The sequence below is a fragment of the Corythoichthys intestinalis genome, chromosome 5 (assembly GCF_030265065.1).
Source record: "Corythoichthys intestinalis isolate RoL2023-P3 chromosome 5, ASM3026506v1, whole genome shotgun sequence".
Classification (NCBI taxonomy): Eukaryota; Metazoa; Chordata; class Actinopteri; order Syngnathiformes; family Syngnathidae; genus Corythoichthys; species Corythoichthys intestinalis.
Window position 1 is genome coordinate 42,928,418 of NC_080399.1, and position 119,100 is coordinate 43,047,517.

Here is a 119,100-nt window from a genome sequence, read left to right on the forward strand (position 1 = left end):
CCTTTTGAGGATGAGGTGGGGTGTCCTGAGCTTCTGCTGCTGAAGAAGACATTTTTGTTTTGAAAACGCGCAGGGCGGTGCGCTGAACAGAGCGAGCGAGGTAACTAGGCAACGAACCTGGAAGTGGAGCGCAGTGCAGGGCAGACAGCAGCGGGCAGATAACTATCTTGTTATCTTTAATATCTCCTGCCCTTTTTGTTCATTATTGTTGGCTCAGTGGTCACTCATGAGCGCAGGAGGTGTTTGTTTGTGTGTGACAGACATGCATGGGCTGGGCGCATCGCCGCCCGCCACCGGAGCCGCGGGTCGCGCGGGGTCACCCCATGGGACAATTGTGAAATACGGAATAAACTGCATCAAAGTTTAATTCCCAATTACGGAACGATTCCGTATTTCAAGGGACGGGTGGCAAGCCTACCTATGCTACCTATGAACATCGTGGTACTGTACTATCTTTACCTAATTAACAGCAAATGGTATTTACGTGTTGTTGTGATTCATTTTAATTTTTTAAAAAAGAAAAATAGTAACTTGACCTATAAAAGGCTAAACGAAATCTAATGATGCAGGCTTCACTACTGTTATGATGTCTAGTCGTCAAACTTCTGGCCAAACCAAAAGTTTTCCTTCGAGCCGGATTTGAACCAGCGACCTAAGGATTTCAGCATACTTCCTCTACAGTCCTCCGCTCTACCAACTGAGCTATCGAAGGATATTTTAATCTTGGCCACGATGACTATCTTAAAATATTTGACCCAAGAGTGTACGTGAGGTTAGGGACAACAAAACGTTTCGATTTACATACAAATTCGTGCAATTTCCTCGCCGTTGGAACATAAACTTCTTTGACGCACACAAATGTTCAAAGTGGGGAGGAAGAAAAAAAAATCAATTAATAAAATTAATAAAATTAAATTAGATATAAAGAATACAAAATACCAAATTATGTTAAAAAAATAAATAAATCACAATATCTGGCACAAAAAGGCAACCCAAAATCTTACAAAAAGATCTCCTAAAAATAAGCAAAACTGAATAACTTCAAATTCCAGAAGAAATAATAAACTGACAAATATTATTAAAAACCTGACATTTAGAAAAGCTGCAAAAACTGCAACATATAAAAAATCAAATCTAAGAATTCCAAAATACGACACAAAAAACTGATCATTTTGATCTGCAATATAATTTCTGGTGTGGTTACACAGCACATGTCAAGTTTTGTGTGTTCAAATAAACAAGTATCACAAAGCAGCTAAGGATTGAAATCTGATTTATTAGATGGTGGTGCACTTCTGGTGTCAAAGTGCTTGCGTAGATTTTCTCTGGGTGCTCCAGCCTCCTGCGATTTTCCAGGAGCATTCAATTTAGCGTCTCCATTTTCCATCGGCGTCAACATCGGCATGAACGTTTGTTTGCAACAAAGTCTCATTCATAAACTTTTAATGGAAATAAAAACAATCTGTGAAAACTGGTTTGTCAAAATAATTTCTATATTTTTTGGTAAAGCAAATGCAAAACAGTTACTGGAGATGATTGACAGGTGTGGGAAGTGAAAAGTACAATTTAGTTGGGGATGGTAGGAAACTTTCCGCCTTTAAGGTCTGCCAGTGTGCAGACGGTTCAACTTTAATAGTCAAATATCCAAATGAATTACAATCACAAGCAACAGCTACAGTATGACTCCAAGACAAAAAAAACCATACACAACGCACAAAAAAGTTCTTTATCCGGGGATGCGCCAATCTCAGCGGCCGTCTCCCGACGTCCCGAGACTGTTCTGGGTTTTCCCCCAATGAGCCGAACTTTTTCCGCGTAGTATACGAAGGAAGCGAGTAAAATAAAATACAAACTTCTCAATTTAAAAAAATGTACAGGAATTACAGAGATAAAAACTGATACCTGAAAATGGATTTGCCAAGTTGTGTTCTAAGAGCAAAAAAATGCACTTGGCTTAAGAGTAAATATTTACACGTTATTTATACAATGTGGGAATCCGGGCGGATTGTGACTATGTACATTGAAAGCAGGTTTGGAGCAAACTGAAATGTCTTGTCTGGAATTTTTTTAACATTTTAGTGAGAAGCTTCCCACTAGACAAAATGTGCTGCTTAAAAGCCATTTTACCCCACGTTGTTGGCTGACATCATTAAAAATCCTCACAAGTTGCTCTCGGCCACCGATTTTCTTTTTTCTTTCTTTCTTTTTTAAATTACAGCAGTGCCGATGGCTTTCAAGTCTTTCCAAAAAATGTGCCTGCACCTCAAACTCCTCTTGCCAAGAAAAAAATAATGTGCATATTGCATAGAATTAATGCGGTTTGTGTTTTTTCTTCTTATGTTTTTTGTCCTTTTTCTTGCTGGAACATTTGACACAGAACCACTGCTGGTCTGTGGGGGGTGCCGTCAAAATCCCCACGCAAAGCCTGAAAACAACAAAACAGGACCATTAACATCAAATGCTGCCGACAAAATACGTGGCACAATTTAAAGGAAAAACAACACTCTTATCAAGTGCAGCCAAGCAGAAAGAATCTTGCTGATCTAAATTGGAAAAACACTGATGTGTAATAACGGAGGAAAACATAAATAAAAGCCAGTATTTCTCAGAAGTGGTTGCCTAATACGTAGGCAAACATTTTATCAGTGTGCTTTTTTTTTAGCCAAACAAATACATTTTTTAGTAGTTCTCCCCACCAAATTAAAAAAATATCAAAACTTTTCTTTCCAGACTAATAAATTACCGTAATTTTCGCACTATAAGGCGCACCTGACCATAAGCCGCACCCTTCAAATTTGGCATGAAAGCAGCATTCGTTCATAGATAAGTCGCACTGGACTATATGCGCCGTAGTTGTCCTCACTGTATTATGGTATATTTACATCAAAAGATATGAACCGGTAACACGTTATTTGACAGCTGCATCAAATGAACCTCCATGAAGCTTTGAACCAATTGGTTGCATTGCTTAACAAGCTTCATTTGGCCATCACTGCTCCCCTTGGAGGGGACAGTCAATAGAGGCGTGCGAAATTTCCGATTCTTAGATTATTCACGATTCGGCCGTGGAAGATTCGAGAACGATTCACAAACATTCAAGTTACAATTATTTAATTATAACAGGTAAAGCGGAAATAAAACACAGTCAGCACGACGCAATGAGGAACGCACAGAGAGTAAATATGTTCAACTCATGCCGCTAGATAAAAAAAAAACAATAATACCTGACTGCGGCAGACAGCCACTACAAACAACGCCCAGTTGCTAGTTTCTACAAACATACAGCCACATACGGTTACGGTAGATATCACATACTAGAATATGTAGAACTAGATGCGAAATGACAGATGACGACAGCGTTAGAACATGTATAGAGAACAAGATGCGAAATGACAGACTTGCCGGCACTAGTAAACAGCTGCCATCTTAAAGCAGTCAACTTCTCTGTTGTAGCGAACCTAATTACTTTTTATCTAAAATACTCCTAAATCGGCAAAATCTTGACTTGAATCCATCTTTAAATGATGAAACAGTTTTAAAACTTTGACATGTCAAAAGTAGACAGAAGGGAAATTATGGAATAACGGGAGCAATTTTAACAACTTTAATGGTTGATTCACAACATTAAATTAATTGAAATGAATAGTTTAAAGCTGCTGATACAGAATGGGGCCTTGAGTATTGCATTTACTGTTTTGAACTGTTAACTTGATACTAAAATAGTCGTTTATTTAAGCCTGAGAGGATTTTTGAACAATTTTGGAACTAATGTACAAAACATTAAAGGGGGGGGGGGGTGCATCAGTAATATATTTTAATCGAATCGGAGCCTCTGAATTGAATCGTTAGTTGCCCAAAGATTCCCACCTCTGTTAACCACAGCTGACAACTGCTTTCAACGCTGTTGACTTCCAACATGCCCCCTAGCATGCACTGTAGCGCAACAGATGTAAATAACAATCAAAATTCATGTTCTGTGCTAATTATTTCTTCAGTTGCTGTTCTATTTATTTCATTAATTGCTAATTGTGGTATTTGGTAACACCATGACAGTGGTGCCATAAGACTGTCATTAGACAATCATAATTATGACATGAAACAGTCATGAGCTTTAATGAATGCTTATAACAGATGTCATTTATTGTCATCTGGCAAATTATCTCACTTTTGAATGGTTGTAAAAGATCCAAGCTGGACATAAATGGAGTTAGTGACATAATTTGCCGGATGACACTTAACGACATCTATCATAAACATTCAGTAATGCCCATGATAGTGTCATGTCATAATTATGACGGTCTTATGTAGGGTTGGACATCGAGCATTGATGGGGACCGGTTCCAACACTCCGATGCTCCCGGAATCGTTCGAATTTTATAATTTCGGTTGCTTGTTTCAATGCCTTGGCCGCCGAGCGGAAATAAATTGCTCGAGTTCAAAGAATGATATTTATGTACAAGTTAAAATTAGCCCTGTGAGAAGTTTGATTAATTCATTCATTCAATTTAAAAACTCATCGAGAAGTTAAGACTTAAATATAAACTATGCAATTTTATTTGACCCTGCATTTTTCTTTTGGACCCTGCCTCTTAAAAGAATCGGAATCGATAATCGTTCGGAACCGGAATCGAAACGCGGAATCAGAAACGGAACCGGAATCGTTCAATTTCAAACGATGCCCAACCCTAGTCTTATGACAGTTTTATGATGCCGATGTCAAATGGACTGCTACCTATTAACCCATATACAGTGCCTTGCAAAAGTATTTGGCCCCCTTGAATCTTGCAACCTTTCGCCACATTTCAGGCTTCAAACATAAAGATATGACATTTAATTTTTTTGTCAAGAATCAACAACAAGTGGGACACAATCGTGAAGTGGAACAAGATTTATTGGATAATTTAAGCTTTTTTAACAAATAAAAAACTGAAAAGTAGGGCGTGCAATATTATTCGGCCCCTTTACTTTCAGTGCAGCAAACTCACTCCAGAAGTTCAGTGAGGATCTCTGAATGATCCAATGTTGTCCTAAATGACCGATGATGATAAATAGACTCCACCTGTGTGTAATCAAGTCTCCGTATAAATGCACCTGCTCTGTGATAGTCTCAGGGTTCTGTTTAAAGTGCAGAGAGCATTATGAAAACCAAGGAACACACCAGGCAGGTCCGAGATACTGTTGTGGAGAAGTTTAAAGCCGGATTTGGATACAAAAAGATTTCCCAAGCTTTAAACATCTCAAGGAGCACTGTGCAAGCCATCATATTGAAATGGAAGGAGCATCAGACCACTGCAAATCTACCAAGACCTGGCCGTCCTTCCAAACTTTCTTCTCAAACAAGGAGAAAACTGATCAGAGATGCAGCCAAGAGGCCCGTGATCACTCTGGATGAACTGCAGAGATCTACAGCTGAGGTGGGAGAGTCTGTCCATAGGACAACAATCAGTCGTACACTGCACAAATCTGGCCTTTATGGAAGAGTGGCAAGAAGAAAGCCATTTCTCAAAGATATCCATAAAAAGTCTCGTTTAAAGTTTGCCACAAGCCACCTGGGAGACACACCAAACATGTGGAAGAAGGTGCTCTGGTCAGATGAAACCAAAACGGAACTTTTTGGCCACAATGCAAAACGATATGTTTGGCGTAAAAGCAACACAGCTCATCACCCTGAACACACCATCCCCACTGTCAAACATGGTGGTGGCAGCATCATGGTTTGGGCCTGCTTTTCTTCAGCAGGGACAGGGAAGATGGTTAAAATTGACGGGAAGATGGATGCAGCCAAATACAGGAACATTCTGGAAGAAAACCTGTTGGTATCTGCACAAGACCTGAAACGGACGGAGATTTATCTTCCAACAGGACAATGATCCAAAACATAAAGCCAAATCTACAATGGAATGGTTAAAAAATAAACGTATCCAGGTGTTAGAATGGCCAAGTCAAAGTCCAGACCTGAATCCAATCGAGAATCTGTGGAAAGAGCTGAAGACTGCTGTTCACAAACACTCTCCATCCAACCTCACTGAGCTCGAGCTGTTTTGCAAGGAAGAATGGGCAAGAATGTCAGTCTCTCGATGTGCAAAACTGATACAAAACATACCCCAAGCGACTTGCAGCTGTAATTGGAGCAAATGGTGGCGCTACAAAGTATTATCGCAAGGGGGCCGAATAATATTGCACGCCCCACTTTTCAGTTTTTTATTTGTTAAAAAAAGTTTAAATTATCCAATAAATTTTGTTCCACTTCACGATTGGGTCCCACTTGTTGATTCTTGACAAAAATTAAAATTTTATATCTTTATGTTTGAAGCCTGAAATGTGGCGAAAGGTTGCAATGTTCAAGGGAGCCGAATACTTTTGCAAGGCACTGTAAATCGACAAATACGCCGCACTGGACTGTAAGCCGCATGACTCAAAATGAAGGAAAAATATAGCGTCTTAGAGTCAGAAAATTACGGTACCAAAAATCAAAACTGAACAGTATTCCGTTTTACAAGAAGAAATTCACAAGGTTTGAGGAAATTGATTAATTAACTTTCTGGAGAAGATAACTACTGAATTATATCAGGTCTCCAAGTCTGTCTTTTTCACATCTTAATTACTTTTGATGCTAGAACAGTTTGTCTCTCAAATGTTTGCATACACTGAACGGGTATTATTTGACTGGATTCACTAATAAAAGGAAAGACAAATGAGGCTACCAAGTGCACATGAATATATGCAGCCAAATGCTCACAGGCTTATTTGAATATGCGATTGGTGGACGAGATCAGTTATATTTTTGGTGATCTACCGATCCCACAGAAGTTATGAAATAGTCCCCGATCGGCCAATCACTGCATCTTCAATTAATAGCCATTATTACACGAGTCCATCAGTGTGCTGTATGTGTGTGGGTGTAACCGATGTGATAAAATGGTCGCTCTTGTATGCGTTGTCAATTTTCGTGTTTAAATGCAATTTTTTTCCATTATCAGAAATGTAGGAAATTTTTTATTTGCATACTTAAATACTTATATTTGGTAGGGATGTTTTCGATCCGATCACATGATCGGACACGATTTCCGATCATTTTCAGAAGATTGGAATCGGCAAAAAAAAAATTTGGTTTTTAAAATGTATTTAAGTATTAACTCATTGGCTGCTATTGATGACAACAGACGTCCAATTCAATTTGACAGGTAGGCCAGGCAGCGATGATGACTCCTGGCCCGTCCCATTTGAAATGGATTTGATGTCTACAACTGTCAATGGCGGTGAATGAGGTAAGGACTACAATCCAGAGGTATAAGGACATTGCAAAAAATACAAATATACACAGCACGTTTTATACTACAGTGGTACCTCTACATACGAAGTTAATTCGTTCCAGGACCCTGTTTGTAAGTCGAAATGGTCGTATGTCGAGCAGGATTTTCTCATAGGAATACATTATAATTCCATTAATTCGTTCCACACCCCAAAATCCTACACTAAATCCTTACTAAATACTGCTGGTACTATTACAAATGGCAGTTATACATAGCAAAACAAATAATTTATAAATAAAAATCTGAATAATAATAATAATTCCTGTAATAATGTAACGAATCGAGTTCTAATGTGGCAGACGTTTTTTGCTGTACCTGAACACACCGTGCCCGAGAGCGGTGAGCTTAAGAGTTTCACTTTCATTTTCAATGTTTTCTTGAGAACACCGTCAACTTTGGCGGTCAAGAGGCATTTTGTGTTGAATAAGTTATGAAATAAATGATAAAAACATGACGAAGCGGGTGATTTCTTTGGCGAAGTTACCACAATAATAATTGTCAGCATAACTTTTAAAAACTGGTGAACAATGGTCGGAGAAGGACCGTGGAGATGTAATGTTGAGCCAGTTCACTGATGCGCGCTCCACGCTCATATTTTTCTATAATTTGCATCTTCATTTAAAAGGTAAGCGTTACCTTTTTCCTTGTTTCACCACCTTTACCAACCTTTGTTGATTTCTCACACAAGAAATTCCACCGTGCGTTTGTCTGCGGTGCTGTCATGTCTTCGTATTTCGAGCATGTCGTCGGATGTAGAAACAAATGGCAAGTCAAATTTTACGTCGGATGTCGAAAAGATCGTGTGTTGAAGCGATCATATGTCGAGGTACCACTGTATATACATCGTAATTTTCGGAATATAAGTCACGCCCACCAAATTTGACTCGGAAATAAGCTGCACCGGACTATCAGCCGCACCTGTCCTCAAGATATTATGGGACATTTACACCAAGAAATATCAACATTAACACTTTATGTGACAGCAGCGTCATAAGACTTGACCGATGTCATTACTGTAAGTGTCATCTGGCAAATTATCTCACTTTTGAATAGATGTAAAAGATCCACACAGGACATAAATGGAGTTAGTGACAAAATTTGCCAGATGACACTTAATGACATCTATCATAAGATTCATTAATGCCCAAGACAGTGTCAAATCATAATTATGACGGTCTCATGACAGTCTTACGACACCGCTATCAAATAAAGTCTTACCTATTAACTCAGATAAATCAAGAAATAAACCCCACTGGACTATAAGCCGCAGGATTCCAAATGAGGAAAAAGTAGCAGTTTATAGTCCGAAAATTACTGTATATATATTCACACAACTGAAACTTCGCAGAACAAAGAGGAAAATGTCGAGCGACAGCAAAAAAAAAAAAAAAAAAAAAAAAAAGTCAAAAAAATCTCAACCAAAACAGATCAAAAACATTGGAAGACCAGCTTTATTTTTATTTAGTTTATTCATGTAAAACAAAATACCGAAACATTCCTTATCAATGTTATTTGTGAATTTTCTCCCACTTTGTTGAAACCACTGCTACAATAATAACCCTTTAATATGGCTATTATGTTGGATGTGCTTTTTTTTTTTCTTCCCTCAAAACATTTCCTGAAGTATCGGCTCAAGACTGCGTATCGGCAGATCATCAAAATCAGGTGATCCGGACTCACATTTAAAAAGGTGATTGGGACATTCCTAATCCTAGGTATTGTCTTTCCCTTTAAAGTGATAAAGTTCTTATTCTAAACTCATTGGCTACCATTGATGGAGATAGACATCCAATCCATTTGGAGCGTGTGTGTTGGCAGCAATCTTTGGATGCCAGCCTCTTCCAATCCAATTAGACTGAACATCAATCACCGTCAATAGTAACCCATACTTCAATGAGAGATGGAAGCCCACTTACCAGTGATACCAGTCGTCACAGTCGTCACATCCAATCATAGGGCTGCCATCATCCGGCTTGTCGCATCCGGGACAGATCCAGATCTGATTTCCCCACTCATCTCGAATCTAAAACGGATAACGTGCAATGTCAAGGCACAGCTTTGAATGCTTACGTCATGCGCCATTTATCGCGTTCGGGTGCTACTCACCACGTATGTGCTGACCGTCTCAGTGACCACACTGCGAACAGGCGTCTTGAGGGAAGAAGAGGGCGAGAGCAGAGGGGCCGGAGAAAGCAGCGACGCCGATGACGGCGCGGGAGCCGGCGGCAGCGGCGAGGGGGGCCCGGGCACACACGGCGGGGGCGGCAACAGAACTGGAAGTGGCGGGGGCGACCGGGGACGATTCGCTGGGGTGGATTTCGGGGCAGGCGTCTTGGGGGTTTGGGATTTCGCTTCAGAGTTGGGAACCACCTTGCTTATAACACTGGGGGAACACACATATATTGCAACTTTATGAATAAATAGAACAAACATGATCCTAGGGCTAAAGGCCCTAAAGGGCTAGTGCCCTTTATGCAACAGACTGAAAAAATATATTTCAATCTGCCACACGAATCAGCAGTGAAAATAAAGAGCTGTGCACGAATCGGCGGTGACTCCATTTGTAATTTGAATGGGAAAACTATCAGTGTATCCAAAATGAGATTGAACTGTGTATTTAAGGGAGAAAGTGAGTTGCCCGTCCCCGCCGTGAACGTACGTGAGGAAAGAATAACAGGATCCTTTTTTAAATTCAGAAAATAAATAAAGCTTGGAGGGGGGGGGGGAAAACTAAAGTCAGATTTTAATTCAGCAACCCAAAATTACGTGAGAAGTTTTTGCATCAATGCAACATTTGTCTTGTGTTTGGGTGCACTTCATCAATGCTGGAGTTTGACACAAGCAAGCAAAAGATTTAGGGCCCTTGCCCCTAAGATATTACTTGGAGCCCTATATTATTTGAAATATAGCAAAAAGACAGTACTGGTTTTTGATCTGGCCAATGTGTAAAATGCCTTGGGTCAACTGGGATTATAATCAGGACAGTGAATTAATAAAAATTAAATGTAAAATATATAAACATCTACTTTAAAATAAAACAAGCTCCAGGGTGAAAGTTGAGTTTACATTTGAGGGGTTTCAATCACTATAATAGAATTTTTAAAGTTAAAAAAAAAAAAAATCTTTTAAAATAGAATTTAAAAATTCAATGAAACTAAAAATATTTAAATAAAAAGACTGCATCAGATCACACTGAGCAATCACTGAGTATAATAAAAAAATAAAAATCTAATCATACTTTCGAAATAAACATTCAGATTACAAATACAGCTCAATAAAATTATAAAAATATATTTTTTACACTTCTAAACATAAAATCTACCCATCAATTTCCCAAACAGGGTAGCCAGACTGGAAAGACAACCAGCCTAATCACAACATAAAATCCACTCAGTTCAATAAAAACTAGCCTAAATTACCACCTCCTATTCAATACAATTTTTTTCCCTTACACAACTGCGTATATTTTCACAAAAATATTAGTCAATCTTGATGCGTATACTGCATCATAGCAGTGTCTGGTTTTGTCACTAATGTCAACCCCCCAGAGATGACACTGGTGAGTGTCATCTCCAGACTTGCTTGTTTTGTAACACACAGTAAGATTTGTTTTCTTATCTTAGCAAGAAAGAATAAGCAAAGTTGCTTTCCTTTGATTAAATCCAAAGGATATAGGTCTGAGTTTCAGTCAACAAAAACTAGACAAAGACAAATTTTGAAATGACTAAAATATGACAAAGATTAATTAGTATTATTGTACCAAAGACTTAAATGAAAATTAAAACGGCTGCTTAAAAGAACACTGATGGACATACAGTTTAGCTGTTAAAACTCATTGAAACAGTTCAATTTGTTCCGAATTTGATCGATCCACCTCACGCCGCAATGCATTTCTGTCAAATAGTACAGAAACTGTCACGCAGGTATCACTATTGTGCTGCACGCACCTGGCAGATTGGCACAGTGAAATAGTGACAGGAGAGTAAAAAAATAAATAAATAAAAGAGTGAGACAAAAACTCTGCTTACATTTTGTCCTGGCCACCCACTCGGAGCGTCAGTCGAGGAATGACCGGAGAAGGGGCTACAACTGGTGTGTCAGCCTTCATCTGTGGATGTGCAACATAAACAAGGAAAAAGGGCTATTAGAATACCAACTAATACCATTTTAGGGTTGAAAAGTGCTTGTTTTAAAAACTCTACTAAATATCACAAAATGCTGGAGTGACTGTGTTCAAATCATAGAGCTCCTTCAATTCAAAGGGATCCTTTTCATACACTAAGACTTCAGATGAAAAATTTTCTTTGAAAATGACTGCATTACATCACTGTGTAGAACTTCAACTTTCAGCAGCATTTAAAAAACAACAAAACTAACCATTCAATGTATAAGGCTGACTCAAAGTCTGGTATTTTGGTTCCCTCTAGTGGAATGTGGATGAACCATTATTACGTTTAACTCATTGGCCACCATTGACAATGACTGGATGGGCTAGCAATTCCAGTTCAAATGGACTGGACGCCTATCACCGTCAATGGCAGCCAAAAAGTGCGGGAAAGATCGAGTCAGACATCAAGTGGTCACCAGATGCCATTTTCGTCACAATAATATAAATTTTTTAAATCAGGAAAACACGTGGTAGAAAACTGTTTGCCATCCTCACAATTCAGTATTACATAGCTATCAGTCGTCACACAGATTTTGTAGAAATCTCGAAATTCATTTTACAATGTCTTGAAATCATCTTAAAATAAAACCTCACCCGAATATACGATTTCGATTGTAATGTTTAATGTATACCGTTTTTGTGGTGTCAATCAAATTTGAAAACTTCAGAATGATATGAAGGACAACATAAAACACTGGTGTCAAACTCAAGGCCCGGGGAGCACAAACTGTTAGTCACTTTTTGTGGGCCCCGCCAAAGTATGTCCAATACCTTCATGTTTCTCAATGCAGGAATCAGAAAATATTCTTTTTTGCTGAAAAAAAAATATACATATATGATGGAACACACAGACAAGGCTGAAAAAGCAGTTTCTGCTCTTGCACCCCTCTTTAAAACGAACTGCTGTATTTTACGGCAAAAGAACTGTTGTTTGCTAGAACAATGTCTATATGGTGCCATAGCAGATTCATGGCGCATTAAGCCCCCGAACTATTTTTAATTTGTCCGTTTTACCCTGGAGACCCGTTAACAGACAGGGTTAACCGCTTTTGTTTCAACGTGGCCGTGAAAAAAATAATTTTATTCGAAATGTCTGTCATTTTCAGCTTAGAATCATGAATTGATGTCTAACATTTAGTTTAAGAAAAAAAAACTAAAAAATTATTCACTCGCATATTTTAAACAAATTACGTCACAATGAAAAAAATGGCGTCTGTAAAAAAGTCACAGATATCTAACTATCACTTAATTATATATATTTTTTACTGTCGCATATTCCGATATTTTAGATGATAAATAATCGATCCAAACAAAGAAAAATTGGGGGAAAAAAAGTTTAAAAGGATAAATACATGAAAAATAAAATCTCAACCACTCCTTGATGTCTGCATCGCGACCCTTGATATATAACTGAGTTTCACCCATAAAATCCCCCCAAAATCCGGCTGTGGCTATCCACAGCTGTGTCTTCACACTCAGTGATACTGGCAACATGGAGTTTTTCGATCAAAAAGAGGTAAGTGCGCGATATCTCGTTAAAATCATGTCTTTAATTATGCTCTCTCATGCTCCAGTTAGGGTTTTGCTGTTTAATTTTTGTTATTAATTTTTTTAATTCCCACCTGTTAAAATTTCCCCCCCCCAATAAAATTGAGATTTTAAGCTTTCCAATGATGTATCACACATGTATATCGGACAATTTTGAGTTTGGCCAAATAGGAACTTCAAGTCACCTGAGTGTTTTCCGCCATATATATAATATATATAATAACTAAAGTGGGTGACTTGAAGTTCCGCTCGGAGACCCCCAATTTGGCCAAACTCAAAATTGTCCGATATGCATGTGTGATGCATCATTGGAAAGCTTAAAATCTCAATTTTCTGGGGGAAGAAAAATTTTGAACAGGAGGGAATTTAAAAAAAAAAAATTAAACAGCAAAACCCTATCTGGAGGTGAGAGCACGCGGGAGCATAATTACAGACGCTATGACTTTAACGAGATATTATCGCATACTTACCTTGCTTCGATCCAAAAACTCCATCTAGCATGTATCACCGAGTGTCAAGACACAGCTGTCAATGGCCACAGCTGGATTTCTTGAGGATTTTATGGGTGAAACATGGTAATATAACAAGGGTCGCGATGCAGAAATCGCAGACATCAAGGAGTAGTCGAGATTTTCATATATTTACCCTTTTAAATGTTTTTAAAAAATTTTTTTTGTTTGTTTGGATCGATTATTTATCATCTAACATATCGGACAAAATGAGACAGTAAAAAAAAAAAATAAATAAATAAAATAAATAAATAAATAAAAAATACAATTAAGAGATAGTTATGAGGTAGATATCCGTGACTTTTTTTTTTTTTTTACAGACGCCATTTTTTTTATGGGGACGTAATTTCTTTAAAAGTTTAAAATATGCAAGTGAATAATTTTTTAAGTTTCTTTTTCAACAAAGTATTCGACATAAATTGATGATCGTAATCTAAAAATGACATTTTGAATAATGAATATAATTAACTTCGTTTTATGGCTGGTTTGAAACAAAAGCGGTTGCGTGACGTCTGTAAACGGGGGTTTTCAGACTAAGACAAAAAAAAGTTCAGGGGCTCAATGCGCCATGAATCTGCGATGGCAGCATATAGACATATTGTTCTATCAAACACAACAGTTGTTTTGACATAAAATACAGCAGTTTCTTTTAAAAAGGAGTGCAAGAGCAGAAATGGCTTTTTTAGTCTTGTCTGTTTTCCGCTATATAAATATTAGTGCTGAAACGATTACTCGAATAACTCAAGTTCAAAAATTGATCGAGGAATTATATTCGCCTCGAGGAATCCTTTAATTTTGCCAGCTCTAAGCATCACGTTAGGCCCAGACTACTTTAAATGCGGCACAAGCCCCAAAGTAATGTACGTACAGAAGAAAACAACGGCGGATATATTTGATTTCAATGGATATAGAGATAACGACGAAGAACCGGACGAAAGCCAACAGAAATGTACCAAGAAAAGGCAGAAAATGTCAAAAGTGTGAGAGCATTTCAAGCTGGAGACCAAGATGAACACTGTTTCATGCATTCACTATAAGACAGCGCATAACACTACACCCGCCAGGCCCCGCCGACGCTTCCGCACCCCCAGCTGGACCCCGCGACCGATGACCGCCCCTGAAACCCAGGCGCCACAGTGTGACCTAGCCAAGCCGCCTGTCCACCGAAGGGGTTTACTCCGAGAGCAGAGGATCGATACTCGGGACACTGTAAAATTGACTTAACGCTAATAAATAAGCTGAACGTTACTGTACCTTGTTAACGTAACGTTGGCCCTGCAGAGTTCTACGTTTCTATTAATTATTACTACTGTCGATGCGTGGCTAATGTGTCTTTCGTACAGGCTTTATTTAATCGATAAAAACACAGCGCTGTTGAGTGATGAGGGTGTAAAATAAAAACATAATAAATAAAGCTAACTGTCAATTTTAGCTCTATAGTCATTGATGGATAAAACACCAAGTAGCACGGGTGCCTAATGTTGTCCAACACAGCAGGTATCATACATTTATTTTGAACACTGCAAAAATTCAAAATCCTATTAGGACTTACGATTTAGACTAAACTTAAAAATAGCTTTGGAATGGAAATTCAATTGGTACACGTGGGAAAAATACCCAACTTTTAAGTGATGTGTGTTATCAAGCGTAATGACAATTTTAGGTAAGATTTTTTTTTTTTTTTTTTTTAGATTTTTTTTTTAATGAAAGCAATGAATTTGTCGTTTTATTTTTCTGAGATGCAATTGTTGGCCGTTTGCAACAATGTACATCTAAAATATAGACATTGATCATCTACAAATGGTTCAATATTAGGTTAAAGGTCTTGTTTTCTCGTGTATATTTATTGCTGCTCTTTACCTTAAAAAAAAAAAAAAAAAAAAAATTTTTTTTAAAGTTTTATCCGATCACTCGATTAATCGATGAAATTTTCAGAATACTCAATTACTAAAATATTTGACAGCTGCAGCCCTAATATATACATACAGTATAAGAAATTGACCTTCTATGCTTTTTTTTTTTTTTTTAATCATTAATAATAATAAAGATAAAAGAATTTCCCTCTACTTTTGATAAAAAAAACAATGTAAATCAATAGAAAAAAATCATTTAACTCAATGACCGTCCTTGACAGCGATGTATGTCATATCCATTTGACGTGGGACCCTCCCAGTTCAAATAGATTTGACGGTTAGAATAGTGATACACTTAAATTCTGAGCAGAAAAATGAAAATCGCCACATAATTGGATGTCTATCATTGTCAGTGGCAATGAAAGAATTAAAAAAATAACGAATATTTTCAGTCTTTCCCCTTTATTAAATAATTTTAAATATTCATATTTACTAGTGAGGCTAAAAAAATGTAAAAAAAAAGAAAAAAAAAGAAAAAAAGATTTGGACCATTTTTAGGTCAACAATGTCTCCAAATGATAAATCGACTATCAAAATGATTGTCGATTCATTTGATAGTTGATTAGCCGGTTAATTGTGGCATGAATTGGGAGTGATTGAGTGATAGAAGAAAATAAAGAACCCAAAATAAAGACCTTCTCCAATCTCAGTCTCTCTTTCTCTTTCTCCTTCTCCCGTTTTTCCTTCTCCCGCTCCTTTTCTTTCCTTTTCTCCTCCTTTTCTCGCTCTTTCTCCTTGGCCTTCTCTCGCTCTTTTTCCTTCTTCTTTTTCTTCTCCTTCTTGTCTTTTTTCTTGTCCTTGCTCTTGCCATCCTGGAGGAGAGGCAACAAGGGCGGCATCATGGCCGGCAAGCGCTGGCAGGACGAGGGGCCGAAGAGAACGGGCACCTCCCCCAGGGCCGCGGGCATCCCGGGGGTCAGGATGGCTTGTTTCTGCCTGTCGTCCTTGTTCTTGTCTTTGCCTTTCTTCTCCTTTTCCTTCTTGCCTTTTTCCTTGTCTTTCTTTTTGTCTTTGTGCTTTTCCTTATCTTTCTTAGAGGTGCCGTCCCCGTCCTTGGTTTTCATCTTGACGGAGCCCTCGGTTAGCGCCGAGTCCCGCTGGCCCAAGAGTTCGTCGTCCTTCAAGCCAAACTCTTTCCAGAGAATCTTACCGTCCTTGGACAAGTCCTTGTTTTTGTTCTTCTCCTTGTTCTTCTCCTTCACCTTGCTTTTGTCCTTCTCTCGTTCCTTGTCCTTGGGCTTCTCCTTCTTCTTTAGTTTGGTTTTCAGCTCCTTCTTCAGCTTCTTCTTCACTTCCACCGCTGACATCTTGGTTTTCTCCTCGAAAGTTTTCAGCAACGGTTCGGGCGTCGGCGGCGAGGCCGACCCGGACGAAACGTACTCCTCGTGGTTGGGCGGTCGTACCGAGGGCCCGCCTTGGTGGACCTTGCGGATCACTTCGTTGATGGAGTCTTCCATGGTCCACTTTCCCGTGCCCAGCTGCAGGTGAAGCGGCGTGGACGTGGAGAGCCCACCGCCCGGCGGGGCTTTAGGCGTAGCCGGGTCCATGATGGTCAACCTCCTGGGGCTGGAGAAGCCGTTGCTGTCCGAGTCAGAGCCCGAGGAGAAGGCAAAGGGGTCGGGCTCACGTTCGGAACGTGCTTTGGCAATCACGGCGCTGATAGAGTCCTCGATGGCACCGTTGTCGGGCTCCGCTTTGAGGAAAGAGCTTCCGTCAGGTTCCTTGTTGTCCACATTGTGCCGCATGTGGATGTTTTCCTTGCCCATGCGCTCACTAAGTACAGATAACGGCAGTTTGTAAACACCGTCCGTCTTACTCGGCGGTTGAGGTGGTTTGGCTGCCGCAGTCTTTGGGCTTTTGGGACTTTTGGGACTCTTGGTCCTGGCTGGAGATTTTTTCCTCTCCTTGGAAGTTTTAGGTGGAGAATGAATGGGACTGCCAGCACCCGAGGAAGGAATGAGCCCTTTTGGGGACTTAGTTCTTTGCCTACCAGGCGAGGAGACTTTCGTCTTTCTTCCTGGGGTGGTGAGGGCCTTTGCATCGGGGTATTTTGGTGTGATAGGCTGAGGTCTGAATGATGGCAGCGCTCCTGGTGGCGTTTCGGGCGACAGTGGATCAAGGCTATCGTGGGAGGGCAGCATGCCCGGAGGAGGCACGCGCTGAGGGTTGAGGGAAGTGAGGGGTTCGCGGGGTTCCACGCCCCACTCGGGGCTGAGACCGGGAAGCATGCGTGGCCTCTTGGATGTGGGCATCATGCCTAGGGCCTCGTCAGGACTGTCTAGGGGTCTCTTAAGCGGGTGGTTTTCGTCATTGACAGTCTCTTCGTCATCAAAGTCCTCCTCGTCCTCCTCCATCGCCACCTGCATTGCTTCGGCTGATGTGCCCATGTCGGGAAGCACCTCCTCCTCCTCTTCTGGAAAACAAACAAGGCATGTGTAAAGTGAGGTACATGCATACCGACAATCAGGCCTAATCGCATTGCGAAGTAAGAAAAAGCAAAGGTCTTCCAATTTGAAAATGCTGTTTCTACAGACAAGCGAGATTCAGCTCGACACTACGGCCACAAAATTACGTTACCAATTACGTTTCTATAGAGCTTCGGGTAAAACCCAATAGTATTGATTGATCCAGCTCAAGACACAACAGGACCAGTATTGTGATACAGATACAATTTAATTATTAAGCTCGATAGCTCATCAAATTGCTAAAACAAATGTTTCATGAATTTCATGTGTCTCTGTGACAATTAATGTAAATGTTGTAATACACTGGCAGGCCAAAAGTATTGGTACCTCTGCAATTCTGTCAGATAATGCTCCATTTCTCAATGAAAATGATTGCAATTACAAATGCTTTGGTAGTAATTGCTTCATTTATTTTGCTTGCAATGAAAAAACACAAAAGAAATGGAAAAAAAATTAAATCATGGAAAAAAAAACCCAAATCATTATCATTTTACATAAGACTCTAAAATTAGGCTGGACAAAAGTATTGGCACCCTTTGAAAAAGCATGTGATGCTTCTCTAACTTTTGTAATTAACAGCACCTATGGGACATAACAGGTAGATGCAATAATAACTAAAACACGATTGCAGCCAGTTAAAATGGATTAAAGTAGGGCTGTCCCAAACGACTAATTTTCTCCCGATTAGTCAGCCGACTATTTTTACGATTAGTCGACTAATCTAATAATTAAAATTTTTTTTAAAAACTAATTTAGCAATTACATTTTTGTTGACGCTTATCAATTCACACAAAACATATTGGAACACTCAAATTATCTATTAAAGTACAAATAAACACGTAAATAACAATAATAAATCACAAATAAACAATGAGTTCAAATGCTGATAGAATTAAATAGTGTACCATCCCGATTGAAAAGATGGTCTCAAACTGATGGTTTACAACTTTTATTCCATCCTTGATGTAAACACACCGTAAGAGCTACGGTGCACACAAATAAAGCAACACAATTAGAAATTAACAAAAACTTTTCACCTTTTTCCTGTTAAACCTTATTTATATATCAATGAATTGCCTATATGAATTGCCTTTACCTTAATTTATTACCTTATCATTGACAATCTCTCCCATGAGTGCAATCGCTGTATATACTGTATATATTTATGACCTTTTAACCTTATATAATTTTCTATACCATAAAATAAAGCATAACATGAAATAAACCTTTCAATTAGCATTAAGAACAATACTAATAGCACTTATAGGCCCATTGTCAATGAAACATTATTATTTAGTGAGGCGACAGCACCCTCTGGTGTACAAAAAATGAAAAAATAAAAAATAAAAATTACAAACTGGGTGAAGCCGCTTGAGGTGTTTATTCACGGCCGACGTGCAGCCAAGCTTGGCATTGAAGAGACAGGACAGAAGAGTGTACTCTCCTTTGTTTTTTTTAAATAAGTCTATGTTTTGGACTCTCTGGTGCACTTTTTTTGGCTTTGTGCCGCTTTCCCCGCTTGAAAACAGAGCATCCGACATTCTAACTTTCCACGCATATATTTTTTTAACCCTTCATTAACCGTCGACGGGATGTTGTGCTCGTCGACGGATTTACGTCATCGATGACGTCGACTATGTCGACTAGTCGGGACAGCTCTAGATTAAAGTTGACTCAACCTCTGTCCTGTGTCCTTGTGTGTATTGTACCACATTGAGCGTGGAGAAAACAAAGAAGACCAAAGAACTGTCTGAGGACTTGAGAAGCAAAATTGTGAGGAAGCATGGGCAATCTCAAGGCTACAAGTCCATCTCCAAAGACCTGAATGTTTCTTTGTCTACTGTGCACAGTGTCATCAATAAGTGTAAAACCCATTGCACTGTGGCTAACCTCCCTAGATGAGGACGGAAAAGAAACATTGACGAGAGATTTCAACGAAAGATTGTGCGGATGATGGATAGAGAACCTTGACTAACATCCAAACAGGTTCAAGCTGTCCTGCAGTCCGAGGGTACAACTATGTCAACCCGTACTATCCGTTAGCATCTGAATGAAAAGGGACTCTATGGCAGGATACCCAGGAAGACCCCACTCCTGACCCAGAGACATAAAAAAGCCAGGCTGGAGTTTGCCAAAACTTACTTGAGAAAGCCAAAAATGTTTCGGAAGAATGTTCTCTGGTCAGATGAGACAAAAGTAGAGCTTTTTGGGAAAAGACATCAATATAGAGTTTACTGGAAAAAAACGAGGCCTTTAAAGAAAAGAACATGATCCCCACAGTCAAACATGGCGAAAGTTCCCTGATGTTTTGGGGTTGCTTTGCTACCATTGGCACTGGACAGTTTGACCGTGTGCGTGGCATTATGAAGCGGAGCCGGGCGGTATACCGAAAAATTACAGTTATCGAAATTCTTCACGATGACCGATGTAATTTTGACCATGTCGGTAAATTCGGTAATTTAATAAAACACGAAATAATAAGTCTTTTCATCCCGCTTTGACTGTGTTGTTCGGCTATGTTCATTCCCCTTTAAGAAAGCAGTCAGTGTGGTTACGTATGAAGTCACGTGGTTATCAGGAAATCAAACAAATAAAAGCCCGATAGGCTAACGCAAAGCGGCTAACGCTACAAGCAAACGTGATGGAGTTGGGCTTATGGGAGCTTTGAAAAAACTTTCACCCGACATTAAGTAGACCCTTGGCGGCCTCCAGACGGGCTTTCCCCCCTTGTCCTCCCTGGTTCTCACGATTTCAGGAGAGGGTGCTTTCAGTGCTTTTTACTGGTAGCCAGGCCACAGGCTAACACTGGCGGCTAACGCTACAAATGAACGTGATGGAGTCGGATAGCGGCTCTAACCTTGTCGAAACGGCTTAACTAAATGAGGGGATTGGGCACGGACTGCATCTAGAAATCAGTATGTCACGATTTTTTGTATCTCTGTGTGTGTGATTTCTATGATATCTCATATGATGGTTAAGCATTCAGCATAAAATATAATCCAACAGTGAAGCCTATAATATGGCCACAGCTATTTTTCTTTATGTACTTCCATAATTCTGTCATTACTGACATCATAAAATCTTAAATGTTTCTTTGACATGAGAGCAATATAGCTTTAAAGAGCATATGACACGAGAAAAAAAGGTCTTAAATGGCATTATTATGTGAATTAGAATCATATTTTGAGACGATTCGACTATATACAACAATTTAGCAAAGCACAGATGACGAGAAATTAGTCTTTTAATCTGCCGGTTAGCCACGCCTACCATTATAGGGCTTTAGCGTCCCCAACAGGTGGATGACGTCAGCGGTAGACTGGGCTCATCGGTTTTACTATTCAGCCCATTGAGGGGGAATTATTCAGAACGAGGAAAACGCGACGAATAGAGCCGCAAAATGTCATTGTTTCAGTCTCTCTACTCCAATATTTTTACAGGATATTCTTTTTATCCAAGTATTTTTCCCCAATGGCTATATAAATGGCTTGAGAAGGACCAGTCAGCCCGTCGAGGGGGAACTATTCACAACGAGGAAAACGCGATGAAGAGAGCGGCAAAATGTCATTGTTTCTGTCTCTCTACTCCAATATTTTTACAGGATATTCTTTTTATCCAAGTATTTTTCCCCAATAGCTATATAAATGGCTTGAGAAGGACCAGTCAGCCCGTCAAGGGGGAACTATTCACAATGAGGAAAACGCGACGAAGAGAGCGGCAAAATGTCATTGTTTCTGTCTCTTTACTTCAATATTTTTACAGGATATTCTTTTTATCCAAGTATTGTCCCCAATTGCTAAATAAATGGCATGGTCATGACAAATAACAGTCTTGTGCTTAATGGAATATGAAATAATAAAAATCCATTTATTCAGGACGACATGGCAAAGTTACTCCATAATGGTCCAAACTGTCGACTTCACCTTTACTGTCGCACCTCCCTAACGATAGTTTATGACACCTAAATCGGACATATGTCATTTCCCTTCCTTGGCTTCGGAGAATGTAAACAAACCAGAGGCGTGACAGCTAGCCGACATGCTAACCCGAACCGAGTGATGTTTCAAAGTCTTCGAAGTGGAAAATCACACATAACTATCCTGGATTATTTGACATGACGACCCGGTTGTCGATTGTCATCGCGGATCGGCAAACCGCCCGGCGGAGAGCAATTTACAGTTCGTTCCCCGGAGGAGGGTGGCTTGAGTTGTTGTGCAGCTAACGTGCTGCTGCTAATGAGCATTAGGAGAGCTTTTTACATGCCTATCAATGATCAAACGTAAGTAGTCCTTCATTTAAAGAAAGTTTGTAGTGTTTACTTTGTAATCGCTGTATTCGTATTTGACATAATACAAAACAAGATGTTTACTCACTTCCTCGTAAGTCCAATGGTCCCACAGTAAATATCCACGGTGAATGGGAACCTTTTGAAACTCCAAAAAGGCGCATACGCCTCTCCCTCATACAGAATGATTTTTCTGCAGCCGTTTGGCTGGCGTGATGCGAAAAATAAACGTATTAATGCGCAAAATCAGCTGAATTCTTCTTCCTCATACACAACAGTACACTGTAGCGTGAAGAGGACGTCTTCTACCGTACACGTCACAGCGCCCTCCTCCTCAATGCAAGACCGAAGCCGGAAGTCACTCATTTTCATGGCGCGGGATTCAAAAAACTAAATAAAAATAGCGATCTCTTCCACACACATCCAAGCGGCCCATATCATTCAGGGGCATAAAATACCGCGTGTATTATGAAATAAATATGCTTTTTCGTATCACAGGCACTTTAATGTGGTTATGTCTGTGTGGGGGGGTGCATGTATTAAAAAAAAGTATATTTATAGAATGTTTTTTTTTTTTAAATTCAGATTCTATTCTTTGTACAAATGACGCTGCTAAAATTAGGACACTATTGCACCATTTCCGTCATGGACATATTTCAGTCTAAGTTATAATTATGCACTTATAGCTCTGGAGCATGTATTTTTCCATTTATTTATTTTATTTATTAAATACACTCCGCGACCCTCGTGAGAATAAGCGGCATGGAAAATGGAAATATCTTTATACTGGAGTGCCAAGTCCAATTTCGTTGTTCACAATGTTCTGTTGTTGACAATGACAATAAAGATCTAGTCTATTTTAAATGCTCTGGGGGGAAAAAAAAACCTGAAACCTTGAAGTAAACACTTGTGTTGAGTAATTCTGTCATAGCAGCCATTAAGAATAAGTTGTCTGTTTGAAGTGTACTGTTCAAGCTGTAAGCCATTTGTGTTACAATCACATGTTTGCACAGTCGTCGTGTTGATTTTTATAATGTCGTACATTGTTCAAGTCATACAAGCTGTTATAAATGTTCATACTTGAATTCTTGTTGTTTACAAGAATTTTTTATATACTTAATGTTTAGAGCGCATGTACAATTGTTAAATTGAAAGCTGGTAAATAAATCAACGAGAAATGGTTAATTCGTATTTCATGCATATATTCAGATTTTCAAATTATGTAACAGTCCGCTTGGGCGAATTTATCGTCATTTATCGTTATCGAGGTAAATTTGCTCAATTTACCGTGATACGTACTTAAGGCCATATCGCCCAGCCCTATTATGAAGTCTGAAGACTACCAAAAAATTTTGCAGCATATTGTAGGGCCCAGTGTGAGAAAACTGGGTCTGCCTCAGAAGTCATGGGTCTTCCAGCAGGACAATGACCCAAAACACACTTCAAAAAGCACTAGAAAATGGTTTGCGAGAAAGCACTGGAGACTTCTGAAGTGGCCAGCAATGAGTCCAGACCTGAATCCAATAAAACACCTGTGGAGAGATCTGAAACTGGCAGTTTGGAGAAGGCACCCTTCAAATTTCAGACCTGGAGCAGTTGGCCAAAGAAGAATGGTGTAAATTTCCAGAAGAGCATTGTAAGAAACTCACTGATGGATAATGAAGCGGTTGTTCGCAGTTGTTTTGTCTAAAGGTTGTACTACCAAGTATTAGGCTGAGGGTGCCAATACTTTAGTCTGGCCCATTTTTGGAGTCTTGTGTAAAATGATAATGATTTTCTTCCCCCCCATTCTATTTTGTGTTTTTTCATTGCAGGCAAAATAAATGAAGATATTTCTACCAAAGCATTTGTAATTGCAATCATTTTCTGGGAGAAATTTAGCATTATCTGACAGAATTGTAGGGGTGCCAATACTTTTGGCCAGCAGTGTATCATCATTTAGTGTGATAAGTTTCATGCAAAACATATTGTCTTAAAAAAAGGTGTTAATCATGATACGCCTATATGTCATGATACGCCTATATGTAAGGCCATTTCTATGTACGCTGACAGAACTCACCTTCTTGTAAAGAGACCAGAGGCGGCATGTAATCCGGAATATAGTCCTTCCGTTCTTCGATATTGAACGTGCCAGGCTGAGGGAACTGCAGGACATTGTTCTTGCTAACAGGGAAGGCCGGCAACTGTTGGGGGAAGGCCACGGGCTCCAGGTTGTTGACATAATCGTCCAGTTCACTCAGAGATACCCCCAGCAGCCGGAAAGCCTGGCTCACGTCGTCCAGCACAGGATCCGTCCTTCCATCTGCCATGTCAATTCATTACAAGTTACTTGTAGAATGTGCATTAATCTGGATCAAATGTAGGAAGACTAACATTGTCAAAACAATAAATACTAAATTACTTTTGTACAGCAACAAAGTATTTCTACTTGGTTTCTCGCCACCAACTGACAAATATTAGTTGTTTAGGTTTTTGGCTGCAAAAAACTGACAAATATTAGTGGTTTAGGTTTTTAGTTGCAATAGAAAAAAATACAAATCATAAATCTGCCGATATTTACTAATGGTTTTACGTGGTAAACAGTGTTGTTTTCGTCAACAATAACTATAATGAATATATTTCGTCCACTAAGATTTTTTTCATGACGACGTGACGGTGACGAGCTAAAAATGTGGCTTGGGAGACTGGAACATAACGAGACGAATGGCAATTTTCGTCTGACAAGACTACGAGACGAAAATGCGACATCGTTTCTGTCATATGTTCACAATGCGTGACATTTTCATCTTGTACGTGGCAGTGTTTGGGTCGTGACACTCATGTGAGATGTGCTGTGCCTCTCCCTCCTCACCAGTGTTTAGGATGTGCGCTCCATCTTGCTTGTTTGGAAACACGATAAGATTGGTTTTCTTATCTTTGGCCACAGAGAATATGCATTGTTGCTTTAGCCTTAAAAGGCCTGTGCCGAGTGATCATCAGACGCTAAATGTAAACGTAGCACAAACGAATGGCACCTCTTCGGGTCCATTTTGAAATAAATGGGGGGGACCTGCGTGACGTAATCCCTCGAAATTAATATCTCAATATCTCAAAAACTATAGCAGCACTCACAAAAGTTTTTACAGCAAAGACATAGCACAAACTATTGACACAATTTTTAGCCATTTTAATCAAAATGGGAGGAGGGGCTGGTTGACCTCAGATTGACCTATAAATGAATTGTTAATATTTCAAAAACAATGGCAGCAAAAACGAATGATCTATTTTTTCTATAAATTTGCGACTGATAGGAGGCCAACTTCACGGCGGTATTCATATGATGTTTTCCAATTTCTCATCTACATCACTGTTTTACTAGTACTACTACATATAAAAATAGTTGGACATGGGTGCAATTACGTTCAAAGTTTAAAACAACGATCTAAAGATGTTTTTAAAAATGTGTTTTCCACCCTGTTGTGTTATGGGTCAAATTGACTGTTACAAATTGAACACTCTTGCTGCAGTGTTTCTACCCTCATGTTACGTTGCTGGTCAAATTGATCTATTTTTAAAGTTGAAAACCTTCCCCAACAACAGAAATCTTCCTTCTGGGTCATATCAAGTTGAAACCTATACAAAACACTTTTGCAATTTGAAGGACAACATAGTAAGAAATTGAATATTTATTAATTAAAAAAGTTGCTTACAACAAAACAAGAGCTTTAACATGTTTTCTAAAGTTCTCAACCCTTAGATTGATTCATTTGACTGATAATACCACCAAGTTAGTGCCCGTACAGTTGCGTTCACTAAGTACTGTACTTTGACAACTTTCCCTAGAGGGCGCTAGTCCGAGAACGTCAACGTGATCGTATACTCAAGCAAACGAGCAAAAAAAAAAGAGAAAAAAAAAAGAAAAAAAAGAAATAAAAAGCTCTGTGTGATGAGTAGTAACGGGGTCAACGCGAGATGCACTTACACAACTCCGAGTAGCGATGGCACACTCGGCCCATCTGCTGGATATATCGCTGCAGCACATCTGCCAGCAGGTCGCAGGCGGTGAGCTGAACGGCGTCCCAGCCCAGAGCCTGGCAGATCTGCGCCACCGACACACGCAGCAGCGAGCTGCCATAGCTCTCGCACATCGTCGTTCGTGCTCCTAAATCCCGCTCAATCCCGTCCCCAAAGCACGCGCCAGCTCGTCATGTTTCACCAATCGCCCGCTGGAGCGCGAGGAAAGCCTCTAAAGTGGCCAACTGGGCTCATCTACTTTGCTAAGTGTGTTGGCGCTTTTGCCAGAGTCGCCATCTTGCCTCGTTCGATAGACCCATCCCCGAAATGCTCACTGCGCATGCGCTTGAACACTGGCGGTTTGAGTGGGCCGCTGTCATGATGCCTTTGCATCAGCTGGGAATCCGGAAAACACTGTCTGGATTGTGCATTCGTAACTTCGTGGGTCTTCGCTCCTCGCTCCTCTGTTTACGTAATAGCGCCCCCCAACAGAAATCCCATCAGGGAGACGAGGAAGCAACAGAGGAGCGAGGGGGGAGGACGGATAAATGTTTGAAAAATAGAGACGATCGTTGCTAGATGGCGTCATGTCATGGAGACTGCAATTAAAGATGACGTCGCGTTTTGAATTTCGTTTGGCAGAGGTTTTTTGGTCAGATGTCCATCCTGACGCAGACACCATTTTAATGAGGTTCTAAGTGTACCTTTCTAATATATAATTTTTTAAAAAAGTGGCCTGGATAAAAATGATTTCAAGCCGTGGAATTGGCGTTTTCTACTTTCCCCAACAAGTCCATAGTCTGCGTTGTGTTGCCACGCCAAATTTCCTGACGATTAATCGCTGTAGTTCTTTCCGTTTGATTCAGTTATACAAAAAATTTCATTTTCACGCAGGTATCAATTTTAGTTCAAAAGTTCTACAATCGTCCTTTCCTTCACACAAATAAACTTTGTCACGTATTGCCCGCCTACTGCTTCTGATTTCTCGGGGGACATGAACGCAGCATGGCACTCACGTGATCTTAGAGACGAAGAAATGAAAACGCCAAATTAGTGGATAACTACTTACCAGAGTTACCGGTTATCAAAATTCGATAACATCGCTGACAAAGTGTCTGGAGTTGTTAAGCCTCAACGAGGAGTCGAGACTGCCAATTTGTGAGTTTAGCGGCGTCTACCATTTCCTGTTCTCACTCCCGCCGTGTGACGTCAAACCGGTCGACCGGAAGATGTCCAAAGTTTTTTTTTTTTTTTTTTTTAATTAACAAACAACAACAAACATTACAACATAAGTGGCATGGTACAATGTTAAACAACTTTAAAAGTAACAGATAAGCCTACAGAATAATCATGAATACAATATCAGAAATTACAATCACATATAATTGAAGAATAAAAAAAAAGGGAAATGGGGGAAAGAAAAAAACATATAAATTAAATAATGGTAAAAGAAAAAAATCTAGGGTCAACTTGCCAAGTCAAACTCCTCAACAATTTCACACAGTTTTAAAGCATTTTTCCCCTTGATATATTTTAAAGAAGAAAAGTAGTGACATAATTCTTTGAGAAAAATATTTAAAATTAGGAATAGATTTGAAATATTCTTACGGATGAAAAATTTCCCAAGAATCATAATTATTTTGATAACCAGTTCGTGCGATGACTCTAATACAGAGATACTATATAAAACATTTTCTTTTGTGAAACTAGATAAATATGCCAATTTAGGAAATAACCAGTCATACAAATCTTCCCAGAATGCATTAACATATTTACAATAAAAAAATAAATGGTCAGTCATTTCGATGTCTTCACTACAAAAAACACAGTTGTTGTGGTCCAAATTAAAATGGAGCCTTAAAAATTCTGCTGAGGCGTACACTTTGGTAATAATTGTATAATGAACTTCCTTTGCCTTTGGTAAAACAGGAAACTTAAAGAATTTGGATCTTTTAATTTCAACATCTTTCTTTGAAAAAAATTGCAAAATTGAAGTTCTGTTTGACGAAAATGGATACATTTCGTCTACAATTTTTTTTTTCGTTATTTTGACATTGGAAAAGGAAGTGTTGACTCTAGCTTCATTTGAAACAAATTATAAGACATCTTAATAATCGACTGGGGTATTGCTTTGATAAGATTTTGATATTGCTTTTTATCAATTCGATTGTGTTTGGAAAATAGGCTTTCAAAAGAAGCAATATGTCCAGAGTCATCCAAGAGGTGCATCACTGACCAAATTCCTCCCTTTAGCCAATTTTGATAAAGCAGTGATTTATTTTTTAACAGAATATATTGACAATTCCATAACCGGGTGTTAAGGGGACTGAAGTTAAAGATGCCCAAAGTACTCAGACGCGTAGACACGCCATGTACAGTGCCCTCCATAATTATTGGATTTATCATAATTATGTGTTTTTCTAGCTTCTAATATATACAGTGGGGAGAACAAGTATTTGATCCACTGCCGATTTTGCTGGTTTTCCCACTTGCAAGCCATGTAGAGGTCTGTAATTTGTATCATAAGGCCAAATCTACACAGAAATGGTTCACCAGACACAAAATCAAGCTCCTCCCATGGTCATCTCAGTCCCCAGACCTCAACTCCATTGAAAACCTGTGGGGTGAGCTGAAGAGGAGAGTACAGAGGAGAGGACCCAGGTCTCTGGATAATATAGAGAGATTCTGCAAAGAGGAATGGCTGAAGATCCCTCTTTCTGTCTTTCCCCATCTTGTGAAACATTATAGGAGAAGATTAGGTGCTGTTTTGTTGGCAAAAGGGGGTTGTACAAAGTATTAACACCAGTGGTGCTAATAATTGTGACACACATTACTTGATGTCAAATAATTATTTCTTTATGTGGGATTTTTAAATTTAAATCTTAAACTTATATCCTAAATGTTAAATCAGGAAACGGTCGGATCTAATTATTTAGCATAATATGCAAATTCACATGACTGGAGACCGGAAGTAACAAAATAAAAGCTGGTAGAGCAGCTCAGACTGTCTGTTTATGTTGCTTGAAAATGAATAAAACCTACTCAACGGTGGCAGTCTGCTCTTGGACATGAGTCATTGTGGTAATAACAATATATAGGTAAAAAACATATTTATGAGAAACTATTTAAAGAGTATTTTGTGTGCTCCAGCTTTTATTTTACTTCCGGTCTCCAGTCATGTGAATTTGCATATTAAGCTAAATATTTAGTTCCGTTTCCAGATTTAGCATTTAGGATATAAATTTAGGATTTAAATTAAATATTTAGTTCTGGATTTAAACAATCAGGTTCAAAACTTATTTAAAAATAAATATTTAAATTGCTAAATAATGTTGTAAATGTGCAAAAAAAAAGTGACTCTAAAAATTTCACACCACATTTAAACACGGTTTGGCGTTAAATGCGAGAAAATGTCATAATTTTGAGCATGTGCTGCTTTACAAACGGCGCCCCATAAAGAAAAGTGTCCAACATATCAATGTTAACTTGTGCATTTAATGAAGATGTGATTATAGTCATCTCCCAAGTGCCTTTACCTGACATGAAGCTTGATGTCATCAATGACTGACGGAACGGCTCCAGTATCATCACCTTGGCCAATGCAGCTCCGTGATTCGTCACTGAATATGACTTTTATCCAGTCAGCCACAGTCCATAATTTGTTTTCCTTAGCCCATTTAAAAAAATTTTTTTTGGTTTAGGTGTTAATGATGGCTTTCTTTTAGCTTTCCTGTATGTATATCCCATTTCCTTTCGCCGGTTTCTTAAAGTTCGGTCACAAACGTCGACTCCAGTTTCCGCTCATGTATTGTTGTGCTTTTTCTGTCTTCAAGACATGATATTGCTTTGGGTTTTGTCTTAATGCTATGCTGTCTTCCTTGGTCTACCAGTATGCTTGCTTTTAACAGCCTTCCCGGGTTGTTTATACTTGGTCCAGATTTTAGAGACAGCTGCCTTTGAGCAACCACTATCTTTTGCAACACTATGTCATGATTTTTTACCTTAAGATTTAAAAAAAAAAAAATTATTTTATTTAAAATTCCTGTTTTTTGTCCCGTCTGTGATCTGCTTTTTTTCTCGCAAAATTAAACAACTGCATGAACATCCTCCGAGACTGGTGATTCCATAATTTTTAACCAGCGTTTCATTTAACTTTTTTTTTTTTTTTAATTATTATTTTAGCTATAGCTGTTCATTTAGCTTAATTTTTTCCAATTTTCTTTTTTCTTTTTTTTTTAATCAAGTTAAAAATTGTTACCAGTAATTTAGTCAACTTATTTTTCTAATTAAAAAAAGTACACACTAAAATTCATATTTATAATTACTGTAGCTTCCATGCCTATTTCAGTCAGCCCATTTCACATGATACATTTAACTCGTGGACCTAGCTTATATAATGCAATAGTTGAATAGTTTGTTTACTATGCAGTTGTGAGGTTTTTTTTTTTAGTTTTACAGAAACCTTATCTGGGACTGACTCTAAACAGCTTGAAGCAAGCATGCTTTGCCTCTTACAGTATGTACAACTCTTTGGGATCAGATCTTTTCATTTCATCCAAGCGACGTTCTGTCGGTATTCCAGTTCTCAATCCTTCTGTTGTCGGGATCCCATTAGTTCGTTTTTGCTCTCAGGTTGCAGTACTATTTTTCCGATAATACAATTTAAAAAATGGAGCAAAATCAATGACATTATTGACAGCCAGAGAGCTTTATTCAGTTCTTGCACTATGACTATTTCTATGCTTTGTGGTAGGTCAATCTTTCTGTGGCGTGGCTTAAACTTTGCAATTCTGTTTGGGTCAAAATTGACCAGTTTTCCACATATGGATATGTAAAAACTACGATTGATTTTTGCATACCCAAAGTTGGAAATGGGTCAAACCCGACAAGAACAATATACTGCTAAAGTTTAGTATTTTCCGGCTGAGTTAAATCACAGATCAAATTTAATCAATTTTTTAACAGAAGACAAGGGGTTAAGTGGTCTTTGTCTTGCCATGGTAACTGATGATATCACATTCAATCTCCCGCATCATGACAAAAACAGGCATTCAGGACAACTTTTATTGTTTTTTTTTTTGTTTTTTTTTGTATATAGCAAAGACAATAAAGTTTATCCCATTTATGTAAATGCTTTGGCTTGTGACAGGAGCAAACTATTCAAGCAAACCTTCCTATCACAGGCGTCACCCCCCCAACAAAAAACAAACTTTGAACAGATTGTGAGCACCCTGTCTTTGACATCATTTCTTATGCCTTTATGAATCCTGCATCGCTATATAGCGATATATGTGTGTGCATGTATATATCTATATCTATATATAAAAAACACTATCTTTTATGACACAATTTCATGGAAAATAATCCAAATATATATCAGTATACTACCTTTTTAAATTAGACAAAAAACATTAAACATGTCTAACAGACCCTTATATATAAAACTCCTATTTAAATCAAACACAACCATGGTATTATTTATGACACTACTCTTTAAATTTGAAATATGTGAATACAAAAAAACCCAAACCAGGTACACAAAGTGACATTTTGTACATCTTATAAAATTAGAACGGATAAGGTCATTTGCTTTCAGTAAATTAAGAAATGAGGTTTATTGTTTGCATTGTGTGGTTAAGTGCAAGTGAACATGGAAGAGTTGTGGTCAGGCCATGTGTCATGTAGAAAATCGCTTTAGGAAAGAGTTAACGGTTGTTGTCAAAATTCCATTTTTCTCAAATTTACCAGAAGTCCTTGTATCTGTAAGAAAAATAAGAAGAAAATGCTTGTTAAAGCACTCCAAATTTAGACATATCATATTTCCAAATATCAATAGCTCCCGTCACAATTTTTTTCACTCATGTTTTCAGTTCAGGTCAGCAGTAATCAATGACATTTTGCCACCAAAAAGCACCCTACTAACTATTTTAAAATATATATTCTTAAAAAAGTTTTGTTAGCTCACCAGTTAGAAACACAGGGAACCGGGCTGCAATATTCTGGACCTGCAAGTGCACCAGACAACAAAGATAGTCGGGTTGATCCTTTGACTTGGCGTCACATTCATGGTACGGCAGGACTGCAGATAGTCCTGTCTCTTGGGACCAGGTTAACAAGTTCTTTTTCTCTTCTTCCTCTGCACTAAGCCTGGATGCAGAAAAATGGTTTCAAACTTCAATGAGTAAAGGTATTACTAACCCAACCCAACTCAACATTTATCGAGGGATGGCCCTACCTCGCATTTTCTTTGAATCGACGACTGTCTCTGTAGTGCAACAACCACTTCCACTTCTCAGATTTGTTAAGATCTTGCAGGACTTCAAGGAATCTTTTCACTTTGTCTAAATTGTCAGCAACAATCAGACTCTGGTGTATTTTGACACATTTTCACAATGCAGTGGTACTTTGAGGAACGAGGTCCCCACTTGGGAATTTTCACATTACAAGCTGCTGCTTGTTAATTTTTTACTTGGTGTGGCAAGATAAATTTTGACTTGCAGTGTATCACAAAAGTGAGCACACTGCTCGCATTTTTGCAGATATTTTAGTATATCTTTTCATGGGACAACACTGACAAAATGACACTTTGACACCATGAAAATTAGTCTGTGCAACTTAAATAAGAGTTATTTTCCCCTCAAAATAACTCAAAATATTGCCATTAATATCTAAACTCCTGGCAACAAAAGTGAGTACACCCCATAAAAACTACGTACATTCCTAAATGTCCAAATTGAGTACTGCTTGTCATTTTCCCTCCAAAATGTCATGTGACTCGTTACAGGAGTGGTGTCAGCATTGCTGCAGAGATTGAAGAGGTGGGGGGGTCAGCCTGTAAGTGCTCAGACCATACGCCGAACTCTTCATCAAATTGGTGTGCATTGCTGTCACCCCAGGGGGAAGCCTCTTCTGAAGACACAAGAAAGCTCGCAAACAGTTTGCTAAAGACATGTCGACAAAGCACATGGATTACTGGAACCATGTCCTATGGTCTGATGAGACAGGCGGGCTTTCTTGTGTACTGTCTTCAGAAGAGGCTTCCTCCTGGGGTGACAGCCATGCACACCAATTTGATGTAGAGTGCGGCGTATGGTCTGAGCACTAACTGGCTGACCCCCCCCCCCCACCTCTTCAATCTCTGCAACAATGCTGACAGCACTCCTGTAACGAGTCACATGACATTTTTGAGGGAAAATGACAAGCAGTACTCAATTTGGACATTCAGGGATGTACGTAGTTTCTAAGGGGTGTACTCACTTTTGTTGCCGGGGGTTTAGATATTAATGGCCATACTTTGAGTTATTTTGAGGGCAAAATAAATAAACTCTATTATATAAGCTGCACACAGACTACTTTTCATTGTGTCAAAGTGTCATTTTGTCAGTGTTGTCCCATGAAAAGATATACTTAAATATTTGCAGAAATGCGAGGGGTGTACTAACTTTTGTGGTATACTGTACGAGCTGGCTTCAGAGATGCTGCCACTACAGTGGACAAAAAAATGGAGAAATTAAACTAAAGTAATTCCCTTGCATGAGAGGCAATTATTTTTGAGTGATTTGAGTTCTCAACATAGTCACAGACTGGGTTCCACTCATATGTCAAGGTACCACTGTAATCATAAACCGTATTAAAAAGAAATGTACCGAGACTGAGGGATTCCAAAGACTGTTGATCTAACATCACAAAGCCGCCACTGAGAAAGAGTTCCTGATGAGTGAAATTCATAAGATCTTGTGGTTCATCAATGCCAGCAAACCGCACGTTGGGTGACATTTTCAGCTCGAGTAGATGTGGAATCTGACATGACAAGAGACCAAAATCAAATGTGCTTAAAGAGTCAACACTCGGTACTGACAAATACAATTGCTCTGTTCAAAGACTACCAAAATTAGACTCGAAGCTACAAACTCAACGTTCCATCATTCACTTTGTGTTTATACCTCAAAAAGGTGTGTGGAGATGTCTTCATTCCTGACAACGATGAGCATAGATGAACACTCTTTGCTTAGTAAGAACTGGGCTGGTTGTACAGCTGTATGACCTGCTTCTTCTAAACATGCCTTTGGAAAAATTAACAGAAAGTTGTATTCTTTTTATCCACAGAGATCACTTTAAGTTGTAATTAAATGTGTTTTTTTTACCTTTGTTTCCTCAAAGAAGGAATCCTCTGATGTTACCAACATGTAGAATCTGCATTTTGTTGTCAATGATTCTTTACTGCAAGTTGGGACATCGCAGCGATACTCTCCTGGTTTGTGTTTTAACAGCAATGTATCAACTAAGCAATCCAAAGGTTCAGGTCGCAAGCATTGTGAGGTAGAGGCAGCCTGGGATGGCTTTGCATTCCTGTCCTTAGTGTCATTTGAGTGTTGACCAAGAGTGACTTTCACGTTTGTTGTCTCAATCTGACTAGCTAAACTTGACTTTGTGTCTATCCTGGAGTCAGGGATGTCTGAACAATTGATGCGAGGCTCAGAAGGTACTCTCTTTGGTTTATCATTTTCTTTATGACTCGTGGACTCATAGTCCAACCAGCCTTCTGCAATATTCATCTGGCTGGTTTCACTGACCTTTAGCACTGATACTCTGCGAGGTGACCGTTTTATGATGCTTTTGGGTGAACCGCTTCTCTTGTCAAATTCAGTTTCTGTCTTCTTCCTGACAATCTCATCAAATGAATTCTGAGATCCTGTGAGTGATGAGTTTTCTTCAGAAAAGCCACCCAAGGGAAATATAACGGCACAGCGGATTTCTTCAATATTCTGATCTCTTCCTTCACATTCCACATCAGACTCTAATTGTTTTAGAGTTTTAGACTCAATTAAAATACTTTGTTGATGTGTTTGGGCTACGGTGAAACCCATTACACCTCCTCCTACTGATACAGTAGCATCAGCCTGGCTGGCATCAGCAACCTGGAGCACTGATTCTCTGCATAGTAAAAGTTCTCCTACACTTTTGAAGGAATTAGTTGCTATGGCAAACTCTGCTTCTGCTTGCTTCCGAACAGTACCCTCAACCGAACTCTGGCACCCTGTAGGTGAAGGGTTTTGTACTTTTAAGGGACTTACTACCCCACAGGGGATTTCTTCCACTTTCTTATCTTGTCTCTCTTTAATTGATTCCAGATTAATTTCAAGTTGAACAGGTCCACATTGACTCAAATTATTTTGTTGATTGTATGCCCTTTCATGTATGATGCCATTGATGGTCTCATCAGTATCTCCTACAATATCCGGGTGTCTGGTTTCACTCACTTTGAGTGCTGATAGTTTCTGAGATGACAACTCTGGAATGTTTTTGGGATAACCCATACTTGTGTTGTTAGCAACATCTACAACATGACTCTGATGGTCTGTAGGTGGAGAATTCTTTCCCGAAAGGCCATTTAATGGATGTATCACTTCACAATGGATATCTTGAAGCTTATTTTGTGCGTTTTTAACGAATTCTGAATGGGATCCGAAATGTTTTACATTTTTAAATTGAATTAATTTAGGTAGCGAATGTTTTGGAGCTACTGTTGCCCTCTTTTCATCTTTACCAGCCCCTATTCTAAAATGAAAGGGACTCGTTGGATTGTAGGAGCTTTCTGTTTCAAGACTGTATGTTTTTTGGGAAGTAAAATTTGTCATCTTACAGTTTACCGAAGAAATACTTTCTGATGACGACGCATTGTTACCAATACCCACTTCTGACGAAGTTTCAAAAGTGTATCCTGAAACATCATGAGCTCTCATTTGATTCTGACACAAGACTCTTGGCTGTAATTCAATGCCAGTTGGTGATTGCTGTTTTTCTTTTTTTTTCTCTTTGTCATTAGGTTCTATACTTTGAACTTCCGTTTCTGAATCGTCACTCTCAAACACAATTGTTAACGGGTAATCGCTTAAATCACGGCCATTTTCTGCAGTGAATACAGAAATGCAGCTATCCTCATCAGCTGCTTTTACAAATTGATTGTTACTTCTTTTACAACAATCCTTTGCAAATGTAGAGTCTTTGGCCTCTTCTGCTTCAGATGTTTCACTTTTTGAGAGATTTCTGTTGCAAAAGGTATTTGAGTTTTTGTGTTCCATTTGAGGTACTGAAGAAGATGCTTCACCCGCATCTTTGTGGAGCTCTCTTTCTTTTAAAGATAGATCACTGTCTTTTAGCAACTTGAGCTTTGTGGCATCGGACCCACCTTTTAAATCGAACTCTTCATGATTAGATTTATCTAACAAACTGTCCATTCCAACAACCATACCACGATTCTCTGTCCCAACTGAGATCATCTCCATCTCTACTTGTTTGTGGGTTAAATCCTCTTTTAGAGAGGGCAAGTCCTTGTGCTGCAGGTATCCATCCTCTTGTGAAAGAGACAAATGATGCTCATTGCTGCTTTTTTTCAGAGTATCTGCAGAGAGAATCATTGTTTGGTAACTCTGAAAGAAAAAAAATATTCAGAGTAAATAATTGTCTAAAAAGAAAAATAAAACGGAACACTGAATGTTTTTTCTTTTTTTCTAAGTAACTGTCATCAGTCCAAACCTGTGTTGTTGGTTTTTCTTTTAGTCTTCTTTGTGAATTTGATGCCTTTATACTGTTGTCTAGAGGATCTGGATGGAGAACCTTGAATGTATCAGAGTTTCCAAAAGACCAGTTCAAAACATCAGATCCTTGATCTAAAGAGTTGTTGCTGAGGTCAGACACATCAGAAAAGTAAAGTTCTGTTGTATTTTCTAGACCTTGTGGTAAAGAAAAACGATCAACTTCGAGCTGATACTGAGCCCGGGATGTTATCTCTGCAGCCGAACCCTCGTCTGAATGCTGGGTTGCAAGGTTTGAGCCGAAGTCAATGGACCTTGCTGTTGAGCGGCTATAGAAGAAACCAATCCACATGTGGACAATGAGCTGCATGTCTTCCATAGTATCTTGTACCGAAAAATCCCATGGGCTACGAAAATGAGAAAAAAATGGACAATGAGATCAACAAATTAAGACTTAAATATTTGTTTCAGCTTTGTACTTACCCGTGCAAGGCTCTGATGATGGTTCTGTCCTTCGAGTCGCTTGCAAACCTGCTGTCTCGATCAAAGTCATACTTTTCCTTCCATTGCCGTGTAACTTGAACAGATCCATGATTGCAAACAAAACTACGGTTGTGGTTAAACAAATACATCCATTTCCTTGAATGGTCTGAAGGCCCACAAATCTTGTTTTCGTCCTCCAGATTATCAGAGGCGTGTGGTGTTTGAAGACCAAATGTTGTGTGATGCCTATATCGCAATCCAGTAGAACCACTTAAAGGGGATACTTGGAAGGGTGTGCCTGGTAAACCAGAGGGTATCAAGGTATACTGTGGTAATGAGTAAGCATGTTCTTTACACAACAAACGAACCAACTCATCACCTTCGATGAGAGCGTTTGGTGAGGGTCTAGTCACAGGCTGTCCCAGCAGAGCATGAAGAACCGACACTTTAGCATCACAAGTGACATCTTTTGAACAGTCACTCTTCCTCAAACCTGACTGAGGCTGGCTCTCAACTTTTCTATCTGGTTGTGATGAAACCAACTCATTATTGCCCCCTAGCGCCAGATCAGCTAGTAAAGTCAAAGCATCTGTTGATGGGTTTAAGGCTGCTGTTTTCTTCCTGACAGAATAATTGCGGGTACAGTCTTTGACAGTTTCACTGGTATGAGATGATTTAAGGTGCATCCACCCTGTAAAAACAAAAGGGACACAGAAATAAAAAAAATATATATATAATTAAGGCACCTTTTTATTGCACCTCGATTTATAGCTTATACACCCGTAAAGAAAGGACATGTTGTGGGACAAGGGACAGCTGTAATAAAAAAAGTGACTCACATGTCTTTTTAAAGTGTTCCCGTGAGATGTCAACGTGCTTCCTGAGTGTTTTAATCCTCTTCCATTTGGGGTAAATGGATGGAGGTCTGCATAGGATTTGAGCCTTTTTGACCTGCGTCTCCAACAAAGCTTTTCTTATATAAGTGTACTCCACCCCGCTTTGCTTTAACATATTAGGCATCTCTCCATGCTTGACTGCCTGCAGTGTTGACTCTTCAAGTTCCACTGCGGTGTCAGCTGAACTTGTTGATGACTTGACGTCAGCGTCAACTCTGTTTTTCTTCAGACAAGGCTCTGTCTCAGCAATGACATCTTCAGGATTTTCATGTAAATCGAAGTGATACTTTCTTGTCTTCCTGCTTGAAAGGACACATCTTGGTTCATGCTTTGTAGGACACTGGTCAGAGATGGGCTGCGTGAGTTCATGAACACCTGCTTGAACCAGATTTTGACCATCCTCTGTCTCTTGCAGTGTGGTTTGTGCTGCATTTGCTGCCTGGGACTTAATTATGTCATTCTCATGCTTTTCCAATTCTGGAGATGCGCTGCGCTTGTGGTGCTCCATTCTAAGTGCATTAGGGGCTTTTGTATGGGATGATAGCTGTTTAACATTTGCTTTTTCCAAGAAAGACTTGGCCAAATGAGCTTTATCCCTTGAGCCATAAGGAACTAAGACTCTTCCACATTCACTTAGGACAGGATTCAAGTTCCAACGCTCAGATTTCTCCCTCACGAGACCTTCCAGGTCCATTGCAACAGGGCTAAGCAGAGTCCGTTTTCCTGGATTTCTCATCACTACAGACTCAGCAGATACAGGTTTCACTTTACGGCCATTAATTATCAAACTTTTGAGCTTATCCCAATCCAAATTTGAAGTTGCCGTTTTTTGCTCAGCCTGATTACTGAGCTGATCAGCTTGTGAAGATTGATCAATTTTCTCGATCCCGGGAGTCTCAAAACATGTTTCGGTTGAGTCTATTTTATTTCTGGAATATTTCCATTCCAAATATTTTCTTTGTTGTTTTCTTGTAAGACTAGCGATCTTTGAGTATTCAAAAACTCTATTGCGCTTAGCAGGCAAAGACTTCTTTGGAGGTACAGGATTGACTCGACTCTCCGCTGCTACACTTTGCTCAGAGGTGAAGCTGAAAATCAGCTCTGCTGGGACGTCAGTAATCTGTACAGTTTTCACTGTTAGATCATCTAGTCCTTTCGGCACTGGCAGATCATTTGGTGCAACCATTGCTCCATCTTCGCCAGAAACTGTCCCTAACTTTGCAGGGCTGACAGAATTTTGCTTAGAGTTGAAGTCCACCATCAGCTCTGCTGGATCATTAATTTGGAAGTTTTGGACTCTTTGATCATCAGTTTTGTTCAGCACTTGAAGATTATTTGGTGCACTTGTTGCTTCAGAGCAGACTTCGCCTACACTTGTCTCCAATTTAGTAGGACTAACTGGACTTTTCTCAGCTCTATTCTTTCCACACGTGCTGTTTAAAACCAATTCTGCAGGAATGTCTGGAGTCTGGGATTTTTTCACTCCGAGATCATTGTTGTTATTGGGCAATTCATCGTTCCTTTTCAGTTTTTGGCGATTAATTGTTGCAACGGATCCTCCAGTTATTGCTTTGATGGTACTTGTCTCCAACTTTGCAGGAGTCTTTTCAACAATTATCTGATCTTTGGCTCCTGTATGCAGAGGACTGACTGGCTTAGAAGAAGATGATAAAGAGCTATTGGTGTCATTTACAGTTGGTGCCAGAGTTGTAACTGGTGCCTCGTCTTGATTTAGCAACACTGTATAAGTTTGCATGGGGTCTGCCAGCACTTTATGGAGTTCTTTGTTTTGTTCCAGTTTAGTTTTCTTGACTTCGCCTTCTGGTAAATGTAGAACCGGCAAAATTCTGAGAATTTCACATGAGATGAAGCCACATGGTTTGGGCTCTGTGATTAACCAAGAAAAAGACACTTGTTTCAAATACCATGTGAGTGTGAGGTTATTTATTTTTAATCTGCATTTACTTACCCTTAATTGCCAATGTTCTGAAAAAGAAAAACAAATGTTTATATAGTTATCACACCAAGTGGACTGTACAGTAGGACCTCTTAAGTGAAACATCCAGTATAAACAAGAAACGGCCAATATGGTTTCACTGCAAAACCTTACTATGGTTTTTAAACGGTTTAATGTTCCAATCTCAGTCCCAAAAATCTTGGTCATGTCTCGCTCTCGGACAAGTCTTGGTCTCGGATAGTGTTATGCACCAGACCACACTAACACTTAAAAGTTCTACCTTGACACATTTGCTAATAACCTTTCTTAACAACCTTTCTTCACATTATATGCTAGCATTCGGTTGGTGCTTTTTTTTTTTTTTTTTTTTTTAAATTAATGAAATTTCATGATTTGGTTAAACATTTTGGTGATGGAATATGCAAGTGGATTTTTTTTTGTGGTCATTTTACTGTAACTTTCAACTTGGCCTGAAACAGCTTAAAGCAAGCACGTTTTGGCTCTCACTTGGAAAACTGTGTGAGCAAGTGTCTTTTAGTTTCCTCCAGGTGATTTTATACGAGTGTTCCATGTGGGAGGGACTTAACTTTGTATTATTTTAATCTTTTTTTTGTACGTCTTTAAATGAGGTTTTTATCATGGTTTTTAAACTATAGTATAATGGGTGGGTCCAGAAAGTTTTCCTGTGATTGAAAAGGAAGATTTAAACAAAACTGCATATTGAAATTTCAACTTGGAGGTCCCACTGTGTCACATCCTTAAATAGAATACAGTATTCATGTTAAAGCCCACCTTCTTTTTTTATAGGAAAAAGCTACGATAGCAAATGGGCAGGTGAGGCTGGGTGACTGCGCAGTTTTGTTACTTCCATTATCAAGCAGCTCGTAAATATAACACTGTGGAAAGGACATTAGAGGCACAAAAAATGAGAATTTCCACGAGCTATTCATGGTGGTTATATCGGAGGTCCATAATTACTTGGCTTCTCTCGAATGCGAGAGAGAAGCTGGTTTGAGTCGTCACCGAGGCCAGGTCCTGGGACACATGGCAGTCAAAACCCACAGTGGGTGCACAGATATCCTTGGTGTGGTTCTCAGAAACTCTTCTGACTCTCCCCTGTGAATGGGAAATGGCTTTCGCAATTAATTTACAAGTTAGATGATTCATTATCACCAACCACACAGTTTCTTCGTACCGTCGTCAGCTTGATTATGACAATGTATCCCGATTGGCCATCCTGCCAGCGCTCTGGGCTCAAACAGTCAGAGAACATTGAGACGTAAACCCCTGAAAGACAATTAAAGAAGTACACTTTGAAATCATGCATGCAATGAATATATCGTCTATAAACCCACAAAAATATATACGTTCATTATTTGTACTGCTTATCCTCACGAGGGTTGCTGACCATGGTTAAAACCAGAACTGGTTGCCAGCCAGTTTCATGGCACAACGAGACGAACATGCGCATATGCATTCCTACGGAAAATTTGTCGTATTCAATCATCCTATCATGCATGTTTTGGGGATGTTGGAACCGGAAAACTGGAGAACCCGAAGACCTCCCAGGATGGGGAGAACATGCAAACTCCAAACTGGTGTGCCAGAGCCTGGAATTGAACCATTGATCTCAGAAATGTAAGGCATCATCCTAACCAGTAAACCATTGTGTCTACTCACAAAAATAAATAGTTTTTAAAATACTTCATATGGTGTTTAAAGTTGGGCTGGGGGATCCGGTCCCCTCCAAAAGATTTGTTTTTCTCTCTCATATCATTCAATTTGGATTCATTTCACAACTTTATGTTTCTATTGATTTTTTAAAGCGGTAGTTTTATAGAAACATTCTAATCAGATATTAGATATTTATACAAAATTAGTCGCAGTTAATAATCAGTCTCTAGCAAACTACACTTCTCACTGTCAATATTCAAAAAGGTACGGTACAAACGGTAACCAAATGAAAAAAAAAAAAAAAATTAAAATACAAATAAATCAGATGCAATAAATTTGTAAGGCTATAATAAATAGTTTAATAATGCAAATTAGGGTCTTTTTAAAGTGTGTATATTTAATTCATGCAAGTTGTAAAGAAGGCGTAACCTGGATAGGTTAAGATATGTATACATTGAAAAACATTGGGCCGATCTTTGTGACTTTTTTTAAGTGGTTGGTTGAAATTAGTATGTGTACATGCAGTAATATTTGTCCACACAAAGGCTTTGGTGACAACTGATTGTTATTTTATGGTATAAGCCCTTCAGCCATAGGAAGAACCCATTCGAAATATTTTTTTGTCCATAAAATAAAAAATATATTACTGATCGTTTTGATATTATCAGTGGCTGAAGTGAGCATGGGTAAATATATCTAAGTACATTTTAGTAGCATTTGATCGCTGCTTTTGGACGTTAAGCCACATAACAATATTAGAGCAGACATCAGCACACACAAACATGCAATGGGCCTGCAATGGTCTAATTCATCTGAAATAACTAAACTGTTATGATATATATAATGCTAATTTCTAACATTATAACGAAAATTCCAAATCTTGCATATCATATTGGTATACTTACCCAAAACCTCTTCTCAATTTTGCATGTGCCTATTATGCGACCCTGCCAATTAACTTTTGATGATTAATGGATAGACCCTGTATTTCTTTCAGGACTTGAGCAAATGAGTGTGAATTCACATAAGGTGAAGGTGTTGAAACAGCTGATATAGCACCACCCAAAAACTGGTTGGGTGACCTGTATCTTAAAGCAACACTTGGCAGGTTTCAGATTTGGTCAATTTTAGTGATGCTGGTGGTCAAAAGCGGTAGTGTTTTGCCTTAAGTAAGAATGTGTTTCCCATGAGGACCAGTGCACACCCGCAAAGTGTCGTAAAATCATGAATTAATCAAATATCAGTCTTCCGGTCGCCTGCAGATGGATTACACAACATTTCTGTTTCCAGCGGCTCTGTGTAAGATGAAAAACAATAAGGTAATGACTAAGGAATTCAGCTGTGGCTAAACAATAGCATATAACCGTTAGCAACCGCGTGGCTTAGTCTGGCTAAACCAACCCACCCGACCCGAACTCGTCAGCGCTAACAAAATCGGTTGAGGGGGGGTTTTTCCCGCCAGAGAGTGAAAGCTCGGCCAATGTTTATTCTGTATATCTGTATAGGTAGCCTTCCTATTTTTTCCTCCTCAGACAAAACTTTTTGTCTCTTTTGTTGCTCTGCCATTTTAACAGAGTTTGCGCGAAAGTGTTTGCATTGACTTCCGTTTTTATAATGAATGGGGAAAGGGCGAAGTGATGTATGCCGTAAAGCAGTCAGCACATTTGCAGGTTTTTTTTGTTCCTGCCACCCTCCTCAAAGTTAATTAAGCCCTTTTCACACACATATCCCGGTAAATCCCCGTGTAAGGTGACGTGGGATTTACTCGCGTCACTGCTTTCACGGATGTAGAGATGTCCCGAGAATGACGCTGGTTGAACACTTTCACACACTTGTCCTGTGTTGCCCACTGGCACGCAATTTTATAACCTGGACATTACGTCATTTTTGGTCGGAATCGTCTGTCACAATGTTGGTCAAATCGTATTTTGTTCCAGAGGGAGTTTCCTGACGTCGTAACTGCAGCCAATTCAAGCTCATCAAGACTGTATTGAAGCCCGGGCGATCCAAAAGAAGGTTGCCGGGATATTAACTTGCCGGGTGCCATTCGACACCTCTGCCGCCCTTTTTTTGAAATCCCTTACGTTGTGCTGGTATTTGATACAGTGGATTCTAACCGCTGGGGAGCCAGCCCGAAAGCCGCCGGGGGAAGGAAGAAGCCCGCTGGCTTCTATTTGTTTTGTTGTCTTATCGGCTCTCTGCCTACGGCTTAGGACAGTATTATTGACCCACTGTGTTCATCCCTCTTTTCCGCGATCGTGTGTATATTTGTTTGTATTTAATAAACCCTTGAACGCATCCCTCCGTTGTTTTTTGCTTTGAATTACAACCTTGTTTCCGCAGTAGGGGACCCTAACATCGGCAACAAAATAAACCACACATTTCAAAAGGATGGATAATGGACTCTTTCTTCCTCAGCTCTACGATCCTGAAGCAATTCAATTTTGTTATGTTTTCAGTTTAGTTTAGCTATTTCCAGCTACGCTATGTTTATAATTTCGATGTTTGTTTACCGCTTTTCGTCTTACTGCGAAGAAAGACGAAGTGTCGATTGGCCCGCCAAAATATTTACGCCATCTGCCCTCGTGCTGTGACCCGAGAATTTAACGCCTGCTTTCGCGCACACCGCTTCCCAGGAAAGTCCCGGACACTATACTAAGACGCGAAATGAAATGTCCGCGTAATCTCTGTGTGAGTCGACCAGGGAAATTGTGTTCAGATACAAGGGCTGCACATTTAAATCCCGCTATTTTCCTAGTGTTTCGACGTGTGTGAAAGGGGCTTTAGTGTCAGTGAAAGCGATACAGACCTCCTCAAGATATAAAAGAGGTGTCATCCAACTAGTTGTCAGTTAACATATTATCACAAATGTTATGAAAATATTTTATGAAGCTTGAAAAGTTACCTAGAGTTGCTTTAATGCAATGTAGTTTATTGACTGAGGTTTTGGAAAGCTACTTTTCCAGAAAGTCTGATAAATGAACAAAGATATTTTGTGGAAATAAGTTTTATGCTTTTCTTTGTCGAACATTGCGCAACGTTTGTAGTGGCAGTAAAACGTGATGATTTCTTCCTACAACTGATAGCACAACATTGGACTTTGACTGTTATTCTAAGACTGCTCGTACCATGCACCTTGACTTGGAAATTTAGAGCAAACTTCCACTGTTTTGCAGTTCATCATTTACGCTACAGTTATCGACCACATTTTTAAGTGTTTTTTTTTTTTTTTTTAAATTATAGACCGGCAAGACCATAATTAAATATCCACATTTCACACCATTGTAGAAGCACGTGACAAATTGTAGACAGAGTAGAACTGAAGAGTCAAAGTCAATCAGCATTGTTTGTATGATCTGCTTGTATGTACTTGTATGTGTTGCTGCTCTGGCTGTGTGTTAAAAAGTTGTTTCAAGTTTTATAGTATACCAAAACAGACAGTGGTACCTTGACTAACTACTGACCAGACTTAAAAGAACCCAGGAACTCTCAACTGTGGTGCAGACACACTAACCACTGTTGCGCTATGACATTGACGTAACCCTTTTTTGGGCACTCATTGAAATACTATAAAAGAAAATAAATAAAACAACATTAGAGTGTAATTTGGGGTCTTAACCAGATTGTGTTTGTTTTTATACATTTTTGATTGATTGATTGATTGATTTTTATTTCGAGCAATAACAACCAAAAACAACAAGTATGGAAAAAAAAAAAAAAAAAATTAAACAGTAATGATGAATGTAACAAAAATAATAACAATACATACACGTGTAGCTCGAAAAGGAGTGGGAAGAAGCCGAGCTTTTTGAGTCCCACCCCCATTTCACTCCAAAAATTCCATAGGAATGCAGTCACTTCCCTACAACAGCTGTACTAATCATAATGATTACATCGATAATAATAATAATAATAGTTGCAGTAATCATAATAACACCAATATATATATATATATATATACACAATATATATACATATATACATATATATATTATATACATACACACACACATCACTAATAATAAATATGAGTAACTATTACATATGTACTAAATATTATGAATAAAACATGTAATATTTCTACATACACCCAAGACATTTAAAGACCTCTTTCCATATATCGTGACCAGACCTGATGTTTATACAGCAATTTGAATTTCTGGATACTTTGACACTGCTTATAATGTAATCCCAAACTGTTCCAGAGTTTTACCCCACATACAGAATCCTTTAAGAGTAGTCCGAAATTTTGGTTGTGAATAGTTAGCAAATCTTCTCAAATTATGAGATTGCTCTTGCACTGTAAAAAGACATTGTAAATTGAGGGGTAATAATTTATGAAATGCTTTGAATAAAAATATTGATGTGTTGCATTTTATAAGATCATTACATTTTAACTGTTTTGATTGAGTAAATAAATCATGAGTGTGATCTAAAAAACCCATTTTAATTGTATTGTTGTTTTATTAACACTTTATTAATGTAGAATAGTATTTATTTCAGAACAAAATACTAATTATCATTAATAATTAAAACAGAATTTAGACCTGGCGTCCAAATATTTTTGGTAATAAATAAAATTTTTTTAAAAAAAGCCTTGGCCTGGCATCTACATATGTGGACATCACAGATTTAGCTCATGTAGGCCACAATGTTAGGTTAGCATTTGGTCCAAGTGTGGCCTAAAATGTGATGTCCACATAAATGGGACGCCAAATCATTATGTTTTTGTTTTGTTTTAAACTAGAAAATGCAATTTTGGGAGAAATTGCGATGTTACCTTTGCTGTGATGGTTGGTTTATTCTATCGGGTCACTTCCTGTTGATTAGTGGGCATTTCAGGGTGTTTCAGGAAGTGATCACTTTTTGGTGATCACAGGTGATTTCCTGTCAATAGAATGGTGAATTTGGCCATTGGAAATGAATGGGAAATTGTGTTTATTGGAAATGAATGGGAATGTTTTTGGCAAATTTTGGCGTAGCTGTATATTTTTGCTGCAAGAAAAATAATAGCAATATCCTGAGATTTTTGACGCGTAAATGATGTGATTTGGACAAATTTCATTTTTTTTCTTCAAACGTAATTTTTGGGGTGTCGAACAAAAGAGAATTCTGGTCATTTTGGTGTATTAACAGCGTCAATGGGTCAAACGGTTTTGGCTGGGCAGCGCGTCGAGAAAACGCCATCATTAAAGAAAAAAAAATTCAAATATCGCACGTTAGCTTTAGCATTCCATGCAAAGCTACTATGAATTAAAAAATAGTCACTTGCCCTATGACGGCTTAAAGCATGCAGTATAAATCCAGGCTTATTCATTTATTTATTTACCCTTCAAGGGATCTCCCAGACTTGAACAAGAGCTTGAGCCCGTGAGTACTCCAGTTTGTCCAAGTGCATTTGCCTGTGAAAAAGACCAAAATAATTCAAGCAAGGCGATTTATTTAAGTCATTGGTTGCCACTGACGGCACTAGACGTCCAATCCATTTTAACTGGGTTGAGACTGGTAGCGAATAATCGCTGCCAGCCCTCCCAGTCAAAATGGAGTGGATGTCTGGCATTCACAGTCAAGCCTCCCAGTTTAAATGAATTGGACTTCTATCTTTATCAATGTCTGGCAATGCTTGCTAAGAAATCCAGCATACACTGGTTTCTGTACCAACAAGACCAGTAGGCATGTGTCAGTATGATATTCTGACGGTATAACCTTAAGCCAAAATATCACGGTTTCACGGGATTGCAATTACAGCTCTAAATTGTGTTACTTTGAAATGTCTGGGTTAAAAAAACTTTTTCCCATTGAACAGGATTAGAGCTTCAGCTAGCTATCGATCGATTTAGTAGTTGATTAATCGATGAACAAGTTATTTCGAATAATCAAGTAATTGGATAAGGACGGAGGAACATAAAAAAATTAAATGAGTTCAGCATCCAAAGATATAAAAAATAAATAAATGAGAATCTAAGTACAACAAAAGAACAATTGGCTAACTTACATAGCAAAAGCTTGCTAGCTTAAATGCTTAAAAATGTTTAGATTTTTTACAACGCTCTTCACAAATCGTTCAAACACATATTCCTACAAAAAAAACAAAAAACAGCTAAATATACCTATAAACTAAATTACGAATGTATTAAAAAAAGCATAAAGCTTAAAAAAAAAAAAAAAACTTATGTTGGGCTCAACAGGGCCCTGTGAAATTATTAAATAATTAAAACTGAATGTAAATACTTTCAAAACAAACCATTACAATGTCACTTTAATCCAACGAATACTCTGAGCAGCAAAAGTTATTCGATTTTTTTCCCTAATCGAATTACTCGAGTTAATCGAATAATCGTTGCGGCACTAAACAGGATTTTCATTTTTCAAAACATTTTAAAAATGGAACATAAGTATAATGTTGAGTTAAAATAAAATTTTAAAATATATATTCTAAATTAAAATAAATGCAGTCCTTTAGGTGAGGCTAAACCCACAGCCACAGCTCAAAACTATTACCATCAGAACAAAAATAATTATTTTCTATAAAAAGCACGTGTGTGACTCGCATCATGTTTAAAATATACTCACAAACTCTCTTTCTCAACACAAACAGTTGCCAGAGAGAAAAAAAAAACACGTTTTACCACCGCTAGACACACTAAACACGCTGGAGTTAACTCTCGTAGCTGGTGGGAAACGTTCATGACGGTGTTTACTAACCTCTAATTTTGTACAAATGCGAAATCATATTAGAAGGTATCGCCTCGTCGGCAGCCACCCATCGCAAACAAGTTTTACAAGTTGGTTGGGTCCTCTAAGCCGCAGCCGTCTAACTTTTCTGTAGCCGAAGTCTTCCCATACCAGTGATTTCGTTTTCTTCGATGGGGGAAAAAGTTCAGGAGTTTCACCTCCTCCAGCCATCTTGTACTACAGACTCACTGACACTGAGCAACAACCGATTGCAACAACACAGTGAGGGATTTCTCCATGCATTTTTGGGACATTAAAAAATAGCTAAAACCTTAGGGACGGTATGACGGAAAATTTTTGTGGTTTTGAAACCTTGAGGTTGTCATACCCAGTGTTGTTAATAACGGCGTTACAATATAACGGCGTTACTAACGGCGTTATTTTTTTCAGTAGTGGGTAATCTAATTAATTACTTTTCTCATCTTGGCAACGCCGTTACCGTTACTGAGGACGGAAAGGCATGCGTTACTATGCGTTACTATATTGGTCGAAAAGTCTGAGGGAGACGGACTCACCGAGACGACAGAGCAGGAGTATGGATGAGGAAAGAAAGTTGTGACGCCGAGCAAACGCGATGCTAGGTAGCTCCAATAATACATGTTGTAGCCGATAGCTAGTACAAACTACGCGCGCATGTTATGGTAGATATGGTAGACATGATAGATATCACATGTACTGTACATAGATATAACTAGATGCAAAATGACAGACATGGCACTAAATGAGTTAGTAGACAGCCGCCATCTTAAAGCAGTACTTTTTAGGACGGCTCTGTTGTAGAGAACCTTCCTAGCGAACCTAAGTAACTTTTTATCTAAAATACTTCTAAATCGGCAAAATCTTGACTTGAATCTATCTTTAAATGATGAAACAGTTTTAAAACTTTCATATGTTGAAAGTAGAGAGAAGGGAACTAATGCAATAATGGGAGCAATTTTAACAACTTTTAACAGCTGATTCAGGGTAAAGGGTAAATTAGGGTAAAGAATTGGGCTCGGGCCAATTGTACCAAAAACCTTCACAAAAAACTTCACATAGTGTGGCCAATGTTTTTTTTTTTTTTTTTTTTTGAGGAAAAAAAAAAAGTAATTATCACCAATTACTTTGCCAAGTAACTAATTACTCTTACATTCAGGTAATTGAGTTACTAACGCAATTACTTTTTGGGAGAAGTAATTTGTAACTATAATTAATTACTTTTTTTCAGTAAGATTAACAACACTGGTCATACCATGGTATACCTTGAAACCGGATATCGGCACATGTCTATAGACCAGTACCAAAAGTAAAAAGCATTTTGGTAATGGACTTGCTGATACACGCTGGATTTCTTAGCAGAGTGATTTAACAGTCTGAGCAGAGGCATTTGAACCTTGTTGACGTCATCAAACAGCAAAAAGCCATAAGTCTCCTCCAGGTCATCTTCCGAATATCCTGCTTGTCTTCGCTTGGCTCGAAAGGCAACATACTGAAGTTGGATACAAAAATTCAATGTGATCCTCCACACACATTTTAAACTTTCCTTTAAAAACTTGATCAACTCAAATGACACTGACCTTTTGCGTCAAGACTGGGTTTTTCACGAGGGATGCCGATTTGAACCTAAAAGACACCTTAGACTCTTCGTACAAGAATGCACTCTGGAGTGGAGCCAATATTTTTCGTTTAAACTCGTCCGAATATTCAGTCACTGGTATTAATATGTCTAAATGTAAAACAGGAAAGCCATATTAGGAAAGAAAGGGTGAGTTTCGAAATACATTGACTCACTATAGCAATTGTGAAACTCGCTATTCGTGTTTTTATGGAAATTCATGCGGGGCAAGTAAACATGCGGGTTGTACATTAAAATGCGAATGTAAAGGTGATCGAATAAAAACCACGTTTATTTAAGAAGGCGAAAGCGAAAGTTTGTACTCAACTCGAAGACGAATCGGTTCCATTTTCCATTTCGGAACTTGTCAGCTGTGACGTTTCCCTCTCGTCCTTCCTCGAAGACAAATGTTTCTTGTTTGAAACATGACCCTAACCAAATCCGTCACTTTAAACCTGGTCCCAACCAAAAACCATACTTTCACTTTCCCCCCTGTGAGATACAGTAAACAAAAAGTTAAGTTTCCAAATCAGGAAGTGAAGGTCGGGGCCACGTAGCAGATCCGAAAAAGGAAAACACCTAACGACAAACAAAAACAAATATAAACGCTAATCGATGAGTTCCACTTTTACTCATCAGTGAAAACAAGTTTTGTTCTGTGGGAAACCGCGGTGGGTCCGCTGGCGAGGCGAAGGCGAGGATTCGGGGAAGGAAACGAAACCAAACAAGTTGCCAACTGCGTCCATTTTGAAACTTGACAAACGAGCTGGAGTTCGACCGTCGTCGTGTCGAAATGATCGTGGGAGTTGCACAATTTCTCACTCGGGCGGTCTCTCACTGAAGTCTTCAGCTCATTCACTTCCCGTCATAAAATGTAGCTCATTGTACGACGATATTTTGAATATTCAATGTACACAATATGTTTCCTTCACGTGACTGCTTGTGTTACCATGAGGGTAACCCCCCCCCCCCCACTCGTCTCCACCTCAAACGGAGCTGCATGAAATAAAAAGGTACATCCAAATTTATAGATATCACATTAAAATCGAGCTAATCGGAGTTTTGGCGTTAGTAAACGGTAGCCGTTTTAAAGAAGTAGAAATCTCTGGGTGAGTGCTTTTCTTCTGTAAACTTCCTTAACTCGGCGAAATCTTGACCGATTTTCAAACAGTTTGCTTTATAACAAACCGTACTAACGTGGCTATGATTCAGGCTGGATGTAAAAATATATCCATACATATGATTGTTTTTAAGGGTTTAGTTAATTTACGTAATCTCTGACATTTATGAAAAACCAAGCAGTTTGAAAATCGGTTGAAATTTAAGCAATTTATAGCTATTTCAAAGTGCACACTCCATTCTTTATAATGTAATGGTTGATCGAATGGCACCGACACAAAATGGCCGACAAGCGATAATGTCCGTCTCGATTGGCTTACAGCGTACATTAGTCATCTAGCGCTCTCTATAGCTCTTTATGGCAACACTATCATCGCATTTTCTAATAATTCAAAACGCTAAACGTAACGGGGAAGAACATGAGCGTAGTTATGGAGTCGTTTGTAAAACCAAGAAAACAAAATGCGGTTAAAAACTCCGTTAAAATAAGGCTAACGAGTCATTATATTTGCTTCAATGCATGTCATATATGGTATTTGTTTTTCTTCGACTATTTGGCTGCCAGATCGACGTCACGTGACTGCTAGTGTTACCCATCATGCTAATGATTTTTTAACATTAAAAAAAAAAAAAAAAAACTGGAAAAAAAATGTGTGTTTTTCTTTACATACAAATACTAATTGCTGTAGTACTACTTTATCAGTGAATAGATTATTTCTAAAATGTTTGGAAACCGATAAAAAAAATCATAAAAAATAAAAAAAATTGAAAAACCGTGATTAAAAAACAAACAAAAAAATATTTAAAAAATCGGACCAAAATAATGCAAATATCTGGCAAAGAATGGCTGTTTATACAACAATTAAGTGAATAAATGTGTTAGAAAGTCATCTCAAATATGCTAAAGTAATGCGCGCCGACTACATTTCCCGGGGTTCCGTGCTGTCACTAGTTTACAGTCACTAACCGACGAAAAGCTTGAGTACACGCACGGCGTGTTTTGGATTCGTCAGCCTGTCACTCGACGTCTTTTGGCGGCCGCGATGAGTTCCACGCTTCGCTAAAATTTGCTGTCGACGATCGAAGATGACAACATGGAGATAACACAGAACAGACCGTCCTTGTACGGGGATATCGGTAAGTAGCTTACCGTCACGGTGACAATCGCTGTTCCCGTGCGGCTTTTGAAATTTATTTATGATCGCTTTTGACGACGATGTTTGACCAACCATCAATAAACTATAGCACGTATTAATTTCAAAGCCAATTTTTCGTTTCTGAGTATCAAATTAACTAAGGTCGCCTGCTGTTTTAAGATCGTTAGTAAAGCCCAAGTAAAGTATTTTTAGGAGTAACATATTATTCGTAACTGCAGCTTACTGGATGTAAGTGTGTATTAATTATTATAGTACTAGTAACAACCAATGGCATAGGTTTGGTGTAAACATTGGTAGGGACGATAAAACAGCATAATAACATTCATGTGCACCTTAATAAGACCAAACAGATTGGGTGATCAGGGGTCAGGGCCACATTTCTCACGAATATGAACCTAATTCATTGATAGGAAAAATGATCACTGATAGGAAAAATGATCAATGCAAAATAAATATGTATTTACTTATTCTAACTTTCGTGTGTATTGGTTCAGGTGATGCACTGTTCGATTCAAACCTTTGTTTTCAAAAACCAGTAAAGAAACATTTACAAAAATTCTAGAATAAATGCATGTATTTTTTTAGCAAATTTAAATTGCAATATGTGAAAATACAACTAGCTCAAAGGAAGATACGTTTTATAGCTTCTCTAACCACCTAAACGGTTTTGTACTGTGCCAACATAATTGCACAAGGTTTTCTAATAATCTACTATTCTTTTGAGGCAACTAGCAAGCAAAATGTACCATTAGAACACTGGGGTGATGTTTGCTGTAATTGGATTTCTTAAAAAAAAAAAAACTACGTAGATATTGCATTAAAATCGGACCTTTCCAGCTAAAATTGTCATTTACCACATTAATAATGTATACAATGTTTTTCTGATTAGTTTAATGTTATTTCCATTGAAAAAAAACTGTGCTTTTTCTTTCAAAAAGGAGGAAAATTTCTAAGTGACCCCAAATTTTTGAATGGTGGTGTAACTTAAATGACATTACCATACACAATCAATACAAACTTGTTAATAATCTCTTAACTATCCAGGAATGCAAAAAATAAACATTTGCCTTAAGACCACTAAACATTGTCTGTCTAATTAAAAAAAATTAATACAACTGAAAAAACTTATTAGTCAGGGAATAACAAAAATAAATAAAAATGGAGCATTCCTTCAGGTAAAACACTACTGCTTTTGTCCACAAGCACCGCTAAACACAACAAAAAAGAAAGCTCCTTTGGGCTGCTTTAAGACCACATAAATAAAACAAAAATGAGAATTGGGGAGAAAGGTGTAAACCTTGGTTCACTATATTTCTCAGTTTAATTAACGTTAACAATAGAAAATACATACGGGAGGACCCTTCTCTCTAAGCAACTTCCTACTCGAGTTTCTCAGGTTAGCAAATTCACACAGCTTTTTGTTATGCAAACTCTGATGCAGGTCGGACTTTCAGTAGCAAAAGCAGTGGTGTGTTCCCCACTTCCACAACATTGAGGTCTTTTTACATTACATACAGTGGCTGCTGCTGCTGCTGGCCAAAACATGTTGTCGACATGCATTTCTGTCAGGGCTGTGAGTGCGTGTGTGTGTTCGGAGGGTGTTAAGTCATCAGCCAATAAACATGCGTTTGACGGAAGAAAAAATGGACTCGCATATTCGGCAAATTAAAAGGGGTAAATCTAAGTCCGAACATAATGAAAATAATTCACTTAATAATGGTAGGTTCAATTCTATCCTTACAACATATGGGAAGACTATCTAAATGACCTATATAACTGAAGTCTTTATATAGTGCAAATAAGGTTGCTTAAAAGTTGGTGGGGACAATTTGAGCATCCTGAAAAGTTGGTAGTGTTATGTCCCTACTGTCCCTATGCAAACCTACGCCCTTGGTAACAACACAGAACTAAATCCGTACTTATTATCCATATTGTAACATTATAGTGCAGGGTTGAATGTGAGATTAAATAACTTCCTTTTCGACTTAAATTTTAATTAATTTTTAATTTTAAAACTGCACACTGCTGTGTTTGCACAGACCTTCAGTCCTGTACGTGGTTCTCAACATTTTTACACCAAGTAGCATACCAATTGTCTGGCATAGTTTCTCCTGCCTTCTATTGTCCATTATCAGCCTGGATGGACTTCAGCACCTCTGCGACTTTCGTGAACATATCGAGGAATGCATTTACTAAATGTACTGTAGTGAATTTTCATGAAAAAGATGAAGTAAATTTGAACACTTAAATCATGATGCACAAAAATTGGATGAACAAGGAACACCACAAATCAAGAAGAATGGAAAAAACAACCGCTTGTACTTGGATTGTGTTTAATGTCTCTTCCAATGTCCATTTTTGCAGCTCACGTTCTGGGATTCTGGACAGAGCGATCGGCAGTGCACCAGGCAGCTGCGCAAGGCCAGGCGGCACAGTTGCAGCAGCTGATCCGCGACGGGGCGGCCGTCAACGCCGTGGCCGACGATTCTATCACGCCTTTGCACGAGGCCTGCATCCAGGGACACGCCCGCTGTGTCGCACTGCTTCTAGCTGCCGGGGCACAGGTCAGAGGGCCAGACTTTCTCTACAGTCATGTGAAAAAATTAGGACACCCCATGAAAGATTCAGTTCTTTATTAAGAAACGTTTACATATCAATGTCTGATCTTGTTTTTCCTTTATCACTGGTATAGAAAGTGGTGTAATTGCAGGTAAACAATAAAAATTAACTTTGTTTTACTCATTAAACTAATATATATCAACTCATTAAACCAAATATATCAACAAAAATGCATATTCTAACTGAGGTAAAAGTTGGGACACCCTACCACCTCATAGCTAGTGTTACCCCCTTTGGCTGAAATAACTTCAGTGAGACACTTTTTGTAGCCATTTTCCAGTCTTTGATATAGGTCTCAAGAAAGTTTGCCCCACTACTCAGTGCAGAATACTTTCAGCTGTGAGATTTTTGAGGGGTTTCTTGCATGTACAGACCGTTTCAAGTCACACCACATTATCACAATGGGATTACTGGGATGTTTTGGGTCATTGTCAGGTTGCAGGGTCTTTCTGTTTCCCTTCAGCTTTCATTATTTCACAGATGATCTCACATGTTCCTCAAGCACCCTCTGATACACGATAGAATTCATGGTGGATTTTATGATGGTGAACTGGCCAGGTCCTGCTGGAGCAAAACATCCCCAAACCATGACACTTCCACTTCCATGCTTCACAGATGGTATGAGGTTCTTTTCCTGGAATGCTGTATTGGGTTTATGGCAAACATGTCCTCTGTTCTGGTGTCCAAATAATTCAATTTTAGATTCATCTGTCCAGGGAACATTATTCCAGAAGTCTTTTTCTTTGTCTACATTCCCTCTGACAAACTTCAGTCTTCTTAGAGAGCAAAGTTTTCTTCCTTGCACACCTCCCATGATTTTTAAATTTGTGTAGTCTCTTTCTGATTGTAGAGGCATGCAATTTCACATATACAGTAGCAAGAGCCTGCTGTAGGTCCCGTGAGGACATTTTAGGGTTTGTGGCGACTTCTTCTAGCATCTAGCGGTCTACTCTCGGGGTGAACTTGCTTGGATGGCCAGACCTGGACATGTTGGCAGTTGTTTTGAATGTCCTCCACTTGTAGACTATTTTCTGAACAGTGGAATGGCAGATTTTATATTCTTTTGAGATCTTTTGAAATCCCTTATCAGACTCATAAGCATGTACAGTCTTCTTTTAGAAGGCCTCAGACAGCTCCTTTGATCTCACCATGCTGTTTTCCTGTTGCTTTAACAGTCAGTCACTCTTGAAAATATTCTGCATTGAGGAGTCGGGCAAACTTTCTTGAGACCGATATCAAAGCCTGGTAGATGGCTACAAAAAGCGTCTCACTGAAGTTATTTCAGCCAAAGGGGGCAACACTAGCTATTAGGTGGTAGGATGTCCTCACTTTTTCCTCAGTTAGAATATGCATTTTTGTTGATATATTCGGTTTAATGAATACACCAATGTTATTTTTTGTCGTTTACCCGCAATTAAATCACTTTCTTTTCCAGAGATAAAGAAAAACAAGATCAGGCATTGATATGTGAACATTTCTTAATAAAGAACTGAATATTTCATGGGGTGTCCTAATTTTTTCACATGACTGTACTTCCGCCTTTAGCTCAATTGCTCCTTGCGCTTAGATTTCTGTGGCAAAATAGATGACAATCCACCGCAGGTGGACGCTCGCAACATAGACGGAAGCACTCCCCTGTGCGACGCCTGCTCGGCCGGGAGCCTGGAATGTGTCAAGTTGCTGCTCGAGTACGGTGCAGCCGTCAACCCACCGCTCTTCACATTTTCGCCACTCCACGAGGCCTGCATGGGTGGTGAGCAAAACAAACCAAACTCATTCTGCGCAACGTGGGCTTGACTGCATATCCGCCACGTGTCATTTTACTTATACCGTACTATTATTTAATGTGGACTGGCTTTCTGTTTGCTGCCACCAGGAAATTCAGACTGTGTGGAGCTGCTGATCCGGCACGGAGCCTCGATGGAGGCTCACGACTGTCACTACGGAACGCCGCTCCATGTTGCCTGTGCCAGGAAGCAGTACGACTGTGCTAAACTCCTACTCAATGCAGGTCAGATCCTCATCAAATAAACGGAGTGTTGCTTATATTTATCAGTGCTGCGATTTAGAAGTTTTTCTAGTTGGGATTAGGCATGTGCCGGTATGAGATTTTGACGGTACGATAACCATGAGCAAAAATACCGCGGTTTCACGGTATTGCAATTATAGCTACAAAATGTGTTATTTTGATATGTATGGGTTAAAGAAAATAATTTTTTTACCATTGAACAGGATTTAAAAAATTTTTTTCAGAACATAGTTGCAAATTGGAACATGAATATATTGTTAAAATAAATAAATTATCAATAAAAAAAAAATATATATATTTTAAATAAAATTAAAATATAACTGATAGACTATAGACCCTACTCACGTGACGTCACAGCCACGCCCCCGCGCCATGTTGTCCGTCTACTCGTCATGTTAATGCATTAGCGCTTTGTAAATTCCTCCTATTATGGCGTGTTTTTCTGCTCGTTAACATTAATAATCAAAATGGTGAAGTCGTGTGTGGCGGTCGGTTGCAAAAACAGAGAAGATAGATGGAGAGACTTGAAGTTTTACTGTATTCCGAGAGACCCGGAGAGGAGAGCGAGATGGACTGCTGCAATTCGACGAGAAAACTGGGCTCCAAACGACTACCACAGATTATGTAGTAGTCATTTTATATCTGGTAAGATGCATTTAATATATATTTAGAGGGTTTTGGGCTGACAACCACAATTAAGATCATTGCTAGGCTAATCGCCGACAACATACACTCAGACGTTGTGAATGAACTACCTGAAAATATATAATTATAAGGGGATAATAAGACAGTTGTCATACAATTAATTTACAATTTCACTGTTGAGGTCAAAAGCCAAAAAATAAATTCAACTAGGGACAATCTGGAGTAGTGCTATCGCACTTCATGTTTATTACATATTATATATGTATGTAGTGAGAGTGCTATCGCTAAACCATATAAACATTAAAAGCCCTAGCTCCATTGACAAATGACATGAAATACATTAGACTTGACAGTGGATGTTAGCAAGAACAAAAGATTTTGAATTGAAAATTTAGTAACTCACCTTCCTGAGCACAAGATAGATTCCTGCCGAATTTTCGTGGACGAGGACCTGTTTCACCCAACCAGCAACGAAGTATTTATAAGCCTCCAAGCTCTTAAAGTTTTTCAAACTTTCGTGAGAATAGGCTGATTTTGTGTGGACAAGATAGTTGTAAATATCAGGATAGCAGATGTCAGGCAAAGACGGCGAAGACAGCGGCTCGAAAAACATCGATTTAGGCATCAAATATGCATCTGGCGAATGGATAAACTGAAGCTTTTCCACATAACGCCTTTTATGCAAGGCATCCAATGAGTTTACAGCGTCAGATAACACCGCGGCTTCCATGAATTGCTCTATAACTTGCACGACTAATTGAAAACAATGAGAATAGGTCTAAAAAATACGGACAATACAGCGACATGTCTTTTTGTGACGTAGGTGAGTAGGGTCTATACCTACAGCCACAACTCAAGTTGCTCAAGATTAGAGCAAAAACAAAATAATTTCTATAAGAAAGTAAAAACACTTCTGAATAAAATTTTAAAAAATTTATACTGCATCACTTTTTTTTTTTGAGGGTGGAAAAGCTCAAGTGAAGTTTTGCCAATTTCAACCACAGTGTCAAATGTAGTTTACATGATGTCATGCCTTTGTGTTAAACAGAACATAAAGAAATCATAAGTTAATAAGTTAGTTAAAAATGTACAAGTTAGTATAAGTTAGTTAAAATGTAAATGTTGTTGTGGAAAGGTTTCATCAAAAAAAAAAAAAAAAAAACATTGGGAGTGAGACCTCCCCTTGAGCTAACGAACGTGGATTTGTGCTTAGGGCAAGATCATCTTTCGCAATTAACGATCTTTGATGCTATCCTTTTCCCCCTTCATTCAAGCGAATCAAGCTTCTTTTCTCACTCTGCGGCTGTAACACTCGACGAAGTTGCTCTCCCAACTAAGCCTAGGCTAACATTCATCTTTGTAAGCTTTTAGTTAGTGTGTATATCGAATTTGACAGGAAATTTTTTTTTTTTTTTTTTGGGCGAACTTTTCCATGGTGCTAATCTGTTGAAGCTACTCACACATGGAAAAATAGTACAATTGTGCAACGTTTTAAATGTATTCATTTTGTATATTACACTTACCACGATTTGAGAGCTCTATAAATTGAAGAAAAGAACGCCTAATGTTTGGAGTATTTGTTTTTGGGTTCCCTGGCTGTCTAGCCGATAGCGTCACTTTCACACACAGAAACAAACGGGAGGGGGTGAGCGCTGCCGCGCCATGCCACTTCTGGCTGCATTTTTGACACATGAAAAATGGCGAATACCGTACTACGGTCTGACGGAAAATTTTAGTGGTTTTGAAACCGCAACGTTTTCACACCATGGTAAACTGTGAAACCGGTAACCGGCACATGCCTAGTTAGGATATGTCATTTGGTCTATTTTCATTCCATGTTTCGAGCTTCAGATACAACACTGCTCAGGTGAAGTGAAAATGGAAAAAGGACCAGTGACCCGCATTTGGGCTTAGAGAGCTAGTCGTCATGACTCATTTTTTTGGAGGGGGTGGGGGCTTTAATCCAGTATTTGATTTGATTTTTTTTGCCAAATTCTATTTCTTGTAAAAAGATTTTATGAGATTACAAAAAAGTATATTTTTCCATATTTCTGTAACCACTCGTCACAATTTATTTTGCCACATTTTTTAGATTTATCACCAGATAAAAGAAAATGTTTTGTGTATTTTGGCTGTACTTTTGCTAAATATTTACCACAAGATTTTGTCAGAAATGTGTTTTTTTTGTACAAGATTTTCATATTTTTTGGTCTGTGTATGGGGGGTGTTTGTTCAGGCTTTTTTTTCGCCATGAATATCATGTTCATCAGTTTTTAGTATTTGCATCTGCCAGTCGGTGAAACCTACGGAAGGCGTTTATATATTTGGTACTGTATGTATGTTTGTTTGTATGTTTTTATTCAAGACAACCCAAAATGAATAATGGGGTTAATATCAAACTTGAGGATATGCTTGTAACATTAAACAGAAGAACTGATTAAAAATTTTGGGATCATAACGTTAAAGGTCACACAGGTCAGAAAATAAATTTCTCGTATTGCTAGAATGCCGTATACTGTACCGAGTGTGCTGTCAGAGTGATGTGTTGTGTGTCACTAACACAGTAGAGTAATATTCATGGAACAACCCTTCTATCTGGTCCGTAAATCTAAACAAATTAAAATGAAAAACAGTAAGTACAGAATTTGACCGATTCTTGTTATCCCACTGGGAAAAAAGTTCCTTATTCACCTCTTTCTTGGATAAATCTTTGTTCTTCTAGATTTTTTTGTGTCAGCTTTTTATTTGACAAGGTGTTTGATGTTTTCTTTGCATGTGGCGAAGGGGCGAATGTAAACGCTGCAAAGCTTCACGAGACCGCGCTCCATCATGCCGCCAAGAATCGCGACGTCAACCTGATCGAGCTTTTGGTGGAGTTTGGCGCCGATTTGCACGCACGAGACAACTTGGACAGGAAAGCCATCCAGTACACGACGCTCGGATCGCCTTCGCATTGCTGCTTTCGCTTTTATGAGGGTATGCTAGCTAGCCAATATTTATTGTGGAACTCTTGCATGCTGGTGCCATGACTCCCCACAACCTGATTTGTTGAGTTTGAGTTTTCATAATGTCTTTTAACAAGTTGGGGTAAAACTCTAAACAGTGACATCATTTGGCCTCTCACATCAACCATTATTTAAGGACACTATTTCTCAGGAATCAATCTCGTTTGGGTTAACACATTATGAAGAGCAGAAGTATTTGGACCACTTAGAAAATAGGGGGAGGTCTGAAATTTTAATCACAGCTGCATTTCCACTGATAGAGACATAACAAAAAAAAAATCCAGAATTCTAATTGTTTGATTTTTAAAAATAATTTATTTGTAATTTTTTGGCGTTCATAAATATTTGTAGCCCTGAGAATCAGAAATAATTATGACACTCAGAGTTGTCAGTCTACCTTAAAAAAAGTCGACCTTTACCTCACGAGTAACCACCCACCCACCACCCAAGTTTAATATTGTCACCTGTGCACCCCACAGTCAGTCATAATCGACCTGCTACCATGGGCAAGCCCAGAGAGCTTTCGAAAGACACCAGAGAAAAAAAATGTTGAACTCCACAAAGCTGGAAATGGCTATGGGACAATTGGAAAGCAGCTTGGCGAGAATCAATAAACAACTGCAGCAATTGTTAGAAAATGGGAAAGGTTAAACATGACGGAATATCTACCTCGGACAGGGACTCCATGTACAATCTCTCCTCATGGCGCATCACTAATGATGAGAAAAGTGAGGGCTCAGCCTAGAACACTACAGGAGCTGGTCAATACCCTGAATATAGTTGGATGCACAGTTTCAAAGGCTACTGTCAGTAGAACACTACTGTGCAATGGTTTAAAATCATGGATTGCTCAGAAGGTTCCCCTGTTGAAGCAAGTACACGTGAAGGCCCTTCTAAAGTTTGCCAGGGACCATCTGAATGATGCAGAGGGGTCATGGGAAAAAGTAATGTGGTCAGATAAGACCAAAGTAGAACTTTTTAGTGCAAACTTTACTTGTCGCGTATGGAGGAAAAAGGTGGATGAGTACAATCCCAAGAACACCATCCCCACTGTGAAGTATGGGGGTGGAAACCTCATGCTTTTCGGCAAAGGGTCATCAGATTTTGAGCCACAATCTCCTTTCCTCAGTCAGAGACCTGAAGATGAGTCGTGGCTGGATCTTCCAACATTACAATGATCCGAAGCACACGACCAAGCTGACCAACGAGTGGCTGCATAAAAAAACTTATCAAGGTTCTGGAGTGGCCTAGCCAGTCTCCAGACCTCAATCCAAAAGAAAATCTTTGGATGGAGCTGAAACTTCGTGTTTCTCAACGACAGCCAAGTCTGGCCCAGCCTATACGTAGACTATGCAGCTGCTTAGGGCCCCTGACCACTAGGGGGGCCCCAGTCTGGCAACCTCATTTTATACGTTGTTAATAGAGCATCGTGAATAATGTTGCGCACATTGCCGTTTATCTATGCAAACATCCATTTTCTTATTACAATCTGGCAACCTGGGGAGTAACGTTGAACCTGCTTTGCGATGATTGGTGCTCAAACTTGCTTGGAAAATAGATGCACAAATATGTCGAAGAGAATTTATCCTTCTGGAGCAGAGAAACGAAAGAAGATGAAATCGGAGAAGAAAAGAAACAACAGTATCAAGGTAATAGAGCATGTTGTTGATGCTGTTGTTGTGCATGACACTTCAACTGGAACGTTGTTGTCAGCTGAGCTTGTTAATATGTCGTACTGGTAACTGCCATTAGCCGCAGGGCGAAGGCCCGCACTCTGAGTTGTTGATTTTGTTTACTACAGTTTGCTTTATTTGACTTTTGTGAATTTTGATACTTGATTAAAAGCTTAAAAAATAAAATTTCTTCTTTAACTTCCTTCTTTTCCTCATTTAGAAAAAGGTTTGGAGCCACCTACTGTAAGTATGTTTGTTTGAAGTATGCAGTTCAACAAAATCTGATTAATATACAAAATATGGACGTATGGGTTGGATTGCATGTAGGGGTTTCACAGAACACTGTGACGAAATGGTGGGCCAAAAATATGGGCCCCTTGGCATTATTTTGCTTAGGGCCCCCAAATGGCCTGGGCCGGCCCTGACGACAGCCCCCAAACTGACAGATCTAGAGAAGATTTGCGTGGAGAAATAGGCCATATTCCCTGTTTCCATATGTGAAAACAAGGTGAAGAACTACAGAAAGCGTCTGACCTCTGTTATTGCAAACAAAGGCACTGACTTTCTCAGGGATTCAACCCCATTAAATTACAAAAAAAAGTTATTGAAAAATCATGAGTTCCGGAAGTCTTTTAGATTATTTCTCTATAAGTGGAAATGCATCTATGATTGAAATTTCAGGCCTCTACCTATTTTATAAGTGGGTGAACTTGCGAAATCACAAGAGGTGCAAAAATTTCTGCTCCTCACTGTATATCATTAACACCCTGTTGTCGTTCCTTGCCATGCTTAGGTAAGCCTGTTGTTTCTTTTGTGGGCACAGACACACCGTTGAGCCTCCAGCAGACAGCGCGTGTGGCTCTGAGAAGGATGCTGGGTGTGAAGGCGCTCCACATTTTTCCCAAGTTGGATTTACCCAATCGCATGGTCGCCTTTCTGTCATACACGCCACCTCCTGTCTTTGAAGTCTAATGAACAGTTCCGGTTTCACCAATACAAGCCTCTGCATTATCGGTAGTGACACATTTCCCCCCCTTTTTTTAATAGGCGTTTCAGTCACTTTCATGTCTTTTTGGTTGACTGGTGACCAGTCCAATGTATATACTCTGTGCAGCATAGGTTGCAAGTAACTCACCAATCAAAATAATGCTAAAAATAGATGTATTTATTTCTTCAAGTATGTACATTTGTAAATAACACTCTTAATGTTACAAAGTGATCATGTAGAGAGAAAAAAAAGTTATCTAGAGGGACATAAAGGTAAAGCTGTGACTCAAATGACAAAACTAAAATTTGCACACCACGTAAAATTTAAATGAGTTCAAAAGAAGTTGCTTGCTGGAACCTGTTTTTTCAATGCACTGCTATAACTTGTTTATGTTTTTATGTACATTACCTGCACATTCTTTTCTAATTGTTCCTTCTAGTTCACATTGTACGATGCAGAAATGTGTCCATTTAAAATGTTTGCAAAAGCCTCACTATTAATTGTTTTATCACTACCGTAATTTTCGGACAATTAAGCCGCTTTTTTCCCCTCATTTTGAATCCTGCGGTTTATAGTCCAGTGTGGCTTATTTCTTGATATATTTGAGTTAATAGGTAACACGTCAACAAGCACTTTGACAAATTTTGTCACTAACTCCATTTAAGTCCAGTCAAGATCTTTTACATCAATTCAAAAGTGAGATAATTTGCCGGATGACACTTAATGACATCCATCATAAGCATCCATTAATGCTCATGATAGTGTCATGTCATAAATATGACCGCTGTCAAAGTGTTACCTGTTAATATCTTTTGCTGTAAAATTCCATAATAGAGCTGCGGTTTATCATCCGGTGCGGTTATCTATGAAAAAAATTTCATGTCAAATTTGTGTTTGTGGCTTATAGTCAGGTGCAATTTATAGTCCGAAATTTACGGTAGTTTGTATACAGATCAGCTTGGATCTATAAGCTGCACTGATATTGACAATGACAATGATTTATAATGTAAAGATTGTCATAGTTTTTGTTTACAAATGTTACATTGCTCATATGAGTTCCAGCGAAATTATAATTATTGATGATGACATGGAACAATGTTAATAGAGTGTAATTTTGTCAAGGGATTCAACCTGGAGTGACATGGGCACTTCTCTAAAATGTCTTCCAAATGTTGCAAATAAATTGTTGTGTACCACCTTTCAGGAAATCTGACGGATATGTGGATTTCCACGAGCAGCTACTGCACAAAACATTTAGTGGAAGCTATAATAAAAACACTGCCGCAAAATGGCAAAACTAATATTTTTATTAGCCTTTTGTAGCTTTCTAGTAGCTTGAAATGTTTTGGTCTGGTGACATCAAAATTCAACTAGTATGAGGTTAACTCCAAATATCAAAACTGCAAGGATGGGGAACGATTTTGTGCAAATGCAAGCAGTCTCACACATTTGAAGAACAAACTGAAAGATTTTATTTTCTGACAGTTGATCACTCCCATTGGTTTCTATTACATTCAAATTCATTGTTCATTTCCTTTTTTTCTAGGCTTGTTAAATAAAACAAAACCAATAGTTCAGGCTTCCATGATCTTAACTGCTAATAGAGTTGAAATGACAACTGACTTGAAAAATAACAAGCGTGACCTAATTGAATACAACAAAAAAATCCCTATGTACTGAAAGTCCACTTACACCTGTGATTCCCAACCACTGCAGCAGGAAATGATCCTATTTCACTTTCACATAGGTCTAAAATTTATTTACTTGGTACAAATAATGCATCTTTTGCCATCGGGGAGAAACAATTCTTTCAGTATAGACAATACTTTTTGGGACCTCTTGAGATTTTTTTTGTCCTATGCAAAAATGTGTGTCTTGGCTCAATAATCGAACCCCAAAAATGACAACAACGGAATAAACCTACTCTCGTTCTATGTAATTTTAAGTGTGTGCACTTGGGGACAATTATTAAGGCTAAAAAAATGATAAGGACGTTTGATAAATCCAGTGTTCAGTGGTTTTATTGGTACTGAGGTACACATTTTACATTTAAAAACGAAGGGTAAATAGACAAAGAATAGTAAATAGTTTTTGGACCAAGTGAAATGGGATAATTTCTTCCGGCTTACACTGGTCGCCAATCACTAACTTAGACAAGACCTCATTTTACTCCAAGTCAAAAAGATATCCGACTGACAGACATGGACGGAAATTACTGTTTTTTTTTGTTGTTTTTTTTCCTTAATGTTCAGTCTGCTACAAGGATTCCAAAACCCAAAATCAGTGGTTAAGCCATTCAAGTCCGTTATACCTACACACCAGTCTCTTTCCTGTTGAGTGTGACCCGTGACCTCTGCGGCCTGAGCTGAGGTCCCACTGCCGGACAATTTTCGTCTCCCTCGCGGACGGACGACGAGCGCCGCTTGACCCGTGTGACGGCGCCGTTCGAGGAACCGTACTCGGTCATGGCGCCTCGCAGGCAGTTGAGCCACTGCTGCTTGTGGTACACGTCGTTGACGTACAGCGTGTGCGACTGGCCGTGCGACGGATCCGTTGAGCTCACGCGGAAAACGTTCTTTGCTGCAGGACGAATGTAGGACGTAAGGGAAAAAAAATAAAAATAAAAACAAATATATTAATGACTATTCCCTGTTGAAACAAACAGAAAAGCTGCTCCGAGGCCTAGTGAGTACTAGAGATCAACCGATATGGGTTTTTCAAGACTGATACAAATACCGAAACCGTATAGCTACAGCTCAACATTATTACCATCAGAACAAAAATAAGTGAATTATTTTCCTTAAAAAGCACGTGTGTGTGACTCATATCATGTTTACATTATACACACACTCTTTTTCTCAACACAGACAGTTGCCAGAGAGAAAAAAACACCGCTGGACACACTAAACATGCTGGAGTTAACTCTCGTAGCTAGTGGGAAACGTTCTTGACAGGACTAGAGGTTGGGAATCTTGGGGCACCTAACGATTCGATTACGATTCAGAGGCTACGATTCGATTATAAATCGATTATTGATGCACCCCAATGCACCCCCCCAGCTATTATCTGGTTTTAATATTTTGTACATTAGTTACAAAAATCCTATCAGCCTTAAATAAGGTACTATTTCAGTATCAAGTTAACAGTTCAAAACAGTAAATAAAATACTCAAGTCCCCCTTCTGTGTCAGTAGCTTTAAACTACATTCAAATAATTTAATGTTGTGAATCAACCGTTAAAATTGTTCCTGTTATTCCATTAATTTCCTTCCGTCTAATTTCGACATGTGAAAGTTTTAAAACTGTTTCATCATTTAAAGATAGATTCAAGTCAAGATTTTGTCGATTTGGGAGTATTTTAGATAAAAAGTTCGTTTGGAAGGTTCGCTACAACAGCCTTCCAGAGAAGTCTACTGCTTTAAGATAGCGGCTGTTTACTAACGCCGGCAAGTCTGTCATTTCGCACCTAGTTTTCTATACATGTGTTGCAAACGCCGCCGAGTCTGTCATTTCGCATCTAGTTCTTTATAAATGTGATATCTACCGTAGCATTATGTGGGCGTAGTTTTTAGCGGCTGTCGGCCGCAGTCAGGTATTATTGTTTTTTTTTTATTTTTATTTTTTTTATCAAGCAGCATGAGTTGAGCACGATGTTTACCTCTGTCCGTTCCTGATTGCATCCCGATGACTGCGCTGTTTTTTTAGTTCCGCTTTACTTGCCATATTTCAAAAATCATAAATAAAGGAATTTGGGTGCTTGTGAATCGTTCTCGAATCCTCCACCGTTCCACGGCCGAATCGCAAATAATCTAAGAATCGGAAATTTCGCACACCTCTAGTGTTTACTAACCTTTGTATAAATGCGAAATCATAGTGGAGGTATTGCCTCCTCGGCAGCCACCCTCTACAAACATGCATACATGTCGGTTGGCCCTCGTCATCTAAGCCGCTGCCATCTGTAACTTTTCTGTAGCCTAAGTATTCCCATACCAGCGATTTGGTTTTCTTCGATGGGGGAAAAAAGTTCAGGAGTTTGACCTCCTCCAGCCATCGTGTACCATGAGCTGGCTCACTGACACTAAGCAACAACCGGTGGGGGAGGGTTGAGCTGTACAGCTGCAAGTGAGTGATTTCTCAATGCATTTTTGGCACATAAGAAAAAATAGCCAATACCTTAGGGACGTTAATGATGGAAAAAATTTTTGCAGTTCTGAAACCTTGACGTTTTCATACAACAGTATACCTTGAAACCGGTAATCGGCACATGTCTAACCAATCTACGTCAAATTTCCAAATATCGGCACCAATAATCGTTCTATCTCTAGTGAGTACCATCGTTAACTTGGCCAATTAAAATTTGTGGGCGACATGTCTATATCCGTCTATTGTTACAGTGGAGAGAACAAGTATTTGATACACTGCCGATTTTGCTGGTTTTCCCACTTGCAGAGCATGTAGAGGTCTGTAATTTGTATCATAAGTTCTCTTCAACTGTGAGGGACGGAATCTAATACAAAAAAACCCCAGAAAATCACGTTTTATGATTTTTTAAATAATAAATTTGCATTTAATTGCATGAAATAAGTATCGGATACATCACAAAAATCGAACTTAATATTTGGTACAGAAACCTTTGTTTGCTATTACAGATACCAAACGTTTCCTGTAGTCCTTGACAAGGTTTGCACACACTGCAACAGGGATTTTGGCCCACTCCTCCATGCAGATCTTCTCCAGAGCCTTCAGGTTTCGGGGCTGCTGCCGGGCAACACGGACTTTCAGCTCCCTCCACAAATTTTCTATCGGGTTCAGATCTGGTGACTGGCTAGGCCACTCCAGGACCTTGAGATGCTTCTTACGGAGCCACTCTTTAGTTGCCTTGGCTGTGTGCTTTGGGTTGTTGTTATGCTGGAAGACCCAGCCACGACCCATCTTTAGGGCTCTCACTGAAGGAAGGAGGTTGTCAGCAAAGATCTGGTGATACATAGCCCCATCCATCCTCCCCTCAATACGGTGCAGTCGTCCTGTACCCTTGGCAGAGAAGTAGCCCCAAAAAATGATGTTTCCTCCTCTGTGTTTCACGGTTGGGATGGTGTTCTTGGGGTTGTACTCATCCTTCTTTTTCCTCCAAACACGACGAGCAGAGTTTAGACCAAAAAGTTCAATTTTGGTCTCACCTGACCACATGACCTTCTCTCATTGCTCCTCTGGATCATCCAGATGGTCAGTGGCAAACTTCAGACGTGTCTGGACATGCACTGGCTTCAGCAGCGGGACCTTGCGTGCGCTGTAGGATTTTAATCCATGACGGCGTAATGTCTTTCCGATGGTTTTCTTCGAGACTGTGGTTCCAGCTCTCTTCAGGTCATTGACCAAGTCCTGCCGTGTAGTTCTGGGCTGATCCCTCACCTTCCTCATGATCAGTGATGCCCCACGAGATGAGATCTTGCATGGAGCCCCAGAACGAGGCAGATTGACCGTCAACTTGAACTTCTTCCATTTTCTAATAATCGCTCCAACAGTTGTTACCTTCTCGCCAAGCTGCTTGCTTATTTTCCTGTAGCCCATCCCAGCCTTGTGCAGGTCTATTATTTTATCCCTGATGTCCTTACACAGCTCTTTGGTCTTGGCCATTGTGGAGAGGTTGGAGTTTGTTTGTTTGAGCATGTGAACAGGTGTTTTTATACAGGTAACAAGTTCAAACAGGTGCAGTTACTTTTTGTTTGTTTGAGCATGTGAACAGGTGTTTTTTATACAGGTAACAAGTTCAAACAGGTGCAGTTACTTCCGGTAATGAGTGGAGAACAGGAGGTTTTTTTTAAAAAAGAACTAAGAGCCGAAATATTTACTAGTTGGAAATGTATCAAATACTTATTTCATGCAGTTAAATACAAATGTATTATTTAAAAATTATACAATGTGATTTTCTGGATGTTTGTATTAGAATCCGTCCCTCACAGTTAAAGAGAACTTATGATACAAATTGTTGAGGTGGTTGCAGCTCAACGTTGCATTCGCAGGAAGAATTGACGGAGAATAAGTTGTATTTTAGCCAAAACTCGGCGTGTTTAATTTCCACTGACATGTGGATACATCCTCTCTCATTGTTGTCTTCACAGGCAATCCCACAAATCAAAGTCATCAAAGTCAAACCCAAGGAAGTAATAAATGTAGCACTTTAGACAATTAAGTCCCATCCTGCCATCTTGTGGCGAAAAGATAATATGTCAATAATAACAAGCAATAGGAACATTATTTCAACATCAACTGAGGACACATTTATGAATACAAAACATTTCCTCCACCATTTCTCTCAACACCCCCACTTGTTCTCATGTTGATGCCTTTTTAACAACCAAATGAAATTTTACATTTCAAATTCCAAAAATAACACTGTCAAACTTCTTCAATTTTAACTTTGTTACAGGTTTTGTCATGATATCAGCTATCATGTCATCCGTTGTCAATCAGGTAGCACTCCGCATCTCCTCTTGTGAGTGCGACTCCACTGCACCGGGTACCATCTGCCAACTCGATGCTGTGGTTCTCTGGATTGAACGTCTCCTGGAAGCTTTTGAATTTGGTCTCGTCAGTGATGATATGAGATGTCGCGCCCGTGTCCACCATCAGGCCTCGTTCTCGGATGCTGTGTGTATCCTGCCGCCTGGTGTCGGGGCTGTTCATCTCTCACCTTGAACGCGAAGTCAGGATCCCCATCTTCAGCAATTTTTCTCGCTCCCTCCGGTGTTTCCTTGCGTCCGCAAGTGGTGTCTTTGTGCGTGTCCGTTTTGCACCGACTACACTATGTGTTTTGTCGACATGATTTTGCACGGTGGCCTTTGATCCCACATTCGAAGCACACCAACTCTGTATCTTCTTTGATCCGGTCACGAGCGTTTGCTTTTGTGGTTTGCTTTGAAGCTCTTGCTTTAGTCTTCATCACTCTGTCGCTTGTTTCTGCTGCATTTAACTTTTCTGTTTCTTCAAAACTTGGGAGTTTGGTTTTGAATTCTGCAAATGTCATGTTCTCATCAGTATGCGCCACATGAATTGTAAATGGCTTGTAACTTTCTGGCAGCCCCTTCAAGACCATTGCGATAAGTAGACCATCTGCCATTGTTTCACCTGCAATTCGCAATGCTGTGATGGCGGTCTCAGCTCTTATTATGTAGTCCACTATGCTTTCTTCGGTTCCCTTTTGAAGAGATGTTCGCATGGTGTACAAATTTATAATCCTGGGTTTTCCTGTTAGCATGGTGTACAAACTTATAATCCTGGGTTTTCCTTTCCCAGCATAATATTCTCTTAATATTTTCAGAGCTTTTCTTCCGTCATTTGGAGCATCTCTCATTATTAATGAAAGGCTTTTATCATCAAGAAGTTGTATCATTTCAGCATACGCGTCTGCATTTTTCATTTCATCACTACACGGTGGAAATTGACTTTACCTTCGAATGACTCCTGGGCCCATAACCTGTTGAGGTGGTTGCAGCTCAACGTTGCATTCGTAGGAAGAATTGACGGAGAATAAGTTGTCTTTTAGCCAAAACTCGGCATGTTTAATTTCCACTGACATGTGGATACATCCTCTCTCATTGCTGTCTTCACAGGCAATCCCACAAATCAAAGTCATCAAAGTCAAACACAAAGAAGTAATAAATGTAGCACTTTAGACAATTAAGTCCCATCCTGCCATCTTGTGGCGAAAAGACAATATGTCAATAATAACAAGCAATAGGAACATTATTTCAACATCAACTGAGGACACATTTATGAATACAAAACATTTCCTCCACCATTTCTCTCAACACAAATTACAGACCTCTACATGGCTTGCAAGTGGGAAAACCAGCAAAATCGGCAGTGTATCAAATACTTGTTCTCCCCACTGTATATGAAGTGACACAATATGACGTTTGATTTCCAACGTATTGTGTAATTATCTTTTTGAGAAATATTTTGAAATTATACATTTATTTTTTATTCCGCATGCTATTCCGCATACGTGATTAAGTATAACACCAACCAACCAACACCAACCTAGTTAGAAGCCACAATAACCGTAGACCAGACATGTCCAAAGTCCGGCCCGGAGGCCAAATGCGGCCCGCGGTCAAATTTCATCCGGCCCCCAGCCTCTGTCATAAAATCGATCACATCTGGCCTGCACACAGACTTAATAAATTGGTCAGCAGTACTGCAACCAGCATATGAAGTAGCTTACACACGAAATGCTGCTCCTCATTTACCCACTAACAGGCGGCAGCACTTTAACCCTTTATTGCCAAATGTATCACATTTCATACACCTAAAATTTCATGATTTTCAGACTAATTTAGAATTTTGACATTTCTTTCTGGAAAAAAAAATGATGGATGTAAGTCAACACATGCATCTGCAGGTTCTATGAGAAAAAAACATGATTTAGCATGGGTTATAGATATTAGAGCGCTTATTACACATATTCATTTTGACTTTTCTTTTCACAAATGTGAAAAAAAGGTTTCAATAGGACCTTATTTTTCAAATTTGGGGATTCTCTAATAATTGCTTCATGTTGCAGGTATTTAAGGGCTAAGCAACATTACTCCGTTTGACCCTCTACTTCCAATTTTCTAAAATGGCGACAATCAACAAAAAAAAGTTGACTGTGACGGCCGACGCTTCAAGGATAGGTGGAAATTGGACTATTTCTTCACTAAAATACGCAGCAACTGTGTCTTGCCTCATTTGCAAAGAGACAGTCGCTGTTTTTAAAGATTTCAATGTGAGGCGATATTACCAAACAAGACACGCTGACATGTACAGATTACAGGGAAGATACGCAGCGAGAAATTGAAGCAACTTGAAGCTAGTTTAATTTCACAGCAGTAGTATTTCGCAAGAGCCTGAGAGTCGAAAGAGAACGCCACAAAGGCTACTTGCGAGATTGTTGAAATTATTCATTAAAAAAATAATAAAGCAAATGTCACACACGGAATGGCTTGCTAAATTTTGCTTAAATATATTGTTCTACGTTAAGGACGTCAGCCAAGGTCGGCCCCCCACATTTTTACCACGCCAAATCTGGCCCCCTTTGCAAAAAGTTTGGACACCCCTGCCGTAGACAATGGATGCTAGTTGCCTCATAGAATTGGGCCTGCAGGACACAACTATAATCATTATCATAAAAAAGAAAATTGATTTTCACATGGTTGTTATAAAAGTCAACTATTGATATAATGCATATAGAACTATATCCTGGCGGCACAAAAATATACAGTGATCACCCGGTACTTCGCGCTCTCAGGTCATCGCAGATTTTTTACATATTAAAAACCAAAACAAAAAAAAACTATTTTATTTTAAAATGTTAAGAAATATGCATGTATTCCTGTAGAAATCATTGTTTTCTTTTAGATATCTCTCATTTATGTCATATTTATTACATTTGCAGTGCTTAAAGACCACTTACAAAAATATACATATAAGGTTTTTTGTATTTATTATACTTGGACGGGGGGGGGGGGGGGGGGGGGGGGGGGGGGCATGCCTTATATGTATCTCTTCGATCCCCATCCTCCGCAAAAAACGAGGAATCACTGTACACCAAAATTTCAAATCTAAAGCAAGCAACTTTATGTAATGCCTTAAACAGACAGCTGTCACAAAGCTCTCTACATGTGTGTTCACACTCACTCATTTATACACCAATGAGTTGTTGCCAGACCAACTGGGAGCAACTAACCCGGTTGAAGTATCTTGCCTAAGGACACAACAACAATGACAATGTGCGCAAGTGGGAGCCAGGGTGAGGAATCCAACCCACACCCTCCAGGTTGGGGAACGATTGCCACAGAGTCACACAGGCCACAGCAATTAATTATAATCGGACAAGAAATGACTCAAATCCACAATTCTCAAAGAAATGAATGCAAAAGCACCAAGGCCCTATTAAACCCAAGGGAAGAAAAATCTGAAAAATATACAAAAATCAAATATGTGCACTGAAACCACCCACCTAACCCTAAAAATATATTTTTCCCCAATTCTTCCTGAAAACCTGTAAAGAATTTTTTACCTTTGTCGGCATTGGTGAAAGCACCGCGGAAGGATCCACCCAAGCGGGTCTCTCCATCCTGCAGATCTTCTAGCGTCAGGTCCCGAACTCGGATGGGTTGCCTGTACACCTGGAAGCAGCTCCGCTCATTGCGCGTCACCGGCCGGGTCAGCACCAGCACTTCCGAGAACAGGAAAACATGCAGCCTCTGCCATGCAACAACATTGTCATCTTCTCAATACACTGTTGTCCAATAGTTTGGTCACCCATGTGGTCCAAATGAAAATGATCCATGTGCGTGCTTACCGAGCCACTCTTGTTTCTCAGCTCGCCGTGACATAATAGGCTCTTGCAGCTGTCAATCAAAGGGTCCCGCTGCTTGTCGTCCAAATACTCCAGCTTGTCCGCATAGTACCGACACTCAGATTCGCCTTTTCTTATGTTGATGTCTGACAGAATCTCCTGGATGATTGTCACCTGCGTGGGGGAACCGGTGTACAATAAGCACTCAAGTCAGTGAATCTGTTTCTTACCCTTAATTTTTATGAGCAATAGAGAAAATGAATGGGTGAATAATAAATTAAAAATCGTAATACAAACTTTAATGCTGTATTGAAAGTAGTTTATTACATCACCTAAATTTTCGCACTATAAGCTGCCACCCACCAAATGTGACACAAATTTGTTCATACATACTGTAGATAAGCCGCACTGGACTATAAGCCACAGCTGTCCTCACTGTATTATGGGATATTTACACCAAAAGATATTAATCGGTAACATTTTTTTTGACACCGGCATCATACGACTGTCATAAGACCAAATGAACCCCAATGAAGCTTTGAACCATTGACTGCAAAGCTTCATCGATTCAAGAAGCTTCATTTGGCCACCACTGCTCCATTGGTGGAGATAGTCAACCTCTGCTGTCACCTGCTGTCAACATTGTTGTTGTCCAACATGCCTCCTAGCATGCATTGCAGCGCTACAAATGTAAATAACAGCAAAATAACAGTCAAAATTCATGTTCTGTGCTGATTATTTCTTCAGTTACTGTTCCAGTTGTTTCATTAATTGCTAGTTATGGTGTTTGGTGACACTTTATTTGACAGTGGTGCCATAAGACTATTATTAGACAATCATAATTATGACATGACACTGTCATGGGCATTAATGAATACTTACGACAGATGTCATTTTGTGTTTTCCGGTAAATTATCTCACTTTTGAATGGATGTAAACGATCCGAGCTGGACAAAAATGGAGTTTGTGAGATATTTTGCCGGATGACACTTAATGACATCTGTCATAAGCATTCAGTAATACCGATGTTAGTGTCATGTCATAATTATGACGTCTTTTGACAGTCTTATGACGCCGCTGTCAAATAGTGTTACCTATTACCCCCCCCCCCAAAAAAAATCGACAAATAAGCCGCACTGGACTATAAGCCGCAGGATAATGTAGGAAAAAAGTAGCGGCTTATAGTCCGAAAATTACAGTAATTTTCATTTAAAAATTAGTTTTTATATTTGACTGTTGAGTTTGCCCTTGGTATTAAAATGAAAATTAAAAAAAATATAAATTCTAGCCTCACAAAAACATGATTGCTCAGGCTTCATTCTTGTTTATTTATCATTTACTATCTTAATGTCCTGTGTTTATATATTTTGCCAAGTAATAATTGTACAAGCAAAAAAAAAAAAGCAATACAGTGGTACCTCTACATATGAAGTTAATTCGTTCCAGGACCTTGTTTGTAAGTCTAAATGGTCGTATGTCGAGCAGGATTTTCCCATAAGAATAAATTGTAATTCCGTTCATTTGTTCTACAGCCCAAATACCTACACTAAATCCTTTATAAATATTGCTGGTACTATTACAAATGGCGATTAGACATCGCAAAACAAATAGATTATTAATTAAAACCAGAATAATAAAATAATAATGATAATACAGTTCGTCATCCTAAAACACAAAATTAGTATCAAGTAATTCCCCTCTCCCTTGGTTTTTATAAGGGGATTTAGCATCATATTTTCAAATTTTATTAATGTGACTTTTTTCTTCATTAAAATAATAATATATTTCAATAATAAAATAATACAAGTAAATAAAAGAATGAAGGATGTGCACATTCCTCCAATCTGTCAATTCCCAAATATGTATTGTATTATATTTTTTATTTTTTTATTTTTTTACTTATGACTTAAAGTGTATTTTCAAATATGGACTTTTAATACTTAAGAATGAAGTCAGTACATCTACTTTTTCCAATCTTTTCTTCCAAAATTGTCTGCGATGTATTTGTACTTTTGCTTGAGTATTACATTCGTGCCCGCCTATTTCCTAGATATCGTACCGCTTTCTCTAGGTTGGCCACGTCCGGGTGTTCGGCCGGAGTATGCCTCATGATCTCTCGGAGTAGCAGTGGGTACTTGACGAGGCGCGAGCGCGGGATATCCAAGAAGCTCCACAGGTCCAACTTCCGGCTGAAGGGTGACTCCAGGCAGCGTTGTAGGAAGTCCTGCACTCGCCGGTCCTGTTTCTTCTGGTCCAGAAGCGCCTTGGCTGCTAGCTGGTTGCTGCAGTAGTTTCTGTATGCATTCAGGCCCGGGAGCTGCGGGGCATGGCGGCAACGTCACGGTCTGATGCTGAGAGGAGGCTCGCGGGCGAAAAAAAAAGTTTGTGCTTTGCGTCATTCTCACCCAGTTGATCACCATTTGTCCTATCTCGGCCACCGTGCCATCGGGTCCTGTTCCATCAGTCAGCTTCATTAAAAGATCTGCACAAAATCATCGGGCAGTCATAGGAAAGGAGAAAAGCTCAGTATCAGAATTGGACAAACTTGTTTAAGAATATTTGAGAGCTTAGACTTTTTGGCATTCAATAAACACAAAATAATGACAATGCTGACAGACCGACTCACCCTCATGCAGTGGTATGTACGCGTCCAGATCCCCAAAGATATGCGCCAGCTCCTCCTCCGTCATAATGGACAGCTTGAGCATAGGGTCGTGGTATGCCTAAGGAAAGCGGCCATTTCACCCCACGAACCCAACAAAACAATGAATAATTTTTTCTCGCATATTGCCCTTTTCCAACCTTCCGTGCCAACTGGAGATCCTCAATAAGATCCTGCTCTCCCCTGAAGAGCTCATATATAGCCTGGAGAAGGAGAAAGCACAGGGTTGTTTATTTTTTTGTATGACTTTTTATTAATGTATCATTTGTCTTCATTTATGGATATGTGTTTGAATTGAAGGTTCACAAAAATTGACAATAACAGTTACATCACTGATGCAAATTTCTACTAGCTTCAGTGCAACTTTTTGCATTATGTGTTAGCATTACGCTAGCGCAGCTTTCATTCCATTCTGTGATACACTTTAGAATCACTGTTACATTGATGCTAATTTCTGCTTCTTGCATTATGTGTTAGTATTATGCAAGTAGGCCTGAACGATATTGGAAAACACTATCGTTGCGATTTTTGGAGGGTTTCCGATATATTGCGATATTGAAACGAGAAGAATTTTCACCAGATAACTTGAATAGCTATGTTTGGGATAGGCCTGAACGATACTGTAAAAATAAACATTGCGATATATATTGCCAAGGCTCAACACTTACTTTTGCATTGGTAGCACTGGTGCGCCTAATTTTTCTCTTAAGGTTCACCAGCACAAAATGTAGGCACACACACACATTTTTCATTGCATCACCTTTAACGGCATAGTGTTCCCCTCTGGGAGACGCCATAGGTGTTTAAAAGCAAGAACAAACAGACTGAGGAACAGTTTCTTTGCTAAAGCCATCTCCACCCTGAACTGCCACATTTAACAGATCACCCAATGTCCAATATTCATTTACATGCAATATTCTGTGTGCAATACTTACTTACGTGCAATATCCAATGCCTTCACTGTCAAACTGCTGCTACTTCTATTCACACATATTCTATGTGCAATACTTATTTACGTGCAATATGAACCTACAATAATCAATGCCTTCACTGTCAACTGCTGCTACTTCACTTCGATTATTTGCACTGCCTGAACATAGAACTACCACATACACATTTTATATTTATTTAGATGTTATACTTCTATACTTGCAAGTCATTTTTGAGATTTTTACTTGTCCTGCACTGTAAAGGGAGATGCGCCACAATTTCATTGTACAACTGTATAATAACACTAAAGGGCTATTCTATTCTATTCTATTAATCACTATCCATAACATTCATATAATTCATCTTCTGAAGCGCCTATCCTCACGATGGTTGCAGGGAAACTGGAACCTATCACAGCTAACTCAAGGCAGAAGGCGGGGTACACCCTCTGGTTGCCACAGCCAGCCAGTCGCAGGGCACATATAGACACACAACCATTCTCGCACACACTCACACCTACGGACAATTTGGAGTGTTCAATTAGCATACCATGCATGGTTTTTTGGGATGTGTTAGGAACCCAGAGAAAACCCACGCAGGCATGGGAAGAACATGCAAACTCCACAGAAAGGCTGAACCCGGGATTGAACCAACCAGACGTGGATGTGCTAACCACTATGCCGCCTTCATAATGTGAATTATTTTTAAACAAGAATAACTTACAAAAATGCTTGTCTATATTAAATGCTTCATTAAGTGAGTCCACTCAAACTCGCTCACGCTGCCAACAACAGCCTCTCACTTACACAACAAATGAGTTGCCACAGATTGGGCTACCGCTAGTATGTAACAAGCTAAAGGATGATTATCACATTTGAGCTTCCAAGCCTTCTCTCGCCAGATCAAAGCTACGAACCTGTCAATCATCGTTAACTTTAAGTACCAAACGCCAGCTGCACAGGTGAACAGTTTGGTCGCACAGCTTTGCAGGATGGTGGTGTGAGAGGCTGTGACGTTGTACGAGCATGAAGCAGAAAAAAGTTTGTATTAAAAAAAACTATATACATTTACACACACACACATATATATATATACATACTAAGGGTGTAACAGTACATGTATTTGTATTGAACTGTTTCGGTACGTGGTCCACGGTTCGGAATGGAGCCGTACCGAACAAGTTTCTGGCGTAAAGTGCTGTCAAATTTAGCGCATTAACGTGCGGTAATTAATTTTTTAAATTAATCACGTTAAAATATTTGACGCATTTAACGCAAGCGCGGAATGCCCGCTCATGCATCCCATAATCCCACTGTTACGTCCCACGGACGGCTCGCTAAAGGCGTAACATAAAAAGAGCCACGCACACAAGTTGCAAGTGAACACAAATTTATTCACACAAGTCGAACTCGCAATGAACAAAATATACAAAATGCAGAAGAAGCTGGCTTCAGCGTAAGCCCAGGCCAAAACAACAAACAATATGAAACTACACTTAAACCCCACTCGCTAAGTAAACCCTGATCGTAAAAAGGAAATAACAAGACAGCCACTACCCTGGCTTCTACACTAAACAGAACGGGTTGAACGAAAACGGCAGTTTACCTCTACTGCTGCGGTGCTCTTATTTACAGTGGTGAACAAAAACGATCCAATAACGAATGAACACAAAATACCTCACCGAAAAAGCGGGAGTGTAACAAAATAGCGATCAAATGCACAGGTGAATGAATGGCGAGCAAACAGCTGGCGAGGAGGTACGCGGCACGTATGCTGCCAATGCGAAGTTGCAAACTCTCAGAGTGTTGACTGTAAAAAGAGGAGCAGTCAGATGACTTTTGTTAACGCTTCCTTTATTTGGTTAACAAGACTCAGGCACAATACAACACACACGCAGGGATGCGAGCTCAAACAACGGCCTAATAAGTACTACCGTGTATCGGCTTAGTTGCCGTAAAGCAAGTGTCGTTATTGCCGCAAATGTAAACAACGCGCTGCATAATGGATACATGACAGACAGCGGCTAGTAGTTTTTGAAGTTGGCACCCGTCCTCGGGTTGCCCATCAGCGGCGGCGACGTCGTGTGCCCGTCCGGCGTCAATCAGAGTAAGTCACGTTGGGAGGGGAGGCAGCCAGCTGGCGGACACGACGATCAGCTGACTGACAGTCTCAAAAAAGATAACAATTAAACGGCCAGGGCCGTCGCACCACTCAGAAGTGGAGTGAGCAGCGTGGGTAACGGTTAAATGTAAACATGGAAGAAAATCAGGTTGGCCCTCTGGGTGGGGAATTCAAATTAAAAAAGAACATAGATGGAACAACTCTCAGAAAATGTAAATAAGTTGGTTTGCCTCAGCGACTGGCTAGATAATGAGTAGGGGAAAAAACTATGTATATGCATATTTTAGAGATTGGTTTGAATTGCGATTAATTACGATTCATTAATTTTTAAGCTGTGATTAACTCAATTAAAAATTTTAATCGTTTGATAGCCCTAATAACCCTTACTTTTTGAGGCTGTGGTCATAAAGTTAATATGAGAAACTTGAAACTGTTCAGTGTTGCAACTGTTCAGTTTTGCACATCAGATTTTTTTTAAAAGAAAAAGTCTTAGCCAAAGTTATTTATTTTTTATTTTGTTTTTCAAAATATCGACATTTCAGAATATTTTTATTTTCTATTTTTGAGCAGAATTCTAGCTTTGTATAGGCTAATGTTCCTGTTGTTGAAAGCACAAAAGTGTATGATAAACAACTAGCACGTTTATATTTTGCATTTTATTTTCTTACTGTACTGAAAATGAACCAAACCGTGACCTCAAAACCGAGGTACGTACCGAACTGAGATTTTTGTGTACCGTTACACCCCTAATATATACACTTATATATATATATATACTGTATATATATATATATCGCATGTCCTTGCGATGAGTGTATGGCGATGTTCAAACAATATATCGTTCAGGCCTATATGCTAGTACAGTCTTCATTAAATTTTGTGGTTTCAATGTACAATTCAGTGTTCTCTAATATTATAAAAGCGAATGCAAAACCTCCTGTCTCTTGATCTCCTTAGAGGTGAAGGAGCTCTTCTGGTGAACATCCAGCATCTCTGACCACAGCGTGCTGTTTCTTCGTTTGGTGGGCGTGGGTCCTGTCGCCTTGCTGCTGCTTCGCAGCAACGCACCAGGGGATTTACCATCCCCACGCAGTGACATGGACTGAGAACACAAAGGTTTTGATATCAGGCAGTATATGAGCATTAACAGATGTCTGTGAAAGATTATCATGGGATGTTGAATGTCAGTTTTCTTCCTTTACCTGGATGGTCTGACCAAAGCGACGCACGGCTCCGTTCTTGGAAGGAGATATAAAGTTGACGAGGGATGACACTCTTGCCAGTGGCCGTACTTTTTTGTTTGTCGGTTCCTGACGGACAAAATGAAGCATCCTTATTACATACAATTGGAGTAAAGACAGACAATATACTGTAAATACACGTACTTCATTAATAATAATATTGCATTGGATGCATATGGCGCTTTACATTGCATTATGTTTTCACTCCACACTAGGTAGCGATAAGTTACAATTGTAACCACAGTTGTGCTGGGGCATACTGACAGAAGCGAGGCATCTATATGGGACATGAGGCCTTTCCGAGTGCCATCAAACTCACTCTCGCACTATTTTCACAAAGGCAAAAAGGGTCAAGTGTGTTGCCCAAGAACACACCATAATGTACTGTACACAAGCAGGAGCCGAAAATCAATCCCGACCTTTGATTAAAAGACGACCTGCTAAAACAATCTGCACCACTGTCGCCATAACTTTATCAGATCAAATTTAGTTTCCTGGTGTACCAGCAATCTGCAACATTTTTTGCAATGCTCTTCACCTTGTGTACTCATTCAACACTGCACTTTCTTACCTTGAGATCAAAACTGGACAGGCTGACCGTGTCGTCTTCCTTTTCTTTGCGTTTACGCTTCTGCAGAGGCAACACATTAATATACATTTCAATGACATTTTGTTAAATTTTCACCAGAAATGCAAAATTTCTCACAATGCTTCAGGCGTCTTAGCAAAATTTCACAAATTTAAAGGGCATTACAACACCTGGGGAAATGCTAATATTCCATCATTTATCCATAAACGCATGCCTTTTGGATTCCTATCATGCTCATTTGTGTAATTACAAGAAAATGATAGAAATTTGGATCGATTGTGAAGCTAAAAGGACCCGCCCCCGAGATCCTGGAAATCTAGCATATTGTGTGCGTGACGTCACGACAAGGAAACAACCGCTCAGTACTTACTACTGAATGACGGCGATGATGGCGGACAATTTTGTTTCTAGTTGCAGCGACGAATCCGACGTAACGAAAATTCTTCTAATGGTGATGAGGAGAGTTATGAACCTTTCTTTGGTCTTTTGGGTTAACAATTTGAGCCCAAACGAAAGCCCATGCAGCCAAATGAAAGGATCGTTGAGGGGAGCAATCACACTGATGCAACACCGGCAACACATCGAATGGTTTGTTTTGCATTTCTTTTTGTGAAACTGATACACCGTGACCGCAAAATAATGTATAGAATAATTATCATTTATTGTGCTATCATAGGTTTTTGCTCTACCAACAGACACAAATATGAATGGGATTAGAGGATTTGTTCTATATATTTTACGAGCGATAATTTATACATGTGTCCAGTCCTATATCCAATGCGTATGTATTATGTATGTATGTATTATGTATTACAATATGTTTTTTATTATAAAAGAGTACTCACTATGGCCATTTCGAGCTTGGCTGCTCCGCTCCTTTGGTTAGCCTGGGGTGGTCTCATCAGAGCCAGTCATCGTCCTCTTTCTTGATATTTCGGGACATTTAGGTGGCTGCGCGTGTATGGTGGGCACCGCATCTGCTTTCATCAGCAATTTCTTAGGGACACCTGATTTCATTTGTCCATAGTTTGAAACTTCGAATAGATTTCAGGTGTAAAATGTGCACTACACAAAACCGTGCCGGAGGCTGGGTCTGCAAAATTAGCCCTCTTAGCACGGAAGAACTTTACTCATTGTTTGCGTAGTCCAGCTCTTTTTCTCGCGTTCGGGAACTCATGGGTACTACATTGCGACAAATGGCTATTTGTACACCACATAGCATGACAGGTTTGAAGCATTTTAGCGATTTTTTGATAAAACACGAACGCAACTCTCTCGTCGATAAACAACGATGGCACCTGCCTCGACCTTTTGTTTCCTTGTTGTGACGTCTCCGCCCCATTCGGCTGTTTCCGGAATACTTTCGGTAATGTTCGTAATTTTCTATCTATTTTCGATAATTGCTCATTAATGTGATAATTTTTTTTGTTAACTTTATCAATATTTGTTATCTTGCCACATAACGGTTCTATTGATATCTCACAGCCCCTTAGTATTATAATACCCTTTAAGAGGATCCCGGACCCCAAAGGTTTGAGAACACTTGAAGCCTAACACATGTAATATAGTCATTAAGCTCTAACCAGACTGAAGTCCCAAGGTGTCCCTGGGGTGAGAAAAGTGAAGGAGCTTCCTCTCTGCAAGAGAGGTCTAAAGGGTGAGAAAAAACATGATTACTGGTGCACCTACAAATACACGTAGACATACCTAGAGGCACAGATTTAATTTGTTCTGTGTTCAAGCTCGAATTGGAACTCAAATTTACTCATATTCTTTCCTTATTGAAAGTACTTAGTCTTTGCCAACTACCTAAAAACGACTGCTTTGTGCAAAAATTAATAAAAGAGAATATGTATGTGTGTGCTCAGGATGACTGATATGAGCAATATGCTTTGTTTATTTTCCAGACTAGCTGCAAACCCGCCACTGAAGTTAAAGGGAAAAAAAAGTTAAGAGCTGTTGTGAGTTACAGTGCAGTCCTAATGGATGACCCCTATAGAGTGCTGTCAAAATAAAATAGCAATAACCTTCAGAAGTAAGTACATTTTCAGACCCCTCCACCCACACACACAGTACACACACTTTGACGTAAAAGGCAAAGAAAATCAACAAATGGCACTTTTGTGACACAAAAACTAAACACACCAAATAGTTTATTTAAACGTGTCAAACAAAAATGCAAACTTAACTGGTTCTCTTTAAGTGCAACAATTTCAAATAATTATGATTAGAGCTGTCACGACAAGTCGACGTCATCGATGACGTAAATGAGTTACGGGTAAAGGGTTAAAAACATATATGCGTGGAAAGTTGAAAATGATGGACGCTCGGGATTCACCCGGGAAAGCGGCACAAAGCCAAAAAAACACACCAGAGTGACCAAAGCATGGACTTGTTTCAACGAAACAAAGGAGGGTACACTGTCATGTGCAGTCTCTATAATGCCAAGCTTGCATACCATGGCAGCACGTCGGCCGTGAATGAACACCTGAAGCACCGTCACCCTGGTATAATTTTGGAAGACTACAGGAGACAACAAGCTGGCAGATCGTAAGTCCATATAACGACATTTTTTTATTGAAGCTGCCTTTACGTGGGTCGAACGACAGAGTATTAGGGGATAAACTAGCTGAATAAACATCTACGTACTTTACATAGTGCGCTGCTGCCTGTTAAAATCAACAATATTGAGAGCATCTTGTGTTTTAGAATCGGTTTTACCAATAAGGAAATTTCTCATTATATTGCTTCATCTATATCAAATTAAAATCAATAGAATAACTTTTACTAACGCTTCGTTGTAGCTCTCAGCGAAGGTACATGTACAATGGGGCAAATAAGTATTTAGTCAACCACCAATTGTGCAAGTTCTCCAACTTGAAAAGATTAGAGAGGCCTGTAATTGTCAACATGGGTAAACCTCAACCATGAAAAACAGAATGTGGGGGAAAAAAAAAACAGAAAATCACATTGTTTGATTTTTAAAGAATATATTTCCAAATTAGAGTGAAAAATAAGTATTTGGTCACCTACAAACAAGCAAGATTTCTGGCTGTCAAAGAGGTCTAACTTCTTCTAACGAGGTCTAACGAGGCTCCACTCGTTACCTGTATTCATGGCACCTGTTTTAACTCATTATCGGTATAAAAGACCCCTGACCACAACGTCTGTCAGTCACACTCCAAACTCCACTATGGCAAAGACCAAAGAGCTGTCGAAGGACACCACAGACAAAGTTGTAGACCTGCACCAGGCTGGGAAGACTAAATCTGCAATAGGTAAAACGCTTAGTGTAAAGAAATCAACTGTGGGAGCAATTTTTAGAAAATGGAAGACATAAAAGACCACTGATAATCTCCCTTGATCTGGGGCTCCATGCAAGATCTCACCCCGTGACGTCAAAATGATAACAAGAACGGTGAGCAAAAATCCCAGAACCACAAGGGGGACCTAGTGAATGGCCTACAGAGAGCTGGGACCACAGTAACAAAGGCTACTATCAGTAACACAATGCACCGCCAGGGACTCAAATCCTGCACTGCCAGGTGTGTCCCCCAACTGAAGAAAGTACACGTCCAGGCCTGCCTGCGGTTCGCTAGAGAGCATTTGGATGATCCAGAGGAGGACTGGGTGAATGTGTTATGGTCAGATGAAACCAAAATAGAACTTTTTGGTAGAAACACAGGTTCTCGTGTTTGAAGGAGAAAGAATACTGAATTGCATCCGAAAAACACCATACCCACTGTGAAGCATGGGGTGGAAACATCATGCATGTATCGAGAGATTTTGAGTGAAAATCTCCTCCCATCAGCAAGGGCATTGAAGATGAGATGTGGCTGGGTCTTTCAGCATGACAATGATCCCAAACACGCAGCCAAGGCAACAAAGGAGTGGCTTCCTAAGAAGCATTTCAAGGTCCTCGAGTGGCCTAGCCAGTCTCCAGATATCAACCCCATAGAAAATCTGTGGAGGGAGTTGAAAGTCCGTGTTTCCCAACGACAGCCCCAAAACATCACTGCTCTAGAGAAGATCTGCATGGAGGAATGGGCCAAAATAGCAGCAATAGTGTGTGAAAAGCCTGTGAAGAGTTACAGAAAACGTTTGGCCTCCGTCATTGCCAACAAAGGGTACATAACAAAGTATTGAGCTGAACTGTGGTATTGACCAAATACTTATTTTTTACCATGATTTGCAAATAAATTCTTTAAAAATCAAACAATATGATTTTCTGTTTTTTTTCCACATTCTGTCTCTCATGGTTGAGGTTTACCCATGTTGACAATTACAGACCTCTCTAATATTTTCAAGTGGGAGAACTTGCACAATTAGTGGTTGACTAAATACTTATTTGCCCCACTGTATGTAAAGTCCGTAGCAACTCGCAGCTACATTACCCCTACGTAATAATGTGACTTTTGTTTCTCGTAGCAATATTACGAGATTTTTATTAATTTTAAAAAATTATTTATTTGGCCCTAATACTCCGTCGTAGCGTCGTATCAACGTGCATCATTCAGTTTCTTTCAAATACTTCACTCCCTTGATACGTGACATTTATTCATCTACTCTGCTGGTGCTCACTCCAATGCTGAGAACAATATAGTCATGCCACAAAAAGAGAAAGTAAGAATTGTTTTGAATCCTGTGGGAAAACTGAAGTCACAGTGAATTCGTTTACATTCTATTCTTTTGCACTCGTTAATGCCACCAGCATTTGACCTCATTGTGAATTTGTGATTTATTATTGGTATTTATGCGTTTATTTGTACATTAATAAATAATTTAAGTGTTCCAAAATGTTTTTGTGAATTAATAATCGTCGACAAAAATTTAATTGTTCATGAAAAAAATGATTAGACTAGTCGACTAATCGTTAAAAAAGTCTGCAGACTAATCGGGAGAAAAATAATCGATTGGGACAGCCCAAACTGCAGTGTCTATGTCTATGCTCTATAAGCTGAGTGAATAATACTGCTGCTTTAGAACTATTTTTGTTCAGATTTCTTTAAACTTTCAACTCTAAGGAGACATAGTAACCCTAAAATACATTTAAAAAAAAAAAAAAAAAAAAAAAAAATATATATATATATATATATATAGATTTTTTGCGTTTTCTTTTTTCATGCTTAGTGCCATTGACGATGATAGAAGCAATCTATTTGTTGTGTGTGTGTGTGTGTGTGTGTGTGTGTGGGGGGGGGGGGTGTTCAGTTCCGTGTTTTGAATTAAGAAGCTTTTGTTTGTGGATCACATAGTTCCATCACAAATGCAACTACTAATAGTGATTTCCAATTCATAAAAGTGGCACCATTTTTCAGCTAATATGTGGAACACGACCCTTCGAAGGATGTAAAAGGAATTTAGTAGGTTCCAGGTTGCACTTGAACGCATCGTCTACCAGTTTGCAAAAACAAACAAAAACGGCATTTGCTTTTGTGATTTTTTTGCAATAGTATCTCGTGCAGAATATAATTCTAAAGTGCTAAATCCACGAACGTACTTTTTGGAGTTATTTCTGCGTAGAGCTCTCGGAGAATGGTCCGCCAGGCTACTGACGCTGGCGGTGGATGTTCTCGATGACGTCCGACGAAGTTTCTGCTTTTTACCCAACGTCACTGATGCGTTTCCTTCTTCGTTTTCTTCCATTCCGCAGTAGATGTTCTTCTTTTTAATATAAATCTTCACGTGGACGGAATGACTGAATTGTTTTGTAAAACAAAGCCGAAATGTAAGCGACAGAGAAACAACAGATTTCAGCCCAACACACACTACGGCGGAAGTTTGAATATGGTGGATTATTGAAAATGGACCAATCAGAGAAGAGGTACCAGCTCAGTTTTTATGGACCAATCAGAAAAGCGCCTTCAGCGAACCACAGAGATCATATAAAAAGGCTAGATGGTTTACTTGGAAAAAGGAACCATTTCAAATTATTTGGTAAATTGCAAAATTTGAGGAATACAAAAGTAATAAATATTGTGTGGTTTAGTTTCATTACGTACATTTTATATGTATATATCTATTTAATTTACAGGTTTGAGAAGTAGTTTGAGTTAAACATTGAAACCTATCCTCCATACCAGTTGGTGGCGAAAAAGCTATTTGTCAACCGCCAATGTACTTAATGAAGAAGAAGGGGGAGTCGGCCATTAATGTAAATACAGTGATGCAGCAAACGTAACTAACTGGGCTGGCAGCCATTTTGCGGCAGAAGGCTTCTCGGCGGGTGAGTGAATTCTACAGGACTCGCTGAATTCTTGCCGAATTTACTAACGGTTTGGTTTGCAACAAACTGCATTGATGCGGCAATAAACCAGGCTGAATTTTTTTATCTATATATTTAAAAATGGTATGGTATAATATGCTGCATTTTGGCGTTTATGGAAAAGCCAAGCCGGTTGAAAATCGGTTGAATATTGAACAATCTATTCAATGGCTATTTCAAAATACACTCGCCATTGTCTTTAATACAGATTGAATTGATGGCCGATGGCCGACAAGTGACGACTTCCGTCACTATCGTCTTACAATACGCGTATAACATCTAACCTTTATTATGCTTTCTATGTATTCAGTGGCGTTGGGAAACAGCGGCCATCTTGGGGCAGCAGTCGTCTGAACGTTCGGTAAGTGGCTTACGCCAAAAAATAGTCTAAACTCGCTGAATTCTAAACGAATTTCAAATCAGTTAGATTTTTTTAAAACGAATTAACGTGCTTGTGATTCAAGCTGGACGTTAAAATTGGGGCTTGTGGAAAAAAATAGTTGTGTGTGTGTTATGGCTGTATGGCTTCACAACAGCAAGGCTGGGACTACGGTCAAGATTTTCAATCATCAGGTTTTCTGGACGTCAGTAGCGTTTTGACAACCTAATCTTTTGTGTAATTGACATTGGTTTATGGAACTGATTCTATTTATTTTCTTGCTAGGAGTTAAGAGCCTGTGAGTGAAACGTTATAAATTAATTTAGCAATTCCAGACTGGCGGGAGAAGCAGATTCACTCTTTCGTTTCAACACAACTTGGGTTGCACATCATTTTTACAGTCAGATTCTTAATGCTTGTTTTTTGTTTACAGAAATAGGCCTTGCTCCACATAGAAAATGCCCGATTTTTGCGCCGCCCGCGGCTGTCACAATGAACGTAGCGCCCAAACGAAAACCAATGGGATCACCTTTCACAAGTAAGATATTAAGATGTTATAACTGCAATTGTGATACTCGTTGCTTTTGAACCAGATTTTTTTAGAAAAATGTCTACCACCTACTTTCACCCACTTATTTTTTTTTTTGTTATTGGGAAATTCTCAATGTCTACACATCCTAAACCTAATGGAGCATAAGTGTTAAGTGACCGCATAATATTGTACATTGCAAGGAAAGAAAGGTGGAACCATAGACTTCATAACCTATTGACGTGACACGGGAAACGGGGCCGATTTTTTAGGGGGGGGTATTTTCAAAAACTTCAAATTATAATATTTACAAAACCAAATCTGCTACCGACCTAAAACCAAAACAGGCACCTACCGGAGCCATATAATAGTCTCCATGAGCAGCGGCATCAAAAATTCAAAGTCGTTCCCTTATAAAATCCTGATTAATTATTTTCTATATAAGTATAACACAACTTAAAATGGCTATAAAAGTCTCAGATTTTACACTAGATGCCCAAAAATCACCAAATACAGATATAATCACCTAAATTTTCAGGACCAATAGCAATATTTAACATATCATATATGTTTTTGACCAAAATAGAAACTTAATTTTTTAAAATTTACTGCTAGTTTTCAACAGCTAAAAAAATCACTCAATTCAACATCAGAAACTTAATACTTGAGGAAAACATGCAGAATCAATCATAGATAATATGGAAATAGATAATTAATAAATTCTATATACAATCAAACTTATAGAATATCCCTTTATTATCATTGTACACTATATACCGTTAGTGAATTAGGCTAGCAGCCGCCAGGCGTAACAGAGCTTTTCTGACGAAAATTCTTGTGAATAAATGCTTAAATCCCTGAATTCTTCATAGATATAGACGTAAAACAGTCTTGATTCTTGATTAAAAGCAAAGAAACCGTACAGTTAGTGTTGATGTTACGTATATTGATGAAGTACCATGCTACTATGTTAGCGAATAAGGCTAGCGGCCGCCTGGCGTAAAAGCAAAGAAAGAAACCGTACAGTTAGCGTTTATTTTAGGTACAGTGGGGCAAATAAGTATTTAGTCAATCAAGTTCTCCCACATGAGAATATTAGAGAGGCCTGTAATTGTCAACATGGGTAAACCTCAACCACGAGAGACAAAAACCCCAGAAAATCACATTGTTTGATTTTAAAGAATTTATTTGCAAATCATGGTGGAAAATAAGTATTTGGTCAATACCAAAAGTTCATCTCAATACTTTTTTATGCACCCTTTGTTGGCAATAACGGAGGCCAAACTTTTTCTGTAACTCTTCACAAGCTTTTCACACACTGCTGCTGGTATTTTGGCCCATTCCTCCATGCAGATCTCCTCTAGAGCAGTGATGTTTTGGGGCTGTCGTTGGGCAACACGGACTTTCAACTATCTCCACAGATTTTCTATGGGGTTGAGATCTGGAGACTGGCTAGGCCACTCCAGGACCTTGAAATGCTTCTTACGAAGCCACTCCTTTGTTGCCCTGGCTGTGTGTTTGAGATCATTGTCATGCTGAAAGACCCAGCCACGTCTCATCTTCAATGCCCTTGCTGATGGAAAGAGATTTTCACTCAAAATCTCTCGATACATGGCGCCATTCATTCTTTCCTTTACAAAAATCTGTCGACCTGGTCCCTTTGCAGAAAAACAGCCCCAAAGAATGATGTTTCCACCCCTTTGCTTCACAGTGGGTATGGTGTTCTCCGGATGCAATTCAGTATTCTTTCTCCTCCAAACACGAGAACCTGTGTTTCTACCAAAAAGTTCTATTTTTGTTTCATCTGACCATAACACATTCTTCCAGTCATCTTCTGGATCATCCAAATGCTCTTTAGCGAACCGCAGACGGGCCTGGACGTGTACTTTCTTCAGGAGGGGGACACGTCTGGCAGTGCAGGAAATGAGTCCCTGGCGGCGCATTGTGTTATTGATAGTAGCCTTTTTTACTGTGGTCCCAGCTCTCTGCAGGTCATTCACTAGGTCCCCCCATGTGGTTCTGGGATTTCTGCTCACCGTTCTTGTTATCACTTTGACGCCACGGGGTGAGATCTTGCATGGAGCCCCAGATCGAGGGCGATTATCAGTGGTCTTCTTGTATGTCTTCCATTTTCTAATTATTGCGTCCACATTTATTTCTTTACACTAAGCGTTTTACCTATTACAGATTTAGTCTTCCCAGCCTGTTGCAGGTGTACAGTTTTGTCTCTGGTGTCCTTTGACAGCTCTTTGGTCTTGGCCATAGTGGAGTTTGGAGTGTGACTGACTGAGATTGTGGACAGGTGTCTTTTATGCCAATAATGAGTTAAAACAGGTGCCATTAATACAGGTAACGAGTGAAGCCTCGTTAGACCTCGTTAGCAGAAGTAAGACCTCTTTGACAGCCAGAAATCATGCTTGTTTGTAGGTGACCAAATACTTATTTTCCTCTCTGCTTTGGAAATAAATTCTTTAAAAATCTAACAATGTGATTTTCTTTTTTTTTCCCCCACATTCTGTCTCTCATGGTTGAGGTTTACCCATGTTGACAATTACAGGTCTCTCGAATCTTTTCAAGTAGGAGAACTTGCACAATTGGTGGTTGACTAAATACTTATTTGCCTCACTGTATATTGACGAAGTACCATGCTACCATGTTAGCGAATGAAGCTAGCGGCTTCCTGGCGTAAAAGGAGCTTTTCTGATGAAAATTCTTGTGAATAAATACTTAAATCCCCGAATTCTTCATAGATATGGACGTAAAACAGTCTCGATTCTTGGTTAAAAGCAAAGAAACTGTGCAGGTAGCATTTATTTCGTGTAAATATTGCCAACTATGGGGCTAGTCAGTTCCATGTGTAAACAAAAAAGATAGTTCCTGCGAATAAATGCTTCAATCACGCATGCATGGTATGAAAAATATAATATTTACCTTGAATTCTCGAAAAAATCACTCCTGAGACAATCCTTCCTGTTTGTATGCAGTACAGCTTTCGTAGTTAAATCCAATCATAAGTAAAACCAAGCTTCAATCAGATATGAGCGTGTGCCGTCTTCGGCTATTACTAAATGAAGCTTGGCCCCCTCTGATAAGGCGTCGCGCAAAGAATGACGAAGTGTCAGGTCAATAGATTTTTGAAGTCTATGGTGGAACATATTGATAATAATTCTAAATGCCTTTTTTTTTCCATTTCCAAGGTTTCCAAAAAACAAAGATCGCAGGATCCAGTGGGAACGTGCTGTAAGAAGGCATGGTTTCGTTGCCTCCGACAGGTCACTGCTATGCAGTGAGCACTTTAAACAGGAAGATTTTGACAAGACTGGGCAGACTGTCAGGCTTAGAGCTAATGTTGTGCCAAAAATCTTTTGCTTCTCTGCTCCTGTTGAGTCTAGTCTAAACAAAAAAAAGGTATGTATTTAAAAGTCTGTGTATCATAGCACCCGAGAATTGGCGATGATAAATTTAACAACTGATTTCATGTCACACTTAGTACACGTTTACCAATACATTTATTTACCTGTCCATTCCAGCCGGTAGTAAAAAGAACCACAGCTACTTCGCGAAGAGCAGCGGAAAACTGGCCCACGGAGGTTGAAGAAAAAAAAAGCAAAACTGATTCTACAATAGAAGAGGAAAAAGAGCCCACGGATCCTCAACAGAATAATCCTCCTCCTGAGAATAATCCTTCTCCTGATGTTGTGAGTAAGGTATATGCAAACATGTGGATTGTCACAAAAAGTTTGAAACATCCCTATAGACCCTACCCACGTGACGTCACAACTCCGCTCTCCTGACTGGTGCCGCCCACTTGTCCGTCAACACATCGTGTTGACCTGTTACGGCTACGTACATTCCTCCTATTTACGGCGTGTTTTTCTGCTCGTTAACATCAATAATCAAAATGGTGAAGGCGTGTGTGGCGGTCGGTTGCAATAACAGAGAAGATAGACGGAGAGACTTGAAGTTCTACCGGATTCCGAGAGACACGGAGAGGAGAGAGCGAGATGGGCTGCTGCAATTCGACGAGAAAACTGGGCTCCAAACGATTACCACAGATTATGTAGTAGTCATTTTATATCTGGTAAGATGCATTTAATATATATTTAGAGGGTTTTGGGCTGACAACCACAATTAAGATCATTGCTAGGCTAATCGCCGACAACATACATGTATGTATGTAGTGAGAGTGCTATTGCTAAACCATATAAACATTAAAAGCCCTAGCTCCATTGACAAATGACATGAAATACATTAGACTTGACAGTGGATGTTAGCAAGAACAAAAGATTTTGAATTGAAAATTTCGTAACTCACCTTTCCAAGCACAAGATAGATTCCTGCCGAATTTTCGTGGACGAGGACCTGTTTCACCCAACCAGCAACGAAGTATTTATAAGCCTCCAAGCTCTTAAAGTTTTTCAAACTTTCGTGAGAATAGGCTGATTTTGTGTGGACAAGATAGTTGTAAATATCAGCGTAGCAGATGTCAGGCAGACAGGGCGAAGACAGTGGGTCGAAAAACATCGATTTGGGCATCAAATATGGAACTGGCGACTGTATAGAACGAAGCTTTTCCACATAACGCCTTTTATGCAACACATCCAGTGAGTTTACGGCATCCGAAAGCACCGGGTCTTCCATGAAATGCATTTTAAATTCCTCGATCAATTGAAACCAATGCTAATACAGAGACAAAATGACGGACAAGGGGGCGGAACCATACAGCGAGCACGTGGTTTTGTGACGTCGGTGGGTAGGGTCTATAGCTTTTCATTAGATTTTTAGTGGTACCCTGGAAGGTAGGGCTGTCCCAAACGACTAATTTTCTCCCGATTAGTCAGCCGACTATTTTTACGATTAGTCGACTAATCTAATAATTAAAATAAATTATTTATTTATTTATTTTTTACTAATTTAGCAATGAAATTTTTGTTGACGCTTATCAATTCATAAAAACATATTGGAACACTCAAATTATTTATTAAAGTAAAAATAAACACGTAAATGACAATAATAAATCACAAATAAACAATGAGTTCAAATGCTGATAGAATTAACTAGTGTAGCATCCCTATTGAAAAGATGGTCTCTTAAACTGATGGTTTACAACTTTTATTCCATCCTTGATGTAAACACACTGTAAGAGCTACGGTGCACACAAATAAAGCAACACAATTAGAAATTAACAAAAACTTTCCACCTTTTTCCTTTTAAACCTTATTTATATATCAATGAATTGCCTATATGAATTGCCTTTACCTTAATTTATTACCTTATCATTGACAATCTCTCCCTTGAGTGCAATCACTGTATATACTGTATATATTTATGACCTTTTAACCTTATATAATGTTCTATACCATAAAATAAACCTTTCAATTAGCATTAAGAACAATACTAATAGCACTTATAGGCCCATTGTCAATGAAACATTATTATTTAGTAAGGCGACAGCACCCTCTGGTGTACAAAAAATGAAAAGAAAAAAAAATTACGAACTGCGTGAAGGTGCTTGGTGTTTATTCACGGCCGACGTGCAGCCTAGCTTGGCATTGAAGAGACAGGACAGAAGAGTGTACTCTCCTTTGTTTCTTTGAAATAAGTCAATGTTTTGGACACTCTGGTGCGCTTTTTTTTTTTGCTTTGTGCCGCTTTCCCCGCTTGCAAACAGCATCCGACATTCTAACTTTCCACGCATATATTTTTTTTAACCCTTCATTAACCGTCGACGGGATGTTGTGCTCGTCGACGGATTTACGTCATCGATGACGTCGACTATGTCGACTAGTCGGGACAGCTCTACTGGAAGGCCTATGATTGTGTTACTAGAAGAGCCCAATATTGATGTGGTATTTCATGTACGCTGCTGGCCAAAAGTATTGGCACCCCTGCAATTCTGTGAGATAATGCTCAATTTCTCACAGTAGATGATTGCAGTTACAAATGCTTTAATAGTAATATCTTCATTTACTTTGCTTGCAATGAAGAAACACAAAAGAGAATGGAAAAAAATTAAATAACTATCATTTTACACAAAACTCCAAAAATGCGCCGGACAAAAGTATTGGCATCCTTAGAAAAATCAGGTGATGCTTCTCTAATTTGTGTATTTAACAGTACCTGTTACTTACCTGTGGCACATAACAGGTGGTGGCAATAACAAAATCACACATGCAGACAGTTAAAATGGATTAAAGTTGACTCAACCCGTGTCCTTTTGTGTACCACATTGAGCATGGAGAAAAGAAAGACCAGAGAAATGTCTGATGACTTGAGAAGCAAAATTGTGAGGACGCATGGGCAATCTCAAGGCTACAAGTCCATCGCCAAAGAACTGAATGTTCCTGTGTCTACTGTGCGCAGTGACATCAATAAGTGTAAAGCCCATGGCACTGTGGCTAACCTAGATGTGGACGGAAAAGGAAATTGATGGATGACGGATGGTGAATAAAGAACCTCGACTAATATCCAAACAAGTTCAAGCTGTCCTGCAGTCCGAGGGTACAACAGTGTCAACCCGTACTATCCGTCGGCGTTTGAATGAAAAGGGACTCTATGGTAGGATACCCAGAAAGACCCCACTTCTGACCCAGAGACATAAAAAAGCCAGGCTGAAGTTTGCCGAAACTTACCTGAGAAAGCCAAAAATGTTTTGGAAAAATGTTCTCTGGTCAGATGAGACAAAAGTGGAGCATTTTGGGAAAAGGCGTCAACATAGAGTTTACAGGAAAAAACAAGGCCTTCAAAGAAACGAACACGATCCCAACAGTCAAACATGGCGGAGGTTCCCTGATGTTTTGGGATTGCTTTGCTGCCTCTGGTAATGGACTGCTTGACCGTGTGCATGGCATTATGAAGTTTGAAGACTACCAACAAATTTTGCAGCTTAATGTAGCGGCCAGTGTGAGAAAGCTGGGTCTCCCTCAGAGGTAATGGGTCTTCCAGCGGGACAATGACCCAAACAACACTTCAAAAGCACTAGAAAATGGTTTGAGGGAAAGCACTGGAGAATTCTAAAATTGCCCGCAATGACTCCAGACCTGAATCCCATTGAACACCTGTGGAGAGATCTGAAAATGCAGTTTGGAGAAGGCACCCTTCAAATCTCAAGAGACCTGGAGCAGTTGGCCAAAGAAGAATGGTCTAAAATTCCAGCAGAGCATTGTAAGAAACTCATTGATGGATATCGGAAGCGGGTGTTTGCACTTGTTTTGTTTATAGGTTGTGCTACCAAGTAACAGGCTGAGAGTACTAACACTTTTGTCCGGCCCATAATAATGATTTTTTTTTTCATTCTCTTTTGTGTTTTTTCATTGCAAGCAAAATAACTGAAGATATAACTACCAAAGCATTTGTAATTGCAATCATTTTCTGGGAGAAATTGAGCATTATCTGACAGAATTGCTGGGGTGCCAATACTTTTGGCCAGCACTGTATGAGGATTTCAAACCTTTTCTTATTTCACTTGCTCTATATGCGGACTACGCAAAGGCGTAGGATTCCTTAACCAAAATACCTTTTTGTCAAGAGACACAAAACAAAATTTCCCTTCTAGACAAACCTGTTAAGATCAATTTATAAAAAGAATGCTGTTTTGTGTTTTCCTTTGTCTATCTCTGAAAATGTTATATTTGATTAAGATTTGATATATTTTTATATTTGATATATTTGACAAAGATTATATTTTGGCTCATCGTAGGGATGCTTTGCTAAGCTTCCCACATATAATATTTGTATTTCTATTCACGTTTTTTTTCCTGCCCACTTTTTTGGCCACAGGGAACGCCAATTTGAATCATTCTCACCATTCCAACTTCGAAAGATTCGAAAAATTCACGATATGCAGGCTGTTTTAATTTCCCTCCTAACGTACACGTTTGCAGCAAAAATGCAGTAGTTTTTTTTTTTTTTTTTACAATAAAGCCCATCCATTTCCACTGCCTAAAAAAATTCCAAATATTGTCCTCATTCTGCATTTTTATCCCATTTCACATAATATACACATAAAAACATCCTTCATATGTCGTAAAGTCTCAAGTCGCTTCTACAGTCGTTTCTACAAGTTCCATATCAGCAGTGCATGTTCTTTTTTTGAAAGATTACATGGTTTGTGTATGAGGGCGTGTTGAAAATGTCCCACTTCCGCGTTACGAGTGCGATGTCACGGTCTAAAAATAGCATTCCGTACGGTACGCTATTTGTAAAATTAGTTTAACTAGTAGGTCGCCGTTGTTGTTGACATCGCAAGGAGGTGACGTCACATTGTTATGCTGCCGGGCATCTAGAGTATGACTCAAGCGACATAAACATGTCATCTATTCAACCCTTTTAATTTGAACGGAACATTAATGAGCACTGTCGATATTTCACAAAACGAGCAGCAAAAGCAAAATAAACAGGAAAGATGGGATTAGATGAGAGTAGAAAAAACCCGGTGTTCTGCCAAAATGTGCGACACCGGCGAAACGTCCTACAAGACGCGAATTCGACATCCAAAGTACCACTAGGCGCTTTCGGCTTGTTTTGTTTAGATGCATACAGACAGAACATACTAAAGATGTCTTAAGGAAATACTTACATGTAATAATATGAAATAAGGGTGGTTTAAATATGCGATGTGACTAATGTGGTCAACAGATCAACAATGTGCTTTAAAGCTACCACAAGAAAACACTATGCTTAAAGTATGAGAGGGAAACACAAGCAAAAAGTATTTTGAGGCAATGAAAAGGTAATAAAAGACTCAATAAAAACACAATTAGTCAGTACTCGCCGCTTTTAACCGATGTTCGCATGTGTTGGACGTCTCGCCGCGTCAAAGGAATTGGAGTAACCCGGTAGTATTTGTCTAGTGACAGTGACAATCTACGTCATCACCCCGAGCGTCCATTGCGCGTATAAAACATAGCGCCTTCCGTAGGTCAAAACATGTACTAAATATTAGATTTTTGAATCAATGGCAATATTTTATGTGTTTCTTATAACATATTTTAGTAGAAGAAAACAATTGTGGCTTATTACAGACAAGTCTTTAAGTTAGAGGTTTCCTTTAATGTGTTTCCATTATTTTGTCCGACCCCTGTACCTTGACAATGTGGCCTAGAAAACTCGGCAGCAATGAATGTTGTGAGCTACTAATGAAATGAGCAGGTCAAAATGATCTGGAGTCTTCCAACCTATGTTGATGTATGTTGCATAACCACATATGTTGCACACACAACATAAATAACTATATTAATGAGAGTTGTTTCATTGGACAATTATTTTTAAAAATATATGGCAGTAGACTGGATGATGGCTCTTCTCCTCGGCTGCTGATTGGACAGTGGCTCCCCTCGTCAGACTCGCAAAAACATCGTTTCTCGTCAAAAAAGCTTTTAGTGATGTTCTTTGCTCCTCATTTAAAGATGACATGCAGTGTATTTCAGAAAGAAAGTTGGGAAATTAACCTATCTACAAGAACCGCTTTGCATCCGGCCATAGTATTCAAGCAGATACAGTATTTGCTTCCAGGTCACGTTTGAAGCTCCCGTTTTTTTCCCCTCTTTGGCTCACCACCAGAAGGCGACCAATCCACAATAAGCTACAGTATGATGAATCAGTTCGCGGAAGAGAAAAAAAACATTGTTTCCTGTCAAAAAATGCTTTTCTTCTTTTTATAAGGAAATCAAGTGTTATTTCCGACCAAACTTCAGAAATGGATTTATCAACAAAAACTCTTTGTACTCCGACATTCAACCAGATAGTTTCCTCCTGGTCACATCTGTAGCTCCTGCCACTTTCTCCTTATTGGCTCAAACATCAGATGACTGGAAAAGTGGTTGGACAGTTGAAGTTGGTAAGATGGCGCCGTATAATCAATCAGGCAGTACAGTCTTGCTTGCACGACTTAACGGTTACACCAAAACATTCCCATTTATTTCCAATGGCCCCATTCATTTAAAATGGGGGAAAAATGCTTCGATACCAACAGGAAGTGACCCCAAAAAGCCTTATAATCTACAGGAACTGACCCAAAATCAACAAGTAGTGGCCTGTTAGGACCCTAACATTAACAAGGAAATTAGCAAAATTAACTCTTCAAATGCCATTCACAACAATAAATGTGGCAATTCATTTAAACTGGAAGGACTGGCTGTGACTGCTCATCTTTCAATACCCTTGAATGAGTTAACAAGGAAGTACGGTAACTTAAAAATGCCCCCAAATTAATAGGAAGTAACCCATGTGACAGAGAGCAAAGCATTCCCACGCACTTTCTCCAGAAATATTATCTTATAGTTAAATTAAACATTTTAAGAGGATCATAGTAGGTTTTTTTTTAACTGATTTATTTATTTTTAATTTTTAAGGATTTGTTTTTACTTGCTGCACTAACCATTTTTATGGCTGTTATTTTGGCATGGTTTTGTTCAAATATTTAATTTTTTTTTTTTTTTTTTTAATGTCCCCCCCCCCCCCCCCCCCCTCCCCACAGGCACCAAATCGAGAAGCGATGTTGGCAGAGCTTCACGCCAAGGTGACTTGGACTCCGATGCAAAAAATATGTGATAGGGACATCTCTAATCAAGATCTTTTTTTATAGCAACAAGCAGCCATTGCAGAAGTACAAAGGAGTCGGAGGAGGAAGATCACTGACCACCAGTATGCACTGCCTTTTAGCCCCAAGGACCTAAAGCTCAAATTCGAGTTAGCCCTCAAAACAGTGCAGAAACTGCGGCGGGAGAAGGTCAACGCCTTGATGAGGGAAAGAAGGGCCAAGAAATATATGCAGGCCGCCTTGGAGGAGTTGAAACAAAAAAATGAAATCATTGAAGATCTACAGGACAAGCTTGAATGCTACTCGGGTAAAATAATTTTATCGACTGTGTAGGATTTCCTAGTTTACATTCAAATGAGACATGCTTAATTACGTTTTCTAATTGACTTTCAGATATTCCGGTTGAACTCCTGGCGAGGCAAGGTGTAGAGTACACCAAGGACCAGAAAGATTTTGCCTTCAAGCTCTATCTGCATGGTCCAAAGGCATATAATTACCTGAGAGAGAGACTGAAGATTCACCTCCCACATCCCAGTTCAATTCAGAGGTATTCTTCATCTCTAATTTGCACTACGTTAACAGTTTTTAAGTCCCACAGTCATGTAAGAGGCTACTTTACTGAATCCACCAGATAGGACTTCTATTTATCTGGTTGGCATTTCATACTGAAGACAAAAAAGAGCAATTATTATTATATATTTTTTAAATTATTAATCACTATTGTATTTATATATTTATATTATTTTACATCATTATAATTAATTGTATAAAATAAAACAATACTAATAAAAAAAAAATTATTGAAATAAGATGAATGAAACCTAGGGATGATTCGATGACGTGATCGAAAACGGGCGGATCCCGCCATTTTTCAGAGGACCAGGATCGGGTTTTTAATTTTTAAAAACATTTTTCTGCTTCATGCTCGTACAGCCTCTCATTTTCCCTCCTGTTGCTTTTCTTTGTCAGCAGTGCAGTTGTAGTTTGCCACTTAAAGTTAACGATGATTGACAGGTTTGTTGCTCTGAAACGATGATTGACAGGTTTGTAGCTCTGATCTGGAAAAAAAATTAGGGGGATAATTTTCCCGGCTGCGATTTATCTCTGTGTGCGCTTGCATACATTTGTGCGTGTGTGTGCTGCGAGCACTCAGCACACGTGCGTGCTGATTGCATATGAGACTCCAGTAGCTTTCACAGATGTTTATTGGCTATTAATATGCTGTAGAATTGAAGTTCATACATACAAAATAAGGAAACACTTATATATTAAACATTATACAACGTTAGCATTGCTACATTGATGCTAATAGAAAAAAGACAATGTACTAAACACTTTAGCCTGTTATAAAAAATTGGCAGTCTACCCCACTAAGCAAGGTTGCAGTTAAAAGGTGACACTTCAAACATGAAAATTCGCTGGATTAAAGAATTTGCAAGCGAACATTTCAAAATAAAAGCACATCATGTTCAGATTTCTGGAGGCAATCGCATACACTTCAGATTTTACACTAACAATAAATTTAAAATGACACCCATTATGAAAACTCTGATTGGCAATGATACTGTAATGTGTTTGCCGGACAAAATGACAGTCATTTTGGATCAAATTAACACTTTTAATGGGCTCTAATTAGCAAACAACAAAAATGATATTGGGTTTCTCACCTATTTCATATTCTGCATTTAACTAGCTTGAGGCAAACAGGCAATCAAATCGCATATCGGCAATAATTTCTGAGACGTATATCACCTACTAAAATTTGTTATCGCGACAGGCCTAGCTGTGAATGCTCATGTTTTGGTAACAAGGACGGCGAATGTTCGTTCATTCGCCCCGCCCAGTCAAAATGAAATGGACATTTCGCGCCGCCAATGGCAGCCAACAAGTTAAATTAGTGCCTTGCCAAAATAAAAATAAATAATAAATAAAAAAATTAAAAAATATATATATATACAGTGCCTTGCAAAAGTATTCGGCCCCCTTGAATCTTGCAATCTTCCGCCACATTTCAGGCTTCAAACATAAAGATATGAAATTTAATTTTTTTGTCAAGAATCAACAACAAGTGGGACACAATCGTGAAGTGGAACAACATTTATTGGATAATTTAAACTTTTTTAACAAATAAAAAACTGAAAAGTGGGGCGTGCAATATTATTCGGCCCCTTTACTTTCAGTGCAGCAAACTCACTCCAGAAGTTCAGTGAGGATCTCTGAATGATCCAATTTTGATGATAAATAGAATCCACCTGTGTGTAATCAAGTCTCCGTATAAATGCACCTGCTCTGTGATAGTTTCAGGGTTCAGTTTAAAGTGCAGAGAGCATTATGAAAACCAAGGAACACACCAGGCAGGTCCGAGATACTGTTGTGGAGAAGTTTAAAGCCGGATTTGGATACAAAAAGATTTCCCAAGCTTTAAACATCTCAAGGAGCACTGTGCAAGCCATCATATTGAAATGGAAGGAGCATCAGACCACTGCAAATCTACCAAGACCCGGCCGTCCTTCCAAACTTTCTTCTCAAACAAGGAGAAAACTGATCAGAGATGCAGCCAAGAGGCCCATGATCACTCTGGATGAACTGCAGAGATCTACAGCTGAGGTGGGAGAGTCTGTCCATAGGACAACAATCAGGCGTACACTGCACAAATCTGGCCTTTATGGAAGAGTGGCAAGAAGAAAGCCATTTCTCAAAGATATCCATAAAAAGTCTCGTTTAAAGTATGCCACAAGCCACCTGGGAGACACACCAAACATGTGGAAGAAGGTGCTCTGGTCAGATGAAACCAAAATTGAACTTTTTGGCCACAATGCAAAACGATATGTTTGGCGTAAAAGCAACACAGCTCATCACCCTGAACACACCATCCCCACTGTCAAACATGGTGGTGGCAGCATCATGGTTTGGGCCTGCTTTTCTTCAGCAGGGACAGGGAAGATGGTTAAAATTGACGGGAAGATGGATGCAGCCAAATACAGGAACATTCTGGAAGAAAACCTGTTGGTATCTGCACAAGACCTGAGACTGGGACGGAGATTTATCTTCCAATAGGACAATGATCCAAAACATAAAGCCAAATCTACAATGGGAATGGTTCAAAAATAAACGTATCCAGGTGTTAGAATGGCCAAGTCAAAGTCCAGACCTGAATCCAATCGAGAATCTGTGGAAAGAGCTGAAGACTGCTGTTCACAAACACTCTCCATCCAACCTCACTGAGCTCGAGCTGTTTTGCGAGGAAGAATGGGCAAGAATGTCAGTCTCTCGATGTGCAAAACTGATAGAAACATACCCCAAGCGACTTGCAGCTGTAATTGAAGCAAAAGGTGGCGCTACAAAGTATTAACGCAAGGGGGCCGAATAATATTGCACGCCCCACTTTTCAGTTTTTTATGTGTTAAAAAAGTTTGAATTATCCAATAAATTTTGTTCCACTTCCTGATTGTGTCCCACTTGTTGTTGATTCTTGAAAAAAAATTAAAATTTTATATCTTTATGTTTGAAGCCTGAAATGTGGCGAAAGGTTGTTTCAAGTTTCAAGGGGGCCGAATACTTTTGCAAGGCACTGTGTATTTATATATATATATATATATATATTCTCACCGGCCACTTTATTGCCGTCAGGACTGCCTCAATTCTTTGTGGCATAGATTCAACAAGGTGCTGGAAGCATTCCTCAGAGTTTGGTCCATGCTGACATGATGGCATCACACAGTTGGTGCAGATTTGTCGGCTGCACATCCATGATGCGAATCTCCCACCACATCCCAAAGATGCTCTATTGGATTGAGATCTGGTGACTGTGGAGGCCATCTGAGTACAGTGAACTCACTGTCATGTTCAAGAAACCAGTCTGAGATGATTCCAGCTTTATGAGATGGCTCATTATCCTGCTGAAAGTAGCCATCAGAAGTTGGGTACATTGTGGTCATAAAGGGATGGACATGGTCAGCAACAATACTCAGGTAGGCTGTGGCGTTCCAACGATGCTCAATTGGTACTAAGGGGCCTAAAGAGTGCCAAGAAAATATTCCCCACACCATTACACCACCACCACCACCAGCCTGAACCGTTGATACGAGGCAGGATGGATCCATGGTTTCATGTTTTTGACGCCAAATTCTGACCCTACCATCCGAATGTCGCAGCAGAAATCGAGACTCATCAGACCAGGCAACGTTTTTCCAATCTTCTATTGTCCAATTTCGATGAGCTTGTGCAAATTGTTGCCTCCGTTTCCTGTTCTTAGCTGAAAGGAGTGGCACCCGGCAGGGTCTTCTGCTGCTGTAGCCCATCTGCCTCAAAGTTCGACGTACTGTGCGTTCAGAGATGCTCTTCTGCCTACCTTGGTTGTAACGGGTGGTTATTTGAGTCACTGTTGTCTTTCTTTCAGCTCGAACCAGTCTGGCCATTCTCCTCTGACCTCTGGCATCAACAAGGCATTTCCGCCCACAGAACTGCCGCTCACTGGATATTTTTTCTTTTTCGGACCATTCTTTGTAAACCCTAGAGATGGTTGTGCGTGAAAATCCCTGTAGATCAGCAGTTTCTGAAATACTGCCACGTTCAAAGTCACTCAAATCACCTTTCTTCCCCATACTGATGCTCGGTTTGAACTGCAGGAGATCGTCTTAAACCATGTCTACATGCCTAAATGCACTGAGTTGCCGCCATGTGATTGGCTTATTAGAAATTAAGTTTTAACAAGCAGTTGGACAGGTGTACCTAATAAAGTGGCTGGTGGGTGTATATATAGTATATATATATAAAAAATATATAATTCGTTCATGAAGTAATTATTCGGTGTGAAAGAATCATGACAGTGGGACTTGGAGGTTGTAGTATCTTCTCTAGTTCAATTTGAATTATTAGCTGCCATTGATAGTCCAATCCATTCTGACTTCGAGGGCATCCAATCATTGCCAACCCGGGTATTTCAAATGGATTGGATGTGTATTATGTAACAAACTTAAGTTAAAATGACAGCAGAAAGATAAAAATAGCCATATGTTGCTCTGGAGCTGCAGCTTGCTGGCCCGACTGGACTTCTATCTTTGTTAATGGGACTGAAATAGTTTTTTAATGCTCACTCTGCCGATACATTTGGATATAATCAATGTTTTTCAGCATGCCAAATGTCAATATAATTGTTTGTATTAAATGACTAATGTCTTTGAAACATATCAAGGTGGCTGAGCACCGCTGAATCCAAGCAAGGTCTCAACCACATGGTGCGGGACATGCTAGAAAGACTGCGCCAGGAAGATGATGGCAAGTCTGCTTGCGTCACGCAGATACAAGACGATGCCATCACGCAGATACAAGACGATGCCATGGCCGGAGATGATGAAGTTCAGGATGACACAGAGACACAGACTGTGTGTGTTTTTGTCGAAACTGAGGATCAATTCAATCAAACTTCTGCTGCTGTGCAGGGGCTCCAAGGTTATTGGGAATAACTGGGAAAATTGGTGAACCGTAAAAGTAAGAGGAGCCAAGAAGCATAAACTTCAAAACAGGAAATAACGCAGTACAGTTATGTGGTTGCCGAAGCCATGGACAAAGACAAATTAAAAAAGTAAAGTGACTAGGGTTGAGTTACTGGTTCTGTCTGTAACATGTCATAAGTCGGGCAAAAATGTTCATAGTTACGCTCTGTAAATGCAGACGTTTGTAAATGTCTTATTTTGATTAAACACAAAGATTAACAATTATAAGAGCTGATGAGTAATTTAGCAATCAACCATTTGGTGGATTTTTATTTATTGTTTCATTTCTCGTTTTGTTGTTTTGAGCAATTTGTGGTTTTTATCTCTCGTTATTCCCGTATTCATTAACTTTGGAAGTCGCATTATGACAACTGTAACATTTTTGTATGTTTTCTAAGTATATTGAATCTTTATTTTGTGTTTACATGAGTTAATTCAATGCATTAGCGCTTCAGTACAAGAGCAACAATAGCTCCACCTCGTGGACGAAAGAATTCAAAGCATTCTTCGTTACTAGCCTGTTTGAAACAAAGGATGACTCGCACTTGTGTTACCCCAAAAATACTCTTGTATCGTTCAATAATCAAGTAAGGTCAAATAAATACGATATGGGTGTATGTAATATTTACATAAGTCCGTTTGTGGTCATTGAAGTAGAAAAACTTGGCGAAAACGTGGGTCAAAAAATATTAAAAAGAATAAAAACATGAGAAAAGAATGCTTGAAAAAAAGTTAAAATACCAAAAGAAACTGAAATAGTAAGAAATGCAGTTTTTTCTTGTCCTACTTCCTACAACAACCAAATTTAATCTGATGTAAAAACAGCCCGCCCGTCTCATCAGACCATATGACATGGTTCCCGTAATCCATGTTCTTTGTTGACATGTCTTCAGCAAACTGTTTGTGGGCTTTCTGTTAACCGTCTTCAGAAGAGGCTTCCTCCTGGGGTGACAGTCATGCAGACCAATTTGATGTAGAGTGCGGCGTATGGTCTGAGCACTAACAGGCTGACCCCCCCACCTCTTCAATCTCTGCAGCAATGCTGACAGCACTCCTGTAACGAGTCACATGATATTTTGGAGGGAAAATGACAAGCAGTACTCAATTTGGACATTTAGGGATGGACGTTGTTTCTAAGGGGTGTACTCACTTTTGTTGCCAGGGGTTTAGATATTAATGGCTATATTTTGAGGGCAAAATAAATGAACTGTATTATATAACCTGCTCACAGACTACTTTTTATTGTGTCAGAGTGTCATTTTGTCAGTGTTGTCCCATGAAAAGATATACTTAAATATCTGCAGAAATGCGAGCGGTGTACTCACTTTTGTGACACACTGTATCTTCTGCAGCGTGAATAAAACCTGGAAACTGACATATACCGAAAACACGAAAAAGATGGATTCGCCTAAGTGTCATAAACACGTATTAAAAAATATCAGTACTATAGTACATCAAGCTATTTTTGTTTTAATGAGTTGAAATACATATTTTTAATGCATCTTTCAGGTTTAATACAAATAAAAGCATACATAGTATTTTTAAAGTGTCGTATGACGGACAAAAACAAAACAGCAACACAGTATGTAGAATATGAGACAGCTTTATTTTTAGAATCGCATGAAAATTTTTCTTAATGTGAAGAATTCCACTTTTCTTATTACACCCACAAGTGGTATTGTTGTAAATTGGCATTTACCTTGTAAGTTTCTTTGTGTTCGCGACTGAAGTTTCGAGTCCACCTCCCAGAACCCTGATTTCATATGGTGCTAGAGACTTGATAAAAACATCTACGTCACCAAATGAAATCAGTTTCTGAGTGTGGGAGTCCTGGGGCCCAGAGCAGCATTAAAAAAAGAAACATACAAACAGGACGTACGTCACAGTAATAATCGGTTGTTGGTTGTACTGTTGCACCAACCCCGCACTCTCATTAAATTCATACTAAAAAAACAACAACAACAACAAAAGTTTTAGAGCAAACTAATGTAAAAGAACTACATTTTAACTGTTGCTTTACGTCAAATGATTACAAAAAGTGCATATGTGTAACCGATCTAATGGTGGTGACGTCACTGTGCTCCCTTTTTTTGAACCTGCGCCATCAATGTGGCAGTCAGGAGTGCTGACTACTGAGCTAATAGCAGAATCAGAGGTGAAAGTGGCCTGTAACGTTCCAGAACACTGTTCCGATATAAAACTCAGGGGTGGAACGGTGTTATGTTATGATTCCGAAATTATGAGGCAACAGTCAAACCTCCATGTTAAAAAAGACTGCCAGGCTGCCACAAACGCATCTTCAAGAAGAAAACAATCTACTAATGTCTGGTTTACATAAGTGTTAACAAAAAGCCTAATAAAGTGCTTGTGTAGCGTCATCCGTTTCCACTGATATTTATTTATTCCACGGAATTCCACTGAGTTCTCCCAGCATGTGTAGCTGAGTCCGATGAGACAGTCAACTCGCGTCAATGTGCGCAACAAAGATCCCTGCCTGGACTCCAATTGTCTGTTCAATTGGCTGACAGACTGACATGTAATCAGCATGGATCGTTAGCTCTAATTGGTTCAAATAATTGGTTCAAATGCACATGTTTCTGGAACTACAAAAAAAGAACAAGCATGTTGAATTAATGCGATAGAAAGGCAATGCAACGGAAAATTGATCAGATCTTTAAGGGAAAGGAGTTGAAGAGGAGAGAAAGAGTTGAAGAGGCTTATTTTATTTTATTTGCTCTGATGGGGAGGTTCAGAACATCTTCCATGTTATAATGCCTGACCCCAGAAATAATGAACAGAAAATTCTGATTTTTAAATTTTTTTTTTCAATTTTAAAGCTTTATGTGATCCTTAATTATAATATAATTAAAAAAATGTTTTAACAATTTTAAAAGATTACTTTGTATATATATGTTCCCTCATTTGTATAATAAATAATACATTAACACCTTCAGACCCGCATTTTTTTCTGCTGGGCAAAAAAAAAAAGTCTGCACTGATTTTTACTCAAACACCAGAACAAAGTGCAATTTTTTGGTCGGGGATATTTCATGCTTATATTGGTTATTTTTAACGTTAATGTGTTTTTAATGAGAAATTTGCACTTCACATTATCCTTTTTGAAGTTTTGTTTGGTCAGCTGTTTTCAAAGAGCCAAAAATAGCAACGAGGGCGTGCCAAACCTCATGATTTGATTTTGATGGGTAGTTTCTTCCAATCATCTCCCAGAAGTGACGATATCAACTAAATTCAGTGTATTTATTGATTTAGAAACGCGAGCGCGTCATGTCCTTCAGCAGCATGCTTGGGTCTGAAGGGGTTAAGGATTACATGTAGTTCATGTGGTAAAACAAATACAAGTGAGATTGAACACAATAAGGTTAAAAAAAAATACTGCAATGAGGTCCAGAAATGCTTGTCTCAAATGTGATACATTTGGTGATATAGTTCATGTGTACGGTACTCTGGACTTATTTTTGTTCATTTACCTATATTCTGCTACTTATTAATTTCCTTATAATAATAATTAAAAAAAAAAAAATCAATGTTTGCGTTATTTTTCAAAATATATTCCATCTCACTCTGCATAATGTAAATCATTTGTCTTTCATTTTCGTTCATGTATGTTACTTAAAAAATTATATATATGTTTACATTATCTTCACTTTAATGTACTGTACATCCAATGTTCCTAGGTAGTTAAAATTGAGGTTTTGCATTTAGATGAGAGGAAATGAGGGAAAATACAAATTTGCAGATGGATGTTGTGGTTACTGTATGGTGTTTTAGTGAACTGTTATTTTGCACATCATTAAAAAAATACAATTTTGAAAGAAAAGCCATTGTAATGCAGTAGCCTAATGCATGTGTTAAACCTGTTGTGTTTTATTGTGTATTATAGGTATGACTGCCAGAAGACGTTTTCTTTGCATTTCTGTGATTTTAGGAGGTTTTGGAAAAAAAAAAACAACATCATTTCTGGCTCCATGGCGACCTTTATGTCAGGGAGTTCCGGCAAGAAATTCTAGCCACTTTCACCCCTGAGAAAAGTCTATAGCTTCACTCGTGAGTATGCTTAGAGAGAAAAGTTTTCCTAACCTTCCTGCTCAGCACTTTTTCCAACTGGTCTGCAGTTAGCTCAGTAGTTCAAGTTCAAGGTAATGGTGTGGGTTTGATTCCTGGTTGGAAATGGGGGAGAATGAGAAAACGTGCAATGCAATGTCACTACCATCAAGACCAGTTGCATATTAAAGCAATGTAAAACATAGCAATGTTACATTTTCATATGATTTTAAGTTTAAAAAAATAAAACTCTGATTTACGGGTGCAAAAATCTACAAGGTTTTTTTCCCCATGTATTGTATGGTTTTCCAATTTTTTAAAAACTGAATTTCTTTCATTTCTGGCAACCACAGCTGCTAGTATTTTTTTAAACAATACATTCAAGTTGGGAAAAAAACCCCAAAACAACCATGTACAGTGCATGTATTAGGTGGCTGAGCCTTCAGTATTGACTTACCTGACACATTTTAATACGTTCAATTGCATGCCACAGTTGTATCAAATAAAATGAATTTTATGCAAAAGGTCAGCATACACACATAGACTAATTTATGATATGCAGTTTTGTTGTTTTCCTTCCACTCTTCTGCTGTCACGACGGAGTGGCATCAAGGATTCCAATCAGGTCAAGGACAAGTCACAGACAATGCTGACTTTTATGAATTACTACTGTGAACACCAACAGGCAGGGATGTGGAGGAAAGAAGATGGCTGTGGAAGACAACAAGGAGAATTTGGTAAAAACACGCTTGGTGGTTGATTGAGCAGGTCTCAGGTGTTGAGATGAACATTTGAAAGTAAAAACGTGAAGTTGAAATGGTCCAGTTTTTTTGGGGGGCCTTTTTTGGGCATTCTGTTGACCCCCAAAGTTGGGGTCATTTCCTGTTGATTTGGGGACATTTTGGGCACACTTCCTGTCAATGGCATTGACTTACTTGGGCACCAGTTTAATGTCACTGGGCTGTAATGGTAAGTTTTGGGTAAAAAATCACAACCACATTGGTTTTTCTGCCATTGAAAATGAATGGGAAATTTGGACGTACATGGCCGTCAATGGCATGGACGTGCATGGCTGTCAATGGTATCGACTTACATGGGTGCCAGTTTAATGTCAATGGGCTGTCATGGTAAATGGTCAAAAATCCCAAGGACCTATGTTTTCCTGCCATTGAAAATGAATTGTAAATTTTGACATACATGGCTGTCAATGGCATCATGTTAGAAAGTTAGAAAGTTTTTTGCCGAATTTTGTATACAACTTTTATGCCCCTCACCAACCTGTATTTTTCTGTGTAAATTATGTGATTTAGTCAAAAATTGTAGGACGAGTAGAGTCTTCATTGTCTTCTTCTTTTTTTCAAAAAACCCACATTTACGGGCGAAAGGAAAATTTTGGAGGGTCATTTGAAAATTTCCCTGCATCGTGTGAGAATTGTGGTAATTTCGATATTTGAACGGTGCCGGTTGGTCAAACGCTATGGGCTGTGTGGTGCGCCGAAAAAATGCAAGGAATAAGATTGTGAAAGAACGAAATAATACAGGTGTGGAATTTTAGTAAATGATTTAGATTTGCCTTGCAAAGCTCCATCAAACAATGCAAGTCATCAGCCAATCAAATGTGCATATGAGGGAAAAATGGACCGACACATTCAGCAAGTTGAAATAGGTAAATGTAAGTCTTAACATGATGAAAATAATTCACTTAATAATGGTAGAGTCAATTCTGTCAGGTACGAGACTGATGAACCAGTTGCGTATCGCGAACACAGGATTTTATTGATGTTGGCAGGCAAAGAAAACAATCAGGAAGTGGAGAAATGGTGTTGTCGGGAAGAGCGGGATAGGCATAGCGGGGCAAGCGGTCATGGACAGTCGACATGCAGGATGCAGGAGTGTGCTGAGTTGCTGACGAACTGACACTGAATGCTATGAGGCAGTGTCTTAAATGCACAGCTGGTAACTGTCGTGTCTTTGTTCTCAGTTGTTCTTTGTGATGCATGAGGGAGCACACTGTCCTTCCGATGCATGAGTGAGATGGAATATGCTGACAATTAGTGGGGAAGGGCCAGGCACGTGACACAATCCTATCCTTAAAGCATTTGGGAAGACAAAATTACACAAAATTACCTGTTTAACTGAACTCATTATTATAAGCAAATAAGGTTGCTTAAAAGTTGGTGGGGACAGTTTGAGCATCCTGAAAAGTTGCTAGTGTTATGTTCCTACGGTCCCTATACAAACCTACGCCCTTGCATTTTACTTCTGATTTCAGACTTGTACAATTTTATTTCGGAGTTCAAAATTATTATGATAAAATGACCAAATAGCGATGAAACAGCCAGATTTGTAAAATTATTTTGAAATGTCGACAAGTACAATGAATGGAAATGGTAATAATGCGGTAGTACATGAGATTAAATCCCACACAGTGGCATTGCGTGTGTGAACGGTTGTCTGTCTCTGTGTGCACCCCACAACTGACTGGCGACTAGTTTAGGTTGAATGCCTTTCAAGTCATCTGAGATATGTTCCAGCACCCTGTGCTGTTGAAAATGGATGAGTAGGTATTCAAATATAAGAAATAAATACAGTATAAAATGAATACATTTAAAGTATATGGCGGATAACACAGACAAGGCTGAAAAAGCAGTTTCTTCTCTTGCAACCCTCTTGAAGATAAATTGCTGTATTTTAAGCCAAAAGAACTGTTGTGTTTGATAGAACAATATATCTATATGCTGTCATAGAAGTTTGATGGCGCATTAAGCCCCAGAACTTTTTTTAATTTGTCCATTTTACCCTGGAGACCCCCATTTATGGACACCACGCAACCGCTTTTGTTTCAACCCAGCCACAAAAAGAAGGTAAGTAATTATATTTATTATTTGAAATGTCTATCATTTTTAGCTTAGAATCAGTAATTGATGTCTAATATCTAGTTAAAAAAAAAAGACGAATTTATAAAATTATTCACTCGCATATTTCAAACTCTTAACCAAATTACGTTACAATGGGAAAAAAAAAAATGTCTGTAAATAGGTCACGGATATCTACCTCATAACTATCCCTTAATTGTATTTTTTTTTTTTTTGTGCTGCTGTCACATTTTATCCGATATGTTAGATGATAATCAATCCAAACAAACAAACAAAAAAAAAATCCTCCCAAAAAGTTTAAGAGTGTAAATATTTGAAAAAGAAAATCTTGACCACTCCTTGATGTCTGCGATTTCTGCATTGCGACTCTTGTTATGTTACCGTGTTTCACCCATAAAATCCCCAAAAAGTCCGGCTGTGGCCATTCACAGCTGTGTCTTGACATTCGGTGAGACATGCTACATGGAATTTTTGGGTCAAAACAAGGTAAGTACGCGATATCTCGTTAAAATCATGCTATCTTTAATTATGCTCTCTCATGCCCTCACCTCGAGTTAGGGTTTAAGGATTTTTTTTTTTTCTTTTTTTTTTTTTTTTTAAATGCCCACCTGTTCAAATTTTTCTTCCCCCAGAAAATTGAGATTTTAAGCTTTCCAATGATGTATCACACATGCATACAGGACAATTTTAAAATTTGGCCAAATTGGGGGTCTCAGAGCGGAACTTCAAGTCACCTAAGTGTTTTCTGCCATATACAGTGGGGCAAATAAGTATTTAGTCAACCACTAATTGTGCAAGTTCTCCCACTTAAAAATATTAGAGAGGCCTGTAATTGTCAACATAGGTAAACCTCAACCACAAGAGACAGAATGTGGAAAAAACCCCATAATATCACATTGTTTGATCTTTAAAGAATTTATTTGCAAATCATGATGGAAAATAAGTATTTGGTCAATACCAAAAGTTCATCTCAATACTTTGTTATGTACCCTTTGTTAGCAATAACGGAGGTCAAAGTTTTCTGTAACTCTTCACAAGCTTTTCACACACTGTTGCTGGTATTTTTGCCTCCATGCAGATCTCCTCAAGAGCAGTGATGTTTTGGGGCTGTCGTTGGGCAACACGGACTTTCAACTCCCTCCACGGTTTTTCTATGGGGTTGAGATCTGGAGACTGGCTAGGCCACTCCAGGACCTTAAAATGCTTCTCACGAAGCCACTCCTTTGTTGCCCTGGCTGTGTGTTTGGGATCATTGTCATGCTGAAAGACCCAGCTGTGTCTCATCTTCAATGCCCTTGCTGATGGAAGGAGATGTTCACTCAAAATCTCTCGATACATGGCCCCAGTCATTCTTTCCTTTACACAGATCAGTCGTCCTGGTCCCTTTGCAGAAAAACAGCCCCAAAGCATGATGTTTTCACCCCCATGCTTCACAGTGGGTATGGTGCAATTCAGTATTCTTTTTTCTCCAAACACGAGAACCTGTGTTTCTACCAAAAAGTTCTATTTTGGTTTCATCTGACCATAACACATTCTCCCAGTCCTCCTCTGGATCATCCAAATGCTCTCTGGAGAACCGCAGATGGGCCTGGACGTGTACTTTCTTCAGCAGGGAGACACGTCTGGCAGTGCAGGATTTCAGTCCCTGGCTGCGCATTGTGTTATTGATAGTAGCCTTTGTTACTGTGGTCCCAGCTCTCTGTAGGTCATTCACCAGGTCCCCCTGTGTGGTTCTGGGATTTTTTTCTCACTGTTCTTGTTATCATTTTGACGCCACAGGGTGAGGAGGGACTTGAAAGTCCGTGTTTCCCAACGACAGCCCCAAAACATCACTGCTCTAGAGGAGATCTGCATGGAGGAAAGGGCCAAAATACCAGCAACAGTGTGTGAAAAACTTGTGTAGAGTTACAGAAAACGTTTGGCCTCCGTTATTGTCAACAAAGGGTACATAACAAAGTATTGAGATGAACTTTTGGTATTGACCAAATACTTATTTACCACCATAATTTGCAAATACATTCTTTAAAAATCAAACAATGTAATTTTCTGTGTTTTTTCCCCACATTCTGTCTCTCATGGTTGAGGTTTACCCATGTTGACAATTACAGGCCTCTCTAATATCTTCAAGTGGGAGAACTTGCACAATTAGTGGTTGACTAAATACTTATCTGCCCCACTGTATAAGTCTGACATTTTTTATTAATGTTTTTCTCATGAAAAAATGTATGGTAAAGTGTTTCAGATGATGTATGTGGCTTGGTTGTGTGCTGTTATAATGTACTGTATTCCCTTTTTTGAGTACATGTGGGACTAATAAAGTTATCTTATCCTAATTTTGTGATATTTTCAAGCATGTGCTCAAACACTTCAACAAAAGTGTTTGGGTAGTTTATACAAAGGCTTAGAGCTCAAACAAGTGTGACACTTAACTTCCTGTGAGTGTATACCCAAGAATCTTATCTGCTTTAAGTTCTGTTGAGAGAGGCCAACATGAGTCAGGCCCAAAAAGGACTTCAAGAGAAAAAGCTTTTTATTCTTCCATTGTGATCCTCAGCTTTCAGGATGTAAGAAAATACGCTTTATGTTGGGCCAGTCATAAATTGGAGAAACGATAATTTGGTCTTGTTGTGATGGAAACTCAATCCTCATTCACTCATCTCTAATCAGGCTCACTTTAAGTGCAGAAAAAGTTTGGAGCCAGGCTATTCACTGCCACTTTTGGCGCTTTAAATTGTGACCCGAGTGTGATGTTCTTTAGATACGAGCTGTTGGAGAACCTTTTTCTTGCTCCACAGATACGAGTTAAATTGGAAATTTATATTACCGCCGCTAGATGGTGTTAAAACACTATCCAATATCACATTGCTCACTTTGTGCCCCCCCCCCCCCCCCCCCGTACATTAGTGCCTACTGCATTTTTTTTTAAATGAAGAAAGACAATAAAATATAAATTTAATGAGTTGTTTAGAAATGCTTGGCAGTAAACCCCTCCATATTTCTTTTGTACTTTGTTACTCTATTTTGCTTTGCCTCCTGTTTATTTTGGGTGTAACTTCTCTGATAACCGTTAGATGACAGTAGTGGGATTACACAGACGCTACAATTGACCGAAATAGAATTATGACAACAAAAGTAATTCATTTCACCACAAGAATGTCACAATCCGCATAAAACTTGCTTTTTTGGGGGTGTAAATTCCTTTATAAGGTGCAGTCCAAATTTGGGCATGGTCACTAATGTTCATTTAGATATGATGAATAATTGAGGCTGGAGGGAAAAAATGATTTAAATAGGACATTTGGAACATGGATGGTGGATGGTGGAAAACACTCAGGTGACTTGAAGTTCCACTCTGAGACCCCCAATTTTGCCAAACTCAAAATTGTCCTATATGCATGTGTGATACATCATTGGAAAGCTTAAAATCTCAAATTTCTGGGGGAAGAAAAATTTTCAACAGAAGGGCATTAATTTTTTTGTGTTTTTTTCAAAAAAGCAAAACCCTAACTGGAGGTGAGAGCATGAGAGAGCATAATTAAAGACGCCGCGATTTTAACGAGATACTATCGCACACTTATCCCCTTTTCAATCCAAAAACTCCATGTTGAATGTATCACGAAGTGTGAAGACACACCTGAGAATGGCCACAGCTGGATTTTTGGGGGATTTTATGGGTGAAACATGGTCTTATAACAAGGGTCGCGATGCAGAAATCGCAGACATCGAGGAGTGGTCAAGATTTTCTTTTTCATGTATTTATCCTTTCAAATGTTTATTTTTTCAATTTTTCTTTGTTGATTATCATCTAAAATATCAGGGAAAATGCGATGGTAACAAAAAAATACAATTAAGCGATAGTTATGAGGTAGATATCCGTGACCTATTTACAGATACCATTTTTTTCATTGTGACGTAATTTGTTTAAAAGTTTAAAATATGCGAGTGAATAATATTTTAAAGTCATTTTTTAAAAAACTAAATATTAGACATCAATTAATGATCCCAAGCGAAAAATGACAGCAATTCCGAATAATAAATATAATTACTGAGCTTCTTTTTATGGCGCGACGTCTGTAAACGGGGGTTTCCAGGGTAAAACGGACAAATTAAAAATAGTTCGGGGGCTTAATGCACCATGAATCTGCTATTGCAAGATATAGACATATTGTTCTATCAAATACAACAGTTATTTTGGCTTGAAACCAGGGCCGGCCCAGGCCATTTGGGGGCCCTAAGCAAAATAATGCAAAGGGGCCCATATTTTTGGCCCACCATTCCGTCACAGTGTACTGTGAAACTCATACAAGCAATCCAACCCATACGTCCATATTTAGTATATTAATCAGATTTTGTTGCACTGCATACTTCAAACTTCTCACCCCAATTGTCAGAACTTACAGTAGATAGCGCCAAACCCTTTTCTAAAAGAGGAAAGTAAGAAGTTAAGGAAGGACTTTTATTTTTTTAAGCTTCTAATCAAGTATCAAAACTCACAAAAGTCAAATAAAGCAAACTGTAGTAAACAAAATAGAATATAAATTAAACAATTGCCAAATTGGGGGCCCCCTAGTGGTCAGGGGCGCTAAGCTGCTGCATAGTCTGCGTATAGGCTGGGCCGGCCCTGCTTGAAATACAGCAGTTTATTTAAAAAAGGGGTGCAAGAGCAGAAACTGCTTTTTCAGTCTTGTCTGTGTTTTCCGCCATATATAGTGGGGGTGGGCTGGAGCATTGCATTTCCATTCATTTCTATAAGTAAATAAATATGATTTTATATACAGTACAAGTGTTTTGAGCTATGAGAGTCATGAAACAGATGCTTGAAAGGATTTTTGGACACTTGGTATTAAGTTTGAAGCATTTTAGGGTCACTTCGTTGTTAACTCATTGGCTGCCATTGATGTCTAGCACTGAAACATTTACAGCCAGTCCTCCCAGTTTAAATGAATTGAATGTCTACCCTTGTCAATGGTGGCAAATGAATAAATTTCGGGTCACTTGGTTATTTTAGGGTACTTATAGGTTGATTTTGAGTCACTTCCTGGAGATTTTGGTGCATTATGGGGTACTTCTAAACAGTTGAGATCACTGAGGGCATTTCTAAATCACTTTATGTAGATTCGGGGGCGTTTTCAGGTTACATCCTGTTGATATCGGGTATTTTTTTCCGATTGGAAGTGAGTGGGGCAATTGGAACTCAATATTTAGTCAAATCTGGCTGGAATGGGTTATTTTTGGTAAAAATTGCATACAAAAAATATTTTTTGATGTTTAAATTATGCGAGTTGGATGAAATTCAACATTTTAAATGTTTTTGTCATTTGAAATGATTTTTTTTTGGGGGGGGGGGGCGTCGAAAAACTCGCATTTTTTACGTAACCATAAAAATGAGATATGATATTAAAACAAAATCTGCGTCGCAGGAATTTTTGTAACGTTTCAAAATTGGAGCAGTGACAATTGGTCAAAGTGTGTAGGCTGTGCAATGTGCCGAAAAAGTAGACTAGTAAAGAAATTAGAATATTATATCTGAAAATGCAATGTTCCAGCCCACCCTCACGATAATGAAAACTTTAAAAGCTGGCTTGCAAAAAGAAATAAATAAAATCAGACAGCCAGAAACATTCATAAATTAAGACATATCTAAGTCAAGGTACAAATATTCATTTTTTAAAATCAAGTAGTAGCCTCGTTATGCAGGGGCCCCGACTGTGTGCCCTGTGGCGCCCCTGCTAATCAGTGGCTACGCCAATCTCATTAACAACCAATAAGGATAGAAAATACATATCACTTACCATACTGTAGATTATGCCTTCCTCAAAAGACGTCTGCATCTATTGATGCTCTCCAGATGAACGCAAAGCATTGTGTGCGACTGTGAGATGAAGAGGAGAGAGGAGTGGCGCAGCCTCCTAGTGCCTTCCTCTTTCCACAGTCTCTACTGTCAATATGAGCTGTTCATCCTCTGCTCACAACTCTTAGTAGGGCAGTGAGTCAACACCCTCACTCTCTCTCTTTTACACATATACATGCACACCCCGAGCATGACAAAGCATTTTTTTTTTTTTTACATCACTATAATGAACAAGTTCAAATTACTTAGTTATTGGAGCCTGGTAGCTTTCTCAGTTACTAAATCTGGGCTTTAGTTGTGGGTGTTAGTTTATGGACCATTTTTTACTTTTACTTGCTACTAGAAAGTGTTGTTTTCGTCAACAATGACGACAACAAAAAATATTTCATCAACGAACAATTTGTTTCATGACGATGATGTCACAATGACGCGCTGGAAATGTGTCTTGGGAGAGTAAAACAAAGAGATGGATGCCAGTTATCGTCTGACGACACGAGAACGAGATGAAAATTAGCCAGTTAATACCGTAAATTCACAATGTGTGATATTTTCTTATTGTATGTGTAGTTAGCACGCATTTAGCGGTGTTTGGTTGTGTCACTCATGTGACGTGCACCCCCCCCCCCCCCCCACCTCACACACAAGCTTATTCACCAGCCGGTGAGTACGCCTGTGCCCATTACAGGCTCATTTTGTGAAACATATGTGTCAGGTGTTGCTTGGTAAGTTTTGCTTTCTTATCTTGGCTAGATATGCCATGTTGCTGTAGCCTTTAAAGGTCTGCACTGAGTGATCATCACACACTAAACTAACTTGTAGTGTTAGCATAGCTTTCGCGTTATCATAACGTTCGTGTTAGCATTTAGCGCGGTGATTCGGCGTCTTCTTTAACTCTTGGAAAACATTTTTCATACAGTTCGTGGCGTCCATTTGAGTTTAATTAAACTTCAAATAATGTGCTGTTTTCCTGCTGAATGTACTATAATCATGAAAATGGTGATATTCTTGTAGACTCTACAGTTATGTACTCGTCTGTCATGTTCATTCAAAATTTATCTTTATATACCTTTAATTTATTTATTTATGGACCAAATCTTTTGAAGTTTATAGACATTAACATTTTGAGAATTGTCGACTAAAATATGACTGAGACTCATAAGTAGTTTGGTCCAAAAGACTAAGACAAAAATTAAAATGGCTGCCAAAAACAACACTGCTACGAGGGATGACTCGATTGCATGTTTTTGCACCCGATCACTTGATTTTGAGAATCTGCCGATACCGAGTCCTGATCCCAAACCGAACTGTTTTTTTGTTTTATCTGAACAAAAGTTCTACACATTACAGTACTGTACTTTTTAGGGTACCATATTTTCCACACTATAGGACGCACCTAAAAGCCTTTAATTTTCTCAAAAACAGACAGTGCACCTTATATATATATGGATCAATATTGGTTGATAATGGCATGACATTCACTTTAGCGCAGCATCATCTAGTGGATGTAATACGCAACCGCAACCACGAATACTACTACTGCGCCTTACAATGCGGTGGGGCCTATATATCAGGGCCGCAACAAATTATTTTTTTAAATAATCGATTATTCGGATGATTAAATAAACGATTAATCGGATAAATGTCACTTTTTTCAATTCCCTTCATAATTTAACTTGGCATTAGGAAGGAAGACAAAATGGATAAATATTTCCTTCAATAATAATGTTTTAATATAGCTTCCTGACTTAACTGTAGTGTACAACTGCACTGTTTTAAGTACGTAAAACTTTTTAATCAAGGTTTTGAGTATAAAACATTAAAAGAATTTCTCAATACACAAATCAGACAAAAGTCCTGATCATTCAAATCAAGAAGTTTTTTTTCTTGTGGGCAAAGGGCTGATATAAATTGTGTCA

The 119,100-nt window shown here is 39.0% G+C and overlaps 5 protein-coding genes and 1 non-coding gene across 9 annotated transcripts; 2 read left to right on the forward strand and 4 right to left on the reverse strand.

The window, feature by feature from the left end:
- Nucleotides 1–624: 624 nt before the first annotated feature.
- trnay-gua (transfer RNA tyrosine (anticodon GUA)) lies at nucleotides 625–712 on the reverse strand. Its single transcript is given in 2 exon segments — nucleotides 625–660; nucleotides 676–712. It is a non-coding gene; the product is annotated as a tRNA-Tyr (tRNA).
- Nucleotides 713–1,256: 544 nt separating this feature from the next.
- taf3 (TAF3 RNA polymerase II, TATA box binding protein (TBP)-associated facto) lies at nucleotides 1,257–27,417 on the reverse strand. 2 transcript variants are annotated; one of them, XM_057837872.1, is made up of 7 exons: nucleotides 27,264–27,417; nucleotides 24,261–24,503; nucleotides 16,087–17,864; nucleotides 11,342–11,421; nucleotides 9,420–9,696; nucleotides 9,230–9,336; nucleotides 1,257–2,425 (listed from the first exon to the last, which is right to left on the reverse strand). In XM_057837872.1, exons 2-7 carry the CDS (start codon nucleotides 24,286–24,288, stop codon nucleotides 2,311–2,313), a joined length of 2,385 nt encoding a protein of 794 aa, XP_057693855.1. In that variant the 5' UTR covers nucleotides 24,289–24,503; nucleotides 27,264–27,417; the 3' UTR covers nucleotides 1,257–2,310. The 2 variants fall into 2 exon arrangements, with proteins under 2 accessions (XP_057693855.1, XP_057693854.1); XM_057837871.1 differs by lacking the exon at nucleotides 27,264–27,417 and adding an exon at nucleotides 26,163–26,534.
- A 2,218-nt stretch (nucleotides 27,418–29,635) lies between these two features.
- tasor2 (transcription activation suppressor family member 2) lies at nucleotides 29,636–51,018 on the reverse strand. Its single transcript, XM_057836232.1, has 17 exons — nucleotides 50,397–51,018; nucleotides 50,031–50,179; nucleotides 49,847–49,942; nucleotides 47,069–47,141; nucleotides 41,261–41,352; nucleotides 41,044–41,181; nucleotides 40,858–40,961; nucleotides 40,078–40,094; nucleotides 38,052–39,995; nucleotides 37,213–37,903; nucleotides 36,731–37,136; nucleotides 34,339–36,624; nucleotides 34,138–34,257; nucleotides 33,841–33,994; nucleotides 32,430–32,535; nucleotides 32,160–32,341; nucleotides 29,636–31,954 (listed from the first exon to the last, which is right to left on the reverse strand). The coding sequence occupies exons 1-17, from the start codon at nucleotides 50,422–50,424 to the stop codon at nucleotides 31,872–31,874; spliced, it is 6,669 nt and encodes a 2,222-aa protein (XP_057692215.1). The 5' UTR covers nucleotides 50,425–51,018; the 3' UTR covers nucleotides 29,636–31,871.
- Nucleotides 50,448–64,858, forward strand: asb13b (ankyrin repeat and SOCS box containing 13b). Of its 2 annotated transcripts, none has more exons than XM_057836235.1 (6): nucleotides 50,448–52,324; nucleotides 54,709–54,908; nucleotides 56,566–56,716; nucleotides 56,840–56,974; nucleotides 60,422–60,613; nucleotides 63,109–64,858. In XM_057836235.1, the coding sequence occupies exons 1-6, from the start codon at nucleotides 52,282–52,284 to the stop codon at nucleotides 63,285–63,287; spliced, it is 900 nt and encodes a 299-aa protein (XP_057692218.1). In that variant the 5' UTR covers nucleotides 50,448–52,281; the 3' UTR covers nucleotides 63,288–64,858. The 2 variants fall into 2 exon arrangements, with proteins under 2 accessions (XP_057692218.1, XP_057692219.1); XM_057836236.1 differs by having other exon boundaries at nucleotides 50,459–52,324; nucleotides 63,139–64,855.
- Nucleotides 64,638–86,975, reverse strand: LOC130915952 (neuroepithelial cell-transforming gene 1 protein-like). Its single transcript, XM_057836234.1, has 12 exons — nucleotides 86,688–86,975; nucleotides 82,771–82,837; nucleotides 81,170–81,229; nucleotides 80,560–80,667; nucleotides 80,292–80,459; nucleotides 76,447–76,509; nucleotides 76,271–76,367; nucleotides 76,050–76,126; nucleotides 75,704–75,961; nucleotides 73,648–73,818; nucleotides 73,363–73,549; nucleotides 64,638–65,883 (listed from the first exon to the last, which is right to left on the reverse strand). Exons 1-12 carry the CDS (start codon nucleotides 86,831–86,833, stop codon nucleotides 65,615–65,617), a joined length of 1,671 nt encoding a protein of 556 aa, XP_057692217.1. The 5' UTR covers nucleotides 86,834–86,975; the 3' UTR covers nucleotides 64,638–65,614.
- Nucleotides 86,976–87,340: 365 nt separating this feature from the next.
- Nucleotides 87,341–106,179, forward strand: LOC130916600 (THAP domain-containing protein 2-like). 2 transcript variants are annotated; one of them, XM_057837456.1, is made up of 9 exons: nucleotides 87,341–87,413; nucleotides 87,763–87,813; nucleotides 88,265–88,369; nucleotides 91,558–91,768; nucleotides 91,891–92,067; nucleotides 98,838–98,879; nucleotides 98,946–99,207; nucleotides 99,294–99,447; nucleotides 104,095–106,179. In XM_057837456.1, the coding sequence occupies exons 3-9, from the start codon at nucleotides 88,290–88,292 to the stop codon at nucleotides 104,363–104,365; spliced, it is 1,197 nt and encodes a 398-aa protein (XP_057693439.1). In that variant the 5' UTR covers nucleotides 87,341–87,413; nucleotides 87,763–87,813; nucleotides 88,265–88,289; the 3' UTR covers nucleotides 104,366–106,179. The 2 variants fall into 2 exon arrangements, with proteins under 2 accessions (XP_057693439.1, XP_057693440.1); XM_057837457.1 differs by having other exon boundaries at nucleotides 91,891–92,058; nucleotides 104,095–106,178.
- Nucleotides 106,180–119,100: the final 12,921 nt, after the last annotated feature.

What these genes read in the sequence shown, in the direction of transcription:
- taf3 (XM_057837871.1), bottom strand. Translation starts at nt 26,328, where the DNA reads ATGTGCGAGAGCTATGGCAGCTCGCTGCTGCGTGTGTCGGTGGCGCAG. An exon ending in CCATCGCTACTCGGAGTTGT is followed by an intron (nt 24,504 to 26,162) that starts GTAAGTGCATCT and finishes TTGACATGGCAG; the next exon opens with ATGGAAGGACGGATCCTGTG. An exon ending in AGAGACTGAGATTGGAGAAG is followed by an intron (nt 11,422 to 16,086) that starts GTCTTTATTTTG and finishes GCACATCCACAG; the next exon opens with ATGAAGGCTGACACACCAGT.
- tasor2 (XM_057836232.1), bottom strand. Translation starts at nt 50,424, where the DNA reads ATGGAAAATGGAACCGATTCGTCTTCGA. An exon ending in GGAACACTTTAAAAAGACAT is followed by an intron (nt 37,904 to 38,051) that starts GTGAGTCACTTT and finishes TTGTTTTTACAG; the next exon opens with GGTGGATGCACCTTAAATCA. An exon ending in TCTCCACACACCTTTTTGAG is followed by an intron (nt 33,995 to 34,137) that starts GTATAAACACAA and finishes TTGTCATGTCAG; the next exon opens with ATTCCACATCTACTCGAGCT.
- asb13b (XM_057836235.1), top strand. Translation starts at nt 52,282, where the DNA reads ATGGAGATAACACAGAACAGACCGTCCTTGTACGGGGATATCG. An exon ending in GTCCTTGTACGGGGATATCG is followed by an intron (nt 52,325 to 54,708) that starts GTAAGTAGCTTA and finishes CCATTTTTGCAG; the next exon opens with CTCACGTTCTGGGATTCTGG. An exon ending in TTCTAGCTGCCGGGGCACAG is followed by an intron (nt 54,909 to 56,565) that starts GTCAGAGGGCCA and finishes AATCCACCGCAG; the next exon opens with GTGGACGCTCGCAACATAGA.
- LOC130915952 (XM_057836234.1), bottom strand. Translation starts at nt 86,833, where the DNA reads ATGGAAGAAAACGAAGAAGGAAACGCATCAGTGACGTTGGGTAAAAAG. An exon ending in GTACATACCACTGCATGAGG is followed by an intron (nt 76,127 to 76,270) that starts GTGAGTCGGTCT and finishes GATTTTGTGCAG; the next exon opens with ATCTTTTAATGAAGCTGACT. An exon ending in GACAAATGGTGATCAACTGG is followed by an intron (nt 75,962 to 76,049) that starts GTGAGAATGACG and finishes CATGCCCCGCAG; the next exon opens with CTCCCGGGCCTGAATGCATA.
- LOC130916600 (XM_057837456.1), top strand. Translation starts at nt 88,290, where the DNA reads ATGCCCGATTTTTGCGCCGCCCGCGGCTGTCACAATGAACGTAGCGCC. An exon ending in TGGCAGAGCTTCACGCCAAG is followed by an intron (nt 98,880 to 98,945) that starts GTGACTTGGACT and finishes CTTTTTTTATAG; the next exon opens with CAACAAGCAGCCATTGCAGA. An exon ending in CATCCCAGTTCAATTCAGAG is followed by an intron (nt 99,448 to 104,094) that starts GTATTCTTCATC and finishes AAACATATCAAG; the next exon opens with GTGGCTGAGCACCGCTGAAT.